The following is a 106,838-nucleotide window of genomic DNA, read 5'->3' as shown; positions in this document are numbered from 1 at the left end:
AGGGAACCCAGCCCCACCCATCAGCAGACAACTGGATTAAAGTTTTACTGAGATCTGCCCACCAGAGCAACAGCCAGTTCTACCCACCACCAGTCCCTCCCATCAGGAAACTTGTACAAGCTTCTTAGATAGCCTAATCCACTAGAGGGCAGACAGCAGAAGCAAGAAGAACTACAGTCCTGCAGCCTGTGGAACAAAAACCACATTCACAGAAAGACAAGATGAAAAGGCAGAGGGCTATGTACCAGATGAAGGAACAAGATAAAACCCCAGAAAAACAACTAAATGAAGTGGAGATGGGCAACCTACCAGAAAAAGAATTCAGAATAATGATAGTGAAGATATTCCAGGACCTCAGAAAAAGAATGGAGGCAAAGATTGAGAAGATGCAAGAAATGTTTAACAAAGACCTAGAAGAATTAAAGAACACACAAACAGAAATGAACAATACAATAACCGAAATGAAAAATACACTAGAAGGAATCAATAGCAGAATCATTGAGGCAGAAAAACGGATAAGTGACCTGGAAGACAGAATGGGGGAATTTGCTGCTGGGGAACAGAATAAAGAAAAAAGAATGAAAAGAAATGAAGACAGCCTAAGAGACCTCTGGGACAACATTAAATGCAACAACATTCTCATTATAGGGGTCCCAGAAGGAGAGGAGAGAGACAAAGGACCCAAGAAAATATTTGAAGAGATTATAGTCGAAAACTTCCCTATCATGGGAAAGGAAATAGCCACCCAACTCCAGGAAGCGCAGAGTCCCATACAGGATAAACACAAGGAGAAACATGCCGAGACACATAGTAATCAAATTGGTAAAAATTAAAGACAAAGAAAAATTATTGTAAGCAGCAAGGGAAAAACGACAAATAACATACAAGGGAACTCCCCTAAGGTTAACAGCTGATTTCTCAGCAGAAACTCTACAAGCCAGAAGAGAGTGGCATGACATATTTAAAGTGATGAAAGGGAAGAACGTACAACCAAAATTACTCTACCCGGCAAGGATCTCATTCAGGTTTGATGGAGAAATCAAAAGCTTTACAGACAAGCAAAAGCTAAGAGAATTCAGCACCACCAAACCAGCTCTACAACAAATGCTAAAGGAACTTCTCTAAGTGGGAAACACAAGAGAAGAAAAGGACCTACAATAACAAACCCAAAACAATTAAGAAAATGGTAATAGGAACATACATATTGATAATTACCTTAAACGTGAATGGATTAAATGCTCCAACCAAAAGACACAGGCTCGCTGAAGGGATACAAAAACAAGACCCATATATATGCTGTCTACAAGAGACCCACTTCAGACCTAGGGACACATACAGACTGAAAGTGAGGGGATGGAAAAAGATATTCCATGCAAATGGAAATCAAAAGAAAGCTGGAGTAGCAATACTCATATCAGATAAAATAGACTTTAAAATAAAGAATGTTACAAGAGACAAGGAAGGACACTACATAATGATCAAGGGATCAATCCAAGAAGATATAACAATTATAGATATATATGCACCCAACATAGGAGCACCTCAATACATAAGGCAACTGCTAACAGCTATCTATAAAACAGGAAATTGACAGTAACACAATAATAGTGGGGGACTTTAACACCTCACTTATAGCAATGGACAGATCATCCAGACAGAAAATTAATAAGGAAACACAAGCTTTAAATGATACAGTAGACCAGATAGACTGAATTGATATTTATAGGACATTCCATCCAAAAACAGCAGATTACACTTTCTTCTCACAGAACATTCTCCAGGATTGATCACATCTTGGGTCACAAATCAAGCCTCAGTAAATTTAAGAAAATCGAAATCATATCAAGCATCTTTTCTGAACAAATACTATGAGATTAGAAATCAATTACAGGGAAAAAAATGTAAAAAACACAAACACATGGAGGCTAAACAATACGTTACTAAATAACCAAGAGATCACTGAAGAAATCAAAGAGGAAATCAAAAAATACCTAGAAACAAATGACAATGAAAACATGATGATCCAAAACCTATGGGATACAGCAAAAGCAGTTCTAAGAGGGAAGTTTATAGCAATACAATCCTACCTCAAGAAACAACAAACACCTCAAATAAACAATCTAACCTTATACCTAAAAGAACTAGAGAAAGAAGAACAAAACCCCAAGTTAGTAGAAGGAAAGAAATCATAAAGATCAGAGCAGAAATAAATGAAATAGAAACTAAGAAAACAATAGCAAAGATCAATAAAACTAAAAGCTGGTTCTTTGAGAAGATAAACAAAATTGATAAACCATTAGCCAGACTCATCAAGAAAAAGAGGGAGAGGACTCAAATCAATAAAATTAGAAATGAAATAGAAGTTACAACAGACACCGCAGAAATACAAAGCATCCTAAGAGACTAGTACAAGCAACTGTATGCCAATAAAATGGACAATCTGGAAGAAATGGACAAATTCTTAGAAAGGTATAACCTTCCAAGACTGAACCAGGAAGAAATAGAAAATATGAATAGACCAATCACAAGCAATGAAATTGAAACTGTGATTAAAAATATTCCAACAAACAAAAGTCCAGGACCAGATGGCTTCACAGGTGAAATCTATCAAACATTTAGTGAAGAGCTAACACCCAAACTTCTCAAACTCTTCCAAAAACTTTCGGAGGAAGGAACACTCCCAAACTCATTCTATGAGGCCACCATCACCCTGATACCAAAACCAGACAAAGATACTCCAAAAAAAGAAAATTACAGACCAATATCACTGATGAATATAGATGCAAAAATCCTCAACAAAATACTAGCAAACAGAATCCAACAACACATTAAAAGGATCACACACCATGACCAAGTGGGATTTATCCCAGAGATGCAAGGATTCTTCAACATACGCAAATCAATCAATGTGATACACCATATTAACAAATTGAAGAATAAAAACCATATGATCATCTCAATAGATTCAGAAAAAGCTTTTGACAAAATTCAACACCCCTGGGGCTTCCCTGGTGGCGCAGTGGTTGAGAGTCCACCTGCCGATGCAGGGGACATGGATTCGTGCCCCGGTCTGGGAAGATCCCACATGCCACGGAGCGGCTGGGCCTTTGAGGCATGGCCGCTGAGCCTGTGCGTCTGGAGCCTGTGCTCTGCAACGGGAGAGGCCACGACAGTGAGAGGCCCGCGTACCGCAAAAAAAAAAAAAAGAAAAGAAAAAAAAACTACAATGAGGAATTACCTCACACCAGTTAGAATGGGCTTCATTAGAAAATCTACAAACAACAAATGCTGGAAAGGATGTGGAGAAAAGGGAACCCTCTTGCACTGTTGGTGGGAATGTAAATTGATACAGCCACTATGGAGAACAGTATGGAAGTTCCTTAAAAAACTAAAAATAGAATTACCATATGACCCAGCAATCCCAATACCGGGCATATACCCAGAGAAATCCATAATTCAAAAAGACACATACACCCCAATGTTCACTGCAGCACTATTTACAATAGCCAGGATATGGAAGCAACCTAAATGCCCATTGACAGATGAATTGATAAAGAAGATGTGGTACATATATACAATGGAATACTACTCAGCCATAAAAAGGAACAAAATTGGGTCATTTGTAGAGACGTGGATGGATCTAGAGACTGTCATACAGAGTGAAGTAAGTCAGAAAGAGAATAACAAATATGGTATATTAATGCATATATGTGGAAACTAGAAAAATGGTACAGATGAACTGGTTTGCAGGGCAGAAACTGAGACACAGATGCAGAGAACAAACGTATGGACACCAAAGGGGGAAATTTGGGGGGGGGGATGAATTGGGAGACTGGGATTGACATGTATACACTAATATGTATAAAATGGATAACTAATAAGAACCTGCTGTATAAAAAAATAAATAAAAGTCAAAAAAAAGTAATCTCTAACCAATTGTCCTATCACTTTCATAGAATTTTTTATCATATAAGCACATTACAAAAATCAGCAAATAAGTCAAACAAGTAAAAATGTAACTCTAGGAAGCTAAAGATGTTTATTGTGTAAAACTTCACCAGTTGGGATAAACTGGGAAAGAGAGACCAATCTGAATTGGTTGAAAGTATGAATCATGGAATATTTTAATGTGATTTGAACTGGGATTTCAAAGTGTTCACAGGTAGAGTTTCTTAAGCACTGATTTCAATAAATAAGAATTGTCAGTAGCGTAAAAAAAAAATCTCATTTTCTGAAATTGAGGTATGATGATTGCTTTTGGAAAGTCCATTCCCACCAACCTTAATGTCAGGGACTATGGATAAAGTAGGAAATGACCACTAGTTCTTCTGGGCAGCCTGATCTTCTAAACCAAAGGCCACAATCCTCTTCCTGAAACTACTATATCACTTCTCTACCTTCTCTGCCTTTAGTTCCTTAGGCCAGTTTTTCTCCCTTTGGAACTGGCCTCAGATCATCTTGTCCAGCCATCTTGTTTTATAGATGAGAAATGAACCAGAGAGGGCAGGTGACTTGCCTGGGGTACCAGAGCTACTTAATGACAAAGCCAGGGCTAAAATCCAAATCTGCTGTTTGGAAGCCTGCTGTTCTTTGCCCTAAATCACACCACCCACTTGTCTTTCACCCCTGACAAAAAGCAGAACACAAAACTATGAGAATAGGGGTGAGGGGGGCATATAAATAATACCAGTGAGAAGTTACTGTATCTCAAAAATATAAATATGGAGGTGATAATAAGTGTTAATGCCTAAAATGACTAGCTTAGCAAGCATATGGCAGACTCAACCACATTTTAATAATCACTGCCTAAGGCCTCTGAAGTTAAAGAAAGCTCTTAGGCTGAGGAGGGCAGAGGCAGAATACTTCGGATAACATTAGAAGAATAAGTACAAGGTTCGGGGAAAGTGCCTAAAATTTCCTAGACCAAGGAAAATCAATTCAAGGAGCTAAGGTACAGAGAGAAAGATGGTATAATTTGGCTTAGAATTAACTGCAACTTAAGTGAATGTAATGCCAAATAATTGGGTATTATACATATTTTTATTATGTTCTCATGATAAGAATTCAGAGAAAAGTGATGGGCTGTACCAACATAAAGAATAATAAAGCTTCACTCCTATAAGCCACTGGCTCGACTTTGACATTTGTGACCTATCTCAGTAATTAAAGCACTGAAACAGTTCAGGTTCATTGCTGCTGTTATAAAGAAGACTGCTTGGTAAGATTCAAAGGAACCAGTGGAATGTGAATTTTATGAAATCATAATTATTTTCACATGAGAACCGCTCAAAATGCAGAAATGCAAATAGAAATCTTTAAAAATCTTTTAAAACTGAGGGCAAAAACAGGGTTAAAGGGAAGATAGACTGTCTGATTCTATAAGTAAGAATATTTCATTTTGAGAAAGTAATATATATAATTGGCACTCAGCAAGGGATAAATGGCTTCTGTTTCTAGCTAATGAGATTTGATTTAAAATTTTTAATTGGGAGCAATGGAAGAAGCTCAGGAACCAGAACCAAGAGCAAATACTCAGTTTTTCTGAGGGGTATGACAAAAATTCATCCTTATTTTTATACCATGGAACTCTAAGATGCCTTACTCACTGCAGTAGACAAGCCTAGATCCTGTAATATTAAATAATAAAAGGATATAACACTAAAAAATTCAGGGCTTCCCTGGTGGCGCAGTGGTTGAGAGTCCGCCTGCCGATGCAGGGGACACGGGTTTGTGCCCCGGTCCGGGAAGATCCCACCTGCCGCGGAGCGGCTGGGCCCGTGAGCCATGGCCGCTGAGCCTGCGCGTCCGGAGCCTGTGCTCCGCAACGGGAGAGGCCACAACAGTGAGAGGCCGGCGTACCGCAAAAAAAAAAAAAAAAAAAAAATTCAAAGACTAATTAAAATAAATTAAGAAATACATTTATATGGAAAAAATGATAAACAGGTATCCTGAGTTTCTCAACTATAAAAAGAACACAATAATCTGAAAGGTTATCATGATGAGCAAATAATATATATAAAATTCTTAAATATGTGTCTGGTACACAATAAGTGCTTTGCAAATGGTAGCTATTATCATAGCCAGGATGAAGAATAAGTTTTGAGCTAATTAGATTGGACTAATCACCACCTCCTCCATGCTTCAGTTTCATTCTGAGCATACAAATGTGATCACTGTTAGCCAACTAGGCAGCTTTTGAGATCTTTCACTAGATCACACAAGAAGACCAAAAATAGTATTTGGAAACCAAGGAGAGGGGAAAAGAGTTACCTGAGTAGGCAATGGCTAGCAAAACATATTATGACATTATTTATAAGCAGCATTCATAAGGCAAGGGGTCACTCACAGTACAAAGATAAGAAGTCAAAGAAAATCAAGGCAATTTAGAAACCTTAAAAATTAAAGGAAACTGCTGTGACATAAGCCCTAATGAAAAGTAAAAAGTACTTCCAAAGGAACCTGTAAGACTCTTTGCTGGAACCATTTTAATCTAATTTGAAAACAATTCAAGACTCATGATCTTTTCACCTACCAACCAAGAGTCAGTATACTTATTTTCAACCCATTTTATTTCTAGGAGGATTTGGATTTATTTTTCTTGGTTTTATGAAGCACTTAATTCCTTTCTGCTCCCAGTATGGAATTTATTTTTTAAGAATTCCACTTTCTTTTCCCTTTAAAGTCAAGGACCTTTCCCCTACTCATGTAATCCTAGAACTCAAAGCTGACAAAAAGGAAATCTGTTTTAACTCTGGGAGCATATTCTTGGGCAGGACATTTAAGGCTACATAGAGGGATGGTTATTAACGGATAAAGAAGGTTCCACAGGGATGAAAAAGAAATCCTTGTGCAATTTCAAGGCTAAATGCAGAGAAAAAGCAAAGCTCCTGAAGGGTAGGAGATAAAAATGTAATTACTATGGCTTTTCCTCTCTCCCCATTAATGGAAATGCTGTTTATGACTGAGAAATCTCTTAAGAAATATTCTGAAAGTTGCCAGGTTAACAGATTTATGTTTATTCCAAAGTTTGGGATTTGTTTCTTTTCAAATATTCCAAGAGTCAAACTGAGAGAACTTCTGTTTCTCAGAAAAAATATTAATAAATAAGAGCTTGGATTTTATTGCCTTTGTCCACTCTCCTGATACTGTTCTTTCCTTCTTTAAAAACAATCCAAATGCATCCCTTCCCAAAATACATATTGATCTTAGCAGTGAAATAAAGGAACTCTTTTTTTTTTAATCTTCCCACATAAGGACTCATAAAAATAGGCCTAGAGGACAGTGACCTGAAACCAGACAAATCTAGGTCTCCAATTCCCATCACAGTTTCTCCAACCCTACAAGCACACTTAAGGTTCAAAAAGAAAAATTAATGCCCAAACAGCCTGTGAGGCACATAGACATGGAAAAATTTTCTATCCTGGTCTTACCAGGCATCAGATAAAATATTGTTAAAATCGTCAATGGACCATTCATTTAGAAAGGGTTCTAACCTTTTAAAATCACAAACTAACATCAGCAACAGTATGTCAGGGATCTTGGACCACACTCACAATGGCTTCTTTGTCGAGTAAGCAAAGAAGCTGTGTTATTTTGGTTGCCTGGAAATTCTTATTTGTTCCGCTGAACTGCAAAGATCTTGGATCCCTATTAAAGGCTGTGGATCTCCACATAAGTGATATCTCTGTTACAGAGAAAGAAGGGGCTGCTGCATTTGCTAGAATGTCTTCGGCTTTGAATCAGACGCTCCAAGTTTGGTTTCAACCAGACTTCCAGTGTGCCCAATGCCAAACTTCAAGCTTTAAGCAAGGGGAGAAAAGTCTAGATCCCAGGAGCACACCAAATCACTCAGATAGAGGAGTAGAAGCATGCTTCAATTGGACTAAAGTTGGTTCCCTTTGTTAGCACCAATCTCTCATTTAGTTCTTCATAGACTAAATTACAGCTTCTCTCAGAGAAGAGGACCTGGATATCGAGAATGAATTAAAGTAGGTATTAAAGTAGAAATTTCAAGGCCAAATATCCACAAAGTCAGGCAAAGCAGCATCTGAGGCCAGTACCAGAGAGTGGTGGAATTCAATGGGCAGCAATTCTGAATACTTGAGTTCCCCTAGAACCTGTCCAGCCTCATGGCCCAACCTGTACCCCAATCATGGGCACCACCTCCTCGATCCACAGTAAGTCCAATGGGGTTGAGGCTCGACTTTGTCGGTGGTGAATTCGGCGTAGCCGCAGAAGGTACAGGATGATGGCCAGTAGCACCACCAGGATACAGGCGAAGAAAAGATAGTGGTTGTACACAAAGGAGAGACGGAACCAGCTACCATGGGCCTGTCGGGAACCTTCCTGCCGTAGATCCCTAAGGAAGAAGGTGGAAAGAAATGTTAGTTTAGGAGAGAAATATTCATGCCGATTTAAAAGGGCCAGTGGTTTTACCTATTTACTCCATCCATGTAAACATGCTATAATACCAGCTCCACAGAGCAAGCAAAGCTGAAGCATGTCCCCAGGCCCAGAGCTGGTATGTGTGATTCCTTCTGTACCTTCCTTTCCCTGGCCTAGAGGGAGCCTCACAGCCCTATCCCCTCTAGAATCTGGGGGCAAAATTAGAAGCCAAAGAAATGAACAGTAAGACAAGACTGGTCATCTGTCAAATAAGTCTTAACAGTGACCCCATACCACCCTGGCCTACACAGTTTGTAAATATGGTGCTAATGAGAGTAGGGTGGCCCCTGAATCTAATCAAGAAATCAGAGTATATCTAAACTTTAAAAAAAAAAAGTTGCTGTGCTTCCTGAGGATTTAGGATTTATCTAGAGAAAGCTGTCACTTAATCAATTGTATTGTAAACCGAAGAAAAAATAGACATGTAAACCTAAGTGCAGTGATCTGTCTAGAACAGAAGCCCTTCTCTCATGGTCCAGATACCAGATCCATTTTCATTCTGTTTGACCTGCAGTGTTTTTTAAAAATGTGAATCTCCAAACAGAAAGACCACATATAAAATATGGATTTCTGGCTTCTCGACAAAGGAGAGCTGGCAGATGCTGGGACAGCACTTCTGCATGACGTTAATCAGCCTTTTGTTTGGGGCACATACTCTCCAGTTCCCCACTCCTCTCACCCGCCTGACCTCTGTATTGAGTTTAAAGAAACAGGCACCAAAGATTAAGAGTTCATCTTAGTTTATTTGAAATAGTCCAGAGGAGAGAGCACCTAAAAATTATCCCAAATATCTTACGGTACATAAGAGCAAGACATCCCCTAAAAGCATCTCAGGTCCTTTGTTCTAATTCTGGCCCACCAAAAAGCCTTCCAAGTCAATGATATGATCTCTAGAGTGACTCTACCCATTAGGAAAGATTGCTGTATAGGAACAACATATCCCAGTCCTCTAGTCAGATAAGATAGTTCCAGAGTAACTTTAGTTCATCAGTCAGTATCTTAGAAGTTGTTAGTAAGAGCTCAATTCTAAAGATTGATTTGTTGTAGATAAACAAAACTGAATTCCTGGGAACTCCCTGGCGGTCCAGTGGTTAGGACTTGGCGGTTTCACTGCCGAGGGCGTGGGTTCAATCCCTGGTCGGGGAACTAAGATTTCACAAGCCACGCGGCATGGCCAAAAAAAACCCACTGAATTCCTGAAATTGCAAAGAAGAACATACTCCAGACCAATAATTCTCAGACTTCTTTCTGTTTCAACATGCCTGGTAAGTAATAGTAGTTTCACGTGGCAGTAATAAGGGGAGTTTGGGTGGGTTTTTTTTTTATTTTTTGAGGGGGAGGTTACTTAAGAAACCTATTCTGAGGCACCAACTAACATCCTCTAAGCTCAAGATGCCAGCTTGGTCAGTCCACTTTACCTGAGTGGTAAGAAGCGTGTTTTATACAAAATGGCTCCCAGTGTCCACTGAACCTCTCGGTCATAGACCAGCTGGGCTGTCTGCAGATTTGGGTAGTCATAGGGAAAGTGGAATCCTTCATGAAGAACTTGGTACATCCAAGCTGACTTAAAACACTGATATCTGTGTGACAAAAAATAATTAATTTTTTTTAAAGAAGAAAAAGAGGGACTTCTCTGGTGGTGCAGTGTTTAAGAATCCGCCTGCCAATACAGAGGACGTGGGTTTGAGCCCTGATCTGGGAAGATCCCACATGCCGCGGAGAAGCTAAGCCTGTGCGCCACAACTACTGAGCCTGTGCTCTAGAGCCTGCAAGCCACAACTACTGAGCCTGTGTGCCACAACTACTGAAGCCTGCATGCCTAGAGCCTGTGCTCCACAACAAGGGAAGCCACTACAATGAGAAGCCTGTGCAGTGCAATGAAGAGTAGCCCCCGCTCGCCGCAACTAGAGAAAGCCCGCGCACAGCAACGAAGACCAAATGCAGCCAAAAATAAAAATAAATAAATTTTTTTAAAAAAAAGAAAAAAAAGAATTCAAATGCTTTCTGCTAATCCCACTAGATGTCAAAAAGACCTCTCTTTCCCCGTTTCACCTTCCTCACCTCTAGGTGGAGCCAAATCTGAGCTTCCTTTATGTTAACATTTACCACAAAAGTGAAGAACACCTCTATGCAATGTAACAACACTACTGTGAGTACGTTTTACTTTTCTTTTTCTTTCTTTTTTTTTCTAACAGCCCTTATCTTCAGGGAGAATGCTGAAATATCTACAAATATGATGTTTTGGATTTGCTTCAAAATGACTGAATTGTGGGGTGGGAAAACAGATGAAACAAGAGGGCTGGAAGTTGACAGCTATTAGGGGAGAAGCTGGGTGACAGATATTCAGGAGTTCATTATACTTTTCTATTTTTGTTTATGTTTAAATTTTTTTTAACTAAAACATTTACAAAATGGGAGGACTGATGAACCAAACTGGCAAAATATTGATATTTGTTGAAGCTGGGTGACAGTTACACGTGGGTTTCTGTTACTGTTCTTTCTACTTTTCTGCATGTTTGATATTTTAATAAAAATTTAAAAATAAAAAGACCACCACTTTTGATTTAAAACCACTTGGAGAGAACACTTTTTGGTAACCACCAGTTTCCCTTGGCTTCACTAAAATAAGCTCACTATTTTGGCCTCTACCCTTCAGAAAATCAAAATCTGAAATAACCAAATTCTCCTTCAACATAAAATCCAATCTGTACTATCACTCGCTCTCTCTCACTCATTGTTTATACACTTTTTTAAAAATTTAATTTCATTTAATTTTTTTGGCTGCGTTGCATCTTCATTGCTGCGCACAGCCTTTCTCTAGTTGCAGTGAGCAGGGGCTACTCTTTGTCGCGGTGCTTGGGCTTCTCATTGTGGTGGCTTTTCTTGTTGTGGAGCACAGGCTCTAGGCACATAGGCTTCAGTAGCTGTAGCACGGGGGCTCAATAGTTGCGACATGTGGGTCCTAGAGTGCATGGGCTTCAGTAGTTGCAGTGTGTGGACTCAGTAGCTGTGGCGCGCAGGCTCTAGGGTACGTGGGCTTCAGTAGTTGTGGTGCGCGGGCTCAGTAGTTGTGGCTCGCAGGCTCTAGGGCGCAGGATCAGTAGTTGTGGTGCACGGGCTTAGTTGCTCCGTGGCATGTGGGATCTTCCCGGATCAGGGCTCGAACCCACGTCCCCTACATTGGCAGGCGGATTCTTTTTTTTTTTTTTTTTTTTTTAAATAAATTTATTTATTTATTTTTGGTTGCGTTGGGGTTTTTTTGTTGCTGTGCACAGGCTTTCTCTAGTTACGCTAGTGCGGCTACTCTTCCTTGCGGTGCGCAGGCCTCTCATTGCGGTGGCCTCTCTTGTTGCAGAGCACGGGCTGTAGGTGCACAGGCTTCAGTAGTTGTGGCTTGTGGGCTCTAGAGTACAGGCTCAGCAGTTGTGGCTCACGGGCCCAGTTGCTCCGCGGCATGTGGGATCTTCCTGGGCCAGGGCCCGAACCCGTGTCCCCTGCATTGGCGGGCGGATTCCTAACCACTGCGCCACCAGGAAGTCCCGGCAGGCGGATTCTTAACCACTGCACCACCAAGGAAGTCCCATTCATACATTTTAAGGCCACATCTAAGGGAGAAAAGGAAGTTACTTACTTGAGTCGATGCTCATCTGCATGTGATGAAAAGAGGCCATTCTTGAATCTCTGAGTGAGTACTGACCAAGTCATGCCACAGTAATCCTGGAACAACCACAGAGAAATGGTGCAACATGAAATGGGAGGCAAATTGTAACTCCACCACAGTCATAGCTGTTCTATTTGTAAAGTTACTTGTGGGCTACTAGTTGACAAAGGAAAACAGAAATGGCATATTCATTCACCAAACACAGTGCCAGGTCCTGGGCAAGGCAAGTCCCTGAACTCAGGCCACTGAGTGACTTGAGTGACCTGGGAATAGTCCTTTTTATTCCTATTGCCTCCACGTTCACTACGAAGCCTGCCTGACATGGCTCCTGAGCCTCTTAGGCTTCAGAGATGGGTAAGGTTAGGACCAGGAGTAGCAACATCAAAAGCCAAACAGAGCTTCATTCTATCCTACGTAGGACTGACATGAGTAGGTCAAACAGATGGAACAGAAAATGGTCAAAGATCTATCACTGGGACTTCCCTGGTGGCACAGTGGTTAAGACTCCACCTGCCAATGTAGGGAACACGGGTTCAAGCCTTGGTCCAGGAAGATCCCACATGCCGTGGAGCAACATGCACCACAACTACTGAGCCTGCACTCTAGAGCCCGTGAGCCACAACTACTGAAGCCTGCGCACCTAGAGCCCATGCTCTGCAACAAGAGAAGCCACCGCAATGAGAAGCCTGCGCACCACAACGAAGAGTAGTCCCCGCTCGCCGCAACTAGAGAAAGCCCGCTTGCAGCAATGAAGACCCAATGCAGCCAAAAATAAAATAAATAAAATAAATTTATTAAAAAAAAAAGATCTATCACTGGCCTGCCTCTGTGTTGTAATTCTCACCAAAGGAATCATTCCTTTTGGTTTGTTTAGTAAACTAACATTTCCTGCATGTCTACTATGTGCCAGGTGCTATTCTAGGTGCTAGGGGGGATCCAGCAGTGAATAAAACAGACAAAAATTTCGTTCCTTATGAAGCTTACTTTCTAGTGGTGGGGGACAGACAATAACCAAATATACATGCATACATATATACATATACACATACATACACAGAGTGGGTTAGATGACGTAAGTGCTCATGGGAAAAATAAAGCAGGAAAGGGAAATAGGTAATATTGGGGAGGGCTGCAATTTTGTATAGGATGGCCAAGGAAGGTGTCACTGGGACGATAACAGTTGAGTCAAAGTTAAAAAAAAAAAAAAGGGCAAACAAAATCATCTTTTACCTAGGAAAGAAAACATATTAAGCCACTAGCAGTTTGGGCAAGTAATAACTTGAGCCCTTTGATGTTCAAGGGAATAGGATTTGAGGAAGTTTTAAAATGAGAGAAAGATTCAGGCTGTGGACACTTAGGGGATGCTGGAAAGGAAAGGGAATATGAGGGTATTCCTAGAGGCAAGGGCAAATACAAACCAGGTTTTCCTCAATATTTCTTAGGGACTGCCTTTAGAGAACAGAATAGTACAAACACTGCAGATATTATTCCTTTTGGAAGCCTTATACCAAGCGAACCTTAGAGAATTCTAAGAAAGCAGAAGGGAAAGAATAAAAAATATAAGAGAGGACAGACTCCCCATAAATTTTTCTGATAAAAGAGACAGATACACAAAAATTAAAAAGAGATGAATCCAAATTAAAGCAGACACTGTAGAAAGCTAGCTAAACTTTTACCTGTCCAAATAACTAATGCTTTAAACCTATAAGATGCTTAAGTCCTAAATGTGCTCTAAGTGCATGTTTACTTCTTTTGCAATTTAAATGCACTATCATTGCTTTTTGCAACATCTTTTTTTTTTTTTAATTTTGTTTTATTTTTTTGCTTTATAACAAATTTAATCAGTTATACATATACATATGTTTCCATATCCCCTCCCTTTTGCGTCTCCCTCCCACCCTCCCTATCCCACCCCTCCAGGCAGTCACAAAGTATCGAGCTGATCTCCCTGTGCTATGCGGCTGCTTCCCACTAGCTATCTACCTCACGTTTGGTAGTGTATATATGTCCATGCCGCTCTTTCACTTTGTCACAGCTTACCCTTCCCCCTCCCCATATCCTCAAGTCCATTCTCTAGTAGGTCTGTGTCTTTATTCCTGTCTTACCCCTATGTTCTTCATGACATTTTTTTTTTCTTAAATTCCATATATATGTGTTAGCATACAGTATTTGTCTTTCTCTTTCTGACTTACTTCACTCTGTATGACAGACTCTAGGTCTATCCACCTCATTACAAATAGCTCAATTTCATTTCTTTTTATGGCTGAGTAATATTCCATTGTATATATGTGCCACATCTTCTTTATCCATTCATCCGATGATGGACACTTAGGTTGTTTCCATCTCCGGGCTATTGTAAATAGGGCTGCTATGAACATTTTGGTACATGTCTCTTTTTGAATTAGCAACATCTTTTTAATATTCTAAGTGACCCTATACCATCCTGGCCTCTTAAAACTCAAGGTAAGAAAATGAAAGTGGACTTGCCCACCTGTGTGACATCATCTCCAAAAGCACATTACACCTGGGAACAACCAGTAAGGGAAAAATACCTGGAGATGACACTTTTGGCCACAAACATTAATTAAGACTATTGGAAAGTTGGAGGAAAAACCATTAACCACCATGACAATATTAGACCTGGGTGATAATCTGGGTAATAGGACACCCATGGAAACCTAAGCTTAATTAATTAGAAGGCAGTATAGCACAGCAGGTTCCTTAACTTCTCTAAGTCCACCTCCTCATCTGTAAAATGAGGGCTCACAGGGCTCCTGCCAAGAATCCAGTGAGATCATGCATGCAAAGCCCTTCGCACGGCATCTGGTACAAAGTTAGTCGTACAATAAATGGCTGCTGCCAGGATGAGTCACTTTATTATTAATAATTTACCTGAGCAGCCTTGGCAAATGTTGGCCCGTGGTAGCGGCCACCGATGCGTAACACATCCTCTGTACAGTAAAAGAACTCGGAGAAACCGTAGAACTCGCTGTTGTTGAAGTTAATGGGTGACTGGTAGATGCCATTCAGCGAGGCCTGGCTGGTGCTGGAGCGAGCCAATAGGGGGCTCAGCATGGCCCCACAAGCCACCCAGTCCCCTCTTCCTCGGACATGAAGGACCTGGCTGTTCCTTTCCACCACATCTGTGAGTCCCACAGGCAGACAGGGATCTAGAAATGGATTGTCGGGACTCAGACCTGTCTTCTGGCCCAGCAACCTGTCACAATGACAAAAACAAACAAAACACATCACTACTGTACTCAGCCTCCTCTGAGATGCTTCCCAGATGTCTTGTTATTCTTCTACATGACACCCCTAAAAACAAGGATGGAGTGTTACCACGTAGTTGTGTCACATGAACATTTAAATTATGCAAATTCAATTTAGAAAAAGAAATATGGCAGTGATTTCGTTCAACCTTTTTAGTCAACATGTATATTTCCCAATGTATAGTGAAATTGGAGATGTGAATCTGCTGTTCTCCCTCTGGTCTTCATTCCCATTTGCCTGTTAAAAGTGAAAAGATCTCACCATTCTGAGCGCAATTCTAATGTTTAAAAAAACAATTGGGAGGAGGGGAAGTGGGAAGGGCTGAGGAGTGTCCTGAGGCGGGGACCATGGCAGTGGTGCAGTGGCGATGGGTGGCAAAAGTGACTGAGTACATGCCCAGCTCTGAGGGGGAAGGGAGGGGCAGGTTTTGATTCCCACCATGGCCATCACATAGCTCTGGTTAATTAAAGTCTGTACTTGTCTAGCAACAGTATTCTCATTCCTAAAGAGATTAATACGCAGATCTGGCCAAAGATGGAAATTAAGTAGAGACCAAATAACTTGGCCAACTACACAGTTAATTATTCATCAGTTCCTAAGACAAATGTTGAAGAGTGGACTTCCTGGGATGAAGATGCACCCACAAGTGTAGAGATTGAAGGAGGGAATGGGAATGTGGCAACACAACAAAATGCTTTGGAACAAGTGGAACCTACTTTAAAGATGTGACATCACCTATAAGGAAAACTCAGAAAATTATTAAAAAGAGAGAAACATTAAGTTTTAACATCCCAGGAAGCACAGGTTTCTCTATAGATTAGCAGATACACAAGATGAATAATCAATCTTCTGAACTAGGTAACTTAGATACATGGTAAAAAAAAATACCAATGCATGAGAAGAAGATGATGCAGCCTCTTCCGAGGCAGCAAAAAACATGATACAGAGATAAAAGAGCAGCAAAACAACAAAGGAAGGAAATGCAAGAGGAAGCACAGTGGCTGAAGTTGGTGTGAAACTTTCACAGTAATTGTTCTTCAGATGCCACAGGGTCAGCAGGAGTGATCTGAACTCCATAACCCAAGAAACATTTGTATGGATTTAAGAGTACTTTCAGAATACAAACACACTGCTTGGTTTTAATGCATTCATCAATCATCCAGATAACAGGATTCTCCCAAAGCACCTTGAACTCTTAGGAGTTTAGACTCAGAAAAACAAAAAAGACTTATGAGACAATATTTTCTTTAACATGCTCCCAATATAAGACAATTGACTACTGTAGAGAAATTATTACAAATGGGATAAACCAGTAGCTCTTCAAGCCACTGTTTCCAGCTAAACAAATGGGGGTAAGTAGTTTTATGGTGGAAAAGAACTCTGCTCTCTATTATGCTTTCCTTTAATGTGCATAATGATAAAAATAATTTTAAATGCTAAAAAACCCACAACTATTTGTACATTATGGTCTAAATACTTAATCTGGTACACAAATGAAGAATCAGTGGTCTGTCCAATGCTGGAGGAAAAAATGTCTATTCTGGACTGAAAGAGAATATTTTAAAGGCTAATTTTAACTACTATTTTAAAGGCTAATTTTGATTAAGATGGTTTTAATCTTTTATGCATAATATGGAACCTTAAGTCCCACATAAGATGCAACTCCACTGTAATTCAGCAAACATGTCCTGCGCACTTCCATGTATTGATAGAATGAATTTCCAGGAGCTACATTACACTGCACAATTTAAATTGGTGACTTAATTGATCTCACTTATCCTGTGATACCATATCTGAAGATGGGAACAGCAAGAAGTCACCACAATAAGCCACTGTACATTTTTGAGTCCTAATAACAAGATTAGAAGGCACTCTCAAGCAGATCAAGTGGGACTACTAATAGAGGGTCTCTAAAAGATGCTACCCCATTGGCAGGGGTGGTCAGAAAGGAGGAAGCAAGGACGTATCTATCTAGTAGGATGTAACCATTTTTTCCTAATATCTGCAGCCTGACAACATTCTATTTCAGAATCACAGATCCCATGTCAAACATACCTGTTTTTGTTAAGAGTTTCATTCATCACAAGGTCTTCATAGCGCTGCCGGGCAAAGTTGCCCCCGAATCCCAGAAAGGTTGTGACGTAAACCCTATACACATGTTCAGTGTGTTGCACATCACAGCCCAGATTGAACTCGGCCAGCAAGATCTTCGCAGCTTCTTCCTGTAATACGATGTAAAGGGAACTTTACTTGTGGTTGACTTCTAGAAAGGTATGACATTGCTAATACACTAGATTTCATCTGCTATGACTACTCTTTAAAACGTCTTGTAGCATTCTTTCATCCTCACAGTATTAATTTAAACAAAGACATAAAATGACAAGACTACACAAAAAGGAACAAATCAGAGACTAAATAACAAATTAGAGACTAAAATACTTTCTGTAGTTAGATAGAAGGTAGAATCATTACAGATGATGTCATTATCTGGCGTGTACTTTTCTGATTTTCCAGTTCTCCAAAATGGGAATGTACTATTTTTATAATAATAAAAAAAAAAATCCGGGGGCTTCCCTGGTGGCGCAGTGGTTGAGAGTCCGCCTGCCAATGCAGGGGACACGGGTTCGTGCCCCGGTCCGGGAGGAACCCACGTGCCGCAGAGCGGCTGGGCCCGTGAGCCATGGCCGCTGAGCCTGTGCGTCTGGAGCCTGTGCGTCTGGAGCCTGTGCTCCGCAACGGGAGAGGCCACAACAATGAGAGGACCGCATACCGCAAAAAAAAAAAAAGAAAAAAAAAAAAATCCGGAGGCACATAGTTTTTTGAGGCAGAAGCCTGGTGTGTCTCCCTTTGCTATCTTTTTCTACTTCACCCAAAAAGAAAAAAAAAATCCTTTGACAAAAATAAATTTAAGGAATTTGAGAGATCATAATGAGATCTATTCTATGGCTTTTTCTAAAACTATTCAAGATGCCTTAATATTCCCTGTGACAGATTTGAGGATTAGAAAAGTTCAATTTTATTGTACCTCTGTTTTTGTGGGGTTTTTTGACTTCAGGTACAGAGGCTGAATTAGTCATATTCCTCAGTTCATGGCACACTATCATGGCAAAGCCCCACTTTTGTTTTATTTATTTACTTTCTTTTATCCTCATACTCACTGCCATTCTGGCTCCTGCCACAGGCAACCATTCTAATGTGCTTAATATATAGTATTTGTTTGTATGTATTGTTGCAAAATGGGATTGTTTTGAATGTATTTATTTTAAATTTCTGAAAATGCTACTGTGCCCAGCAATTCCACTCCTAGGTATATACTCAAGAAAACTGAAAACATGTCTACACAAAAATGTGTACATGAGTGTTCATAGCAGCATTATCCATAATAGCCAAAAACTGGAAACAACCTAAATGTCCATCAGCTGATGAATGGATAAACAAAATGTGCCATGGTCACACAATGGAATGCTATTCAGCCAAAAAGGGAATAAAGTACTGATATCTGCTACAACATGGATAAGCCTTGAAAACTTTTGCTAAATGAAAGAAGCCTGACATAAAAGGCCACATATTTTATGGTTCCATAGGCAAATCCATAGGGACAGAAAGTAGATTAATGGTTGTCAGGGCAGGGGAGAGGGGAATGGTGAGTAACTGCTAATGAATATGGGGCTTCTTTTTTTTTTTTGCAGTACGTGGGCCTCTCACTGTTGTGGCCTCTCCCATTGCAGAGCACAGGCTCCGGACACGCAGGCTCAGCGGCCATGGCTCACGGGCCCAGCTGCTCCGTGGCATGTGGGATCCTCCCGGACCGGGGCGCGAACCCGCATCCCCTGCACTGGCAGGCGGACTCTCAACCACTGCGCCACCAGGGAAGCCCATGGGGCTTCTTTTTGAGGTGATGAAATGTTCTGGAATTTGACAGTAGTGATTGCACAACTTTGTGAACGGTACAAAAAATTAGGTAGTTAGGATTATTTAAAATGTTTAAAGTGCTATTGTGTTATGTCTCTTTGTTTCTTTCCTTTCTTTACTAAGCACAAAGATCCATTATATTGCTATGTACACATCTAATTTGTTGCTTGCAAATATACTTTCTATACCAGTGTTGCTTTCTAAGTCTGCACACACACAAAAAGCCATTTGTTTAAGACTTTAAGGCTCAATGCCACCTGTCACCTATTCCTTAGTATCAGAACCATGCCTTCATTTTACCTGTTGAATACATACTAACAAATATAGACTAAACAGTCTCATAACCTAGTTCCCCAAATCTGCAACCCCACCACAGACAATCTCTTCTGAGTGCCAAACCCAAATTTCAACATACCCAAAACTGAACTGCTTGGTGATAGGACTTCAGAGCTAGAGACCAGAAAGATACTCTCATCCAAACCATACCTGTGTGCTTAGCATCAACCCTGCCCTCTCCCCTGTAGTCTCTCTCTCTCAGTGACTAGGTTCTTCACCCTTTCAGTTACCTAAGCTGGACCCTCAGCATCTGGCCATCCCTTCCTGCCCTACCCACATCACCACATTACACTGTTTTTTTACTCCAAAATATCCCTTGAAATCTGTCCCCTCCCTTCCATTTCCACTTACACTGTCTAGTTTAGCTCTTTAGCACTTCTCACCCAAGGTTCCCCGACCTACAGTTTTTTCTCCTGACACCAAAATTATTTTCTTAAAAAATAGATTGGGGGGCTTCCCTGGTGGCGCAGTGGTTGAGAATCTGCCTGCTAATGCAGGGGACACGGGTTCGAGCCCTGGTCTGGGAGGATCCCACATGCCGCGGAGCAACTAGGCCCGTGAGCCACAACTACTAAGCCTGCGCGTCTGGAGCCTGTGCTCTGCAACAAGAGAGGCCGCGATAGTGAGAGGCCCGCACACCACGATGAAGAGTGGCCCCCACTTGCCACAACTAGAGAAAGCACTTGCACACAAACAAAGACCCAACACAGCAAAAATAAATAAATTAATGTCAGATGCAGGCTTGTGACATCCTCTGTCACATAGGGGAGGACGTAAGTCAGGCACCAGCAGATAAGCAAAGATTTCACTTTAAAAGAAAAAAAAAAAAAAAGAAAAAAAATAGATTGGAACTCAGTCACACAATTAACATAGTCACAAAATTCAGAGCTGGGGACCTTCAGAGTTTAATTATTTCACAGATGATGAAACTTAGGCCCATATGACTGCCCTACTCAAAAACCTTTGCTGGTTCCCCACTGTCTACAGATAAAAAAGCCAAATCCCCTAGCATGACACCCAAGACTCCTTATGATCTAACTTCATCTTATCTTCCCAGCCTTCCCTATTACCACACTTGAAAATCCCATACTGCAACAGGCTATTCATCATTACCTGGACCTTCTGGGCTCTTTGCTGTTTGCTGTGCCTTTGTGAATACTGTCACCTCCATGCAGATGGCCTTCCCTCAACCTCCACTATGCAAAAGCCTACTATCATCCAAGGCCCAGGTAAATACCTTACTTTCCACAAAGGCAGCATGGAAGGCTCCTATTCAAGCCTTTGCAAATGGGGTTGACCCTGCCAGTTCCCACATTGCTGTGGCTCTCTGTTTAGACCCAAGGTTCTCAACCAGAGGTGATTTTGCACCCCTAGGGGCATCTGGCAATGTCTGAAGATACTTTTAATTGTCAAAACTGGGAGTTTGGGGGAAGTACGGGCGTTGCTGCACCTGATAGAGGCCAGGGATGCTGCTAAACATCATATAATGCACAGAACAGCCCTCCACAACAAAGACTTATTCAGCCCAAAATGCCAGTAGTGCCAATGATGAGAAACCCTGGTTTAGATCAAATTACAACACTGTCATGGTCTGCCTGTTATCACAGGTTGTCTCCACTGATAGATTACAAGCTTTTGGGGGCAGTGTAACATGTCTTATTTCTTGCACATACTAGGTGCTAAAAAATGTTTTATTTCTTTTTCCTCTGTGTGATGAAACTTCTCCCTCAAAATACATTTTTACATTCTAGTCAGGTAAGGAATAACAGAAGCACAAGCATGGAATCATCAGTAAAGGAAAGGGAATAACATTTAATTAACAAGTATGTAACAAATACTGTACTCCAGGATTTATATTATCATGTTTAATCCTCAGGCAACTCTTCTAGATAAGTAGTATAGTTATAATTGCTAAAATGTATTAAATGTTATTACATGCTGGGCAGCTTGCTAAGTGCTTTATACACGTGGTATTATTTCATCCTCACAACTTTATGGAGTAGATACTATTATTATTCTCTTTTTACACACGAGGAAACTGAGGCTCAGAGAGGTAACCAACCCAAGATAACACAAGCTAGCAATGATCTGAACCAACATTTGGACCCAGGCCATTTGGTCTAAGTCCAAACATAGTGCCCTTCCTTCTCAAAGACTGGCATTCCTAGCCACTGAATTCCCCCAAAAGGTAAAATACCTGTTGTGGAGAAAGGACAGAAGTTGAGGTAGGAACTTCATAAGCAATTTGGAGAGAGGCTCCTCCCATATCCAGTATCCCTACTGTCCTTCTGCGTCCTGTTGCCAATTCCTGGGGAGCCTCGGCATCTGATTCTGAAATAAATAAGGGAACAGAAGGGGGTCTAGTAATTAAAAGCCAAAATTAAGTTTAAAGGGAAAAAAACCCCAGAAATCCCTTAAAAAATTGAAAGCAAACTGAGATAAATTAATCTAACTGTACCAACTATATATTATACAGAGAAGAATTACTTTAAGTGACTTAAAACATGGTTATTTTGACTATGTATCTCTTGTAGAATATACCTTAATGACAAAAGAAACAAATAACTTAAACTGCATTCCAGTAGTTTTATTGGTAATACATTATGGGTATTATTATTTTTAAACAATTAAACATATATTATGAAATAAAGTTAAATAAATGTTTATGTAAATAGCTTTAGGAATATTCAGCATAAGAGAAAAAGGATTTGATTTTAATATAAAATCAAAGAAGTTAAACAGTAATCTTATAATCTTAAATATGAATTAGAACTATCACTATGAGATCATGATTTTTCTTTTTTAAAAAATACACATTTCCTAGCTGTCCACTGAAAAGGCCTAGAAGCGATGATAATCCAGGAGCAATGAGCATTGCTGTTGTCTAGACCACAATCTCTAAACATCATTTTCCACTAAAAGAAACAAGGGCTCCTTAAAAAAATGGCTGATGCTAGGGTCTAAGAGTAGAAAAAATACAAGATGAGCATAGAATACCATGGTATGCCCATATGCCAGGGAAACAGAAAAGACTACTGGGATCATGTTAAAAGGGTACAAGAGCCAACTTAAAGGTTGGCTCCTACCGGCCAATGATGGTAAAATTTGAGCACCAAAAAGAATAATGATGTGATGGACTGCAATGCATCAAATAAATTAAAATCTGCAAGTTCATACGGATACTGAAAAAAAAATTCACTGGTTACCTTCAGAAGTTGCTAGGACACCAGCTCATTATTCAAAAACTTGATAAATAAAAGCAAAGAATCAAGGGTTCATTCTGTCTTTCCCATAGGAACTATATTTCAGGATAACCAAATGGCTAATGAAGAAAATTTCATTATATAAAAATCCTAACTGTTAAATGCAGAAAGAATGACAGAATTAGAAAAATCACCATTCTGCAACCTCTAATGAGAAAACAAATCTAAGTAACGATCACACTTGGCTGCTATAACCATTAGGTGAAAAGTGGATGGAAAAATTTTATAACAGATCAGATCAGACAATACCTGAACCCTGAACACCTGTTCAGTCTTAACATGACTAAAAGACAACCAGATATTACAAAACTCCTGATGTGATACAGCAGGAAACAGCACCACCTATGATTTATTCTTGCCAAAAGAACTGAATCTGAGTCTAATCAAGCTTCTATACCTAACCTCCAGTTTACAGAACAAAAGCGGGGGAGGGGATGAAAGACATGTTAAAGATCCCACAAAGATTCAGTCAACCAAATCCAGAATGTGGCAAATTCATTCCATCAAGTGACCCAGATTTGGTTGTTTTTTGGTTGTTGGGTTTTTGCTGTTGTTGTTGTTGTTGAATGATTTGGAAAAAAGAGTTGGGGGGCAGGAAGGTTAACTATTATAGATTAAAAGAGACCTATCAATCAAATATAATTTGTGATCTATGTTCAGATTCTGATCTGAACAAGACAACTACAAATAAATATTCTTGATACAATCGGGGAACTCTCTACCTGTGCATGAGATGGTTATCAATACATGATATTAGGAATTGTTAACTTTGTTAAGTTTAAAAAATGGAACTGAGGGGGAATTCCCTGTCTGTCCAGTGGTTAAGACTCCATGTTTTCACTGCTGAGGGCCCAGGTTCAATCCCTGGTTGGGGAACTAAGATCCCACAAGCTGCATGGCATGGTGCAGCAAAAAAATTTAAAAAAAAAAAAGAAAAAAATCAAATAAAAATGGAACTGTGGATATTTCTGTTTGTTTGTTTTGAAACTCATCTATTAGAGGTATTACTGAAGTACATGAAGACAAAGTGATTATGTGTGGTGTTTGCTTCTAAAAATCCAGTAGGGTTACAGCAGAAGATAACACAACATTGTAAAGCAATTATACTCCAATAAAGATATTAAAAAAAAAATCCAGTAGGGAAAAAAACCTGTGTTGTATGGAAGGAGTGTGGGAACAAAACAATGGCAAATTGTTAATAACTATTGAGACTAGGTAATGGGTTCATGGAGGTTCATTTTATTAATTACTCTACTTTTGTGAATATACTTTTGCCTGAAACTTTTGAATATTAAAAAGTTAAAAAGAAATAAAAGAAAGCAAATTAGGACTGGGAAATGAAGCATCTTAAGTTTTGAAAAAAGAAAGAAAAAAAAAGAAAGAAAACTCAAAATTAGCACTTACATGCTACTGATAGGTTATGACATAAACGTTCAGCCCTTAGAACTGTCATAAGAAGACAATACTACTCACCATCCTCATGGTCGAATCTTCCCAAAACAAAGTTGATTCCAATCCATGCATAAACCCCTAAGTAAGAAATATAAAAGCCCTTGCTTAATTCTCTACTGCTATAGCATGTATATACCTCTCCCAGGGCTGCTCTTTTCCTCCTTTTCTTGGAAAAAAAAGTGATAACAGTATTTTATTCCACATTCTCAGTGTATGAATTTAAAATCTTTTATCTTGTGATGTTTTTCCCTTTTAAAATTATTTGCATTTTCTAAATTTCCTACAATGAATAGGAATTAATGTATAAAAATAAATGTTAAAAGATAAAAAATCTTGGAGTTCTAGTTCTGGGCAAGCACACTCACCCTGTCTCCCCACTGACCACAAGTGTAAACTCTAGATAGAATATATGGAGCAGCTTTCTGAGAACTCTGAAAGTAAATGGTAGTGGGCACACTGGGACAGAGATCAGACTTTAAAGTACCACCAAAACCACAGTGAGTTTCCCATTTTTCCCCCTCAGATACTGCCTGGCCTGGACTCAAAATCAGCTTGAAATACAAAAGTGCACACCAGATGTGGACAGAAAGAACTTCAAGACCTTGCTTTGTGGTCCAAGGATCAGAAAAGGGGACTCCAAAGGTTCAGAAAGAGTGGTGAGAAATTCCCTGCTTTTTTAAAAATTCTGTTCTCTCCTACCCCAGGCAATCCTGCAACAGCAGAGGTAGAGACTGGGTAGATGCCTAAACCTCTGAGGGATGTGAATCCTTCTTTCTGACCAGAGGAGCTACAGCCTCAAGAGCTGGGGCAAATCCCTATTGCTTTTTTTTTCTCCCTCTGTCCTCTACCACTTAGCCTTGGCTACAGATGCAGTCATGGGAAATGCATGGCAGAGTGGGCAAATTAAATCCCTGGCTTTCTGACCTAAGGACCATGAACGTGAACCTCAGGGAACCAGAAAGTATTGGGGAGACTGTGGAGAGTGGGGAATAAACTGGTGTAGGAACTCCTGGGCTCACATGCATGATCTGACTCTAAACAACATATCAAAGCTTTTGAGAACTGACATACTGGCTAGTCAACACATTTGTATGGGCTGTGCCCAGGTTCAGACTGGCCACTGGCTGGCACACACATGGGACAAATCCAAATAGCCGTGCCAAAGCTTTGAAAAATGAATCAACAGAATCACAGCCCACAGAAGGCAGGTCAGAACTTAAGGCTTGAACCTAACCAGTCTACTAAGACAAAAATTAACATTCTCTTTATGATTGAAACAAGACCCAGGGTCTAACAATGTAATATTCAAAATATCCAGGATACAATATAAAATGACTTGTCATACAGAGAACTAGGAATATCTCAACCTTTCCAATCTCAAGGGAAAAGATGCCAACCCTGAGATGACACAGGTGTTGGAATTATCAAATAAAGCAGCTATACAGCCAGGAAATAAGAGCAGTCTTCCAATGAATGGAAAGATAGAAAGTCTCAGCAAAGAAATGGAGTAAAACCAAACGGGAATTTTAGGACTGAAAAAGGCAATACTGAGATTGAAAAAGGTGAATCTTTTCCTTTATGTGAACTGCAACTAGAAGACAAAAGATTTTCTGTTTTTCAAGAAATGGAAACATAATTCATCATACAGGCCACATTTGGGCTACATGAGAACATGCATTCAACTTCACCCCAAAACTACAAACCCCAAGTGCAAGCTTTTACTCCTCAAGGCCCAATACCTTCCTGCTTCCCAGAGATCACTTCTGCCTGAGACTGAGAAAAGAGGAAGTCAAACTCCAGAGGTAAATCTTTCACTAGGTCAGCCAAGATAGCCAACTGCTTCCTGCAAGAAAGAACAAAAAACCTAAGAGTTAATGGTTAAACTCTCTTCTCACAAACAACCTCAACTTGACCTTCTACTTAGCCTTGTTAGACCTCACTGTTCACCTACCCAAGACACTTGATCCCTGCTTCTGTTTGGTACCCCCTTCGAGATTTCAAAGGTTTAAAATTACTCAAAAGTGGGCTTCCCTGGTGGCACAGTGGTTGAGGGTCCGCCTGCCGATGCAGGGGACACGGGTTCGTGTCCCGGTCCGGGAAGATCCCACATGACACTGAGTGGCTGGGTCCGTGAGCCATGGCCACTGGGCCTGCACGTCCGGAGCCTGTGCTCCGTGACGGGAGAGGCCACAACACTGAGAGGCCCGCGTACCGCAATAAAAAAAAAAAAAAAATGTCATGTGCTTAACCTTTGACCCAGCAACTACATTTTAAGACATTTATTGCAATGAAATCATCAGATAAGAATACAAAGAGAAAAAATACTACAGCATTATTTATAACAATGAAAAACTGGAAATAACCTAAATGCACGTACATCAGTAGTGACTGGCTAAATAATTTATGGTATAGTCATGCAATGTAATAGTACACAGATGTTAAAAGAAATGAGGTCAATTTATATCTGCATGTATTGACATGAAAAGATGTCCAACATATTTTGAGTTCCAACAGGTTACAAAACAGTACATATAATATGATCTCAATTTATGTTAATAAACAAAACACTCTTCATGTATTACACAGGATAGGACAGAACTTTCACTTTCTAAAATTCAATATTGTTTCTTTATTAAAAAAAACATTTATGGCAAAACGTTGACAATTGTTGAAGCTGGGTGGCAAGTAAATGGGGATTCATTCCATCATTCTCTCTACTTCTATATACATTTGAAATTTCCCATAATAAAGTTTTTTTTTTCTTAAATTATCACTTTGTAATTCTTTAAAGGTATTTCCATTACAAACTAAAAAGGCAGTGGAACAAATTCTGTTAGTCTAGGCCTTCGGCAAAAAAATAAAACCTAGTGCTAATAAATCCAAAATACAGTCCAGGGGATTCAAACCCATTTTGAATATTGCTCACAAATGCTAATAAATTAACAAAGCATTAATTATACAAAACAGGTTCTTGCAGTGATTGTTACACTTAGGTCAACAACTATAGCTACCTTAGAGGTAGCAATGATTTCATAAGCCCAGGGTAGATCTTGGCATTATTAAAAGAGGTGATCAAAAAACAAGTTAGGGCTTCCCTGGTGGCGCAGTGGTTGAGAGTCCGCCTGCCGATGCAGGGGACACGGGTTCGTGCCCCAGTCCGGGAAGATCCCACATGCCGCGGAGCGGCTGGGCCTGTGAGCCATGGCCGCTGAGCTTGCGCGTCTGGAGCCTGTGCTCCGCAACAGGAGAGGCCACAACAGTGAGAGGCCCACGTACCGCAAAAAAAAAAACCCAAAAAAACAAAAAAAAAAACAAAAAAACAAGTTAAAGGCGAGTTCTTTAAAAATTCTTAAAATATTCAGAGCTTCCATGATAACAGGGAACATCTTAGACAAATGGGGTGGAGCTACATAGTTGGTTTTGTTTAAATAGAAACTTCTTTGACAAACAGAGGAAAGGCTGGGCAGTGCCAGGAGATAAGGCAATCCTCTCCTTTGCTCCAGACAGTCAAAATATGGCCATTTCATCACCCTGCTGGTTGGCTCTGCCTTTTTGACCGCTGAGTCAGCTTTTTCTCTGGCCCTCCACCCTCTTTCCTTGTTTGTGAGACCTTAGTCCATTCACAGCCCTGTGAAGTGGCACCACGTATGTCATCCATACTCTTCACATGGTTTCTAAAATTTTGAATGATGTATTACTTATGTCAAAAGCAAAAATTCTAGGGCTTCCCTGGTGGCGCAGTGGTTAAGAGTCCGCCTGCCGATGCAGGGGACACACGGGTTCGTGCCCCAGTCCGGGAAGATCCCACATGCCGCGGAGCCGCTGGGCCCGTGAGCCATGGCCGCTGAGCCTGCGCGTTCAGAGCCTGTGCTCCACAACAGGAGAGGCCACAACAGTGAGAGGCCCGTGTATCACAAAAAAAAAAAAAAAAAAAAGCAAAAATTCTAAATTGCACGTATAGTATGATTACAATTTTGTAGAAGTTACACATAGATATACAGAGAGAAAGGAATAGGACCAAATGAAACAGTTTTGATAGGATAGTAGAATTATAACTTCTTTGTTTTGATTTTAAGATTTCCTTTAATGATGTAAGGTTCTACAATAACATTTTAAACTTTAGTTTTAAAAATAAGTAAAAACAAACCAAAAAAAAATATTTAAAGACCAAGATGTATGGGAAAACAAGGAGCTAGAAGGCCTTTCAGATTGACAAATGGCTACATAAAATAATCTGCTTCTCAACAGTAAACCAGTAACTCTGTGTCTGAGCAGAAGGAAAGTAGTCAACTGGAAGAAGTGTTGACATACATGTCTGGCACAAGGAGAATGGAGCCCTACACACATGGCAGAGGTTTTCATTGCTGTTGGCCAAGTATATGAAATGAAACTTTGTGGAAAAGGGAACTGCTATTTATCAAGGAAAAACATTTAAGCTAATAAAAAATACCCGATGGGGCCTCCCTGGTGGCGCAGTGGTTGAGAGTCCGCCTGCCGATGCAGGGGATACGGGTTCGTGCCCCGGTCTGGGAGGATCCCATATGCCGCGGAGCGGCTGGGCCCGTGAGCCATGGCCGCTGGGCCTGCGCATCCGGAGCCTGTGCTCCGCAACGGGAGAGGCCACAACAGTGAGAGGCCCGCATACCGCAAAAAGAAAAAAAAAAAAAAAAAAAAAAATACCCGATGACTATGGGACTGTGAACATTGCAGAAGGATGGGTGCTCAAGTTAAGGGAGCTCATTCCTACCTCGAGACCATAATAAGTATGGAGGGGTCAGGGAGGTGTCAAAAGGGAGAAATCACAAACAAGGAGGGGTCTGACCTAAGCATAGCTGCTGCCTCTTTGTCTTCCTCCTCTTTCAGTGAAGGAAGAAGGATCAGGTGGCAAGAAGCCAGGCTAAACTGCCAAGGTCAAGTGGAAAAGACTTAACCAGCAGGGGTTGAAAAAAGTGGTCTAAAGCAATGGAGGCTAAGCTTTGCAAGTAGCACCAACTATCACCAGGGAGCCAGGCAAAGTTATAGAGAAAACCCCATTCCTACCAGAGCCCTCCTACTAGCCCCCAGGTACCCAGTCCCTCAGGTGACCCTCCTACTACCCTTCTGAAATTATGCTCCCCTTCTAGGTGCCTCATTTATTACATCACCACTGCTCCCAACCCTCAATCAAAATTAAGAGTCATTACAGCCATCTCAAATAGATATTGATCCCAAAGAAGCAAATGACATGGAGGTGTGATCAACTGATTGTGGAATAACGGGGTGTAGGAGTGGCTCTGCTCTATTTTGAGCAAGAAGTCTTTTAGTGCCACCTGTCACCTCTGTGTGCTGTACCCACATCCTGCCTTCAGACCAGGGAACCACAGAGAATAATGTATGAAACTGCACTTTCAACTCTTGGGCCACCCACTCTCCTGCATCTCACCTCTCAGAGAGAAGCCTCATGCCTGCTGTGCAGAGGATGTAAAGGGGGGTCTCCTTGTGCTTCCTCACAGGCACATGAGCAGCAGCAAAGCTCAGCAGAGGACGAAGGTAATCGCTGGCATGTTCTGGAGTGTCTGCCATTGCAGAGATTCCTTAAGTAAGATAAAATACTTTCTTTAAAGAGCAGATCACATAGACTCAGATGACTGATACCCCATAAGGTTCTGTTTAAGGTCCTAAGCATTTATTTCATAAGAGTAGGGCAGCAATGAATGCCTCCCATTATCCAGAACCTCCAGAAGAAAAGGGGAGCTTTCTTTCTCCCTCTTCTCTTCTGTCCTCTCATTTCTGTAGCAGATAAAAGAGACTGACAGTGAAATACATTCCATTTAGTACCTGGCTTGATTTTTTTAACCACTGGTTGGCTGTTACGGTCTCTCATCTGTTTGATGTCCAACAAGTCATGAGGATTCCCATTATGTCTTGGCCAGAAATAAACAAAAATCCGAGAGCCACTGCTGCCACAGTCCACAACAAGTCCATAATTTAGATTTGGGTCTTCAGTGTCAGTAGCTTCAAGATCTCCTACTCGAGCCAAATACCTAAGCCGGGCAAAAAGAGAAACTAGTGTTAAGCAAATAGCACCCCCACTTAATTCATCATGTTCGTGAGTCTTCATTAAGTGCCTACATGTGCCAGGCACACGGGACTACACATCCTCACAAAGGAATGAAACAATATTGACCATATTTACTGATGTATATGAGGCAACAGCTGGTTTATACTGAAATTAGGTAACCAAAAGACTCCCCTAAGTTTGGGGGTAGTTCTGAAACTGGCCAGGGTAGCAAATCTTTTACTAAGCATTAAAGGGCTTCTAGGCCTGAGTAAATACTGAGCCACTAAATTTGAGGGTGGTTTGCTATGCACACTAGATAACTAAAGCAATTCTAATAATTTCTTTTCTATTTATCTATCCTTTCTGTATATAAACATGAAGAACATGGCGGACTGATATCTGGCTGACAGCAGAAAGACGGAACAAGTAAAGATGTTACCACCAAAACCCCAAGGTTTGAGTCTCAGCTCTAGCACGTGCTATGTTTTGTGACCTTCAGGAACTTACTTCTCTCAAGCTGTTCCCTCATCTGTGACATGAGGGTAGTTAGGAGTCTCTGCTCTCAGAGAGGCAATGCGTGTTGAGCAGTTAGCACAGCGCTGTGCAGCTACCTCTGCTCTTATCGTTATGTAACTACTGGGGGAACAAATAGCAGAAAAGGGCTGAAATATCCAGAAAGAAAAGATGGCTAAAAGCTGGTAAAACCCTTCTTCTGAGTGATGAGGCTTTTTTTTTTTTTTTTTTTTTGCGGTACACGGGCCTCTCACTGTTGTGGCCTCTCCCGTTGCGGAGCACAGGCTCCGGACGCGCAGGCTCAGCGGCCATGGCTCACGGGCCCAGCCGCTCCGCGGCATGTGGGATCTTCTCGGACCGGGGCACGAACCCGTGTCCCCTGCATCAGCAGGCAGGCTCTCAACCACTGCACCACCAGGGAAGCCCTGAGTGATGAGGCTTTAACAAATATTAAAGTTTCCTCAGAGTGTTAGGGTCTGAAAAGTACAAATGTCACTGATGACTCCTCTTTAAAGGCTTCACCTGAAGAGGAGCCCCGTGAGAATGAGAATGGCTTTTAGCTTATTATTCAAAAAAGGAGAGCTCTTTCTTGATGCTAATATATAATGCATGGCAGACTAAAATTTTGCCTTCTAGATTCTTTTAAATTTGAATAAATATTACCATAGGTTGAGCTAATAATTGAATGAATATTCTGAAAGTAATGTTGAGAATTTTTTCAAGTAATACACCTAAACTCCCTTCTGCCCTATCATCCAACATTGTCTTTAGAGCTAACGCCCAGATCCCCAAGACCCTTACATAGAACCCTTTAGAACTAGCTTTTGTGAAGCCTGAAACTAATATAATGGGGGAGGAAGGTTCTTTTACACAAAATATTCAACATTACAAATACAAAAGGGGCCCATGCAAGTGAGGGGCCTTGAATTGCAGGTAACATTCCCTTCACAGTAAATCCAGAAAAGTAAGCCATGTGTCATACCTCTCAGAACAATCTAGCCTGTGTTTACTGGTGATTTCACATTGCTACACAGACTACAAAGTTCCTTATTTTGGACAGAAAAGCAAACTTGATGAAAAGAAGACCAAGTAGAAACAGTTCTGAAATCAAAAAAGTAGAGCTGAGTAACTTTCCTATTCTATAACACTAAATGCATTTTTTTTAAAAGAGGAGAACATATATTTGAGCTTCATTACAATGCTGTAAATTATTGCATAGGATAGGGTCAGGTAGAACTTTTTTCTGGATCTGATATGAGAGTGAGTTGCGGGAAGTGAAGCAGATGGTAGAAGTCTGTTACACACGAGAAAGTTTACAGACCTAAAGATTCCATTCCACCACAGACTTTCCCATTCTAATCAAATGAATGGGCTGAAATGGGCTCACAATCCACCAATCAACTCGTAACAGCTCAGTTCTATCACAGGAAAGCTGGGCAGACATCTGTGTGCCACAGATAGAAAAGAAATAGGCAAGATGATCCATCTGCAGCCCAAAGTGACTTTTCATTTCTCATCAGCAATCTTTCTGCTTCACAGATCTTTATCTGCTTTCCTTCTCTGAAAACCACCCCTTCTACTTCTCTTTGACAAGATTCTGGATCCTGTCCCCTCCTGCTTAATGAATAACTTTTTCCAGTACAGTGGTTCTCAAAATTTGGGGGCTCAGGACCCCTTTATAGTCTTAAAAAAATTATTGGACCCCAAAGAGCTTTTGTGGTACATCTATCTATATTTACCATGTTAGAAAATAAAACAGAACATTTTAAAATATTTATTTATTTATTTTGACACAATAGCAAACTCATTACATATTAACATATTTCATGAAAAACAACTATTTTCTAAAACAAAAAAGTTAGAAGAGTGGTATTGTTTTAGAGTTCTGCAAATCTCTTTAGTGTCTGGATTAATAGAAGATAACTAGATTCTCATATTTGCTTCAGTATTCAATCTGTTACGATAAGTTGTTTTGATTGAAGTATATGAAGAAAATCAAGCTTCACCCGGATATGTTGTTGGAAAAGGGGAGAGTACTTTTTAGATCATTGGTACTACACTGAAACTCGACAAGTGGAGTTTCTTAAAGGTTGGTTGCAATGTGGAATCTAAACTCTAAGAACTTTTCATACTATTACATGAAAATGCACTGGTCTATCTTTCACTTTAAATTGCTTTTACCCATGCGTAATGTTGTCACATCATATACTGGAAAATACTGGTTCGCTGAGCTATGCAAATCTTCTTAATGTTGACACATTTCATTCTACCAAAAAACCACACACATTCATTAATATCACTACCAATTTTATCAAAAAAGTCTTTTAAGTATTGGGAAGCTATCAAACTCACAGTGGCAGATACAAATTTCCCAAACTTCTAATTTTCACTTAAAAGCTCAAATTTTATCACTGGCAATAAATACTGACAGTTATTTTCCTTAAAGTGACAGGTTTTTACTTCATTCATTTTCAAGAAAATGTCTATGAAATACCCACATCTGAAATCTACAGTTTTTCTGACAGTTATTCTTTCAAGTGAAAAATAGTATTCCATGACTGTGTTCAGCTCACAGCTCAAACTGCCTAAGTGCTTTTCCTTGAGACAACCTGAGTATGCAACAGAAGTGCTTAATTCCTATTTCCCATTTTGTCACACAGAATATTAAAAAGATATTCTTAAGTGGAATTAGACTTTTCTTCCCACTGCAACTGTGTGACAATGAAGACTACCATAACTACTAGTATAATTTGGTGCTCTTATTTTTTTTTTTTTTTTTTTTGCAATACGTGGGCCTCTCACTGTTGTGGCCTCTCCCGCTGCGGAACACAGGCTCCGGACGCGCAGGCTCAGCGGCCATGGCTCACGGGCCCAGCCGCTCCGCGGCACGTGGGATCCTCCTGGACCGGGGCACGAACCTGTGTCCCCCGCATCGGCAGGCGGACTCTCAACCACTGCACCACCAAGGAAGCCCCTGGTGCTCTATCTTGATTTGTGCTAAGGCACCAGCACTTTTACCCACCATTGCTTTTGCATCATCAGTGTAAATGTCAACTCAGTGAAAAAGGCAAATAATATCACCATAGCCAAAACGTAGAAGCAACTCAGATGTCCATGACAGATGAATGGATAAACAAAATGTGGTAAATACATACAATGGAATATGATTCAGCCTTAAAAAAAAGAAGGAAATCCTGCCATATGCTACAACATGGGTGAACCTTGAGAACATTATGATAAGTGAAATAAGCCAGTCACAAAAGACAAACCCTAGATAATTCCACTTATAAGAAGTATGTAAAGTAAGCAAATTCATAGAAATAGAAAATGGAGTAGTGGTTACCAGGGGCTGGGGACAGGGAAAAATTAGGGGTTGTTGTCTAATGGGTATAGAGTTGCAGATTTGCAAGATGAAAAAGTTCTGGAGATTGGCTGCAGCCATGTGAATATGCTTAACAGTACTGAACTATACATTTAAAAATGGTTAAGATGGGTAAATTGTGTTATGCGTTTTTAAACACAATTTTTTAAAAGGGCAAACAACATCTTAGTATTATCATCAAAATAGTTTTGGCCTCACAGACTCCCTGAAACGGTCTCAGAGACTCCCAAGTGTCAGTAAGCACTTTGAGAACCACTACTCTAACACGACCTTTTTTCTAACATCCGTTTGCTTCTCTACCTATTCTTCCCCCTTTCCCTTCTTTGATATGGCTTCCCAGTTCTCAAGAAGCCTCCCCTCAACAAGCTGATTCTTGTAATGATCTAAAAAAGGCCTCCTCCTTCTGTTCTAACATGTGGAGTGTCATTATTCTCTTTAAGCAGTTTGCTTGCATTTCAGTATGAGCCCTAAGACTTCTTTCATATTTGTTTGCTCCACCTCTCCACTTAGACTCTCAGCTTCTCAAGAGTAATTACCTTATCTGCATACCTCAATACAGGCACAATGTTCCTCACATTTCTCTGATACGTATCAATCAATACTGATTGGCTTGGGCCTAGAGCTCACAATATGAAGCTGCTAGTTTGTTAATAGTTCATCTATGTATAGCTATATTCAAAATCAGCTGGTCTCCTTAGAAAATTTCAATGGCTTTCCAAAGCATCCTGTCATCCTCTTTGGTTCCTGTCAAGATAAGCAACTTTACAGCTCTCATTTGGGTACAACTCAACTTTGCTTTCTCTTCTCTTAGAAGTCGCCATGTGTGCATTGGCAGAAAAAAGTCAGCTGACACTAGAATACAAGGGAGAAAGATAGGACCAGATGACATTTATATTACGTTTCCCACTTGAATCCTTAATCAGTTGCTTCAGGCCACAGAAAGTTCTGGAATTCTGACCTCTTATGACCTAATCAGGCTTCTTACACTTTTCAACCACCTGAAGGTCTTCCTCTGTCTAGGCTCCTAACGCGGATGGATCACTGGTCCTTTCTCGGATATTTTCATTTCTGATTTGCAGTCCCAGCCTTAGCCATCATGGTTAATTACTTGCATTGCTGGATCCTTCTGCTTTGCTGATACTGCACTAAGTCAACCCCTAAAGAAGACCTAAAGCCCAAGAGAAAAGTTCCAAAAGCTTTGGATCCCTCACATCCACCATCCCAGGAGAGATCTGATTCCCCATCACATGTACTTACCCCCGCCTCACACACATATATCCTCTCTATTTGAGAAACATGATTTCCCTCTGGTCACTGCTGAGTCAATGAAAAGAAAGATACCCACATATACATCACCCAAGGCAGAATTGGAAGACATTGCTTTTTGTTGCCATTATCCTCAAGACATTAACAGCATTAGAGCAATAACTAACCAAACCATTACCTAGCTCGCAAAATCAACACTAATTATACCACTTCTAGAGTCCAAAAAGAACTCAGTAATATGCCAGAAGTCCATTAAAGTGGTCCACCATCAGCATGGAGCTACCACCTCTTTGATGAATGTCATCATATCCCAACGCTGTTCAAGGCTCAAAACCAAATATAATGACATTATAGCCAAAGTAGCTGTGCATGACTGATGATAGCAATACATACCCAGAAAAGCATCTTGTAAGGTTACTACTTAACTCCTAACAAGATTAATCAGAGCAGTCAGGAACATTTATAATTTAAAGCTCTGCTTATAAACATTATAAACACCATTAAGGACAAGTAAATGAATAAATGCAAATAAATGTCTTCAATTTCATCAGCAAAATCTCTGAATTTTTCCACTGTACATAAGAACCCTTAACTTCATCTGTATATCAGTTTATCATTTTTATTCTAACCATAAGTAATGGCTCTTTTTCACTTGCTTTAAACAGAATTAAAACTCTTAAAGGAAGGTCAGTATTGAGCTGATTGCTGACATAGTAGCTCTCATTCACAGTTATTCCCAGATGGCAAAGGAACATGAAGGCACCACCTTTCAATATCTACATTCTTCAGGACAGTAAGTCAACCAGACAAAAATTTCCCAACTAATAAAGACAGTAGTGGGGTTACCAAAAAGTGAACAATATTAAACATTAAGGTGAAAAAGAAATGTACTGAATATACAGAACATTTAAGTAAGAACAGTTCACTGTTTGTCTTGCACAATATGTATGAATACATGCTAAAAGTATCCCTTATACTAAAAATTATTAATAAATTTTAACAATTTACCCAGTATCCAGGACTAGCACTTTCCAGCAGAACTTTCTGATATGATGGAAATATTCCAGTTCTGCACTGTCTGACAGGATAGCTACTAGCCACATGTGGCCAGTGAACACTCGAAATGTGACTAGTACAAATAAGGAACTGAATTTTTATTTTATTTAATTTAAATTAATTTATATTTAAATAGCCTCTATGGGTAGTGGCTACCCTATTGGATACCACAGTGTAGACTGTTTGTTGAGTAAGTGAATAGATGAATGAATAAATGGGTGTAAAATATGAATTAAGTAAGATGAAGTTGTTGGAGCACATCTTATATGCCACATGCTAGATAAATAGTTGATTAAATCACATCTAACAAAAATTATTCTTAAAAACAGCTTTGCTGTGCGTGTTGGGGGGGGAAGGCAAGAGGTATATGGGAAACCTCTCTGTCCTTCTGCTCAATTTAGCTGTGAACCTAAAACTGCTCTAAAAAATAAAGTTTGTTTTAGAAATATAAAGTTAAAAAAAATTCTGGATTCTTTCCTTACTGACACCCATCAATCTGTAAATTTACCTTTTCCTAAATTCTAGTTCTGATGCAAACCTTCTGCTTTCTCCTTCCAGAAGCAATGTGGGTATATGTTTGTAAAACAACAGCTCTTCAGCTTTGAAACTACTGAGGGAAAATCCCCATGCAGGCTTCTAAAATCCTGGGCCATATCACATCAGAAGTGATATGCTATATATACACTAATATGTATAAAATAGATAACTAATAAGAACCTGCTGTATAAAAAATAAATAAAATAAAATTTAAAAATTAAAAAAAAAAAGAAGTGATATGCTAGGTTCCACCAATGGCTGAAAACATTCAAATTAAAACATTTTTTCAATATAAAATGATATAATTTCATCATGTGAATTAAGAACAATTTAAGTTGGAAAAAATATGACTATATTCAATGTATATAATATAAAAATCACAAGCACTTGTCCTAATTTTTTATAAGCTGTTGAACTTGAGTGTTAGGTGTTTTCAACAATTCCTAATTATTTGTTTAATCATTTTATCATCAGCTAGTGCTTACCAGTGCCTAAGTAGTAACAGCTGCAACAGAAAAGAAATTCTGGAAGGAAAAAATTTAAATGGAGATAATGCTTCCCCTTATCTTCATGGCATATTTGCAGGGCACAAAACAGAATTAGAGAACAGAAAAATCAAGATTATTCCAAATAATACTAATAAGACTAATATCTGTGATGTACCAGGCAGTCCTAGGTGTTTTTCTTTTTTAATCCAAATGACAAGACAATGCAGGCATTTTACCTCCACTTTATACTTAAAGAAATGAGATCCCAGAATACAGCACCTGTCTGAGATAACCCAACTAGAGAATGACGGGCTGATTAGCTCTAAAATCAATCCTCTTTCCCCTATACCACAATACTTTGTTCCCAGATAAATATAACTAAACTGTATAGCAATGGCTCCCAACTTAGGCTGCATATTAGAATCACCTTGAGAAAAAGTCCAGTTATTTGCATTTTTTAAAGGTCCCCAAGTGATTCGGATACATAAAGTTGAAAACCACTGACTTAAGGTCATCGTTAACATAAATAATTAGACTGTATAATAAAATAGTTTTAACAAAATGTGTAGAACTGTTTAGCACTACAGAAACGGTCTGTAGAAATTCTGAGTTATTGAGTCTACTTTTTTTTTTTTTTTGGCTGTGTTGGGTCTTCGCTGCTGAGCGTGGGCTTTCTCTAGTTGCGGTGAGCAGGGCCTACTCTTCGTTGAGGTGCACAGGCTTCTCACTGTGGTGGCTTGTCTTGTTGCGGAGCACTGGCTCTAGATGCATGGGCTTTAGTAGTTGTGGCACACGGGCTCAGTAGTTGTGGCTTGCGGGCTCTAGAGCTCAGGCTCAGTAGTTGTGGCCCATGGGCTTAGTTGCTCCGCAGCATGTGGGATCTTCCCAGACCTGGGCTCGAACCCACGTCCCCTGCATTGGCAGGTGGATTCTTAACCACTGCGCCACCAGGGAAGCCCCTGAGTCTACTTTTAATAAATTTCCTCTCTCCTGCCTCACTGTCAAGATGTCAGTACATTATTAATTACTGTCATCAGTGTGCCCGCATCTAATGACCATCACACCCTTCCCACTACCACCATTCTAACTTGCTATTATTTGCTGCGTCCTGAGACAAGAGAGAAGCAAGCTAATTACAACAGTATGCACATGTACACAGTACTATATTTAAAATGGATAGGGACTTCCCTGGTGGCGCAGTGGTTAAGAATCCGCCTGCCAATGCGAGGGACACGGGTTCGAGCCCTGGTCCAGGAGGATCCCACATGCCGCGGAGCAACTAAGCCCGTGCACCACAACTACTGAGCCTGCGCTCTAGAGCCTGTGAGCCACAACTACTGAGCCCGTGTGCCACAACTACTGAAGCCTGCGTGCCCTAGAGCCCGTGCTCTACAACAAGAGAAGCCACCACAATGCGAAGCCCGCGCACTGCAACGAAGAGTAGCCCTCGCTCCCTGCAACTAGAGGAAGTCCGCATGCAGCAACAAAGACCCAACGCAGCCAAAAATAAATAAATAAATAAATAAAATGGATAACCAACAAGAACCTACTATATAGCACAAGAAACTCTGCTCAATATTATGTAACAACCTAAATGGGGCAAGAATTTGAGAAAGAATAGATATATGTATATGTATAACTGAATCGCTTTGCTGTACACCGGAAACTAACACAACACTGTTAACAAACTACACTCCAATATAAAATAAAAAATTAAAACAAACAAAAAAAACAGTATGTAAAACAAAAGTAAATAGCCTCTATGTGAGAGCCTTTCTTATCAGTATAGTACATAAGCTCTTAGTACATGAACTCAGTGATATCAAATTTGGTTACTCATAAGCCTCTTCTTATTAATTTCTGATTCTTAACTTTATTCCTCATTCTTGACTATGTACAGTTCCTGATTCTTTATTCCTGATTCTACATAGTTAAACTATTATCTCATCAGGAAACAATTATTCCTTCACATCTGCCTCTCTAACTAGATTAACTCCATGAGTTCAGGGGCCACGTTTTATTCATCTTTGTACCCTAGTGCCTAGCACACAGTCACACACACAGCAAGCTCTCAACAGATGTTTGCATCCTAAATGACTCATGTAGGCAGCCATGAGTGAAGTTTAAGGACACATGGTTTCATTAAAGAACAAGGAGCTCTAGGCTATATGGCCGCTGGCTGCTCAGCCAGAGAATTACAGGGTGTGAGGATTTTGTTAAGATCATTACACAGGCACAGTCTGTGTGTTCCTTAGCTCTGTGGCTAACTTGTTTCAATTAATTCAGCATAAGTATTTATTGAATCTGGCCACCTGAGTTTAGTGGTAGATAAGAACTATCAGATCTCTCTACCTCCCACGTATCCCTCAGATGCATTTACTTCTCTTCATTATCATTGCTGCCACCCAAGTCTAGGCCACCATCATCTCTCTACTGGAGGATTCCAATTCATTCTCCACCATGTCATCAAAGTGACCTTTCTGTAAAAAGCATTTCTGATCATATCACTCTTCAAAGCCTTTCAAAGTCTTCCCTCTGCCTTTAAGATAAAGTCTAAACCCCCTAAAATGGCTTAATAGGCCCAGCCTGATCTACCTCTCCAGCTATATAGATCACCGCTCACTGCCTAGTAGTCTTTACTCTAGCCATATTATCCTACATAGAATTCCATAATTAGACCATGCTATGTTCCAGTGAGAAACTGTGCTCAGGTATGTCAAGAAAATCTCAATAACCATTTAAAAAACTCAAATTATGGACTCAGTTTTCCAAAGCTACAGGCTTCTTAAGACCAACTGTTGACAACTCTAGTTATCTATCTAAACAAGTGTTCCCTCTTCGAAAAGGAAGAAAGAAAAATACAAAGGAATAGTGTTGCTAGATGAGAAAAGTTTGAAAATATAAACTTCTTGAGAAAAAGTACCAAGTCTCCATGCCCTAGTTCCTATCACCCAGCACATAGTGGCTGCTCAATAAATGTTTGTTGAATGAATGAATGACCAAAGTGAATAGGAAATAAGAAATTCTGGGGACAGAACAACACAGAAATATTAAGGGGAGGAGGTATGTGTCCCAATTCTGACCAAAAATGATTCAAGGAAAGGGTTGTAGAGGTTTCCAGGAAGGGTCTTCACTCTTATAAGAAAGCATGGAAGACCCGTTTCTCTCCTGCAGGACATGAGTGAGGATGCAGGTAGCCCTGGCTGCTATTATGCAACCATTTAGTAAACTGACAAAATGGGCAACTGTGACAGAGACTCCCATCCTGACAGCCAATGTTGAACTTGTGGTCCCTCTATCCCCGGACTTCTTGTTATGTGAGCCAATAAACTTTGTTATTATTTAAGTTGGTATGACTGTTACTTGCAGCCCAAAGCCTCCTAACTGATACTTTCTGGGAAGCAATAAGGAGAAAATCATGTTGAAGATGATGAACACACGTCATCATTTCATTCTGTAGCCTAATCAGAAACTAACCTTTAAAAAACAGCAACTTCTATGCAACTGGTAAGGCATTAAAACTATATCAAATAATTCAAATATATTTTCTGTGAAAAAAGGTATTCAGTTCTCACTGAACTAACAGGAGATTAGACTCTACAGAAGAAAATACTAATGAACTGGAAGGCATGGCAATATATTAATAAAATATCCAGAAAAAACAGAGAGAAAAAAGACTGAAAAAAAAAAAGAAATGAATAGAGCATCAGTGGGCTGTGAGAAAATGTCACACGGCTCAGTATGTCACTGGAGACACCAAAGGAAAAGTGGGAGAGGATAGAAAAATATTTGAAGAAATAATGGTTAAAATTTTTCCAAATTTGATTAAAAATTACAATCCATAGATCCAAGAATCAACAAATCACAAACATAAGAATCATGAAGAGGGAATTCCCTGGCGGTCCAGTGGTTAAGACTTTGCCTTCCAATGCAGGGGGTGCGGGTTCGATTCCTGGTCTGGGAGCTAAGATCCCACATGCCTCAGGGTCAAAAAACCAAAACATAAAACATAAACGATATTGTAACAAATTCAACAAAGACTTTAAAAATCGCCCACATCAAAAAAATCTTTAGAGCTTCCCTGCTAGCGCGGTGGTTAAGAATCTGCCTGCCAGTGTAGGGGACACGGGTTTAAGCCCTGGTCCAGGAAGACCCCACATGCCGTGAAGCAACTAAGCCTGTGCGTCACAACTACTGAGCCTGCACTCTGGAGCCCGCAAGCCACAACTACTGAGCCCACAGGCCACAACTACTGAAGCCCGCGAGCCTAGAGCCCATGCTCCACAACAAGACAAGCCACTGCAATGAGAAGCCTGTGCACCCCAATGAAGAGTAGCCCCTGCTCGCCACAACCAGAGGAAAGCCCATGAACAGCAACAAAGACCCAACACAGCCAAAAATAAAATAAATTTAAAAAAAATAAAAATAAAAATTATTTTTTTAAAAATCTTAAAAAAAAGAAAAAAGAGGGCTGCCCTGGTGGCGCAGTGGTTGAGAGTCTGCCTGCCGATGCAGGGGACATGGGTTCGTGCCCCGGTCCGGGAAGATCCCACATGCCGCGGAGCGGCTGGGCCCGTGAGCCATGGCCGCTGAGCCTGCGCGTCCGGAGCCTGTGCTCCGCAACGGGAGAGGCCACAACAGTGAGAGACCCAAGTACCGCAAAAAAAAAAAAAAAAAAAAAAAAAAAAAAAAAAAAAAAGAGTCATGAAGAAAACTACACCAAGGCACATCATAATCGAATTGTTTAAAACCAGTGATAAAGAGAAAACCTTAAAAGCAGCCAGAGGAAGACACATTATGTACAGAGAGAACAAAGATAAAAATGACAGCAGACTTCTCCTAAGACAAGCCAGAAGACAGTGAAGCATCATCTGTAAAGTAACGAAAGAAAAAAATGATCAACCTAGAGTTCCATACTCAGTGAACATTTCTTTTAAAGGGAAAACAAAATAAAGACTTTTCCAGTCATATAAAAGTTTAAAGAATTCACCAACCACAGACTCACACTACTAGAAATGTTAAAGGAAGACCTTTAGGCAAAAGGAAAATGATACCAGATGGAAATATGAAATCTACACAAAGGAATGAAGAGGCCTAGAAATGGTAAATATACAAGCCTTTTTTTCTTATTTTTAAAAATCTCTTTAAAAAAGAATTGAATGCTTAAAGCAAAAGTAATAACACGTGGTGGAGCTTATAACGTATGTAGAAGTAAAAGGTATGACAGTAGCACCAAGGCCAAGGGGAAAGAGAGGAATGAAAGTACACTGTTGTCAGGTTCTTACACTGTGTGTGAAGAGGTATAATATTACTTGAAGTAATAAGTTAAAGATGAATACTCTAAACCCTAAAGCAACCACTGAAAAAATAAAAACAGAGTTATATCTAATAAGCCAAGAAAGGGGCTAAAGCGGAATCATAAAAAAGTACTCAATTCAAAAGAAGGGAAAAAAAGAGGAAAGACAAACAAAGAACAGATGTGACAAGCAGAAAACAAATAGCAAGACAGATTAAAACCTAAACAATTGATAAATGTAAATAGTCTGCACGGCCCAAATAAAAGGCAGACATTGTCAGATTGGGTAGGAAGAAAGACTCAACTAAACTCTGCCTACAAGAAGCTCACTTTAAACATAAAGACACAAATAGGCTAAAACTAAAAGAATGGAAAAACATCTATCATGCAAACACTAACACAAGAAAGCTGAAGTTGCTATTGATATCTTAATACCAGACTAGTAGATTTCAGAGCAAAGAATATAATCAAAGATAAACAGAGTCATTTAATAATGATAAAAGGGTCAATTCATCAAGAGTACATAACAATCCTAAACATTTATGCACCCAGCAAGTCAGCCCACTAAGACAAAAAAACAGAAAGATGTCTTTCATGGTTAAAATGCAGCAACAGCATTCCTGAATCAAAACTGAACATTGCCGAAATGGGGCTTAAGATCTTCTTTATGTAATAAGTGGCATGCAGTTTTACTAATAAAAGTGCGGTATTCCCCAAAAGAGTCAAAGGTGGTAGTGTGTTAAACAGCTTATCAAAATATCTATGACTTCAACACCAAAGCCAATCGAAGCGACGTAAAGCTGACTCACCTTTCGTATTGCCTGTCTCGTGGTAATGAAGCACCCCAATGTCGAAAGTCCATGATTAACATAAGTAAAAGGAGACAGGATATGAAGAAGAGTCCTAGGAATGCCACCCGCTGCCGGGGAAATGGGCTCACTGTGGGCACAGTGAAGTACCAGGGGGCTGGGCAGAGGTAGGAAAAACTGATCCTGAAATGAGACAAACATTAGTAAGAAAAGTCTCTACAATCCAGTGCTAAAAAATGGGTTTTAAGCTGAATTAAAGCGCTTCCTGATAAAGGCAAAAAATTTATGCCCCCAGAAGTCTAAATGTTCATTTAGTCTCGAATTTTAGAAAAGGACATATATAGTTCATGGAGCTTCTGCTATATAAATTAAAAAAGGCTTCTCTGCTCTTTTTTCAGAGTCTGCATTTTGGGATGCAGTTCAAAGAACCAACTTCATATTAATGAAAAGATCACCAGTCTCCCTGTGAAATCTCATAACGCTGAAGAATCGGAGCACTTGTAACATTCCCATCAAGAATGCTGTCAAAAAAACTGGATAGTCAGAAAATTTATTCAATTGATTTAAAAAAATATTTTAATAGGTAACATACGCACACAGTATAAAAAAAATCAAACAGTTTAAAGGATATATAGTGGAAAGTAAGTCTTGTGCCTTAACCCCATCATTTCCCTCTCAGAGGCAACCACTGTTACCCAGGGATACTCTATGTATACACAAGCATAAATACATACCATATAGGTAATATATCTGTGTGTGTGTCTGTGTGTGTATCTCCATTCCTTTGGTTTTACACCATACCTACTGTTCTGCATCTTTCTCCACTTACTCTATTTGACAACTGTCTCATTTGGTACATGTCGCTCCACAGATCCACATTAATCTTTTCTGAAAGCTTCAGAGTGTTATAATGTATGGATAAGCATATTCAACTGTGAAGTTCACTTTCCATAGTAATTCAGAAGGACCTCGGTCTGTTTTCAAAGTTCATTAAAAAAAATTTGTTTTGTTTTGTTTTGGGTTTTTTTCAACCTCCTCAAGGAGCACCTAGCCTCACTCATGTGGAAATTTGAAAGAACATTACAATCTAGCACTTACCAGAGCTGAGCGAGCACTCACTCTATCACCCCGGGGGCTCTGGGATGTAAGGTATTGTTGAATCTGCCTTCAAAAGAATGCAGCTTTGATCTCTGCATCCATCTGACCAGGCTGCGAAGTCCAGATGCAGCCCTAGAGCAAACCTCACTCGTAACAATCTCCCAGCCACCCCCCACTGAGCTCCCAGCTGAGGATAAAGTCTGCAATCTTACCTAGCCATGGATTCCCTTCAGTGGTCTCAAGGCCTGTCACCTCCTTTTCCTTTTGCCTTGAGAAGGTGGTCTCCTCGTCCCAGTCATCTCCGAAGTCTGCAGCCTGGAAAGAGCTGGTTGGGGTTCCGGCTCATCTCCAGCAGTACCCACGAGACTAGACCCCATACCCCACCACGAGAAGCTCATGGCGTCCACCCACTCTCGGGCTCCCACTCCAGATCCGTATGCTCTTGTTCCTGGGGCTCAGTGGACCCTACCCGGGCTCCCTGGGAGCGGGGTATTCTAGAGGGCCAGCGACATCCTCGAGGAACCCGCGGTTCGCAGGTGGCGGGGATGGGGGTTCCCTCTTCCCCTCGCCGCCCCTCCCGGCCCCGCAGCCCTCCCGAGCTCACACTCACGGGTCGAGTGGCCCGCCGGCTCCCTCAGCTCCGCTCTGCTAGGTCCAGAGGTGCTCCCAGCGGCCTCTAACCGAGCCGGAAGGAGGCCTGGGCCGCCGGCGGCGCCACGTCCCCAAGGAAACGGCAGGGAGCCAATGACTGACAGGGGACCCGCGGAGAGGGGCCCGCCTTCCACCCAGCAGGGGCCGCGAGCGAACCAGCTCCGTCGGCGCACGTCGGTCCGCCAGGGTGGCCAGTCCCCTAGAGCGCTAGGCCTTAATGCCCGCCCCGGGATTTCGAGCGCGTCCAATCCGGAAGAGCGTCGTGCGGGGCCCCGCCTGGAGGGGCCGGCTGTGGCTCACAGGTGAGCAGTACCGAGCGGCGCCCAGGTGCATTGCGGCTGCTACCCTCTCAGTGGCGCGAGTTCTCTGCTGGCTGTTTTCTCTGCGGCCGTTTTCAGGACGGAGCGGCTCGGGTGCGTGGGTCTCGGGGTGTTCGCGACACAAGTGCATCCCTTGCCTAAAGCCAGTCGGAGGTTTTGTGTCCACAAATCCTGCCCTGCAGAATGGCAGTTCTCCCACCACAAACCTTCCCTACAGCCTCCCAAACCAGATGCCCCGGATCCACTGTGTTGTCCCATGAGAAAAAAACACAAGTTGGGGGGTGATGACGACTACACCGCAGCACTTATATCCATTCATTCAACATTCATTTAATGTGTACTGTGAACCAAACATTAAGAGCGGCTGTGTCCCTGCCCTCCTGGACCTTAACAGTGATACACAAAAGGTAATGTTTCCTGAATGTTGTTTTTGTACCTTGCTTACACCAGCCCCTTCTCTCATGTCCAGGCGGGAGCCGCTTGGACAGGATGAAGTCCAAGTCCTTACAAACTTGGCACACACATGGCCGTCCACGACCTGCCCATGCAGCATCTGCTGCTGCCCCGCACCTCCCTTATCATGCTCCAGCAACGCACCTCTGTGGTTTCTGCCCTCTTGGGCTTTGCTCACTCTGCCTCCTCCACCCCTCCCCTCCACCTGCCTTGAGTATCCTTCCCTGCCTCTTTACCGGGTCAACTCGTCCTCATCCCTTACCACTCGATTTAAGGGTCACTTCCCCTAAAAGCCTTACTTGATCTACACCTCCTTTATAGATGCCTGGTGTTTCACTTACCACATTGACTTACAATTATATTTATGTATCTGTCTATCCCGGTAGACAGAATATCCTTGAGGGCAAGGACTATCTGCTTGCATAGCAATGTTGGGCACTGCCTGGCACATAAAATACAACTAATATATGATAAATATGTGAATGAATGACTGTGGAAATAAATGAAGACCACTCAAATGAGAACAAAGAGGCTATTTATTCTACGCCTGCTATAACAAGGCAGTCAACCACCATCACTTGGCATCTGGCAGAGAATCAAAGGCTGTCTAGGGAGTGGGGAAGTTTAAGGTGGAAAAACAAAAAGGGAAGATTTCATGTATGTATGCACCGAGTATTGGCATGGGGAAGCTGGAGGCAGGCTAACTAGAAGCAAGGCATCTTATGTGATTGTTTTGGGGGAGCATATTTGACCTTCTCCAGTTGGTCCTGAGTTGGAAGGGCAGGGGCAAAAATTAGGGAAGCTGACAGTCATTGACCAGTCATGAGAGTTCTGGGCTGATTGCTGCAGAGGCTGTGGGTCAGAGTTTTAATTGTCATATACGGTCTGGCCATTATCCAGTTTGCGTATTCAGTCTCTCATGACTGTTTCTTTTTTCCTCCATTACCCTCCCAACCTTGTTGGGTTTCCTAGGTTGCTTTTCTCCTTCAATTCTCAATTTTCTTTTTGTCCCTCAGTCCCTACTCTGCTTCAAGTGTTATATTTTATCCAGGCCCCAGAAACCACATCGAGTATAATAGTTGCATAAAGTTAGGATTAATCACAAAAAATTACAAAATACCAGGTGTTTTTATTCTAGAGCCCAGTTCAGTGCCTGGAACAAGGTAGACGTGGGAAAAGCTCAACAAATGTTTTGGCTTTTTTTTTTTTTTTTTTTTTAATTCTTGAAGTTGCCTGCCAACTGTGCAGTTCTAAGTCTAATCTATGTATATTTCAAACTCCAGTGTTCCACTAAATGAGTGTTTTTGAGTGGAAATAAAATTCCTATTTATGTTTTAAATAGTACTTGATTCATATGGTTTATGAACTATATTAACTTAGAACTTGAAGGTGCATTGAAACATCTAATTTATATTTTGTAACTACTGTTATAAAACAGAAAAGAAACCTACATTTTAATCCCAGCACTTTCTCATTATACCTTCTTTGTCCATCTGGTTTGCACAATAATTCCTTCAATCAGTCCATATGCCCTCAGGCATGGTAAAGCCTGCAGTGCTTATCTGATTAACAGCCTACAGGGCTAAATTCTGAGGTTTCCAGTTAGGAGGCCAAAAAAAATGGGTTGAGATCATTTCTCCATCTCATTTGCTGTAATTCAACATGTTGAAACAAATTACAGAAATCCATATTTCAAAACAGGTTTTTAACTGCTTTTTAAAGGCTTGTCTACAATTACATTTGCAATTTTCTCAAGGCGTCCTTGACTCTACCCACCCTGAGCAAAATCAGTCAAACCAGTCCCACACTAGGTGTCAGCTGTCTGCATCGCTTTATGTCTCCTCATCAATTCTCCTTCATTCCACACTCCATCCTGCCCTAACCTCTAATGGAATTTAATGTGGTCTTTGCTCTCCCCTCCAAGTTTACTGATCTCTCTTCATGTGTCCTGTAGGTACCTCATTGTCGAAGACCAAATTCACTGTCTCTCCATTCTCACCTTATCCACCCAAACCTCCTCCATGCATATTCCCAACTTTGACAAAATACCCTGTGATTCACCCAAGCAGGTATCTACAAGTCATTCTTTTTTTAAAAAAATTTTTAATAGATCTTTACTGGAGTATAATTGCTTCACAATGCTGTGTTAGTTTCTGTTGTACAGCAAAGTAAATCAGCCATATGCATACATATATCCCCATATCCCCTCCTTCTTGAGCCTCCCTCCCACCCTCCCTATCCCACCCCTCTAGGTCATTGCAAAGCACCAAGCTGATCTCCCTGTGCTATGCTGTGCTTCCCACTAGCTATTTTACATTTGGGTGTATGTATGTCAATGCTACTCTCACTTCGCCCCAGCTCCCCCCTCCCCCTCACCGTGTCCTCAAGTCCATTCTCTATGTCTACATCTTTATTCCTGCCCTGGCACTAGGTTCATCAGTACCATTTTTTATTTTTTAGATTCCATAAATATGCGTTAGCATACAGTATTTGTTTTGCTTTCTGACTTCACTCTGTATGACAGACTCTAGGTCCATCCACCTCACGACAAATAACTCAATTTCATTTCTTTTTATGGCTGAGTAATATTTCATTGTATATACATGCCACATCTTCTTTATCCATTCATCTGTTGATGGACATTTAGGTTGGTTCCATGTCCTGGCTATTGTAAACAGTGCTGCAATGGACATTGTGGTACATGACTCTTTTTGAATTATGGTTTTCTCAGGGTATATGCCCAGTAGTGGGATTGCTGGGTCATATGGTAGATCTATTTGTAGTTTTTTAAGGAGCCTCCATACTGTTCTCCATAGTGGCTGTATCAATTTACATTCCCGCCAACGGTGCAGGAGGGTTCCCTTTTCACCACACCCTTTCCAACATTGTTTCTAGATTTTTTGATAATGGCCATTCTGACCGCTGTGAGGTGATACCTCATTGTAGTTTTTTAAAATTATTATTATTATTATTATTATTTGCGGTACGCAGGCCTCTCACTGCCGTGGCCTCTCCCATCGCGGAGCACAGGCTCCGGACGCGCAGGCCCAGCGGCCACGGCTCACGGGCCCAGCCGCTCCGCGGCACGTGGGATCCTCCCAGACCGGGGCACGAACCCGTGTCCCCTGCATCGGCAGGCGGACTCTCAACCACTGCGCCACCAGGGAAGCCCGTCATTGTAGTTTTGATTCTAATAGTGATGTTGAGCATCTTTTCATGTGCCTCTTGGCCATCTGTATGTCTTCTTTGCTGAAATGTCTATTTAGGTCTTCTACCCATTTTTTAACTGGATTGTTTGTTTTTTTGGATATTGAGCTCCATGAGCTGTTTGTATATTTTGGAGATTAATCCTTTGTCTGTTGTTTCATTTGCAAATATTTTCTCCCATTCTGAGGGTTGTCTTTTCATCTTGTTTATGGTTTCCTTTGCTGTGCAAAAGCTTTTAAGTTTAATTAGGTCCCATTTGTTTACTTTTGTTTTTATTTGCATTACTCTAGGAGGTGGGTCAAAAAAGATCTTGCGTGGTTTATGTCAAAGAGTGTTTTTCCTATGTTTTCCTCTAAGAGTTTTATAGTGTCTGGTCTTACATTTAGGTCCTTAATCCATTTGGTTTATATTTGTTTATTTTTGTGTATGGTGTTAGGGAGTGTTCTAATTTCATTCTTTGACATGTAGCTGTCCAGTTTACATGCAAGTCATTCTTGAATCTATCCCTTCTACTTCCTTTTCCCATTCCAGTTAGTCACTAGGTGTTCTTAATTCAAATGCCTAAAATCCTCTCTAATATCTTCTGATGAAATCTTCTAACTGGTGGCCCTACCTCAAGACCCATGCCCCTCTTGAGTACCCCTCTATTCTGACATAGTGAAATATAATCATGCTATTTCCTGTTTTAAAATCCTTCTGTGGTTTCCCATCCCAATGGGATATAGTTCAAATTCCTTGGCATGGTGTGGCAGATTCTGCTGACTGCCTAGCCAAAACACCAACTATCTCCCTTCCACCTTGTTAACAGAATCCCAGTTTTATTCTAGTAACCACACTGCTATGCTTGGCCATGTGCTTCAAGAGTGCTAGCTCCCACCTCAGCCCTAGGGAGTAAACTGTGACTGGTCTATATCAATCATGGTGGCCTATTCCCTTACCAAATACTGAGCCTGGGCATATGATGCAATTCTAGCCAATGATACTAAAGGGAAGTCAGCTGTTGGGAGGAATGGGAGGAGGAGGGAAGACATTTCTGGGAAAGGCTTTCTCCATCTTAAAAGGAGTATGTCAATCAAAAGTTTACATAATGAGGGCTTCCCTGGTGGCGCAGTGGTTGAGAGTCCGCCTGCCGATGCAGGGGACACGGGTTCGTGCCCCGGTCCAGGAGGATCCCACATGCCGCGGAGCGGCTGGGCCCGTGGGCCATGGCCGCTGGGCCTGCGCGTCCAGAGCCTGTGCTCCGCAGCGGGAGAGGCCACAGCAGTGAGAGGCCCGCATACTGCAAAAAAAAAAAAATGTTTACATAATGAGAGAGAAGAAAAGGCCCCATTTCTACCTCCAGAAGTAATCCTAAGAGTACCTAGAGCTGCTTTAGTCATCTTACAACCACGGGGGTAGGGTTGGGGTGGGGGATAGGGGACAAGCCTGGGAATAACAGAATCGAAATATGGAAAAAACCTGGGTCCTTGATAACATCATTAAGCTGTGAAGGTAACCAACATGGGAGCAGCCCTACTTACGGACTTATTATTTGAGATACTAAATTCATTATTGTTCTTATTTTTAAGTCAGTTGAATCAGGGGATTCTGTTAGCTTTGGTCTCCTAACTGATATATGTGGCTTACAATGCCTGATATGATCTAGCCCCCAACATCAACCAAGCTCCTCAACAGGTATTCTCACGCACAACCCTGACATATTTACAGGTCTCAGAATTATGCCTTTTCTTACCTCTGAGCCCTTGTACTTGTTATTACTTCTGCATAAATGACTTTCTTTCACTTCTCTACCAAATGAACTCCTACTTATCCTTCAAAACTCAGCTCAAATGTCACCTTCTCTCTATGAGCTCCCTCAGTCAGCTTAGGTGCTTCCTCTCTGCTCTTGTAGCACTTGGCTCATGCATACTTCTATTAGGGCAAGAATACTTGTTTTAAAATCTGGCAGCTGTTTGAGTGGACCTGGTACCAGCTGGCCAGGTAGGAAGACAGAATATCTAGGTTTTGGACCATAATGGGTATGTTTGGTCAGGGAGAGTGGGATCCCCTGGGCTTAGTCTAGATGGGAGAGGTTTAGACCAAGAAGACTTCAATTACTCTCCAAATAAAATACAGGAATTTTGAGCATTCCCTCTAGAAACTAGGTTCAGGGAGCTCTGGTAAAGGAAAAAACAAATGAGATAAAAGAAAGATGAGGGACCTCTGCAAGATGGTGGCAGTTGGGACTGGAGAGAAGAGCACATGAGAGAGTCCCTGTATTCTTTGTCTATAGTTGCATAACAAATTATTATCTCTCCCAGTTTTCGTGGGTCAGGAATTTAGGAGCAGCTTGGCTCAGGGTCTCTCATGAGGTTGCAATCAAGATGTCAGCTGGGGGACTTCCCTGGTGGCACAGTCGTTGAGAATCCGCCTACCAATGCAGGGGACATGGGTTTGATCCCTGGTCCAGGAAGATCCCACATGCCTCAGGGCAGCTAAGCCTGTGTGCCACACGACTGAGCCTGCGCTCTATAGCTTGTGCTCCGCAACAAGAGAAGCCACTGCAATGAGAAGCCCGCGCGCCACAACGAAGTGTAGCCCCTGCTTGCCGCAACTAGAGAAAGCCCATGTGCAGAACGAAGACCCAACGCAGCCAAAAAAATAATAATAATAAATTTTTTAAAATAAAAATAAATATTAAAAAAAGTATGTCAGCTGGGGGGACTTTCCTGATGGCACAGTGGATAAGACTCTATGCTCCCAATGCAGAAGGCCTGGGTTGGTTCCCTGGTCAGGAAACTAGATCCCACATGCATGCCGCAACTGAGAGTTCACATGCCTCAACTAAGACCTGGTGCAACCAAATAAATAAATATTAAAAAAAAAAAAGAAAGATGTCAGCTGGGGTTCTAGTCATCTAACATCTTAACTGGCACTAAAGTATGCGCTGCTAAGTGATGGCTGGCAAGTTGATGCTGTCTATTGGTGGGAGGTGTCTGTGCCTTCTCACGTGGGACTTTTCCAGGGATCCTTGTGTGTCTTCATGACGTGGAAGCTGGCTTCTCCCAGAGTGATCTGAGAGAGAGGGAGAGTGTGAGTGCCAGGTAGAAGCTTTATTCTTTTTTTTTTTTTTTGCGGTACGAGGGCCTCTCACTGCTGTGGCCTTTCCCGTTGCGGAGCACAGGCTCCGGACGCGCAGGCTCAGCGGCCATGGCTCACGGGCCCAGCCGCTCCGCGGCATGTGGGATCTTCCCGGACCGGGGCACGAACCCGTGTCCCCTGCATCGGCAGGCGGACTCTCAACCACTGCGCCACCAGGGAAGCCTAGAAGCTTTATTCTTTTGATGACCTAGCCTCAGAAGCCATGTCTTCACTTATGCCACATATTACTTGTTAAAAGCGAGTCACTAACTCTCATTCCACATTCAAGGGTAGGGCAATTAGGCTCCACTTTTTGAAGAGAGAAGTATCAAACAATTTGCAGAGATATTTTAAAATCACTAGTCCCCAAGACACGGTGGTCAGGGAAATTTCAGGTAAGAGCATTGACATCTAGGGTTCAATTTTGAATTCTGAACTATGTTATAATCCTCTCCATGACCTTAAACCTTCAGTAAAAGTCTGATAACACTACTGCCATGTGTCGGAGTATCTTGAGAAATGATGGCATAGCAGTGAAAAAAAGATGACAGCAACTGTAGGAAGTGAATTAACAAGTAGGATGATTGAAAATTTGACAGACGCAGGAAATCAATCCCATAGGTCATTCAGAGAAATGAAAGGCCACTCCTCAGAGATTCCAGCTGGGGAGGTGGGGTGCAGTATGGCAAAGTTTAAAATTCCCATAGTACTTGGGACGAAAGCATGGGGAGGATAGTGATCCCCTTCTCTTGGCATCCATTCCGACTTTGAGTGTGGGCACCTTCCCCAGGCATAGGCCGTGTGTATTTGAGGATTCTGACTTCACCCTGGCTCTAGGAGTGGGACATGAAAGCCAGGTCTAAGGTATTGGGCAAAATCCTATCCCTAGGCCACAGCTGTGTTTTCAGGAGTGGGCATATAGTCCAATTCCAGATAAAGAGACATATTTGCTGGGGCAAATAAAAAGTTTATTCGCTTTTCTTATGGAGTGTAGTGAGGGAGCCTCTCTCTCTCTCTCTTTCCCCTCCTTCCTAAATTCTTGATGACATGGTTAAGTTACTAAGTCAAATGAAACCTGCATTCCATTGTACCTCTGGATAGCCAATTATTTGAGTGAATAAATATCCTTTATTGTTTAAGTCAGTATGAAGTGGGTACTATTCTTTCAATTTTTTGTATGTTTGACAATTTTCACAATTAAAATATAGGGAAAAAACTACATTAGATACCATTTTTTCAGCTACCAATCTGGCAAAGATTAAAATGTTTGATGACACACTATGGTAGTAAAGGAGTAAGAAACACTCCATTCTTCCAGATGCTCAGGCCCAAAATCTTGGAGTTGCCCTAACTCTTCTCTTGCTCCCATACCCACTCCCCACCCTCCATCCAGACCATGAGCAAAGCCCATTAGTGCTACCTTACGAATGCATCCAAAAGCCAGCCATTTCTCACTAACCTCATTGCTACCACACTGGTCTAAACTACTACCTTTTAAAAAAAATTTTTATTGGAGCATAATTGCTTTACATTGTTGTGTTAGTTTCTGCTGTGTAACAAAGTGAATCAGCTTTATGTATACATATATCCCCATATCCCCTCTCTCTTGCGTCTCCCTCCCACCCTCCCTATCCCACCTCTCTAGGTGGTCACAAAGCACCAAGCTGATCTCCTTGTGCTATGCGGCTGCTTCCCACTAGCTATCTATTTTACATCTGGTAGTGTATATATGTCCATGCCACTCTCTCACTTCATCCCAGCTTACCCTTCCCCCTCCCCATGTCCTCAAGTCCATTCTCTACGCCTGCTTCTTTATTCCTGTCCTGCCCCTATGTTCATCAGTACCATTTTTTTTTTAGATTCCGTAAATATGTGTTAGCATACAGTATTTGTTTTGCTTTCTGACTTACTTCGCTCTGTATGACAGACTCTAGGTCCAACCACCTCACTACAAATAGCTCAATTTCATCTCGTTTTATGGCTGAATAATATTCCATTGTATATATGTGCCACATCTTCTTTTTCCATTCCTCTGTTGATGGACACTTAGGTTCGTTCCATGTCCTGGCTATTGTAAATAGTGCTGCAATGAACATTGTGGTACATGACTCTTTTTTTTTTTTTTTTTAACAGGGCTTTCAGAATGAGTGTTTTTTTTTTTTTTTTTTTAAAGGGCTACAAATGCTTGGCTTATTTATTTATTTATTTATTTATTTATTTATGTCTGTGTTGGGTCTTAATTTCTGTGTGAGGGCTTTCTCTAGTTGTGGCAAGCGGGGGCCACTCTTCATCGCGATGCGTGGGCCTCTCACTATCGCGGCCTCTCTTGTTGCGGAGCACAGGCTCCAGACGCGCAGGCTCAGTAGTTGTGGCTCACGGGCCTAGTTGCCCCGCAGCATGTGGGATCTTCCCAGACCAGGGCTCGAACCCGTGTCCCCTGCATTAGCAGGCAGATTCTCAACCACTGCGCCACCAGGGAAGCCCATGACTCTTTTTGAATTATGGTTTCCTCAGGGTATATGCCCAGTAGTGGGATTGCTGGGTCATATGGTAGTTCTATTTGTAGTTTTCTAAGGAACCTCCATACTGTTCTCCACAGTGGCTGTATCAATTTACATTCCCACCAACAGTGCAAGAGGGTTCCCTTTTCTCCACACCCTCTCCAGCATTTGTTGTTTGTAGATTTTTTGACGATGGCCACTCTGACATGTGTTAGGTGACACCTCATTGTAGTTTTTTTTTTTTTTTTTTTTTTTTTTTTGCAGTATGTGGGCCTCTCACTGTCGTAGCCTCTCCCGTTGCAGAGCACAGGCTCCGGACGCGCAGGCTCAGCGGCCATGGCCCACGGGCCCAGCCGCTCCGCGGCACGTGGGATCTTCCCAGACCGGGGCACGAACCCGTGTCCCCTGCATCGGCAGGCGGACTCTCAACCACTGCGCCACCAGGGAAGCCCCTCATTGTAGTTTTGATTTGCATTTCTCTAATGATTAGTGATGTTGAGCATCCTTTCATGTGTTTGTTGGCAATCTGTATATCTTCTTTGGAGAAATGTCTATACCATTTCTTACTGAATTATTGCAGTAGCCTTCTTCCTGGTCTTTCTGTCTCTACCCTTGCCCCTTATAGTCTATTCTGAACACTGCAATCAGTGGGATCCTTTCAAGTATAAGCCAGATCTTGTCACTCCTCCAAACTCTCTAGTAGCTTCTCATCTCAGAGGAAAAGCCCTAGTCCTCACAATAGCCTACAATTCACATACCTCTTACCTCTCTAACTTCACTTCTCACTGTTATTCCCTTCACTCACTTTACTTCAGCCACAGGGGCCTCCTTACAGTTTCTACCTTATGACAGGCCCTGTCTTGATTTAAGTTTTTTGTAATTAGTGTTCCCTTTGCCAGAGTTTTTATGCATCTGTTCTCCCTACCCAGTGCTTTACCCAGACCCTTACCTCCTTCAGTCTTTATTAAAATATCAACTTCTCAGTGAGACTCACTTAACCATCCTAATTATAACTGTCCTTCCCACCCACACTTCCTATATCACCATTTTACATACAATATGTTTTATTGTCTATCTTCCTCCAACTAGAATATAAACTCCATCAGAGCAGGAGTTTGGCTCAAAAATGAATAAAGAGGGCTTCCCTGGTGGCACAGTGGTTGAGAGTCCTCCTGCCGATGCAGGGGACACGGGTTCGTGCCCCGGTCCGGGAAGATCCCACATTCCTGCGGAGCGGCTGGGCCTGTGAGCCATGGCCGCTGAGCCTGCGCGTCCGGAGCCTGTGCTCCGCAACGGGAGAGGCCACAGCAGTGAGAGGCCCGCGTACCGCAAAAAAGAAAAGAGAAGAAAAGAAAAGAAAAGAAAAGAATAAAGAAGCTCTTTATGTACAGATATGAGAAGATCTCTAAGAAATATTGTGAAATAAAAAACTGACAGCTAACAAAAAACCTCATATCACATATGAAAATTAACTTGAAATAGATCATAGTCCTAAATGTAAGTGGTGAAACTATAAAACTTGTAAAAGAAAAAACTAGATGAAAATCTTAGTGACCTTGAGCTTAGCAAAGATTTCTTAGATTCAGCAGCAAAAGCATGATCTACAAAAGAAAAACTTAATTGGTACTCATTAAAACTAAGAACTGTTCTTCAAGAGACACTGAAAAAAATGAAAAGATGGGCTACACACTGGCAGAGAAAATATTTGCAAGTAATCTATCTGTTAAAGGACTTGTATCCAGAATATAAAAACAATCCTCAAAACTAAATAATAAGAAAACAACAAAAAAACCATTTATAAATGGACAAAAGATTTACACACCTCATCAAAAAAGATATACAGATGGCAAATAAGCAAATGAGGTGTTCAACATCATTAGTCACTAGGGAAATGCAAATTAAAACTACAGTGAGATGCTACTGTATACCCACTAGTATGGCTATAAGCAAAAAGGCAGAAAATAATTTGCCAAGAATGTGGTACCATGTGCTGCTATGTCATAAGGACCCTTAAGCAGCTCTCTGGAGAAACCCACAAGGAGAACATCTGAGGCCTCCTGCCAACAGCCAGCAACAACTTGACAGCTGTGTAAGCAAGCCATTGTGGAAGTGGATCCTCCAACTCCAGTCAAGCCTTCAGATAGCTGCAGCCCCAGCCAACATCTTGACTGCAACTTCATGAGATAACCTACACCATAACCACTCATCTAAGCCACTAACAAATTCCTCACCTGCAGAAACTGATAGTGAATGTTTATTGCTGTTTTAAGCCACTGTGTTTTATAGTAATTTGTTCACTGAGCAGTAGATAACTAATATACAACCAAAGAGGATTAAAAGAAATAATATATACCTTGCCTGGCACACAGTAAGCCCTTCATAAAAGTTAGCTGTTATAACTGTTGTTGTGTAAATGCACGCATGTCCTTTTCACCAACAGTTGCAATCTTCTTGAAAAGGACTGCAGCTCATTCCCGTTTTTGCACTCTCTGCCTCTGCTCAGCCCTCTCAGCCCTTTAGCATAGTGCTGGGCACACATACAACAGAAGCCCAGTAAGTAACTCTCAAAGAGGGAATTAAATCCGAAGGTGAAACAATTTCCCTTTGTCACCGTGAGGATAACTTTCCACTTCCTAAAATATTTGACTACCTTTTGGTGCAGTTAATGTAAATGCTTGGACTTTTATATGCTACTTTGTAATGACTAAGCTGTAAAGGCCAAGGGTTGGAGAGGGAAGATTCGGTTGACTAAAAGGAGGCAATGAAGAAATGCACATTGGTTAAGGCAGAGGACCAGGTAAGACGGTCAGGGATGTACCTGTAATAAAAAGAGTAAAAATGGGAATTGGACCTGGAGAACAGCCAGGAAAATTACACATATAATTCAGTGCTTCAAGGTTCATGGTTTTGAGGCCCACATCTGCTGTTTTTTGCTAATGATGATGTTTTTATTGTTGATAATGTTTGCTGCCTCCATAACTCTGGCTAGTTGCTTTGAGAAGATATCCCATATTTATAAAGGATTCAATACCACAGAGCATTAAAAATACATGACATCTACTTAAATAACCCGTGTCATTCCCTGCTAATAGCTTATCTTCTTTGTATGTCAAAGACAGCAGACCATTACAGTCTTTGATAATATTCAAGGAAAGTTTTGCAATTTTACTTAAGAAATTAAAAATATTTAAATCTACTCTTTATGATACAAAGCTCATACAATAATTGAAGTCATACATGACATGGACCTGAAGTCAGGATATTATTGTCAGGCTTATTTGTGAAATACCCCAAATTTGGTGTGCTAGTCTAGAAACAAGTTGATTGTGCAAAGAAGCAAAGGACAGTAACCAGTCATGGGCATCTTGGTTTCTTGATTGGCAGTTAGGTAACATGATGCCATCAATTTCTGCAGTGGGTGGGTGGACAGTCATAAAGAAAAATAGGTAACAATAAGTATAATAATAGTAATAATAATCAACATTTGTTGGCTTCTAACTAACCTATAGTATAGTAAGAATTTAACCTTCTTTTTCTGATTGAATCCTGAAACAATCCAATGAAGTACGTATTATTACTATTACGATTTTACAGATTAGGCAACTGAAGTTTGGATTAAGTCATGGAACTTCAGCTACCCTATGCTTCCCTCCTTGATCTCCGACAGTCATGACCAAGGCAATATCAGATTGAGTCAGAGATAAGTCTCTTTGTTTCTTCCATTCTTAAATCATTGTAACTAACTCTATTTTGGGGTTTATTACCTTGATCTGGAGAGACAGCACTGTGTGGTTAAGTTTATACTCTGATGTCAGGCAGATAAGTGTTTGAAAGCGGGTTTCGCCACTTACTAGCTGCGTGACCTTGAGGAAGTTATTTTCGTTAAAGCTCATTTTCTTATCCATAAAATAACAATAATGACAACACTTCTAGGGTTGCTGCCCTCAATCTTTCTCCACAGCAGTCACAGAGTTGTTTTCAAAATGCAAAATTGACCATGTTATCTAATTTCAACTCAAAATGAGATCCCATTGTTCTTAAGATATATAAATTGATACCCTTAACGTGACTTTCAAAGCCTCTCATGGTCTGGCCCCTAATTCACCTCCCAGGCTGCATCTCAATTTATGCTTCCTCTACCCCAAACACTGGCTTAAGCCTCTCACTAGAGGACTTTTGCAATATGATGGTCTCTTTGTCCAGAAAGTTCTGCTTCCCTTACCCCTTCTGTTGCTCCCCATATCTGACAGCTTAATTAACTCTTATCTTTCAGATCTTATTTCAAATGCCACTTTCCCTGTGTAACATAACTCCCTAGACTAAGTCAAGTCCCTCTAACATATGCTTTTAGTGCGTCATGTGTTTTTCCCTCATAGCATACATCCCAGTTGTAATGTTACATTTTTGAGTCTCTGGTTAATGCCTGTGCTCTTCGTTAGACGCTAAGCGCCACCAGAAAAGAGACCATGTCTAGTTTTACTCATCTTTGTCTCCCTAGCACCTAGTTCAGGGCCTGGCACATATCACCTGAAAGAACACTTGAATTGGCTAGCATTATTAAGCTTCACTGCCCCTGCTATGACTATAATTTTAGCCTGTGAAACAAGCACCACCTGGGTGTTTAGAATTAGTATGGTGATAACAAAGCAGTATTTCTCAAAGAGTGAACAACCTACTTGGAAAATGCAGATTTCCATGCCTCATTCTCAGAGATATGAGTTGATAGGTCTAGGATAGGGTCTAGAAATTTGCATGTCTAACAAGTCCTCAGGGTGACTTGAGAACGACTGGTAAGAAAGGCAGGAAAGAAAGGAAAGGAGAGGAAGAAGCTAATTCATAGTCTCACTACCTTTTAGTAAACTCTGATAAAGTAATGGCAGGACTCTGTTTCCAGTCCTGGTTTCTGAATTCACTGCTGGGCTTGTTGCTTCCGAGGCAGCTTCCCAGAATTAAGGCCATGATTAGGAAAGGGATGAGCTTTGCTAGCATCCTGTTGGGTGGTGTCTCTGGTGACAACTGCAGGACACTGGGGAGGGTTGAGGGGTGAAGGAACTGGAACTTACTGGATGAGTCAGTCACTGCTACTACCTAAGGGGAGAAATAGCAGCTCAGGCCCAAGATCCATGAGTGTCTCACTCATTATTTATTTATTTATTCAAATAAATTCTACCAAATTCTTACAGTGTTTCAGGTACTAAGCTATTCTGAAAATATAATGACACAGGGGAAAAAAAGTAAAAAAGATACTCTTTTCTGATGGGGCTTACCATCTACTGGTGATATAGACAGTAATGAAATAATTTTATAAACATATGCAAAATTACAGCTATCTAAGCTCTGTAAGATACAGGACCTGAGACATGATGGGGGAACTGATCAAGTCAGGGAGATCAGGGAAATAATTATTGAACTGGGATATGAAAACAATATAACTATAAATTAGATTTTGATGAATCACTACCTACATAAAAAGTAAAACTTTATTGGACTGTACCTCTTAATAGATGGATGGAGCTTTAAAAACATTTTAAATTATATCATTTAATGTAATTAGATGACTAGATCACTAGATGACTCATTTTTTGGTAAAGTGAAATAGAGATCATCACCAATTCTACTCCTATTTTTTATTATTATAGGTAGGTACCAAAGAACTTTTTATACAAATGAATGAATGGCACTTTGCCAAATCTTTGTCACAATTTTTCCATATCCTTAAGATTTGTTAAAGGATTAGAAACCATCTCATTTGCAAAAGGATGTGTTATTCATTTGAGTAATCACTTAATCTCTGGAAATAAACCCAAAAAGGCTTATCAAGTGACTACTAATTGTTCTTATTTCTCTTTCACTTAAAGGCATTTTGGTTTTGGAACTGAAAACCCCTTAAAAATGTGTTGCATGATTTTTCTTGTTGATTGTGAATAAAGACCTACTTCAATTATTTAGGTCATGTTAAAGTGCCGTAAGAAGACATTACAGATGGACAGAAATTGGTATAATAAAAATATTATATACAGGTTTTTTAATCTCATTTCAAGATTTAAACACGTTTAAAATTATACATTTGACAGAATTAAAAGAACATGTCACCATCTGAGATGAAGATATTAATTCTAATTAAATGAAATGGTTTCCAAAAGCTCAGAGCATTATATCTTAGGTTATATTTTGGGAACACTTTTATTTTACCAGGTACATAAGTAGATGCTTTTAAGAGTGCAGTTTTGGACTTCCCTGGTGGCACAGTGGTTAAGAATCTGCCTGCCAATGCAGGGGACATGGGTTAGATCCCTGGTCCGGGAAGATCCCACGTGCCACAACTACTGAGCCCACATGCCTAGAGCCGATGCTCCACAACAAGAGAAGCCACAGCAATGAGAAGCCTGTGCACCACAACGAAGAGTAGCCCCCACATGCCACAACTAGAGAAAGCCTGCACGCAGCAACAAAGACCCAATGCAGCCAAGAAAAAAAAAGGGTGCAGTTTTATCTAGTTTGTGAAAATAAACAGCAAAAAGAAGAGGTTTTATATGACTAGTAGGTAGAGTTTACAAAATGGTGTAAAAATAATTGTTTAGGGGGATTATTTACATAATTTACAACATGTTTCTGCCAAGGTAATAAGGATATAATAGAAATGCATAAATGAAGGGGAAAAATGAGTGACAGTGAGAAGATCTGTGCCCAAATAATATGGATTTACCATATCAAATAATACTTTTCTCCTGTGTTTCAACTTGAGTACGAAATGAACTGAAACTTCCTACTAGACAAGAACCAGTGAAACTAAACTAATTTGGGGGGATTTTGCCTATGAGCCAGAGATGACATGATGTTTGTTTCTTAGCCTGATCAAAATTAGTGATTTTCCTTGTTTTGCCTTTTTTTCTTTTAGAAATAAGATCCTTTAGGAGAAACAAACAAACAAAAAATTTAAAAAGGTGGTGTGATTGCAGTAACTACCACCACCCGAAAAAAAAATGTGCAAAGGGAAACAGTTTATTGCTTAAAGGATGATGCAATTAACTAACTAAAGTTCCAAAAGAAGATGCTCTTTCAGTCTTCTGGCTACCTGGAGGTTTTTACGCACCAGGGCAATGAATTATAACAAGATATAGGATGGGCAAAGGCACACGTGTCTTTCATAAGGTGGGAGGACAGAGTGAGAAACGGGAGGAAGGAAAGGAGAACTGCCTCATCAGCTTTCTTATGAAGATGAATTTTATGAAAGATAGGGAAAATGAGGAACAGCAAATTGATTCCCTTAAACTGTCCCCCACATACCCGTTGGAAAGTCTTCCTGTACACATTCTCCAGTTTGAAACTGCTAAAATACATAATTCTAGCTTCTTATCCCTTCAGCCCTTACTGATTGCCCCCTCTCTGAATTCCTACAGCTCTTATTGTCTATTCTTGATAATTTAGGAATCAATTTCTCTTTAAGTGACTGTAAAGAAATCAGTCTTATTTTCAAGTGTGGCTGCCAGAATCAACCCCATTCTTTATTATACTCATACCTCATGTCTGGTCATGTACAATGGCAGTTCAGGGAAAGAGGGTAATGTAAGCTGGAATAAGTAGTGGGACCTGTTTTAGACCTTCAAGATGAGATTTTTGTAAGAGAGAAATGCATTCTCGGGAAGAACATGTGTTGGTTAGGATATAAATCAGCTGCTGTAATAAAGATTCAGACTAACAGCAACTACCTAAACAAGTTTTCTCATGTACCAGAGCACGCATAGTCCAGAGGTACTACTGTAATCCATAAGGTAGCAGGTTTCCTTTACCTTTTGCTCTGCTACCTGCTAAGGTAGAGGCCTTGTCCTCATGGCCAAAAATGGTTGACATTTTGGGTCTGTATGCTAGATGACAAGAAGGGAGAAAATGAGGAAAATACTCAAAGAGGACATAACCTTTCCTTTTAAAGGCAGAACCCAAATGTTTCATATCAATTACACTCACATCCCACTCACCAGAACTTAGTCACACAGACAATGCTAGCTGTAAGAGAAGCTGGGGAAAGTATAGACTTCTGCTGGGAAGCCATGGGCCCAAGCTAAAACTTGGAATTTCTATTACTAAAGAAAATAACTGAGACAACATTGAGACAACTAGTGGTCTCGCAGATTAATGCAGAAAAGAAAATGACAGGAGATAGAAGGGAGAATGGGGAAAACAACTGTCCTAAGAATATAAGAAATTAAGATTCTAATGGGACCTAATGAAACTTCAAAGCTTTTGCACAGCAAAGGAAACCATAAACAAGACCAAAAGACAACCCTCAGAATGGGAGAAAATATTTGCAAATGAAGCAACTGACAAAGGATTAATCTCCAAAATTTATAAGCAGCTCATGCAGCTCAATAGCAAAAAAACAAACAACCCAATCCAAAAATGGGCAGAAGATCTAAATAGACATTTCTCCAAAGAAGATATATAGACTGCCAACAAACACATGAAAGAATGCTCAACATCATTAATTATTAGAGAAATGCAAATCAAAACTACAATGAGATATCATCTCACACCAGTCAGAATGGCCATCATCAAAAAATCTAGAAACAATAAATGCTGGAGAGGGTGTGGAGAAAAGGGAACACTCTTGCACTGCTGGTGGGAATGTGAATTGGTACAGCCACTATGGAGAACAGTATGGAGGTTCCTTAAAAAACTACAAATAGATCTACCATATGACCCAGCAATCCCACTACTGGGCATATACAGTGAGAAAACCATAATTAAAAAAGAGACGTGTACCACAATGTTCATTGCAGCTCTATTTACAATAGCCCGAAGATGGAAACAACCTAAGTGTCCATCATCCGATGAATGATAAAGAAGATGTGGCACATATATACAATGGAATATTACTCAGCCATAAAAAGAAAAGAAATTGAGCTATTTGTAATGAGGTGGATAGACCTAGAGTCTGTCATACAGAGTGAAGTAAGTCAGAAAGAGAAAGACAAATACCATATGCTAACACATATATATGGAATTTAAGGAAAAAAATGTCATGAAGAACCTAGGGGTAAAACAGGAATAAAGACACAGACCCACTTGAGAATGGACTTGAGGATATGGGGAGGGGGAAAGGTAAGCTGTGACAAAGCGAGAGAGAGGCATGGACATATATACACTACCAAACGTAAGGTAGATAGCTAGTGGGAAGCAGCCGCATAGCACAGGGAGATCAGCTCGGTGCTTTGACCGCCTGGAGGGGTGGGATAGGGAGGGTGGGAGGGAGGGAGACGCAAGAGGGAAGGGATATGGGAACAGATGTACATGTATAACTGATTCACTTTGTTATAAAGCAGAAACTAATACACCATTGTGAAGCAATTATACCAATAACGTTGTAAAAAAAAAAGAAGATTCTACAGTGCCCGACTGAGGAGTTGCAGGCATGGGAAGCTATTCAGGGTTTATAAAGAATATCACCAAGAGGGACTTCCCTGGTGGTCCAGTGGTTAATACTCCATGCTCCCAGTGCAGGGGGCCCGGGTTCGATCCCTGGCCAGGGAACTAGATCCCACACGCGGCAACAAAGATCCTGCGTGCCACACTAAGACCCGGCACAGCCAAATAAATAAATATTTAAAAAAAAAAAAAGAATATCACCAAGAAAGTCGTTCCTTTGCTTGCTAATTTGTTTGTTTTCTAGGAGGGTTTAAGTCCTGGTGAGATGTAGGACAGAGTGTGTGTAGATGTGTTGAGAGGGTATATCAGATAGGATGGGTAAGGTTCTTATTATTTGAAGTGTGGTCCAGGGTCTCATAGCATCAGAATTACCTGGGAGCTTGTCAGAAATGCAGAATCTTAGACCCCCACCGAGACCTACAGAATTATAATGTGGCATTTTTACAAATTCTTTAGGTGATTAATATCACATTAAAGTCTGAGAAGTGCTGTGCTAGATTATGTTATGGTATGGAATAATCCTAAAATCTGTATCTTAAAACCACAGAGATTTATTTTTTACTCATGCTGAAAGTCCATCTGGAAGGAAGAGGGTGGCAAATACGTGACTGCTTCATCATCCTCACCTGGGCCCCAGCCTGACGGTGCCTCTACCATCTGAACGTCACCAGTCAGGTGGCACGAGAAGGTAATGTGTGGCTCTCATGCTTTGCTCACACTTCCTTGGTCAGACAAATCTCATGGCCATGCCTATCTTCGAGGAGGTGGGAAGAACAATTCTACCATGTCCCTGGAAGGAGAGGACTCAAAATACTGGTGAAGCCAGGAGATCCCAGAGGTAGGGAGGCCTTTCAAAGGTTATCACAATACAGATGTAAAATTATCAGACACTGGGAAAGTATAATATCTATAGGAAGGAGAAGAAGAGCATGAACAACAACAACAGAAACATTTCAGGATAATTATTCTGAAGAGGTAGTCAAGGAAGACTCCCAGCTTTAGTCTGATTGACTGGGTAGAAAATGAAAAATTGTGGAGGAATTGGTTGCAGTGGGGAGTGGAAAGGCTGAGTTTGGAACGGACATGCTAAATCAGAAATTAAGGTGGATATTCACCCTCCGCCTATCCTTCCAACCCCCCACCGTGCTCCGGCCACACTGCCCTTTCTGTTCCTTCATACACCAACCTTGTTCTCACCTTAGGATTGTTGTACCTACAGTTTCTTCTGGAATGCTCTTCTCTGGGCCTATCATGAGCTCCTGCCTGTCGTTCAGAACTTAACCATAGTGTCACCTCCTCAGAAAGGCCTTTCCTGGTCATACAGGTATAGCCACCCAGTCATACATTATCACACCCCCCTACTACAGTTTTCAGCATAGTACCTAGAGCTAACCGATAACCGATATTTTTATTGGTCTATCCCTCTCCCCCCATTAAAAAGTAAGCTCCATGAGGTCATAGACTCTGTCTATCCTGTATCACCAGCTTCAAGAACAGTGCCAAGCAAAGTTGGTACTCAATAAATACTTACTGAATATTCACATGGAAATTTCAGTTAACAGGTATGCAATAGATAGGGCTCCAATGAGGAAAACAGATTTGGAGTAGTGAAGTTCTCTAAAGTATTAAAGATGAACAAGAAGCATTAAACCTTTAGGAATGTTCCCCCTCAGTGGGTAGAGAAGCGTAGGAGACTCAGAAGTCTAAAGGGTAGAATAGAGTGTCTCCTGAAGCGAGGAAAAAGTTTCAGTGAGGGATGGGTCAATGGGGGGCAAGTGTTATCTCTTAGTCAAGAAAAACGGGAATAAGAAAAAGACCATTGGATTTGGAAAGGTCATTTGTGACCAATGAATAAAGGAGTAAAAATGTAGGGCTTAAGGAGAGAAAGGACTTGGCAGGCATAGCTCATTACTGGAGTAGGTTTGGCAGTAAAGGGAATTAGTACTCCAGCAGGATTGAGTGGGTTTCTTTTTGTGAAACCTATGGTTCTTAACTTGAAGTTAATGGATCCCTAGGGGGTCCACGAGTCACTGTCAGGGACACTGCAAATTCAGAAATTATAGGCAAAATTTTGTGTGTGCATGGGGGTAGGAGGTGGGGGGAAGAGGATTTGTAGTTTCATTATTTTCCAAAAGGTCGAGACCCAAACGTTAAATAGCCAGTGCTGAATAGGAAGAGAATAAGTTAAAAAAAAAAAGTTTAAAAAAACTCCCCAAAACGGAGACCCATAAAAAGGTTAAGCTTTAGAGAGAAAAAGAAAAACCTCTTTCTTATCTAAGGAAAAGCTAGAAACAGATTTTTAGAAGTTCACAATTACATCATCATCTCAGTAAAAGAGTAAAGACAGATCTGGAAACACTGGGGAGACTTGTGCAAACATGCTCCAGTTAAGGGAGACTGAAGAAGCCGGGAAGACGGAGTGGGGAAAGCCTGTGTTCCTCAGCCGAGCCCGCGGCCCTAGCAAAGCACCACCTGTGCAACGTCACCGCCCAGGTGGTCGTGCTCAAGGCTGGGAACTGCTGGTGTTGTTCTTTAATCAGTAAGCGCCCCTCTGAGACCCCAGCCGAAGCGTCTGGGATCGAGAGCAGTCTTACCACAAAAAGCATCATCACCGGGCAGGGGAGCTCATCAGTGAGTCAGCTCAGGGACAAGCTGTGCGTCCGACAAGCTTACCCAAATTTGCCGTACTTTCCTGCTGTGTTTGGGAAGCTACCTCCTGCCCAGCCTCCCCACCTGTCGTCGTCTCTGAATCGTCCCGCCCCATTTCGACGTCTCCCTTCCCCGCCTCCAGCTCTCGGCCTGGCGCAGGGCCGAGCGACAGCATGTCCCCGGAGAACTCATTCACTCAACAACTGCGGGGTTTACTTGGCGACTCCGGGGTAAGCCCAGTGCCGGGCGCTGGGGCCTGAGGAGCATCAGGCCCTAAGGAGTCCGCCCGCGCGCAGCACGGAGGGGTCAACTGTCCCGACCTGACCGGAGTTTAACGGGCCTCCTCCTGCATGTCGCAACAGTTTTCCCGACATGCCGGCGGGCCTCGCCAGGGGATGCCCGGCCCCGGCCCGCTCCACCCAACGCCAGTCCGAGATCCCGCGGGAACAGAGTTCTCGGGCCAAAGCCACCCGCCAGCACACGACCCGCGAGTCCCGGAATTCGGGGCGGGCGCTCTAGAAGGGGCCTAACCGCATCCGTTAGCGGTTTGACCTTGAATGCCAGGCACCGCCCACCCCGCCTCCCCCGACACGATCCAGCCTGCAGCACCCACAGCTCTACGGGCGCCAGTCAGGGCCCGAAATTCCCCCTCGATAGCCCCTGGGCGCTTCGCCCTCTTCCTGTAGCCAATCGGATCCCGACATAAAACTGGCCAATGCCCGCGCTCAAAGTATCAAGAGTCGTTGAGCCTATCAAAGTTCAGCCTTAAGTCTCTCCCGCCCTCCAGAAAAGTCGGAGGGCGGGTTGATCTTACATGTTGGCCAATCAAGTGGCCAATAAACAAGAAGCTTCCAAGATCAAAGGGGAAGGGGTGGGATCTAAGCTGTCGCAACGCCGCGGGGCGGAGGAATGACAGGCAACTTTACTAATACCACAGACCTATTTTTTTTACGTAAGCCGGGGGCGGGGCTAGCTTGACGGCTGCACCAATGGCTGACAGAGGGGCGTGTCCTCGGGGCCAAGCGGGAGCCCGAGGCCCCGGGCTCTCTGGGCCGCGCCTGAGGCAGACGCAACGGGGCTTGGGGGCGGCAACGGCAGCGGCTGCAGCGACGGCGGCAGCGGCGGGGGTGGGCGCTGCAGCTGGCCCGGGTGGATGGAGTTGGAGGGGCGGGGTGCTGGCGGTGTGGCGGGGGGGCCGGCGGCTGGGCCGGGGCGGAGCCCCGGGGAGTCGGCGCTGCTGGACGGGTGGCTGCAGCGGGGCGTGGGCCGGGGGGCCAGCGGCGGGGAGGCCGGGGCCTGCAGGCCCCCGGTACGGCAGGATCCGGACTCCGGCCCGGACTACGAGGCGCTGCCGGCTGGAGCCACTGTCACCACGCACATGGTGGCGGGCGCCGTGGCAGGGATCCTGGAGCACTGCGTGATGTACCCCATCGACTGCGTCAAGGTGAGACCTGGCCCTGCTCCGAACTTCACCTGGGGCTGACCCGACCCCTGTGTCATGCCCGGAGCCAGGATCCCAGCCGAGAGCCGGAGACGACCAGGGTTCCTTTCTGGTTCCTGCCACCACACTATTCGAAGCACACACCTATGCAAGAAAGGTCCCGGCCGGGAACTGATCCCATTCAGAAGCCAGGACCAATTTCTCACCGTCAGTGAGATCTAAATTGGGACTCTGGAAAGAAAATCTGTCAGCCAAAACGCTGGATCCCAACTGGGACTAAATAGGAATAGGGTGGGATGGGAAGGGAACAGGTAAGTACTACTAACTTGATTAAGGTAAAGCTTACTGAACACCCTAAATAGGATCTTAATGGCTAGAGATGTTCTCTGGCCAGTGCTTTTACAAGCTCCTTGCTGTGTTTTCCCTTAAAAGTGATGGGGCGGGAACCAGAATCTGGGATCTCTCAGCTAGATGAAGGATTTACTTATTAAATCTTAACCCATGAGTGACTGGAAATCATTGTGCAGTCAGAATTCAGAGTTCCTGACTGGAAATAATATGGCAAAGACCATGTTCAGGAAAAAGTTTCGGTTTCTCTGTGCAGCAAGCATGATACTCCACCTATTTCCTGAACATGAAAATTGAGCTGGGATTGGGATTGTGTATATGCAGGGAGCACATCAGCCCTCCAAGGAGAGATGGACCTCATAGTGTATTTCTTTAGCCACTTGAAGTTGACAAAAAGGGAAAAGTTGTCTAGAAGGGAAGCATGACAATACTGGAAAGTAGATGTTACTGTGAAGAAAATAAAAAGGGATCAACAAGAGGGTATGATTCGTGTGAAAGTAAAACTAATTCCAGCCACACCAAGCAGGCTGATGAGTGGGTACAAGAAGTCAGATGCTTCTGAAGAAAGCTGGGTGACGAGGGGAGCACATTGTTCTTTACAGTTCTTATTCTTGTGCATTAGCAAAGGAACAACCAAGGGGACTGTTGAAATAAATATAACGACAGAGACTGGTTTGTCCTTTACATGTTAAGGGTAATATAGTTAAACAATATCCTCACAGCTCTTGGATGTATGCTTTCTTCTCAAATTAGGAAAAAGTTACATATTCAGGAGGAGAATATCTACTTGGAAGATGCAAAGTCTTTCTTTTCTGCTCCCTGGTTCCAGTACCGTTTCATGTTTTCATTAGTAAGGTGGATGAGGAAATGGAGAAAGTGCTCCTTAAGCTTTGTGAATGACACCGAGTTGGTAGGAGTATTCTAGCACATTGCAAGGTAACTCCTACCAAGGGCCATACCCTTGAAACTGTGGTAAATGCACTTGGCTAAAGTGGATATTAGAATTTTATTTATTTTTTTAAAGATTTTTTTTGGATGTAGACCGTTTTTAAAGTCTTTATTGAATTTGTTACAATATCGCACCTGTTTTATGTTTTGGTTTTTTGGCCCCGAGGCATGTGGGATCTTAGCGCACCGACCAGGGATCGAACCTGCACCCCCTGCATTGGAAGGCCAAGTCTTAACCACTGGACCGTCAGGGAAGTCCCTAGAATTTTAAATACGCATGTCAATTGTGAGGAATAGAAATAAATAGTAAGATCCATGAGAGAGAAGTAAGAGGATGGCTAATGCTCTAACAGTATTGAAATGTCATATGTGTAAGTACAAATAAAAAAGATTCAGACGTGTATGTAATAGAGTCTAGGCTGAATGACTGTGAGTTGTTAATGCTATATATCCAAAAGTTAACATGATGTAACTGCAAAGTAACCTCACTATACTTGGACTGTGAGTAAAGTCCAAGATAGTCTAGGGTGCTGTCTTTCAGGATGGGTATCAAATGAAAACTAGATCAAGGAGAGTAATGAAAATTATTGAATGGCTTGAAAAGTACAATGTACTAATGTGACTGACTTAGAAATATTACCTCAGCTTATCAATTTAAGTGTTGTCCCACTACCTTAGGAGACTATCTCCTTACTCCATATATTTACATAATGCTAATGTTGTTGTAAACATTTTATAACTTCCTCTGTTAGAAATGCCTCTGGAATGCTTGGCTACATATCCTTAAACGGGGCAAGTCTTTGTCCTGTGACAAGACAGAGTTGATGTTTTAGTAAATGAGACCATTCAGAATCAAATATGGCAGTTCAGGTGGGAGATCAAAATGGGTAATGATGATTGGGGTCAAAGATAAGGTAGGACTGGAAAGCAAGGAGACTGATTTCCTCCTGAGGTTGATAAACCCACTGAGGGAACATTTTGGAAAGAGGAGTTCCAGAAATGTTTTGCATAACTGCAGCAGCATTGCTGGAATAAGTCGCTTGTAGCCTTCCAAAATAACTGTTTTGAAGAACAGTTCTTATTCATTTGCATAAGCTTTGGAATTTTTGTTTTTAAAAAATTGGTAATACAACATTACAGTCATGCCTCAAAGCACTACCTTAAAGAAGTAATTATTTCATCTGGAGGAAGAAGTGCTCAGGAGTCTTCAAAAACACAAAAGCGTGTTTTAGAAGAATCATTTTCATTTGCCATTAATGCTGGGATTTAAATTATTAGAGGGAAAAACTAGGTGAGCCTATCAGGATTTCGTGTCAGTAAACACTGTTTACAGTAGACACTGTTGTGCAGGCATGAAAGTAAAATTCAAATCTCTTCCTTCAGAAAGGGCTTTGCAGTTCACTTGTCCCTGGGTAGCTATTCTTCCTCTTCTACCATAAATAGGTGGTGGAGAGGAAGAGCAGCCCAACATACCCTAAGACTAGAGGCAGGTATCTGTGTTGGAGCCTAAAGGGCAACCACAGTGTTTGCAAGTGAAAGCTGATAGTGACTCTTGGCATGCAAGCCTGTGCACCCCCAGACCGCTTATCAGGGTCAAGTCGACTTAAAATATCCTTGGGAGGGACCATGGGAAGTCAGCATAGCCTTGCTAGGCTATAGTTAGTCAACCAGCGATTTTCATGGTCATAATAGGGAGGTTTGGGAGCCCAAGTGAATCCCAGTTTTCCTTTTCTGGGCTTCAGAGACAAGCACCAGACTTTATCTAAAGGGATAGGTTCTACAGTGTAAAGCATTCAAAACTTTTCTCAAAATCATCTGGTTAAGCACCTGTCACCAAGGTGCTGCTTTTTGGCTTTGTAGTCGTGAAGCAAATAATCTACTTATATAATAAGTTAAGGAGGGAAAGAACAAAGGGAAGTAAATCTTTTCCAAACTCCAGATGTCAATGGTTATCTATATACATTCACCAGTGGACAGTTAGGAAATGGAAACATTGGCTTATTTGATTTTCTTATATCTAATAATGAGGATTCAGTAAATGGCAATTGCTCATGTTTGTCAAGCACTATCTGATGTGCCTTAATATTTACTGATTTAATCATTGGAACAACTTCATGAAGTAGATACCATTTTCATTATTTTATAGATGAAGAAAACAGGCAAGTTAAGTAACTTACCCAAGGTCAACATAGTTAGTGGCAGAGTCATGATTTAAACCCAGTCTGACTCCCAAGCCTTCCATACAGGCTCCCAAAAGGAGATTTCCAGAACCAAGCAAGGCACAGAATTTCACAGGTGTGCTCCTTCCTAAACATGACCTTTAGATGAACAGCTGGACATATAAATCATAGCCACAGAGGAACTTTAAAATGAAAACAAAAAATACAAAATCAAGCCTGGTTTGTTAGTGGTTAAAGAACAGTTAGTTGCCCATGCATATTTGCAAAATGACTTATACACGAGACAACACTGCCATGATCTGTAAATTTTGAGATATGAACTAATATTTCTGAGAAACATAGTTGAATACAATAAAAAGCCTTATATTTCTAGCACCGCATAAATTAGCAATGGCTTTTACTTGCCTTAACTCTGAATCTCCACAACAGCACTCTGAGCCAGCCATTCTTAGTCTCATGTTACAGATGACATTGCTGAAGCTCAGAGGTTAAGTGACATACCCAAGACCACATAGCTAGCAAAACTGGGTCTCCCACTCAGCCTTTCTGACTCAAGTGTGACTTGTCTTACCAAGCTACTTACCTGTTTGGGTTTTTTTTTTTTTTTTTTTTTTGCGGTACGCGGGCCTCTCACCGTTGTGGCCTCTCCCGCTGCGGAGCACAGGCTCCGGATGCGCAGGCTCAGCAGCCATGGCTCACGGGCCCAGCTCCTCCGCGGCATGTGGGATCTTCCCAGACCGGGGCATGAACCCGCGTCCCCTGCATCAGCAGGCGGACTCTCAACCACTGTGCCACCAGGGAAGCCCCCTGTTTGGCTTTTCTTCAAAGTCAGGCAGTGGTTTTTTTTTATGTTGAAGACTATTCACTAATTAGTACTTAGAGATTTCATCTTTAAGAGGGTTTCATCTTTCTGTGAAAGAGACTGATTGGCCCACAAATTTGGGGAGCCATATCTGTTTGTATATTTGGTTTGGCTTATGCCTGGGTCCTCTCCATGAGGGTGTATTTTCATTGAGTTAGAATTGTGAGTTAGATTTAGACGTGTGTGTAAAATTTTCATTGTAACTTACATACAGTCCAGGTTTCTCTTGTGGGTAAACGGTTCCAGGCCTCTGAGGCCAGACCTTTAAGACTAGTTACCCAAATATGCTATTGACTCCAGCAGAACAGTGCAATTTCTAAACATTCCCCCAATACTAGATTAGTTTTGTTTTTGTTTTTTATTTTTGGCTGTGTTGGGTCTTCATTGCTGCGAGCGGGCTTTCTCTAGTTGTGGCGAGCACCACCCTTCATTGTGGTGCACAGGTTTCTCGTCGCGGTGGCTTCTCTTGTTGCAGAGCACAGGCTCTAGGTGCGCGGGCTCTAGAGCGCAGGCTCAGTAGTTGTGGCACACAGGCTTAGTTGCTCCGCGGCATGTGGGATCTTCCCAGACCAGGGCTCAAACCCGCATCTCCTGATTGGCAGGCAGATTTTTAACCACTGCACCACCAGGGAAGTCCTTTTTTTTTTTTTTTTAATTGAGAAGTAGAAAAGAATGTGTCATATTGTGATAAGTGATATTGTGTATTTCTGATTGAACGTAATCTTTTAGGCTACCAGTTCTTTGTTGGTAGCAGGAAGGAGAAAATAACTAGAGGAATGTGGATTGCTTGCAGCTAACCAGGATTTGTTAATCTGGTTAGTTCGTTTTCTCCCATGCTTTTGAGAAGAGGCATTACTCTTGGATTTCAGATGGCCAACAGGAAGGTTCAAGCTTTTAAATCCAGATTGAATCAGTGACGGGAATGAAGTAGGAATTTAAACTGTACTTGGGTGTTAGTTGCCCCTACTGGCTCACTAATGGCCTTTTTAAACTGGTGCAGACAAAGCTAAGATTCATTCATTCTTTCATTCATTCATTCATTCAACAAACAAATCTTGAGTGCCTACTGTGTTCCAGGCACTGGACATTGATTTTTTTTTTTTAGTATTTAATTAATTAGTTAATTAATTAGTTTTTTCCGCTGTGTCGGGTCTTAGTTGTGGCACATGAGATCTTTTTGTTGCAGCACGGGCTCTTTGTTGCCATGCGCAGGCTTCTCTCTAGTTGTGGTGTGCGGGTTTTCTCTCTCTAGTTGTGGTGCATGGGCTCCAGGGCACGTGGGCTGTATAGTTGTGGTGCGCGGGGTCCAGAGCACGTGGGCTCTTTAGTTTGCGGCACGCGGGTGCTCTAGTTGAGGCACATGAGCTCAGTTGCTCTGCGGCATGTGGGATCTTAGTTCCTTGACCAGGGATCAAACCTGCGTCCCCTGCGTTGGAAGGCGGATTCTTTACCACTGGACCACCAGGGAAGTCCCTGGACATTGATTTTATACTATCTGGTAGTCTCCATGCCACCCTAACCTTGAAATAGATCAGTAGACAAGAGATCTGCATTGGAGACTCATCCTTCAGAGAAGGTCTGTGATTTGGGAAGTATTTCAAGTAAGATTAATTTCCCAAATTTCAGTATCTACCATATACATTCATTCCGGTCATTGAATCCTCTAGAGATTCCAAGGGTTGTGTTTCACTGAGACTAATTTTATTCATTGATGCCAGTTTTGGGATTCAGTCAGTTTAGATTAGAAATCTGGAATCTCCCTCAGTTTTAGAGAATAGATTGGTTTCCACTTTCATAGTTTGAGGGTAAACTTTCTTTTCCAGGAAATTAGAGCAGCATCTATTAGGAATACTACTTCTGCCAGAATTTTAACTTACAGGCCCAGCTGCCAATGCCAAATAGTCTGAAGAAGCCAGATTATCATCAAGGTTATATCGAAGGATGAGCTCTTGTCTCATTAGTCAGTGTAGTGTGTGGCCAGGAAGCAGGCCCAGGATCAGTCTTCAGAAATAATAAAGTATGTTGTAGACAGTAAATAGCTGACTTTAGAAACCACTTGTAAAGAACTCTTAGCCTGAGTTTATTAAGACACAAAAGCAACTTCTCCTGAGACACAGGCTTAATATATGTTGCTGGGTTCAAGAACGCTTAACCAAGGGGCGATTTTTTGAGGGAAAATAATGGTGTTCCACTCGTAGGGTCATAGGTGACCAGAAAAAGAAAGGTCCAGCCAAGGCTTGGAAAGACTGCACATAGATTTGGAAGGCAGTAAAACTGGATGCCAGGTATCACTTCTACATACTGGCGTGATTTCACGTAGGAGGTCTGCCCAGTGCCCAAGCCTGAGTGTTGAGATGGGGTGTGCAGTCACCATCACTGACATTGCACTTCTCCTTTCTGTACTTTCAGACCCGGATGCAGAGCTTACAGCCTGATCCAGCTGCCCGCTATCGCAATGTGTTGGAGGCCCTCTGGAGGATTATAAGAACGGAGGGGCTGTGGAGGCCCATGCGAGGCCTGAACGTCACAGCAACTGGCGCAGGGCCTGCCCACGCCCTCTATTTTGCCTGCTATGAAAAGTTAAAAAAGACACTGAGTGATGTAATCCACCCTGGGGGCAATAGCCATATTGCCAATGGTATTGAGCCTTCCTGTGCTGGTTCCCCCACTTTCCCAACTCTTTGGGCTTTGCTGTTGTCAGTGCTTTCCAGTCTCAGCATGATTTGAAGCTGAAGCTTTGGGCTGGAGTAGGCCAGATTATAGGGGAGGGACTTCCAAACCTGATGTTCTCAGACAATGGGCTGCTCCAGCCCCACCCCTTCTTTGGGGCATCTCAACAAAGGGTTACAATATCCTCCCTTACGTACCAGCTTGACTCTTTCCTCTCATTTTCTCCCTGGTATCAGCTTCTGATGCCCTGGTAATGTGGAGACACACACTGAACTGCCCCCATTATGTATTTCTTGGTAGTTGGGTGGTATCCCACTCCTCGGGGCAGGATTGGAGGTAACCCAGCCACCCAAGGAAGACATCAGTGGAGCCTCAGCTCTTCGCCTCACCTTTTCAGGATCCCAGCTGCCCACAGGCAGTTTGTGTCATGGAGGACATGACAAGGCCTCAACAAGTGAATGGTGCTGGGGCCGGGGGGCTTCTGTACAGAGAAACCAGAGGGTTGGAGATTGTGTGGAAGTAATGGAAGGGATGGCAGCCTGGAGAAAACCAAAGTGAAAGTGGAGAGGAGAGGGTGAGGGATACGGTAGTTCAGGACCTGAGGGAAAGGTCTAGGTGGACAGATGTTAGGATTTGGAGACTGGGGTTGGGCAGCATGGGGCAGCAGGATAGAAGGTGAGATTCTGTGGTGGAGATCTGACCACCTGCCCCTCGTGCTCTCCCGCCTCTGGAAGCGGTTGATGTGCTGGCATCCCTTGGCCACAGTGTAACTGCTTCCTGTCTGGAGCATGAGCTGCATTTATTCTCAGAGCCATCTTTGTTGAAAAAAATCTGGGCTGTTTCTCAGACTCTTCCTGGCCTTCCTATCGTAGCTGTGGAAGGTAGATTGATGGCCTTATTAAGTTAGAGGGAACAAGTATCTTCATTTCTCTGAACAGGCATTTAGAAGCAGTGGGTTCCCACCTTTTAAACTGGCTCTTAACTTTCCCTTTCCCTGCTGTGGTTTATCACAGCCACGCCCCTTCACTCTGGGTCCTCCATGAGTCAGTCACCCTTTCCTGGCCTTACATGTGGCAGTTGTTTTTTCCTTTACAGGCACGGCCGGGTGTGTGGCAACATTACTTCATGATGCAGCCATGAATCCAGCAGAAGGTAATGATTCCTCACCCTTTCCCTCTGTGGGCAGCTGCGTCTACATCTCTGGGCTTTTCCTTTATATTTGGTTTGCAGGAGAAAGCCAGGGAGCACCCCATCAGTTTTGGTGGGAAATCCTGGCGTGTTACGTTGTCTTACCACTAGAGGGCACTCCCTCCATGTTGTCCGTGCTTAGGAGTCCCTTAGACAGGAAGCATATTCAGTGAGATTTATTCACTTGGGGCTTCCCTGGGAAAACGTATGGCTCTATGTGGCCTATTCCTGGGCCTTCCTGGAAGTCCGCTTTATAGTGGATTTGATGTAAAAAATTTAGCAAATTATTTCACTTTTCTTCAGAAAGGTGAAGATGGATTCTGACATTTGAAAATACTGCCTATCTTGTTGGAATGAAGAATGGTTGAGATAGGAATGAAAGGTACATTGGTAGAGCTTAGTCCCTGCACTGCTGCTTGGATCTTGGCTTTTCAGTTGGAGAATGAGGTACCCAAACAAATATGAAAGGATAGCACAGTTGCCAGGTTCCTTAAAGTTCCAGTTCTTTACCTGTCTGGGCAAGGCCATGGCAAGGAAAGAGCCAAAGCTAAGCTGAAGATTATACCTGAGCTTATACCATGTATCTACTTGAGGGGGTAGGAGATGTTTGGAAACTAAAGCCATATGCTTCTTGACTAAGAATTTTGTTTTTGGTAGCCCTTCTCCTCTTCCTGTGGAAGGATGACATCCTCATGTTGTAAGAGTTCAGTGTTCTGTGTACCTGAGGATTGGGATTGTTAGGGCTCTGTGTTCATTATTATGTTCACTGCCACTGAATCACTTCTTGTCTTAAGAGTTACGAAAGGGTAAGATGGTAACGATAATAGGTAGGTACTTATTTCAAGGAAACCCTCTGGAGTCTAAACTGTAGATATATCCTATATTAATTGGCTGGTTTTAAAGAAATCCTACTAGAATTGGGTCCATTATTTTTTAGCCCTTTATCACCCTCTCCTATCCCCTCCTCTCAAAAAAGGGAAACCTTCACTAATCAGGCTGACAATTCACTCATACTTTTTTCTCTCTCCAATCCATTGGCTGATCCACTGACTTGGGACTCCGAATCTGGACACTCCTGCTCACCGGCTGATTGTTGTCACCATTCCCTTCTTCTCATTGATGGCACCGCCAGTGGTGAAGCAGAGGATGCAAATGTACAACTCACCGTACCACCGGGTGACAGACTGTGTACGGGCAGTGTGGCAAAATGAAGGGGCCGGGGCCTTTTACCGCAGCTACACCACGCAGCTAACCATGAACGTTCCCTTCCAAGCCATTCATTTCATGACCTATGAATTCCTGCAGGAGCACTTTAACCCCCAGAGACGGTACAACCCCAGCTCCCACGTCCTCTCCGGAGCCTGCGCAGGAGCTGTAGCTGCCGCTGCCACAACCCCACTGGACGTTTGCAAAACACTGCTCAACACCCAGGAATCCCTGGCTTTGAACTCAAACATTACAGGACACATCACAGGCATGGCTAGTGCCTTCAGGACGGTGTATCAAGTCGGCGGGGTGACCGCCTACTTCCGAGGGGTGCAGGCTAGAGTAATTTACCAGATCCCCTCCACAGCCATCGCGTGGTCTGTGTATGAGTTCTTCAAATACCTAATCACTAAGCGGCAAGAAGAGTGGAGGGCAGGCAAGTGAAGCAGCACTGAATGGAGCCAGGGTTCGGCCAGCACTGCTGCTCTGCCCACTCCAGCCGCGTTCTCTGTCTCCCGGCACGCTCCAGCCTCGGGCGGGGTGGGAAGGAAGGCAGAGGGCTCTCCCCCCCAGGCTCTTGGTGTTTTGGCTGACACCAGTTCCTGCCGCCCTCCGTCGTCGCCCTCCGTCGTCGCCGCCTTTCCTTCCGGGCCCTGAGCAAGTGCAGCAAGTCACACCACAGCATCTCTGACACTGTCTCCTTCCTGGGCCTGATGACCTGCTCTAGACTGTTACAGAGGGATAAGCAGCTCATTCCCCTGGTTCCTAATAAAAAGCCTTTAAATTAAACGGTTTCATTGGGTTTGTCTTGCCAAAGGGGAAGTGAAATGCTGTCAACTGTTCTTGACTTAAGCGTAAATCAAGGGGCCCACAGGGAAGGTTTATTGCGTATGTCTGTAGTTTTTGTTTCTGCTGTTTTCACGGTGATTTAAGACTTTGGGGCCCTACTCCCCCTTTTTTAGTAATAGGCTCCAAGGAATCTCTCTGATGGCAGGAACAATGGGCCTTTGACAGATCCTAGCTCAACAGGTGCTCTTGATCCCCACGATTGCCTTTTCCCTAGGACAGTGGCATGGCACAGAAGAGCTGGATCTCTCTGCTCTAATTCTCAGCTCTGCCTGCAGCAGTAAAACTTTCCATATGGCACTTGGTTTTCTAATGCAGTTGTAAAGCTAAAGTTAGTGCAGCTGCAAGTCCTGAAGATGACGTGGTAAATAATAACAGTACCTTTCATTTTATTTTAAGGCTTTTACAAAGTACTTTCATATACGTGAATCTCCTTTGGTTCTCACAAAATCTGAAGTAGGCAGTGCAGGTGTCATCTCTATTTTACAGATGAGGAAAGCTCAGAGAGGCTGTGACTGGCTCAAGGTCTCACAGTAAATACAGAACTGGGACCCCAACCCAGATCTTTTGTCCCCAGAAGTGAATCTAATTGTGCCTTCCTGCAGATGGGAAATGAGCGGAGGGCATGTACTCCACCTGCCATCTGAAGGAGCTCCCTGCCGACGGCCACTTGGGCTCTGGATACTTACAGGGACGGGGCTTTCACTGTGCTTTGTGGGTCCGTCTGTTCCTTTTTGTGTAACCAAACCAGGTATTAGCAAGTTCTTCAGTACATAGAGTGGAAGTTACCCCCCTGAAACTTCTATCATCTTTGCATCTGTCATTCATTCAGTAACTACTGAGTGTCTGTCAGGCGCTGGTGTTGGGCACACGATGATAAATAACCGCCCCCCCCCAAAAAAAAGATTTAAAAAAACCCAAAAACATTCCAGCCCTCAAGGAGCCTGTTGTCTGGAGTGGAAGATACATATAAACAGGCAATTACAAGATAAAATGACAAGAAATGTGATAGGGTAAAACTAGACAGTCGTTTGGAGGACAGAAGAATACCCAGCCTGGCCCTGGGTGATGGGGTAGGCTTTTGGAGGAAAGTGACATCTGAGGTGACACCTGGAAGGCAGATGAGCTAACTGTGAAGAAGGGCGGGGAAATGTTCTAGGCAAAGACCTGGAGGTAAGAGAATGAGAAGCACTTGGGGTTCAGTGCGCAAGGGGTTCAGTGGGGCTGCCAGCCTGGGCAACGCATGCAGCTGGAAAGCCAAGTGGGGGCTGGGTGTTAAAAGCAATGCTAAGGAGTTTAGACTTTATCCTGAAGGCAGTGCAGAGGCATTACAGGGTTTTAAGCAGAGGTGTGGTGTGATGAGATTTACAACTGAAACAGATCACTTAGGCTCTCTGAGAAAGGATTAGAGGAGCAAGACTGGACAGGCAGGCAGACCGGGGAGGAGGCTGTTGCAGTCTGCAACCAGGCAAGGCTGCATGGTGGTCTGTGCAGGGACGGTGGTGAGGGAGATGGAGAAAAGTGCCTGACTGGAGCGAGGTTAGGGTTGCAGATCAGCAGGGTTTGGTTACAGAGTAAATCTTGTTCTCCTTCCACCTGACAGCCCTTCAAGTATCTATGGAGAATCATGTCTGAATGCACTTGAAACAAACTGTCAAGAAAACAGCAGGGTCTCCTTTCCTAAGCCCTAAGTAAGCTCTCCTGGCCCTCTGATTTAGCGCTGAAGAGAGATATTAACAGTGCCAAAAGGTGGTCACTGGGGTTTGAATCGCCTGTGGAGTAAAAAGAGCATGATGAAGTCATTGCAGAGGTCATTTCAGAGGGTTTGCTTGTAAAGTTTAAGAGAATAGCTGCCTCCCAGCATGGAGTAAGCACGAGAACAAAGGGATGCCTCCCCAAACCTTAGCCCTGTAGTGAGCTTTCCAGAGTTACTGCCTGGCGTGGTACCCGGACCACAGCAGACACTGTGGCAATAGGCCCACTTTTCAAGAAAAGGACACGGGGTATTTTCAGAAAGAATGGAAGTCACTAAAGACCCCCTCAGCTCTAATGCTTTAATAACAAATAATGAGAAAAGAGCGCAAAGTGACCTTCCAGTCCCCAACTGTGTTCTAGCTACTGGATGAGTTTGGAATTTGGACAGGGCCTCAGATTCTGTAGGTGTCTGGGCCCAATCACTAGAGAAGACAGAGGCAGAACACCGTGATGGGGTCGAGAGTCTGGATGCCAGTGAATGGGTACCTGGGTCAGGAACCAAGCCTCACTTTCATGGGCTCACCACACCCATGGGAACTGTGGGCTTTGGGGGTATCTCCACGCCCAGAGTCTTCCTGGAAAGCCAGGTAGCCAGGTGGCACTGGGAGGACCCAGCTCCAAGCCACCATCAAGGGGTCAATTCCTGCACAGTGCTATCCAGAGAGGAAAGTGAGAAAATAAGTCACAATTTAGCCAGAGAAAACTTTTCTTAATCTGACATACAAGACCAATGTGAATGAAACAATCTTGTATTAACACAAAGTAGTATATAGTCATGTATTGTGTTGGCCAAAAAGTTCATTTGGTTTCTTCCATAAGATGGTTCCAGTAGCGCTTAGTTGTCTTTAACTTCATTCGAAACAATTTTGTTAGACTGTATTGTGACAGCTGTCATATCAGCGTGCATTTAAAAAAAAATCAAAAATGGTGAATTTTTGTGGAGCCATTTTAATATTGAAGAGGGAAGAAAAAAAGCAACGTTTTTGGCATACTATGCTTTATTATTCCAAGAAAGGTAAAAATGCAACTGAAATGCAAAAAAAGATTTGTGCAGTGTATTGAGAAGGTGCTGTGACTGATCAAACGTGTCAAAAATGGTTTGTGAAGTTTCGTGCTGGAGATTTCCCGCTGGACGATGCTCCAGAGTTGGGTAGACCAGTTGAAGCTGATAGCAATTAAATCGAGACATAATTGAGAATAATCAACATTACACCGCACGGGAAATAGCCGACATAAAATATCCAAAACAAGCGTTGAAAATCATTTGCACCAGCTTAGTTATGCTAATCGCTTTGGTGTTGGTGTTCCACATAAGTCAAGTGAAAAAAACCTTCTTGACTGTATTTCCACATGCAATTCTCTACTTAAACGAAAGGAAAACGTTCTGTTTTTAAAACAAATTGTGACGGGCAATGAAAAGTGGATACTGTACAATAATGTGGAACAGAAGAGATCGTGGGGCAAGTGAAATGAACCACCATCAACCACACCAAAGGCTGGTCTTCATCCAAAGAAGGTGATGTTGTATATATGGTGGAATTGGAAGGGAGTCTTTCTTTTTTTTAAGAATCGATTTTATTTTATTTTTTTGGTTGCGTTGGGTCTTCGTTGCTGCGGGCGGGCTTTCTCTAGTTGCATCAAGTGGGGGCTACTCTTCATTGCAGCGAGTGGGCTTCTCATCACAATGGCTTCTCTTCCTGCAGAGCACAGGCTCTAGGTGCACGGGCTTCAGTAGTTGTGGCTCGTGGGGTCTAGAGCACAGGCTCAGTAGTTGTGGTGCACGGGCTTTGTTGCTCCGCAGCATGTGGGATCTTCCTGGACCAGGGATCGATCCCATGTCCCCTGCATTGGCAGGCGGATTTTTAACCACTGCGCCACCAGGGAAGTCCCAGGAGTCTTCTATTATGAGCTTTCTCCAGAAAACCAAGCGATTAATTCCAACAAGTACTGCTCCCAATTAGACCAACTGAAAGCAGCACTTGATGAGAAGCACCTGGAATTAGTCAACAGAAAACACATAATCTTCCATCAGGATAACGCAAGACTACATGTTTCTTTGATGACCAGGCAAAAACTGTTACAGCTTGGCTGGGAAGTTCTGATTCATCCACCATATTCACCAGACATTGCACCTTTGGATTTCCATTTACTTCTGTCTTTACAAAATTCTCTTAATGGAAAAAAATTCAATTCCCTGGAAGACTGTAAAAGGTACCTGGAACAGTTCTTTGCTCAAAAAGATAAAAAGTTTTGGGAAGATGGGATTATGAAGCTGCCTGAAAAATGGCGGAAGGTAGGGGAACAAAACAGTGAATATGTTGTTCAATAAAGTTCTTGGTGAAAATGAAAAATGTGTCTTTTATTTTTACTTTAAAAACCGAAGGAACCTTTTGGCCAACCCAATACTAGGCTACATGGAACCAGCAATGAGATTGAGAGACAGAAAAGATGAAATTAGTGTAGGTCAGAGTTAATGAGGAAGAGGTGGCTTTGATGAATAGTAAAATGAAAAAAAAAAACTTTTCTAAAAGCCAATAAAAGGTCATGCTAATTTTATAAAATTTAGAAAACAGAGAGTAAACGAAAATACCTCCAATCCTACTACCCAGAGAATATGACATTTTGATGTGCAACATCATCCAGTACTTTTTCTATGCATTATTTTTTGTTAATTTTCAAAAATCGGACCACACTGTAAACAGCTTCTTTCACATAACAGTATATGATGCCCATCTTTCCACATTATTAAATTTTCTTCCATCACCTCAATGTAAATGGCCACACAACATTCCACTGTACAAATGTACAGTAGCTTAGTCCGTCAGTCCCTTGGTGTGCCTTTATACTAAGTTATTCTCAAGAGCATTGCCATGGGAGGTAGAATGTGAATGACAAAAAGGAGAGCAGGGTAGTTACAGAGAGAAGTTTCAGAGCCAGGAGACAATTTGGTGCCACCTCCCAGCAGGAGCTGAAGAGATCCTGACTGGAGACCAGGGTGCAAGTTAAGGGATGGAAGGGGTAAGGCCGGCCAGCGAGAATGTCAGAGGTAGGAAGGTTCTTAGAAGTCATACCGCCTTGAGCCCCACTTCACTCTACAGCATCCCTGACAGACCCACTCCTGGGTCTGGGAGCTCACTGCTGCCCAAGGCCATCCATGTCATCGCTGCAAAGTTCACTGGTTAGAAAGTTCATTCTTCAGTCTTCTGCTTCCATCCTAGAATCATGTCACTCCTCTGCTTCTGTGGCCAAATTCCTCACTATGGCCACAGGGCTTTATATAAGTTGGCCCCTGCCTGTCTCTCCAACCCAAACCTACAACCTGAACATGAGGCATTCAAAACAAACACATGTTTTCGTGAAAATCTAAAATATTCCTTCTGTTGCCTTCGGTCACTGATACAGGAGGCTTGATAAACAATATTCTGTCCAAACTATCAGAAACCTCACATGATCGCTGTTCAGACTGGATGTGCAACACCTGTTAACCTCCTGCTACCTTAGATTGGTGAGCAGAGAGCAGTGCTATGCCGCACACAATACTCCCTGCATTATCAGGGTTCCGTAAACGCAACCTTTTTTCTCCGCCACCGCTCCCGCTGCCCACACTCACACACTGAAAAGAAAGAACAATTCTTTCTATTGAGGCACATAGGTCTCCCTGTAATTTCCACCTGTGATCTTCTTCTGCCTGCTGGAGCGGCAAAGAATCACACTAATCCTTCTTCTCTCTGGCAGCGCTTCAAAAATATTAAGACGGATAAAGCAGAAACTAACACACCATTGTAAAGCAGTTATACTCCAATAAAGATGTAAAAAAAATTAAGATAAAGTTTGAAAAGAAAAAAAAAATTAAGACGGCTATCATGTCACTCAGGGAGGGTCATATTCTGGAGAGCCTGAAAGCGAGGCAGAGAGTTTAGACTTGGCAGCTATGAGGAGCTCTCGTGGTTCTTAAGCAGGGAGGGACACGACTAAAGCAATGTCTGAGGATGATTCAAGCAACAGCCTGGATATAGGACAACCTGGAGGGTAGGACACTGGAGACAGGGACTCTAGCTGAGGGGCTATTGTCCCCATTTAGAAAAAGAGGACCCTCGGGACTTCCCTGCGGTCCAGTGGTTAAGAGTCTGCACTTCCACTGCAGGGGGCATGGGTTCGATCCCTGGTCAGGGAACTAAGATCCCGCATGCTGTGTGGCGTGGCCAAAAAACAGTAATAATAATAATAATAATTTTTTAAAAAGAAAAAGAGGACCCTGAGAAATATCATTCTGGAAGATGAAAGGGACTTGATGATGGTTTAGACATTCACGTGGGAACTTACCTATAGGTTGTTTGCACTCATCTAGCTGTGTTTCATCTCCTTCGTTAGACTGGGGCCCAGAATTGTGCCTTTTTGGTATCACCCCCTGCACCCCGGTACTCATAACAGGTGCTTGATAACTACTTGCTGACAATGGAATGGTTGTGGTCACACACTGAGGTCTGTCTGGGAAAATGATGGTACCGGGGTTAGGAATGAGCCACTTCACTTCACAAACATGTATTGAGCAGGTGGGGGCACTGGGGTAGATGCTGGGCCAATGTGATGGTCAGCTTTTGGTGTCAACATGGTAAAGCTACAGTCCCCAGGTTTTCAATCAAACACTAATCTAGACGTTGCTGTGAAGGTATTTTGTGGATATGACGACATGATTAAAGTCTATAATCAGTTTACTTGAAGTAAGAAAGATTATCCTAGATAATCTGGGGTGGGGGACTGCTTTAAGTAGTTGAAAGGCCTTAAGAGCAGAACTGAAGTTTCCCTGAAGAAGAAATTCCACGTGTGGGCTGTAGCTTCAGCTTGTGCTCAAGAGTGTGTACACACACACACACACACACACACAATCTCCTATTGGTTCTGTTTCTCTGGTAGAGCCCTGACTGATGCAGTGTGTAAGTGTACACACACACAAGAAGAAACCATCACTTACTGCTGGCCAGACTCCTCACTTCCTCTGCCTCACTCAGTCTTCACACAATTCTCCTAACAATACTGAGAGGCGGGCACTATTGTTCCCATTTTTCAGATGGGAATACTGAGACTTGGAGGAGTTTGGTAATTTGCCCATCCCATGTTCTTCCCACATACTGTTTCCTCTATTTACAACATTTTTGCCTGGACATTTGGATGGTGGGGTGCTTCTGAGCATTTGAGTCTGGGCTCAGATGTCACCTCCTTAGACAGTCTTCCCTGGCCACCCAATCTAAAGCAATGTCCTCAGTCACTCTCATGTCACCCTGTTTTATTTTTCATACACGTTATCAAATAGTAATAACGTGTATGAAAAATAAAATAAAACAGGGTATTTGACTATATGACGGTCATTCTAACCGTTCCTTGTTTCGGCACCAGCCTCCTTCCCAACCAGGATGTCAATTTCATGAGAACAGGTGCTTTCTTTACTAGTCTTACTCTTCATGACTTCACTGGGGCCTGGAACAGTGCTGCACACTTAGCAGGCTAGCACTGAAAAACTGTTAAATAAATGATTTAATTACTTAACTGGACCCAACTCCTGCTGTCAAAGAACTCAAAGTCCACTGGATAATAGAGATAAATAAATAGCAACATGGAAACTGCAGTGGGAAATTGAGACCTGATACAAGTCGCGATGCTCACAGAAGTCAGAATGCTCACTTTGAATCAGGCATGACGCCCTCAGGGCTGTGTAATACTGTGGTTAAGAGCACACTCTCTGGTGTTGCTCTTACTGGGTTCAACTTCCAGCACACCCTTTACCCATGAGTGTGTAACTCTGGACAGGTCCTGGCCCCTCTTACCTCCATTTCCTCATCTGTGAACTGGAAGTAACAACAGTAGCTATCTTATAAGGTTGTTTCTGAAGACTAACGGGGCTAAACTGTAGGTAGTGAGTGTTTGAAACCAGGCCTGACACACAGCAGGCACTGTGTAAGCATGCGCTATTATTACTAGTGTCCCATACAACTAGATGTTAGACTCACTGTTCACTCCACGGTATGTTAATGATTGTGTACCAATTAGGTTATAAACTTCTTTTTTTAAATTCATTTATTTTAACTTATTTATTTTTGGCTATGTTGGGTCTTTGTTGCTGCACGCGGGCTTTCTCTAGTTGCTGTGAGCGGGGGCTACTCTTCGTTGCGCTACGTGGGCTTCTCACTGCGGTGGCTTCTCTTGTAGCAGAGCACGGGCTCTAGGCACGCGGGCTTCAGTAGTTGTGGCACGCGGGCTTCAGTAGTTGTGGCATGCAGGCTCAGTAGTCGTAGCACATGGGCTTAGGTGCTCTGCGGCACGTGGGATCTTCCCGGACCAGGGATTGAACTTGTGTTCCCTGCATTGGCAGGCAGATTCTTAACCACTGTGCCACCAGGGAAGCCCCAGGTTATAAACTTCTTGAGGACAGAAGCCAAAGTCTTTTTGAGATCGTTCCCTAATATTAAGGAATCTGGGTTTTATTTTGTCATCTGGCCTAATGGTAAGTCACCAAGAGATTTAATGCAGGGAGGACCATGGTCAGATTTGGGTTTTTAAAAGGTTATTCTGGCAGCCAGAGAACAGCTTTATGAAGGGGGAGTGTAGTGGGTTGAATGGTGTTCTCCCTAAAATTTGTGTCTACCTAAAACCTCAGAATGTGACCTTATTTGGAAATAGGGTCTTTGCAGATGTAATTAGTTAGGATTCAGATGAGATCATACTGGATTAGGGAGGGCCCTAAATTAAATTGCTCGTGTCCTTTTAAGAAAAGGAAACAGAGACACGGGGAGGAGAAGGCATGTGAAGACGGACGCAGAGAGTGGAGTAGTGCAGCTACAAGCCAAGGAAACCATGGACTGCCGCAATCCAGAAGTGGCTGGAAGATTCTTCCCCAGAGCTTTCAGAGGGAGCGTGGCCTTGCAGACACCTTAGTTTTCAGACTTCTAGCCTCCAGAACTGTGAAAGAGTACATTTCTGAAGCCACCCTGTTTGTGGTACTTTGTTACAGCAGCCTTGAGGAGTTAATACAGAGATTGTAGGAATGGAGGCAAGGAGACAAGTGAGGAGGCTGATGATGGGGCCCAAGTGAAAATTATGGGAGCCTAAGCCTAAGCAAAGGCACTGACGGTGAGGAGAGGAAGAGACAAACTGGAGGGACATATAGGGGGTTGAATGGACTGAACCTGGAGAGCAGTGGTGCTTAGGGTCACAGACAGGAGTCGTCTTGAACAGCTTGCACATTTCTGGAAAGGAAAGCAAGTTTTCTGGGGAGGAATAATATAGTTATGAACAAGTATTTGAGGCCTGAGTAGATTTTGGGGATCTGCAATATGGATTAATGAGTTAACTGCACAGAGGTTATAGCTAAAGCCATAGACTGGGTGGAGAAAGTGAGGGTTAGAGTAAGTACTCTTTCTTTTTTTTTCTTTTCTAATCCCAAACTCCTAGTCCTTCCCTCCCCCAATGCTCCCCCTTGGCAACCACAAGACTGTTCTCTATGTCTGTATGTCTGTTTTTGTTTTGTAGATGTGTTCACTTGTGTCTGTTTTCATTTTTTTATTTTTATTTTTTTGGCTGCGTCGGGTCTTAGTTGCAGCATGTGGGGTCTATGTTGTGGTGCGGGCTTCTCTCTAGTTGTGGCACGCAGGCTCCAGGGCGTGTGGGCTCTGTAGTTTGCAGCATGCGGGCTGTCTCACTGAGGCATGTGAGCTCAGTAGTTGTGGCACACAGGCTTAGTTGCCCCAAGGCATGTGGGACCTTACTTCCCTGACCAGGGATCAAACCCACGTCCCCTGCATTGGAAGGCGGACTCTTTACCATTGGACCACCAGGGAAGTCCCTGTGTCATATTTTAGATTCCACATGTAAGTGATATCATATGGTATTTGTCTTTTTCTGACTTCGCTTAGTTCTTTCTTTTTTAAAACCCTTTCAAAATAGCATACATAAAATGTTTAAATAAGACACATAAAGTGCATATCTTGATGAATTTTTACATATGTATGCACCTGTGTAACTACTACACTGAGAATGTTTCCAAAAATCCAGAAGGTTCCATCGTGTCCTCTCACAGTACCATCTCCCAAAGGTAACCACTATTCTTACTTCTGTTACTATAGATTAGTTTTGCCTGTGCCTGAACTTCATGAAAATAGACTCATGGTATATACTCTTTTGTGTCTGGTTTCTTTGGCTTAAGATGATGTCTTGAAGATTCATCCATGTTGCTGCAGTCAGCTGTTGGTTCTTCCATTGCTGTGGAGTTTGAATACACCACAATGTATTTATCCATTCTCTTGTTGATGGATGTTTAGGTTGCTTCTAATTTTTTTCCATTGCCCATTTTTACTACTATAAACATTCTGGTACCTGTCCTTTAGTGGACATAAGCACTCTTTTCTGTAAAACATAAAAGTGGACTTGCTGGGTCCTAGGAATGTATATGTTTAGTTTTTGTTCCAAAGTTGTATCAATTTATGCTCCTACCAGCAATGCATGAGAGTTCCAGCTTAGTGCAAATATTTTTCTACTTTTAATTTGTATATAATTTCACAATTTTAGAAAATGTTGGCAAAAAAAGTATAAAGAACTCCCATATATTCTTTACCCAGATGCTCTAGTTGCTAACATTTTGTCCCATGGGGTTTATCATTTTATCTATTCATCTATCTATATATCATCTATCTAGCTATATCTATGTATCTATTTAATTTACTCACACACATACATTTTTCCAGAACTATTTATGTCCCCTTTATTCATAAATACTTCAGTGTTTATTTCATAAGAACAAGAAATTTCTCTTATATAACCACAGCACATTTATCAAAATCAGTTAATGTAACATTGACACAAAATTATTATCTGATCCACAGTTCATGTTCAATTTCACCAACTGCTCTGACAATGTCCTATTTTAGAGCTATTTCCTTTCCTGATAAAGCATCCAATCCAGGATCACACATTGCATTTACTGTCCATATCTTTTTAGTCTTCATTAATCCAGATCAGGTCCCTAGCCTTCCTTTATCTTTATGAACCTGATTTTGTGTGTGTGGATATTACAGGCTAGTTATTTTGTAGAACACCCTTCAGTTTGGTTTTCTTGATGGTTCCTCACAATTAGATTCAGGTTGTGCTGTTTTGGCAGGTGTACCATAGAAATGACGCTGAGTCCTCAGAGCGATATAGCAGGAGGCATATGAGGTCAGTTTGTGTCTTTATTGGTATTGTTAACTTTAATTAAATTTTTATTTGTTGTGTTCACCAGGCTAAACCACTGTAGAATTACTAATTTTCCCTTTGTAGTTAATAAGTAATTTGCAGGGAGGTGCTTTTAGTTTATGTAGGTATCCTATTCTTCATCAAACTTCCAAGTTTTATGATCCATTGATAATTCTTGTTTGAATCAATTATTACTACTAACGGTTGCACAGTGATAATATTCTAACTTCATCATTGTCTCTATATTTATTAGTAGCTATTCTGCTATAAGGAAGAGCTATCCCTTCTTTCCTATTTATTTATTTACATTAGTATGAGCTCATAGGTTTTTATTTTATTCTATGAATATTCTACTGTAATAGTATCCTTCTTATTTTTAAAAAATGTTTTTTTCTTTTGGCCACACCATGCAGCTTGAGGGATCTTAGTTCCCAACCAGGGATCAAACCCGTGCTCCCTGCTGCAGAAGCATGAAATCCTAGCCACTGGCCCACCAGGGAATTCCCAGTGCCATTCTTATTTATGTTGATGTTCAGATGGGCCCAGATTTGATCAGTGAGGGCCCCTCTGATTCCTCTGTTCTTCTTGACATATCGCCATTACATCTTTAGCACTTCCTAGTCTTCTGGTATTCTAGGCTCATCTTGCACCTTCCCTCTCTCAGCCCTGAAACCAGCCGTTTCTCCAAGGAGCCCTAGTTCCTTTTAGTGGAGAATGGTATTTAGAAACCAAGATCTGGGTGCCAGGTGTGCTCAATGCTACTGGGTATTCTTCTAAGCCCTTTAGTACACAAAACTAAGAAATATAAATAATAAGTTTACATCTTAATTTATTTCTCTATCTGTACACACACACACATGCACACAATCATGAACTCATACAGAAACCTCCATTCCAATTCAGTACCACAAGACTCAGTTTAATCTTCCCTTGCTCCATGTTTGTAACTCTCTTCTTTAACAGCAAGAAGTGGCTCTCATTATCCCCAGTACATTATTCATTTGCTCAGTTCTACAGCACACAAAAAAGTATTTCAGGGCTGCTAACCCATACCACTACAGGAAAAATTCCTTCTAACTAGAATTCAATATTTGTTAATTTCTGTTTGTTGGTTTATTTACTCTCCTTTCAGTGTGGTAATATTATTTATTTGAAATAGAGTTAGGTTCATCTGTTTCTATTTGTATTCAATTTTTAGGTTGTTTCTCCTCTCCTCATCCTTGTTGATTTTTTTTTAAAGAGCAGAAGTATTCCTCACCTAGGGCCTGTAGGGTTTGTGGATGGCATCATGAGGTCTGTAAAGCCACTGGAGTTTTATGCAAATTATGTGTGCATTTTTTTCTGGGGACAGAATCCGTAGCTTTAAAAATATTCTGGGGACTTCCCTGGTGGTCCAGTGGTTAGGACTCCAAGCTTCCACTGCAGGGGGCTCAGGTTTGATCCCTGGTCGGGGAACTAAGATCCTGCATGCCGCATGGCATGGCCAAAAAAGAAAATTCTCAAAATGGTCTTTAACCCCAAATATTTAGGGGAGCAAGAGAGAAGAACAGCAACCCAGGGGCCCCCTTAGAGGCCTCTTACCAGTGGGGTAGGAAGTTCCACTAGATCGTGAGATTTTCCAGGGGAGATAGGATCTTATTTATCTTATATCCCCGGTTGCCAAGCACACACACAAATGCTGAGTGAACAGACCCAAAGGAGAGAAGAGAAACTTGGGAGCAAATCTGCACATTGAAGCAAGCTCAGGACTGCTCTTTCTTCCTAAGGGCCTGCCGACCAGTGACAACATAGCATCCTGTCAGATGTCTTAGATTCTGGGACTCCCGGGGAGGCCTAGAAACAAAGCAGAACTGGAGATGTGTGGGCAGGGGATACACAGCCTGCGCATTTGTCTACAGGTACACCAGAAACATAAACTAGAGGAAAAATTTTAGTTTGCTGCAGAGACACTGACCCAAGACTCTGATGTACTCCTTGCGTGGGTTTCTTTTGGCTGCAAGGTCTCTGCCAAATTGGAGAACCAGAGCTATTATACCTGCGTAGGGAAGCTGTGCGTCATGCAGGGTTTGTCCCGGTCAGGCTCTCCACCTGGGTGTGGCGGGAGGTATAGGAACCTACTTTGGCATCTGACACAGGATGTTTCATTGAAGGACAGCACCGCTCCTCAGGGAGCTTCTGCTGCTAAAGAGGAGCCTAAGGAGGTAGATAATGAAGTGTGGGTCTCCTCTGTACGGCACATCCCACTAAGCGCTGGCTAGGAATCCAAAAGAAACGGAAAACCTGGTCCCTGCCACGTGGTTCAAAGAATGTGTAGAAGGTTATGTTTAGGCAAAGGCAAAGTCACAGAACACAAACTGAGCCCCCCATACAAGCTGAGTGATCTGTGGGGTGGGGAAGTTAGAGGAAGTTTCCTTAAAGGAAGGAGTTGATATGGATGTTGAAGAAGGGTTGAGTCTGAAGAAAAAAGAGAGAAGAGACAAGGGTGTTCCACCCAGCAGAGGTGGCTCGAGGAATAAGAGAGGTATGGAGAAGAGGTGGCTGATCCTGAGCGCAGAGAAGGGAGGTTTCTTCAAATACCACATTGGAAGGTGCTGAGGTCATATCCCATAAAAGACACTGTGCTTCAAGAGGGACAATGAAATTAAAATGATATTTGAGGAAGAGATTGTGTGTAGGTCTGAATTAGGGACCCACCAAATGCAAGGAGGATGGCAGGGGGATTTCTAAATTCATCTGGATGGGAGATATTTGCCTGGGCTGAGACAGATGGCAGTGTGCCCATCTGTTCACCCTACCTCCTAGCAGATCAATAAAATATGAAAATAATAATTTATATTTTATATGGCCCTGTGGTCTCATTTGTGCAAGATCACATTTGCACATATAGAATTCTTCCAAACAACAATGAGAATTATTTATAATGATTTATTCAGTGTCTACTATGTGCTGCTCATTGCATTAACAGCTCAGGTGAACCTCACAACCACTGTCTGAGGGAAATACACGAGAAGCCGTGTATTTTCTAACTTGATACCATGTGTTGTAGATTTGCCCAAGCGTGAGTCTTGTAAGAACCCTGTGTGTTAGGTGTGGCAGGAATTATTATCCCCATTTTGCAGATAAGAAAACGGATGCTGAGAAAGGTTAAGGCACTTGCTCATAGCCACACGGCCAAGGAGTGTCAGCCAGCTCTTTGGATCCTGACACCTTACTTTTACTCTGATTTCACAGACACAGTGTTAAATTTAGAAGAGACCTCCAGTGTAAAACATCACTTTGGCCTGGACCTGCTGCCCACTTCAGCTAAACACACCAATTCCTGACACTGATTTATTAGTAATTCAGCTTGCTCAGGGTCACTCAGTTGAGTCTGGACTGCCTGGACAAGCTGCCCAAGGAGCAGAAGTAGAGGGGACCAGCCCTCTCGTCACCTCCCCATCTTTTAGAAGACATTAAACACTCTCTGCTTCCCCCACCCCCAACTCAGAGAGGGCCTGGCTTGCCAGAAGGTGGACAACGCATTCGATCTGCATTACATCAGCTTGCACAGCAAGATAAAGGCAGGCAGAGTGAGGGCAGGGTCTCAAGGTCACCATTATCTCTTCATGCCAGGGTCGAGTCTTAGGAGAGCGAATAAAATGCTGATGCTTGCTTGGAATTAGAGAAGGCAAGGAGGAGATCCCTGGGAGGCACTTTCCTAGGCCTCGGCCACCAGATACTCCTGCTAGCCCTTCAAAATCCACTCCCACTCCCCAGCCACATGCCCAGCCCACACAAGCAACAAGTTCTGCCCTTTAAGGTGTTCTCCCCTTGTCCCCTCAAATTCTCCCTCTTCCAGGACCATGAGCTGCTTATTTCTAACCTATACAATTACATGGGTAATTGGGAACCAAGATGGTTCTTGCTGGTCTCACCTTTGCAACACGTGAACTTAAGGTACATTTTGCATCTGGCTAAATCCTCACATCTCTGCTTTATCTTCTACCTGGCTCACCTGATTCTCAGACCAATTTCCACAAATCACAGCAACAACTACAACCATGCACCAGCAGTGGAGGTGGGGGGAGCACAGGGCCCACACATGGCTCCAGAGAGGGATGGGGGAGACCCCATGTGCAGGAGCTGGACGACAGTCAACGCCTACGACGGGAAGCAAACGGGCCACTTTTTAGCTTCAGGCCAAGGTCAGGTGCTGTATCTGTTCTTATCGAGTTAATGGCTTGACATGTTTGCCATCTGAGAACAAGACATTAAAAGAGGCTCAGAAGCAAGGAGTTAGATTCAGGGTTTAGCTTGCTTGCCTGTCTCACAGGTGTTCCAAGATGATGGCTGTGTCCCTCCTGGGGGCAATGCACAATTCTTCTTTTTTTCTTTTTTTGCTGCACTGCACGGGCATGCAGGATCTTAGTTCCCTGACCAGGGATCGAACCTGTGCCTCCTGCAGTAGAAGCACAGAGTCTTAACCACTGGACTGCCAGGGAAGTCCCCAAGGCACAATTCTTAATATGAAATTCTTCACGCAGCATTTTCTTATTTTAGAGCTTTTGTTCCACAAAATGTATTGAGCACGTACTATGTGCCAGCATTGACAATGAGCAATTTATAATTTTGCTCTTACTATGTAGGACCTGTTCATTCTCACCACAGCCCTGTGGGTTACCTATAAAAATGCCCCATTTCACAGATGAGGAAACTGAGGCTCAGAAAGGTAAGAAGCATGCCTGAATTCACACAGCAAGTACATGACAGAATCAGGATTCCAATGGCTGTGTGGCTCACCACGGCCCCTTGGGGGCACCTAAGAAGTGAGAGGCAGTCCTACTTACAGAAGCCACATCCCAGGAGAGACGGGCTTGTAAACAGATTGTGAAACGTAAGGTTTTCCTGGCTCTAACAGAAGCAGGAAGAAAGTGTTCTCTTTTTCTCTCTGCCTCTTCCTGCAGTGGTGCTCAAGGGTGGGACCCAGACCTTTGGAAATGTCAAGTTGAACACTGTCTTTCTGTGGCTGCCCACTTCTCTGCTAGTTGTCAGAGGGTCCAGAGGCCTGTGAGGAATGGCCACCCTGGAGGGTCCTTCTGTTCGCATTTGACAGCCAGGACTGTCACCTGCTGTCTTGTTCACTCTGTCACTTCTTCCTGGTCTCTGCTCTGGTCTCACCTCCCCAGAGACATCTTCCTCGAATTCCTTACCTAAACAGCCTACCCCACTCCTTTGTGCCTCGCACCTGCTTTATTTCTCTTACCACATTCATCACCATCTGAAGTTTCATTATACACTTACTGCATATTGTCCGTCCCCCCAAATGAAGACAGGTCTTTTCCTGTCTCAGTTGCTGCTCTACCTCCAGTACCTAGAACAGGATCTGGAACACAATCAATAATAAATAATTTATTGAGCAAGTAAATCAATTTAAACCTTACAACAATCCTGCAAGGAAGGTGTCATTAACATCACGAACCTCATCACCATTTTAAAATAAGGGAGGGCTTCCCTGGTGGTGCAGTAGTTGAGAGTCCGCCTGCCAATGCAGGAGACACGGGTTCGTGCCCCGGTCCGGGAGGATCCCACGTGTTGTGGAGCAGCTGGGCCCGTGAGCCATGGCCGCTGAGCCTGTGCGTCCAGAGCCTGTGCTCCGTAACGGGAGAGGCCACAGCGGTGAGAGGCCCGTGTACCGCAAAAAAAAAAAAAATTTTAATAAATAAATAAATAAAAATAAGGGAACAGGCATAGAGAAGTCATACGGCAAGTCAAGTCACGCAGGGCACCCTGTCAGTCTGGATGTGTGCCCGGGCCCCTCTCACTCCCACACCGCCCTCTTAGTCCAACATTGTCTTCCTCTCCTCCTTTGACTCAGCCCACAGTTCTGTAGCCCAGGGACTGTTGGCTGATTGTGGAAAGGAAAGAAACCCAGCAACACCCGGGAGAGCCATTTACAGTCCCTGGGCAGGGCAGAGTGGCATCCTCCAAGAAGCACAGCACAGCATCGGTGTCACCATCTCCCTTCCAGTTGCCACCGAGCATCCAGCTGCCGTGCAGTGGGCCGAACCCCGATCATCCTCCAGACAGCAAGAGCTGCTCAACCTCACTGGTGATGCAAGGAACACCTGCCTCTCTCCCTCCTGGCCTTTCACTGGGAGCCCTGCAGCCAGGCACTGCTCACAACAGGCCCCATGTTGAGTGAAAGAGTCCATGTCACCAACCTGCGGACGTCTACCCTGCTGTGGGCAGCAGGCTGCTCCCAGCACTATGAGGGCAGAAACCTGGGTGAAGACCCATCCTTGGGTTCCTGGCAGAGACAACCCAGAGGGAGGGGATGTGAGGGCAGGACTGCAAGTGTGTGTGTGAGGGGGCAGCAATGCCCCAGAGCTAAGTCACTCACACACAGAAAAGAACACACACAGGGTCTCAGAGTGGAAAGAAATGTTACAAGTAGCTGGGAGATCTGGGTTTGTGTCACAGTCCATCTCTTACAAGCTGTGTGGTGTGACATAGGGAAATTACTTCCTTTGTCAAATAGGGATAATAAAATAACACCTGCTCAGAGTGCTTTCTACAGAGTAAGAATAAAATTCAATAACAAATATGTGAAAGCATCTTAGAAACTCTAAAGTATCCATAAACACAGAGATGTGTTGCACGCATTTTTTTCTGATTAAAAAAGGAAAATGACTCATTATGGAAAATATAATGAATGTAATCAATATACATAAAGTATAAAGAAGAAAATAAAAATCACCTATAATTCTACTACTTACAATCACTGTTACCATTTTGTATATCTCTTTCAGTCTTTTATCCAAAGCACACATATGCAAATATATTTTATATATGCATATGCCCACTCACCACAAGACTGGATTACATGGACTTTACCGCCAGGGCTCTTAGAATTTTTATCATTAACTTCATTAGAGTAGGAATCTCAGTCTATAATGGAATTTTATCATTGCTCTGGCTAAGTAAGAAGTTTTAGAAACTTACTGTTAATAATCCCTCAGTCCTTTAGTTTACTAAATATGAATTCCCCTACAACATGGTACATTGGGAGAACCATTACACTGGGAATCAGGAGATCTGAGCTCTTTCCCTGTGTCTGCCAGTAAAGAGCAGTGTATGGGAGGTATTGATGGGAGGTACTGATCCATCTCCACCCAGTAGGCAAAGTCAGGGAGACAGTGCACCTGCATTAATTCCGGTCCCATTTAACAAGTCCTAACGACCAAGGCAAAGGCCACCTTGAGAGAGTCTGCTGGTTTCTAAGATGCTAATGTACCATTCCCTTTGCCTCCACCACTTACTCGTGATTCATTCCCATCTAAACCAGAGCTAAACCATGCCCCAAAGTGGTTGACTGTTTCTGCAAGGGACGAGGAATACTGGTACACCTCCCAGTTCCACTGTCCACCTTGAGGGGTCAGAGCCACATCCTCTCTGAGGCCATCGGGTCTTGTTTTCTCCAAGTGAGCTCTTGAAACAACTGCAGCTGGGCTTGTTAAACATGCACGTTCCCAGGGCCCCAAAGTCTTTGGGGGTGGGGCTCAGGAATCTGCATGTTTAACAGCGTCCACTGCCCCTCTCCCCATGCCCCAAGTGATTCTGATGTCCTCACAAAGTCTGAGAACTCATCCAGTCCAACATCTCATTTTATAGGTGGGAAAACTGAGGCTTATGGTTACAAAGCCACGAGTGGCTCAGTCAGGACCATAGGACCAGGACGCAAATTTCTTTCTCAATCTCTCTCTGCTTCTTTCTCCTTCTTTTTTCCCTCCCTCCCTCCCTCCCTTCCTTCTTTTCTGTCTTTACTTCAAGAACATAGACTTTTTCTCTCTCATCATATACGGGTCAGCAGAGAGGTTCCAGTTCACTGGACAGCTCTTCTCCACATGGCAATAGAATTCAGAGTTCTTGTGTGCTTAAACAATGTTCTAGGGTTTGTTTTCTTTTAAAGTCCTAATTCTTTTAAAAATCAGTAATAACGAAAGATGGTTTGACACATAGCAATGAGCAGCCATAATTTTTCATCTGCCAAGGAGGCTAAGACTTAGGCAGAGTGGGAGTGAATGAAAAGTAGTCTTATCCATTTGTTCACACAGGCATGCCTTCCTTTATTCATCAAACAGTCACTGACCATCCAATAGGTGACTGGTGCTGGACTACAACAGCACCCAAGACAGGGCCCCCGCCTTTGTTCTAAGTCAGTTCATGTCACAATGTCACTCAGACTGGAATGTAAAACCGGATGACTTTTGAGCAAGCGTTGGGGCAAAAGGGGCCAGTGGTAGCCTCAAGAGAAAAAGAACACGGTCCCAGCCCAGCTTTGTTCTCTCCTGTGACCATCCCCCTTAGCTTCCCTCTTCTTGGAGGGGCAGAATCTGTGGTTCAGGAGTCACATACACTTTCAGCTGGAACCACCATCTTCCAGTAATTCGCCAAAATGACCAACACAAAGGGAAAGAGGAGGGTCACCCGCTACATGTTCTCTAGGCCTTTTAGAAAACACGGATTTGCTCCTTTGGTCACAAACATGTGAATCTACAAGAAAGGTGATATTGTAGACATCAAGAGAATGGGCACTGTTCAAAAAGGAATGCCCCACAAATGTTACCATGGCAAAACTGGGAGAGTCTACAATGTTACCCAGCATGCTATTGGCATCATTGTAAACAAACAAGTTAAGGGCAAGATTCTTGCCAAGAGAATTAATGTGCGTATCGAGCATATTAAGCACCTTAAGAGCCGAGATAGCTTCCTGAAACGGGTGAAGGAAAGTGATCAGAAAAAGAAGGAAGCCAAAGAGAAAGGTACTTGGGTTCAACTGAAGCGCCAGCCTGCTCCACCCACACTTTGTGAGAACCAATGGAAAGGAGCCTGAACTGTTGGAGCCCATTCCCTATGAATTCATGGCATGATGGGTATAAAGAAAATAAAAGACCTAGACTGTATAAATGTTTCTCTTAATTGAGTACAAGTGTGTGTCCCCTCCCCCAAACAAATATTTAAAGCACATTTTGTGCCCGAATTCAGAGGGTGACGTCTTTACTTTTCAAATTTAGTGGGTTTTCTTCCTGAAAGATGTGAGGTAGTTTTTTGTGCAATATACTCCATTGGTTAATAAACTGCCAGATATTATTTATAAAATATTTGTACTAGTTTGAAAATAGTCTCTAAATTCCTATGAAAAAAGGATTTAAAATAAATAAATGAAAGGTTATCTGTTGTATTATAGTTAAGCTCAGGAAAAGTTGATTACTCATAATTGCATCATAAATTAAGTAGCTGTGTTTTGAGGATCAGGAACTTAACTTTGAAGCCTACTACTTAAAAATACATTGTTAGTTACATGCTAGTTCTGAGTTGTTTAGACCTTTCATGCAGCAGGGCTCAGAAAAGTGTTAAAAACTAGAATACCTTTTCTTTTTTTTTTTTGCGGTACGCGGGCCTCTCACTGTTGTGGCCTCTCCCGCTGTGGAGCACAGGCTCCGGACGCGCAGGCCCAGCGGCCATGGCTCACGGGCCCAGCCGCTCCGCGGCATGTGGGATCTTCCCGGACCGGGACACGAACCCATGTCCCCTGAATCGGCAGGTGGACTCTCAACCACCGCGCCACCAGGGAAGCCCTAGAATACCCTTTTTATTTAAACTGATGATAAGTATTTCTATAGCATCCAATACGTTATGTGACATTCTAAGCACTTTACATAATGTACTCATAAAAAACTTGGAATAAGTTTTATTTTGCCTATTTTACATGAAAGGAAGCTGAGGCACAAGTAACTTGCCCGAGGGTACAGGTGCTTAGTGTTGGGCAAAGATTCAAACCCAGGCAACCCATAATCAGATCTTAGTCATCAGTACTTTATTGCTTCATATTAATAGGAATATTTTAAAGCTATTTTGTCTAGTTGGAGCACATTTTTTTTTTTTTTTTTTTTTTTCGGTACGCGGGCCTCTCACTGTTGTGGCCTCTCCCGCTGCGGAGCACAGGCTCCGGACGCGCAGGCTCAGAGGCCATGGCTCACGGGCCCAGCCGCTCCACGGCATGTGGGGTCCTCCCGGACCGGGGCACGAACCCGTATCCCCTGCATTGGCAGGCAGACTCTCAACCACTGTGCCACCAGCGAAGCCCTGGAGCACATTTTAGGTTTTGTTACTTCCTGGATATTTTTAACTGGATGTGGTAAACATCCAGTAGGGAACTGATCACATCCCATCCCCCTGCCTTCAGTATTCTATGATAATACCTGTAGCAAGCTTATTTAAAATGAAAATCTTTACTACCTACTTGGTATTCTCTCCTTGCTATTAGACTTGAGGACAAGAACCTGTTTATAATTTTAGTAGATGCTGTGAATAGGTAAAAACCCAATGTTAGTGGCCTTGAGTTTCATCTAGTGAAGTGTGATGGTAATAGGGCTGCTTTGGAATCCAGCAAACCCTGGCTTTGAATCTTGGATTCCTAACCTAACTCAATAAATGGTGGTTATTAATTGCGCCCCCCCCCAAAAAAGAGTCACATCCAGTGTTTCTAGTCCCAGACTGGCCGCCACATCCTGGGTTCAAGAACAGAATCCAGGGCCTCCCTGGTGGCGCAGTGGTTGAGAGTCCGCCTGCCGATGCAGGGGATACGGGTTCGTGCCCCGGTCTGGGAGGATCCCATATGCCGCGGAGCGGCTGGGCCCGTGAGCCATGGCCGCTGGGCCTGCGCATCCGGAGCCTGTGCTCCGCAACGGGAGAGGCCACAACAGTGAGAGGCCCGCATACCGCAAAAAGAAAAAAAAAAAAAAGAACAGAATCCAGGGCAGGGAAGGAAGGAGGCTCTTTCTCCTCCCACAGCCTCAGTGTCCAGTGTGCTGGGGACACCAAAGTCGGAGCAAGGCCTCCCCTGACAGACCAGGAGGCTTAGCAGTCCATGCAGAGCCAATAAACATCATCTCCTTGGACTTTAATAAGGTTTTGAAGGGGTTCCCACTTAAGTAGTCCTTGAGAAACTTGGAAAATATGGCTCGGTGTGAAAGTTTTATTAAGCAGGATGTTGGGAAAATTAGTGGTGTCATTTAGCATCCCCCAAAATCATTTTTGGCATCAATTTGCTTTGCCCTAGGTGGTCTCCAAGCCTTCCTTGTCTTCCTCCCCCTCGGTCTCTCTCCTAATCCCAGCGACCATTCAAAGGGACTTGTGCAGCTTTGAACAGGGTTGTAAACTGGGACTTGCATAAAACCAGGGGTCAAGGGAGCTATCACAGAATGATTTAAGCAAACAAAGGCCACTTTATGTTCCAACCTAAATGTTGAAAAACATAAAACCATTCTTAAATACATGCTGGCTGAGTATATGGAGAAAAAACTTCCTTTTGAAAATAAACTTTGTCTTCTATAAGCGGTTCATTACACACCATCCTAAAAGTGCGGTCCCGGCAGAGGGAAAAGCATTGCAAAGGCAGAGAAAGGAGAAGAGACTGCCCAGTGGGCTCAGAGTGAGGAAGAGCCAGGGTGGCTGCAGCGCAAGGGCAGGAGGTGGCGGGGGGAACTGCTCAGGGTTCCTGTCTCCCTCCTCAGAGGTCACCCCTTAAACTCTCAGCTGCCTGCCTGCGAGAGGCAGAAAACCACAGAAGGGAGAAAATAACAGCTTCTGAGATTTACAGCCACCATTGCTCTGTGTCTCCTAAATGCAGAGCATTGTGCTCAGAGATTTCTGTCCATTTTCTCACTGATTTCTCCAATAATTTTGCAAGGAAGGCGTTATTCCCTACTTCACACATAACCTAGCCATGGTCATCCAGCTAAAGGGGGATTTAAACTCAGGCCCCCCACACACTCTAAAGCCTATAATGTTTTTAAAAACCACATCATAGAGAAGATGAATATAAGTATCTGCCTGTGATGACATGAGCACTTCTTATGGTTTCCCCACATTTACTAATATATATTTTTTGAAAAACCACTTATTAAAAAAATACAAGTCATACATATTTAACACATTCTTATAAAAGCCAAACAATTCAGAATGAATAGAAAAGCAAGACTTCTCCTGACATTCCCTATAATTAAAGGTATAGCTGTAACAAAAGCATACTGGGGGAAACATTTTTTTGAAGAGAAAAGAAACAAAATCTACAGTCCCTCCACTTTAGTGAAACAAATGGGAGTGATTAGAATATTACTTTTCAGTCTGATTTTTTTTCTATACTGGGGGTAACCGTTGTGTGATAAACACTCATATTTTGTATCCTGCTTTCCTCAAATTAATGTCATGGGCATTTTCTGCCTGTCATCTGCCTGGTCCTCTTATCCTTTGGAGTTCATGCCTGGGTAACATTTAATTGAGAGCCATAGTTTGCTTAACCATCCCCCTGTTGCTGAACATTTAGATTGTTTCTAATGATTTGCTATTATCAAGTGTTCTGTGTTTAAGATCTCCAGGCATTTTTTTCCCCTTTCTCTAGTTTGGATTATTTCCCTAGCATTCCCAGAAGTAGAATTACTGGGTCAAAGCATGTGAACATTCATAAGGCTCTTGATCCATAGCGCCTAATTGTTTTCCAGAAGGATTGAACCCGTTTTTGCTATTTGAAAGCTGGCTACTTTCTCTGTGTGGGAAGTTCTGGGGAAAGACTTTGTTTAAGACTTCTTAATCTGCTTAACTGAAATCATTACACTTTAATTTTGCTGTTTCATACAGCCCCTTTCAAAGTCTGTTGACAATGTTTGACCAACTGATTATTGGGTGGAAGATTTATACTGGTCCCCCTGTCTCCAGGCTCTTCCTGCCTTCAATCTGTTGTGCACACTGCAGCCAGATTAATTCCTTTGGAAACATCATTTGCCTTGTGTCACTGTCCTACTCAGTAACTTGTAGTAACTCTCTGTTTCCTCCAGGATCAAGTCCAAACTCCTCTACTGGGCCTTGAAGACCCTTCATAGGTCCCACCGGCCTTCCCGATTCAATCTGATCTCCTACCACCCTCAGCAGAAACCTTCAGCCACTCCCCTTCTAATCCCTAAATTATGCTCCATCTGCTTTCCCCTTTTGCTTATGTTTTCTCCCACCTGGAATGCTTCCCCGTCCTTTCTACCTAGTCCAAATCCTTCTCCTCTTTCAGGGTGATTCAGTCTCAGTGAGTCAGTTGAGAATTCTGCAAGAAGAGCCGTGGAAAGTGGGGAAAACCTAGAATCAGGAATGCAGAAAGAGAGGGAATCAAAGGAGGGAAAACAGTGGTGATGCCATGCATGCCTCAGGGGTCGGGAGGACCCAGGCACCCCTTCATTAAAGACATGATTGGGTTGGCAACAGAGATCAGAACCAAGGCAAAATTCTTTGTACTATTGATAACATTTAGGCTGTTTTTAATGGCCTAAGGAGGGGATCTGTGAGAGAGACTGATTGCAGGCTAGGGCTAATAAAATAATGATGACAATAAAAATTATAGTATAGTTAGGTTTAGCTTCACTTTGAAAAATAATGCTTTAAATATGAGAAAAATTAATTTATATTTTATGAAAAGAAATCCTTAGGAAGTCCAGTGCTGGAATGGCAGCTCCCTGCTCATCAAGGACTCTTTAGCTCTCTGTAATGCCATCCCCAGGGTGTGGCCCTCCTCCTCATGCTCCAATATGGCAGTTGGGGCACCAGCCATCACATCTAGAGTCCAGACCAAAAACAGGCATAAGGATGACAAAGAGTGTCTCTGTTTAGGGAGAGTTCCTAGAAATCACAGGCAATGCTTCTGCTCAGAACCCATTGGCCTAGTCACATGGCTGTACCTAGCTGTAAGGGAGTCTATATGCCCAGATAAAAATCAGGGTTATATTATTAAAACAAAGAGAAGAAGAGATGTGGGGGCACACAGCTAGCAGCCTGTGCTACCAGCTATTGAGGCACTGTGGTAATCAATTTATATCAATTATCTCTTAATTTTTATACCAGTTCTATAAGCAATTACATAATGGAAAGGAGAGTAAGACCTGGCCTGTCTCTGAGTCCAGAGCCTGGACTCTTTTTAAAAAAAAGTTTTTAGGCTTTGTGGAAACATGTTTCATGATATAAAAATCACAAAATAATTGATAAATTTTTTTTCTTGACGAAACACACACACACACACACACACACACACTTCACCTTTCAGAGATTGAGTCTTACAGTCTCTGAAGCTGCATCTAACCATACAGAACTGACTGGAGCCCCTCCTTCAGTATACGTTTAGTTACATTTTTTTGTATAGTGTACGTCTTATTTGTGAAGAATATATAAGACTTTCTCTACAGGTTGTAAAACACACACGGTTCTCAATAAATAATATTGAAATAATGTTCTAAAGGGAAAAATAGAAATTAATTTTTAAGGGCTTCCCTGGTGGCGCAGTGGTTGAGAGTCCGCCTGCCGATGCAGGGGACACGGGTTCGTGCCCCAGTCCGGGAAGATCCCACATGCCGCGGAGCGGCTGGGCCCGTGAGCCATGGCCGCTGAGCCTGCGCGTCCAGAGCCTGTGCTCCGCAACGGGAGAGGCCGCAACAGTGAGAGGCCCGCGTACCGCAAAAAAAAAAAAAGAAATTAATTTTTGAGAACATTCAAGGTAAACAGTTTTCACAAGTGAGAGGTCTACTGAGATAGTTGTGAATGTGAAAGAGGGTAAGAAAGGTGAAATTCTTCCTCCTTCAATTTATATTGTGTTTTGAATTATCACTCCAGTTTTCCTATAAAACAAATGAGTGGGAAAATTGCCACATAGGGAGGGTGGCCAGGTTTGCTAATGCTGATTTTGTGACTGCTCGGTATCTAAGATGCTAGGAAGCATGAACTCTTGATGGAGTTGGATAGGTATCACAGCCCCAGACCGAGAGGCAGGGCGAGGGTGAGGTAGGATGGTAGGGGCAGAGGGCATATTTGATTATAGAAGGAAAGCTGTTTGGAAAAAGTTTTTCAGACTGATAGGGACTGCAGACAGAGAAGGAAGAGAGAGTATAGGGCAGAGACTAGTTTAAAAAGTACTGTGAACATGGAGTGGGGTTGGGGAGGCCAATTGGAGTTTAAATACTCACAGATAGGCAGTTTGGGCTTTACACCACCGGCTACCCTTGGTTCCTCCCAAGCTCCCAAGGCCGAATTATACTCTAGGACTGCAGTCAAGGAACCATCAGGCCCAGTAACTGCCAGCTTTTGTCAACGTCCCTGCCTTCTGTGACCCGTAAGCCTGAGTTGCCTGCAGGCCGCAGTAAAGGAGGGGTTGCATTCCAAAGGAATGACCAAGGCTGGGCGTTGCCAAGAGAGGGGAGCCAGAGAAAATCATAGGGAAAGGCTAGTTCCTAGAATGTAAGCAGCTGGAAGGCAATGACCAGGTCAGTTTTGTTCCATGTCATATCACTACACCAAGTACACTATCTAGTCCATGGTTCCCTCCACCCTTACCCAATGAAGTTTTGTTAAATGAACGAATGAAAGACTGTGGCCCTGAGGTCACAAGCTAAGAAGGATCTATATATAAGCACCTTCCTGCTGGCCCTTTAAGGTGACCAGCTGGGAATGTCAGGGAACATTCTATGGGAGGCAGCCCTGGCCTATTTCAGCACATGGGCAACTTCGGGTTGAAGCCAGGGGCTGGTTTCAACTGCACAGTGGGTCTCTGGTGTGGGATCTAGGACCTTAAATGGCAGTGACTGAGAAATCTCTCTGAGACTGGATAAGGGGAGGACTTTGTCCTTTCTGTCTCTTTTTGCCCTCTTCCTACCAAGTCTCAGGTATCATCCTAAATGCTGTACATGCGTTATCTCATTTAATCTCATTTTATCTCCTGATATTCCAGGGAGGTCGACATTAATAATCCCCATTTTCCAGATGAAGGAACTGGAACTTGAAGAGGTTAAGTAACCTGTTCGAGGAATGAGAGTTCTTAAGTGGGAAAGCAAGATACCAACCCATCTCTCCCTGACCCCAAAGCCCTCATCTTAACTACTCCACTCCCTGCCTCTATTGGCTCCATGTTCTATCTCACTTAACCTTGTTGCAAAACACTTTGTTTACCTATCTAACATTTTATTTTGAGATATTTTCAGATGGACAAATTTTGCAAAAACAGTACAAATAATCCCCATATACCCTCCATCCACACGCCCCAGATGTTGGTCTTTTATTGCCAGGAGTAAACATAGCTTACATTTCCTGACTGTACTTTTATGTCCCGTTGGACTTAAATTTTCATCAGTTTTTCAGCGATTGCAGACCCCGGCTGAAGGCGAGGAGAAGAAGCAACGTGGCAGCTGGTTGGTGGGCAGCAGGCTGCACTGACCACATGGGAACCCAGACGCCCTGGAACAGATGTGCCGACTCCCAACATTCCCCCAGAGGACAAGAGGGTCATCCAGCGACTCCTCTAATGGGGAGGCTTTGGAGGAATGTCCCAGACGCCAGGCTTGAGAGATTCATTAGCAACAAAAGATGTCTAAACAAGGGAAACATTAGCAATGACGGCCCCTCAGAATAATCCCACCTCTTTCTCCCTTGTGCTGTCAGTTCAGGGCAGAAAGACTTACTGTGCACCTACTATGAGTCAGGCACTGAATTAAGTGCTGGGGAAAATGATAACCTTGTCAGTGATGCAGCCTCAGAAAAAATGAGATGGTTGACTAGAAAAGATAGGGGAGACTTGGTAGGAATTTCCCCACTAGTATTCAATCAGGGACCCTCAGTTAGGGAAAAACCTCAAATTATTTTGGAAACAAAATTAGGAGGCTGGGGGTGGGGGAGGGAGGCAAGAGAAGATGGGACAAGTTCCCACATGATAACAAGGCAAGCTCTGTTTCCTACCTAGTGCTGGTGGTCCTGGGGGAGGGGGGCAGCTCAGAGGGAAGCAGGCCCTGTGAGAGGTGGCCAGAGAAGCAAGGGGGCCAGAATACTGCAGTTTTAAGGGCAGAGCAATACAGGTAGAGCCCCAGTTTAGCCCCCAAGCAAACCTACAGACCATAAAAAGATGAGGGGATTTGGCTAATGCTTCTGGGACAATATCTGCCTACAGAGCAGAGGGGAGAGCCGTG

At 42.6% G+C, this 106,838-nt stretch overlaps 2 protein-coding genes and 2 pseudogenes across 5 annotated transcripts; 3 read left to right on the top strand and 1 right to left on the bottom strand.

Moving 5' to 3' along the window:
• Positions 1-1,457: 1,457 nt before the first annotated feature.
• ENTPD7 (ectonucleoside triphosphate diphosphohydrolase 7) lies at positions 1,458-67,211 on the bottom strand. Of its 2 annotated transcripts, none has more exons than XM_082631561.1 (14): positions 67,094-67,211; positions 45,435-45,932; positions 45,037-45,139; positions 43,727-43,909; positions 30,157-30,362; positions 29,762-29,912; positions 26,079-26,182; positions 24,361-24,417; positions 21,822-21,955; positions 17,432-17,598; positions 14,999-15,323; positions 12,077-12,162; positions 9,864-10,025; positions 1,458-8,359 (listed from the first exon to the last, which is right to left on the bottom strand). In XM_082631561.1, the coding sequence occupies exons 3-14, from the start codon at positions 45,042-45,044 to the stop codon at positions 8,128-8,130; spliced, it is 1,815 nt and encodes a 604-aa protein (XP_082487687.1). In that variant the 5' UTR covers positions 45,045-45,139; positions 45,435-45,932; positions 67,094-67,211; the 3' UTR covers positions 1,458-8,127. The 2 variants fall into 2 exon arrangements, with proteins under 2 accessions (XP_082487687.1, XP_082487686.1); XM_082631560.1 differs by lacking the exon at positions 67,094-67,211 and adding an exon at positions 65,126-65,642.
• LOC309798688 (receptor-binding cancer antigen expressed on SiSo cells-like) lies at positions 15,744-16,392 on the top strand (annotated as a pseudogene). Its single transcript has 2 exons — positions 15,744-15,756; positions 15,847-16,392. The product of its transcript is annotated as a receptor-binding cancer antigen expressed on SiSo cells-like (transcript).
• Positions 67,212-68,286: 1,075 nt separating the features above from the next.
• SLC25A28 (solute carrier family 25 member 28) lies at positions 68,287-78,780 on the top strand. Its single transcript, XM_082610218.1, has 4 exons — positions 68,287-68,592; positions 75,337-75,565; positions 76,693-76,749; positions 77,918-78,780. Exons 1-4 carry the CDS (start codon positions 68,302-68,304, stop codon positions 78,433-78,435), a joined length of 1,095 nt encoding a protein of 364 aa, XP_082466344.1. The 5' UTR covers positions 68,287-68,301; the 3' UTR covers positions 78,436-78,780.
• A 19,217-nt stretch (positions 78,781-97,997) lies between these two features.
• On the top strand, positions 97,998-99,343 carry LOC309812641 (large ribosomal subunit protein eL21-like; annotated as a pseudogene). Its single transcript has one exon. The product of its transcript is annotated as a large ribosomal subunit protein eL21-like (transcript).
• The last annotated feature ends 7,495 nt before the right edge of the window (positions 99,344-106,838 follow it).

This window comes from Mesoplodon mirus, assembly GCF_964341445.2.
Source record: "Mesoplodon mirus genome assembly, chromosome: 2".
NCBI lineage: Eukaryota > Metazoa > Chordata > Mammalia > Artiodactyla > Ziphiidae > Mesoplodon > Mesoplodon mirus.
The sequence above is the reverse complement of the archived record's forward strand: the minus strand, read 5'-3'. Positions and strand labels throughout refer to the sequence as shown.

Excerpts from the sequence above, each read along its gene's own strand:
- ENTPD7 (XM_082631561.1), bottom strand. Across the intron at positions 24,418-26,078 it reads GATCTCTGGGAAGCAGGAAG|GGGTTTATGCATGGATTGGA; the intron begins GTATTGGGCCTT and ends TTTCTTACTTAG. Across the intron at positions 17,599-21,821 it reads CTGTCCTTTCTCCACAACAG|GAAGAAGCTGCGAAGATCTT; the intron begins GTATTTTACCTT and ends ATCGTATTACAG.
- SLC25A28 (XM_082610218.1), top strand. The coding sequence starts at position 68,302 with ATGGAGTTGGAGGGGCGGGGTGCTGGCGGTGTGGCGGGGGGGCCGGCG. Across the intron at positions 68,593-75,336 it reads ACCCCATCGACTGCGTCAAG|ACCCGGATGCAGAGCTTACA; the intron begins GTGAGACCTGGC and ends CTGTACTTTCAG. Across the intron at positions 75,566-76,692 it reads CAATAGCCATATTGCCAATG|GCACGGCCGGGTGTGTGGCA; the intron begins GTATTGAGCCTT and ends TTTCCTTTACAG.